This window comes from Eleutherodactylus coqui, chromosome 1 (assembly GCF_035609145.1).
Source record: "Eleutherodactylus coqui strain aEleCoq1 chromosome 1, aEleCoq1.hap1, whole genome shotgun sequence".
In the NCBI taxonomy this organism is placed as follows: domain Eukaryota; kingdom Metazoa; phylum Chordata; class Amphibia; order Anura; family Eleutherodactylidae; genus Eleutherodactylus; species Eleutherodactylus coqui.
The window spans coordinates 295,295,130-295,439,308 of NC_089837.1; the positions used below are offsets into that span (position 1 = coordinate 295,295,130).

At 43.3% G+C, this 144,179-nt stretch overlaps 1 protein-coding gene across 4 annotated transcripts; it reads right to left on the reverse strand.

Annotated features, from left to right (window-relative positions):
• Window positions 1–3,912: 3,912 nt before the first annotated feature.
• On the reverse strand, window positions 3,913–120,458 carry LOC136572657 (protein 4.1-like). Of its 4 annotated transcripts, none has more exons than XM_066573461.1 (21): window positions 115,101–115,201; window positions 92,359–92,815; window positions 91,948–92,145; window positions 85,610–85,714; window positions 78,339–78,381; window positions 60,420–60,495; window positions 55,831–56,049; window positions 53,899–53,986; window positions 51,798–51,950; window positions 50,074–50,171; window positions 48,219–48,391; window positions 40,220–40,401; window positions 39,985–40,044; window positions 37,968–38,009; window positions 33,245–33,307; window positions 23,799–23,978; window positions 9,489–9,617; window positions 8,959–9,060; window positions 6,312–6,392; window positions 6,083–6,190; window positions 3,913–4,948 (listed from the first exon to the last, which is right to left on the reverse strand). In XM_066573461.1, exons 1-20 carry the CDS (start codon window positions 115,148–115,150, stop codon window positions 6,092–6,094), a joined length of 2,598 nt encoding a protein of 865 aa, XP_066429558.1. In that variant the 5' UTR covers window positions 115,151–115,201; the 3' UTR covers window positions 3,913–4,948; window positions 6,083–6,091. The 4 variants fall into 4 exon arrangements, with proteins under 4 accessions (XP_066429558.1, XP_066429576.1, XP_066429567.1 ...); XM_066573470.1 differs by lacking the exon at window positions 115,101–115,201 and adding an exon at window positions 120,227–120,458 and having other exon boundaries at window positions 3,914–5,009; XM_066573452.1 differs by having other exon boundaries at window positions 3,914–5,009; window positions 115,101–115,200.
• Between the last annotated feature and the right edge of the window lie 23,721 nt (window positions 120,459–144,179).

The following is a 144,179-nucleotide window of genomic DNA, read 5'->3' on the forward strand; positions in this document are numbered from 1 at the left end:
TGGTGAGGGACTCAGTGAAACCCCAGGCCTGTGGAGTACCCGAGATAGCACTCTAAGAGTGGGTCCTATTGTAGGATGCGACCTCATCTCCGCTGGGATGTCTCTTTGAACCCAAGGGAGGGCCAACAAGGGTATTGAGGAAAATGTCTGTTCCATTGAGATCCACTGCTTATTTTCTGAATGCCTGACTCAGTCAACCACAGTCATTAAATTGGGAAGCCTGGTGGTAAGCCACTAGATCTGGAAGGCCAAGGCCCCCCCATCTCCTTAGGCCTATACAAATGACTCCGGGCTATACGGGTAGGCTTATCTGCCCAGACAAACTTCGTGAGCAGGGAAGACAGATGTTGGAAAAAAAAGTCTAGGGATGTCAATGGGTAAAGTTAGGAGAGTGTATAGTACCCTGGGTAGGATGTTCATCTTTTAAATATTGAACACCTGCCAAACCAGGAGAAAAAGCCCTTTGTCCATGAGGTAAGGTCTCTTTTGATGTTATTTAAGAGATTTGGGAAATTGGCTGCGTAGAGGCCGGAGTTGTCTGCCATGAGATATACCCCTAGGTATTTGATGCTGTCTCAGGCCCACTTAAAAGCGAAGGAATCTTTTGTCCTTCAGCCATTTTTAGTCTATGACGATGTAATTGGAAATAATTTTAAAAAAACAGCTCTACAGTATGCAATGTAATGGATATACAGTGCAGTACTGTATTTTGAACATGCCAGTTGTACTTAAGAGATTTGGCTGTGTGGCATAGAGCCACATCATACTGGAATATGCATTTTGATACAATTCCATATTGTTCTTAAATAGCAGGCAACAGTTTCCTCCTGAGCAGGTCTGTGCATTTCTGGTCATTGACAAATTCTAGTTTACCTATCCCTTTGTAGAATCTGGGGGTGTTTTATCTTGCAATGTAGACTGATGCATTCAGAGCTAAACTCTTCATCATTACTTCTATGTTGAACCATTTGTTGGGCATCTAGACCATTAAGATTTTATTTGGACTCATCTGAAGAAAAAAAAATCCTCCTTTCCATTGCTCAGTAAGTCATTTCCCATGTTCTTTAGACCACTTTAGTCACTGAAATTCCACTTTTACATTAAAGTAAAGGCTTCTTCCTTGGACGGCATCCAATAAACCCTTCTGTATCCAAATGCCTGCGCCCAGTACTACTGCTTACATGCACTCCACACTCTGCTTCCCATGCAATCCTCAGATTCCTTGAGGTGGCTTTTCTGTTTTTAAATGAACAAGATACCAATCCTGTACTGTAGTGGATTTCTTTCAGTGACCACTTCCGGCATTCCTGTGCACTGTGCTAGTTTGATGGAATTTACTCAGCGAACGAACCATACTGCATAAATTGTTTTAGTTGCCCACAGCAGAAAATTGGAGCTTCACTTTCATTTTTGAAACAGTTGTGGTCAAATGAAAGACCGTTTTTCTTTTAGACAGTATTGATAAATAAGGCCCAAAGGATACATATGATGGGTGTTCACTCCGTGGTGCTTTTTTATCATTGAAAGGATGATGCAAATCACTTGTAATGTTATAGGACAGTAAAACACAGTTTTGCTAGTAGCTGATGCTACTTTATTAAGGCCAGTTTCACATGTGTCTGAACCTGCAGTCGGATGTTCCGTCATTGATCTACAGTGGGGAAAAAAAGTATTTAGTCAGATACCAATTGTACAAGTTCTGCCACTTAAAAAGATGAGAGAGGCCTGTAATTGACATCATAGGTAGACCTCAATTATGAGAGACAACATGAGAAAACACATCCAGAAAATCACATTGTCTGATTTTTAATGAATTTATTTGCAAATTATGGTGGAAAATAAGTATTTGGTTAATAACAAAAGTTCATCTCAATACTTTGTTATATATTCTTTATTGGCAATGACAGAGGTCAAACGTTATCTGTAAGTCCTCACAAGGTTGGCACACACTGTTGCTGGTATGTTGGCCCATTCCTCTATGCAGATCTCCTCAAGAGCAGTGATGTTTTGGGGCTGTCGCTGAGCAACATTGACTTTCAACTCCCTCCAAAGGTTTTCTAGAGGGTTGAGATCTGGAGACTGGCTAGGCCACTCCAGGACCTTGAAATGCTTCTTACAAAGCCACTCCTTCGTTGTCCTGGCGGTGTGCTTGGGATCATTGTCATGCTAAAAGACCCAGCCACGTTTCATCTTCAGTGCCCTTGCTGATGGAAGGAGGTTTGCACTCAAAATCTCACGATACGTGGCCCATTCATTCTTTCATGTATACGGGTCAGTCGTCCTGGTCCCTTTGCAGAGAAACAGCCCCAAAGCATGATGTTGCCACCCCCATGCTCCACAGTAGGTATGGTGTTCTTTGGATGCAGCTCAGCATTCTTTCTCCTCCAAACACGATTAGTTGTGTTTCTTCCAAACAGTTCTTTGGTTTCATCTGACCATATGACATTCTCCCAATACTCTTCTGGATCATCCAAATGCTCTCTAGCAAACTTCAGTCGGCCCCGGACATGTACTGGCTTAAGCAGGGGGACATGTCTGGTACTGCAGGATCTGAGTCTCTGGCGGCGTAGTGGGTTACTGATGGTAGCTTTGTTATGTTGGTCCCAGCTCTCTGCAGGTCATTCACTAAGTTCCCCCGTGTGGTTCTGAGATTTTTGCTCACCATGCTTGTGATTATTTTGACCCCAAGGGGTGAGATCTTGCGTGGAGCCCCAGATCGAGAAGATTATCAGTGGTCTTGTATCTCTTCCATTTTCTAATTATTGCTCCCACAGTCGATTTCTTTGCACCAAGCTGCTTGCCTATTGCAGATTCAGTCTTCCCAGTCTGGTGCAGGGCTACAATTTTGTTTCTGGTGTCCTTCGACAGCTCTTTGGTCTTCACCATAGTGGAGTTTGGAGTGTGACTGCTGGAGGTTGTGGACAGGTGTCTTTTATACTGATAACAGATGCCATTACTACAGGTAATGAGTGGAAGACAGAGGAGCCTCTTAAAGAAGAAGTTACAGGTGTGGGAGACCCAGAAAGTTTGCTTGTCTGTAGGTGACCAAATACTTATTTTCCACCATAATTTGCAAAGAAATTTGTTAAAAATCAGACAATGTGATTTTCTGGATGTGTTTTCTCATGTTGTCTCTCATAGTTGAGGTCTACCTATGATGTCAATTACAGGCCTCTCTCATCTTTTTAAGTGGGAGAACTTGTACAATTGGTATCTGACTAAATACTTTTTCCCCCACTGTAGATCAAAATACCAGAAGAAAAAGGGCTGCATGCAGCACTTTTTCATCCATTTATAGTGGATGAAAAGTCTGTCCACTTTCTAGGCTTTGCTAGAGGCGGGGTATTCAAAGCCCCGTAACGAGAAAGAGGATTTTTCAACACACAGGACACGGCAGCTTGCCGCAGCACCGAGGACCACCGCGAGGGGCTCAGGCGCCGTTGGCCAGGTGAGTATTCTTTTTTTTTTTCATGTACTTTAGCTAGGGCTTAATTTCGAGGGAGGGCCTATATTTCAAGCCTCCCCGAAAACTGGAGTAGGGCTTACTTTTGGGGAAAAACTTATTATATTTTCAGAAAAAGGTAAGCTGATGCTATTTGCAATCATATTTTAATAAAGGTTTTCTTTCAGTATAAAAAGTTGTAAAGTTTTGTTTTTCTATTTACAAGAATTCACAGAGGCTTTATGCAGCTTACTTCTGCTTTTCATTACCAAACACTGAATGCAATTTTTTTGCACATCTCCATATATATAACACCAACATTTTTCAAAAATATGTTTAACAGAACACCCGATTTAAACAATAAGACGTTTTCTATTAGGTCTGCTTCATCTAAGAGCAGCATAGGATATAGGAGTGTGTGTAATAAATATGTATGTATTCTTATTATGAGAAACGACACCACACATTTCAGAAGCTACAAATATTTACTTCAATGTGCAATCCTGCAACAACATGATGAGAACCTCAAAAGCCAATAAAATGTTCTAAAATACAACCTATCACGACTTATATATAAAAATTGAATTAAACCACATTTACAAATATCCTTCATTATTTAAAAGTAGAAAATAATACATTATGAGTTGTTTTTTTTGTAAATTTCTCTGAATGAGATTCAATTATTGTAAATATACGAAAATGTTAAAAAAAAAAAGAAAAAAAAGAATATTTCGCACATATTTGTTTCACTGTAATGACCCTCACCCCTGTATCCGCCTTACCATGTAAATCAAGATGGTTTTGAAACATTCACGAATCCCATGGTATCAGAATACAAACAGGAGAAGATGGCCTACATCCGTGATACTATGGAGGATTATTTTAGTTGGAATCTCTGACTAAAACGGATACAGTAACAGATGGAGAGTGATAGACCTGTAATGTGACAGATGCAGGGAGATGAGATGACTTATATCATTAGTAAGCAGTAATATAGGTGACACACTATACTTGGACTATGGTGAATCACATGATTTGTCACCAACACGGAGTGTTAACTTTATGGCATACAACTTCCAAGAGCTAAAAAAATAAAAAAGGGACAAAGATGAAAAACACAATTACTTCTTGATACCTGGAACCTACAGAAGTATTTTAAAATCAAATATCTGTACTGCAAGCTATAGCACCTGTGCATCCTACAAGTTCTCAGACACCTCAACTCAGAGAACAGTCGCTAAAGTTACATTTCCAGTGTTTTCATGTCCCATTCATCATTAATAGTATACAAACTTCCAGATGACTTTAAATCTTCATTAAGACTTTCTGGAGCCTGTTGAGCCCTCCCAAGAATGTAATTCTCATTTCTCTATAAAAATTTGAGTTTATAAAACTGGTTCTTCTGTTAAAGCAATGGTCATAACTCATGTCTGAAAAGATATCTTTGCAAGGACTCGGAGAAGACAGTCCAGGGGTGGGGGCATCTTTTGGAAACTTGCTGGTTTTCTGTGAAGGTAAAAAAAAAAATCTTTGTCCATGGTCCCAATTAAAGGCTTGCAATAAAGACCTGAAACGACAAGTATTGAATAGTTTTCTTATTTGCAAAAGCAGTAGAAAAAAATGCCAGTGCTGATATTAATTCTCATTCCATAAGTAGACATTAAAACAATTGAGCTTTTGTACTATTAAAGGGGTTGTCCCGCGGCAGCAAGTGGGTCTATACACTTCTGCATGGCCATAATAATGCACTTTGTAATGTACATTGTGCATTAATTATGAGCCATACAGAAGTTATAAAAAGTTTTTTACTTACCTGCTCCGTTGCTGGCGTCCTCGTCTCCATGGTGCCGACTAATTTTTGGCCTCCGATGGCCAAATTAGCCGCGCTTGCGCAGTCCGGGTCTTCAGCAGTCTTCTATGGAGCCGCTCGTGCCAGAGAGCGGCTCCGTGTAGCTCCGCCCCGTCACGTGCCGATTCCAGCCAATCAGGAGGCTGGAATCGGCAGTGGACCGCACAGAAGAGCTGCGGTCCACGAAGACAGAGGATCCCGGCGGCCATCTTCAGCGGTAAGTATTGAAGTCACCGGAGCGCGGGGATTAAGGTAAGCGCTCCGGTAAACTTTCTTTACTTCCCTGCATCGGGGTTGTCTCGCGCCGAACGGGGGGGGGGGGGGGGGTTGAAAAAAAAAAAAACCCGTTTCGGCGCGGGACAACCCCTTTAACTTTTAGTTACAGTATATTAAATCAGTTAGGCATTACGTGTATGGGGGCATCCTGACTGTCCTCAATGGCAGAAGACGGGGTGGGGGGGTGAAAGAAGTTGGACAAGTTGAAATCCAACATCTCACAATCTTTTTTTCCCCAATATTTGTCCCTGCAGGCGTTAAGCTACTGTCCGAGGTGTTTGATAAAGGTTTGTTCCCTTCTCCACACTGAAAAATACATGCACTTGGCTAAGCAAGTAAGTTTCTGGTGTAATTGGGAGAAATTGGCATGTTCAAGTTTTGAAATTTCCTGAACCACTTGCTGTCCATTAGGATGCAAATTGTCTATGGAAAGGAGATTCTCCCAATTAGTTATGCAAAACATTGGCTGAAACAGTTCACCCATCGGTACCTAAGATATGTGCCTTGATGCTTACCTTTTGTATTTATTCCTCTGCTATTTCCGTCTCCTGATGAACCACCACTTTGGTCACAGACATGTCTGGATGTTGCTCCTTTGCCTCTTTGATAGCTTGCACCAGGACCTGAAGACATGTTAAACACTTTGTATTTGGAAGCTCTCTATTGCCTTTTGGTTATTTTTAAAATAAATGCCATTTGACCTGTTAAGCCGTTAAACAAACCACTGATATTTGGTTACATTACCTGGTCGTGATCCAAGTTTCCATCACCTGTAATAACTATCCTCTTCTCTATTCGAGTTTCCGAGATGCCCCCTTTCACTGTCTGAAGGAAAGGAATTTAAGCAGTTTTAGACAAAAATAAACCCAACCACACAAGTATACACAGACATAGCATCAGTCATAACATAAATACAAACCGCCTAATATTGTGTAGCTCCAATCTATGGAGAATGGACTCCACAAGACCACTGATGGTGTCCTGTGGAAACCATGATTAAAACGCAAAAAAAGCCCTCCCCCATTTCTGTGTTTTACTCATGGTTTCCACATGCTTAGCCTTTACATTTACGGGCTTGGTCGCCAGCTGCAGCTGGTGACATAGCTCAGCTTTATAGGAGAGCCTATGAAGACTCTAGCTACTTAGAGAATACACATATATGCTCTAGGCTTAAAAAAACACCGCACCAAAGAAAAATCTGATTATAATTTTAGCGATTACAATCCAATAGTGCTAACCCCCTAGGTTAATTAGTTGTTTCTGGTGGTAATCTGGAGACAATACAATGACTACCTTATTAGAGCCCCCATGCAGTTTCACTACTTCAGTTTATTTGTATGGAAATTAGACATGTGACTCCGGAGTGCAGCATAAAATCAAATGAACTGGTTTCTATCGATTAGTTTCAGTATGAATCTCTATTAGAATGGGAAAAAAATTGAGGGATCTGAGCTACTTTGAACAAAGCATGGTCATCGGTGCTAGTCTAACTGGGGCCACTATATCAAAAACTGCTAATTTTGTGGGTTTTTCTTGTGCAATAGTGTCAATAGCATGCCAAGAACAGTGTGATGAAGGAAAAGCATCGAGAGGAAGGAGATCCTATGGATACAAAAGCGACTTGTCGACGAAAGATGTCAGAGGAGGATGTCAAGAATCGTTCCAAGGAACAGGCAGTCCGCAGTCCAGCACATTTAGCAGAATATAAGGCTGGTGCTCAAACATGTCTGAACGTACAAATCGTTGTTCCTTAGCACATCTGGGGGCTACAACAGCAAAACAACCAGTTAAAATGCCATTGCAGTTGAAAAGAAATAGAAAGGCAAGTCTACAGTGGGCAAAAAAACGCAAAATAAGATCAGAATTGGAAAAAGACTGCCTGATCATATGACACCTGATAGCAAGGCTTCATCGACTCATACTATTTTTGCCATATTTTGACCACCACAGTACAACAAAAATCTAGATTCTGCAATTCAGGCTAGTGGAGGTTGAGTAATGGTGTGGGGAATGTGTTCTTGGTGCACTCTGGGTCCTCTGATACCTGTGGAAGGATGCTGTGATGAACTGCTGTGGTTCTGAAAGGCAAAGGAGGTTCAATGCACTAAATTGGCATCTTTAATAAAACTGACTAATGTTGGCAATAAAAAAAACAAACAAAAAAACCCCAGCAATTCTAGTAACATTTAGGCCGCCTGCAGACGAGCGGGTCGGATCCGGCAGCGAGAATTCTCGCCGCGGGACCCGACCCGAGAGCCTGCAGGGACGAGCGCGTACTCTCCCGCACCTGGCGTCCCCGGCTCTTTCATGTGCCAGCTGCGGCGCAGCCAGCGCATGCGCAGACCGGAGCCGGCAACCGGGTGAGTGCGAGCCCCGCACAAAAATAGGACATGTCGCGGTTTGTTTGCCGCGCGAGATTTCGCGCGGCCAAACCGCGGCCGTCTGCATAGGAGTGCGTATTGTAATGCACTCCTATGCAAACTTTCAGTGGCGGAAATCCCGCGGGAAATCCCGCCGCGGGATTTCCGCCCATGTGCAGGCGGCCTTAGGATGTAGGTTTATAGTTTAGCAAAGTGCTTATAATTTTTTTCAGATGCCAGTATAAAAAAAATAAAAGAAAAGGCCAACAGCAACAGGTCGGCAGCTCTGCAGATTACATGATGGTAAGTAATAACTTGTAAATAGCAAATGCAGGAATAATCATTGATACTCCTGGTGAGGAAGCGTCTATTGGAGACACCTGAGGCTAGACGGCGGGTGTAAGATCATCGATTTAATTTGCATACTCCTATCCCTTCACTCCAAAGCTCACATACATGCTGAACAAAATTGAGTCTGAGTGTACTGTTTCACCACAATGATCACTGCTGTATTTCCTCCATGTCTTAGTTTTATTTTAATGACAAAACAATTTAAATTAAGTCCTCCAGTTGAGCTCTGCTTAAATGAGAAACAAGGGGATACTCGCCTCTCTTGGGGCCCCGGGATGCAGGCGACATCAGTGCTGGCATTGACAGTGACTTCTGGATAGACAGGCGGGACGGAAACATGTGACCACTGTGGCAAATCAGAGGCCACAGTGTCACTCATATCCTGGCCGCCATGATGCTAGGAGTTTGGGGACATAACTGTGCGGCCTCTGATCGGCCACGTGCTTCCACCACGCCTGGAAACCTGGAGGTCACCAAAGATGCCAGTGCCGGCTGTCAGCTGCATCCTGAGGCCCCAGGAGAAGAGAGTACACTCTCATTTGTCATTCTAGGCAGGGCTCAGCTGGGGGACAGGGTTTTGTTTTAATGACAAAACCCCTTTAACAAAAGGTCAAATAAACCATTACATTTCTTCTAAATTAGCCAAAAGATTTTCTTCAAGCTCATAATGTACTCCTTACCTTGGTGATTTGCGTTGTTGTAGTGCTGCTGGTTGTTTCAGAGGTAATGGTGTGAGCTGTAAGCAGGATGCCAGGTTCTTGATCATTGTTAACATCATCAATCTACAGACATAAAAATTTGAATTTATAAAATGTCCGAATTACTCTTGATCCTAATATTTAATGGGATAAATACTTTAATAGAGGGAGCACATTCCTATAAGATTGAAGGCTCTCTCTTGAGCTGCTATACCAGGAACCGCCACCAACAAATGACCGTGCTGTGCCTGGTGTACTGTGAAAAGGCCACGGCGCTTACCCCAGTACAGTGACCTATTCAAAACAGTTGATTGATAGGGCCCTGAGCGCCAGACCCCCACAGATCAAATATTGATGGCCTATCTTCTGAATTAACAGGCAGAAAAACCTCTTTAAAAATATATGACGAAGCTTGCAATTTTCACAAAAAAAAAAAAATAAAGCAATAAAAGATGTTGCAAAATACTAGACAATATTACATATTCTATAAATGACCCAAGCAGAATACTTACTTTTGCTGCCTCATAAGTGATCGTCTTAGTCTCTGTATGTACCAAGGGGACTTCTTTGGTGGGGATTTGTCCCTTCTCACTGGCTGAAGCATTGGAGATGGTTACCGTCTGTGTTTTCACCAATGGTGGCTATAAAGGAAAAGGGAGATTATGGAAGAGATGTACAGATAACTGCATGTAAGGCTACATTTACATGTAGCAGATGTTCTGCTGTGGCTTTTGGTGACGGTTTCAACAAGAACTGCATGTCAAATATGTGGGTTTTACCCGCTCATTTGAAGAGTTGAAATTTACTGTGAACTTCCACAGCAAAAATTGACACATTGCCAATTTAACCTTTTAAAGGCGTGGCCCTTCTCTCCCCCCCCCCTTTTTTTTTTGCTGTACTACTAAAGATATTCTTAACTTTTTTTATTTTTCAGTCGACATAGTTACACGAGGGCTCATTCTTTGCGGGTCGTTTTGTAGTTTCTGTTACCATTTTGGAATACATATGACTTATTGCATTTTTTTTTTAAAGACGGGGTGACCAACAATAGTGCAATTCTGGCATTCTTTTTTTTTTCTAACGATGTTCACCGTGCGGGGTAAATAATACGTTCCTTTGATAGATTGGGCTTTTACGGACTCAGCGATACCAAATATGTATTTTTGTTTTATTATTTAGACTCTCATTATAAGTTTTTTAAAACTTATTTTTAGTCCCCAGAGGGAACAAAAACTTGGTTTGATCGCTCCCGCAGTATGATGTAATGCCACAGGCATGGCTAGATAGGCACTCTGCAATGGCAGCGCTGGGGCCTTTCAGAATGCCCCTGGTAGCCATAACAACCACACAACAACCTGCAATCTCATCACAGGGGGCTTTACAGGACCGCTAAACATTGGTCAGGGCATTTAAATACTGCTGTCACAATTGAGGGTTAACCGCTCCGATCAGCAGTGCAGCAGGGAGCTGTTGCGCACCCACACTAATCTCCCTTCATATGTACCTGGAACTTGCAGGACATAACAGTGCGCCCTTCAGCGTTACCGCTACTTTCACTTTACCGCTACTGTAATATGCAGCAGATTTTTTGCGTATCCGCCAAATGTAAGCATACTCTGACAAGACAAGTGTTCGACAGCCTTGGTATTTTCTTGCAGAGCTATACTAGAGTAGTATTTAGCAATTTTGACTATAAAGATGTGCTCAATATTCCGAAAGCCAAGCACAGTTTCTTAAAGAGATCAACTACAATTAAAGTAAAGAGGATTAGGTGGACGCACAGATGCATTGCTGAGAGATAGACAACATATTTGTTCTAATCTATGTTAGTGCCAGCACCAACAACTATGTCCATTAAAGCATCAATCCCCTGAATTTCTTTTTCATTCACCATGCAGCCAGCCCCCCGTGTGTTATTATATAATATATATCAGTGGGCTGGTCTTACCTTGTTCAGTTATTCCTTTCTATCTGGAAAATTCCCTTGAATTGGGTCATGTGATCTCATGGTGGCCCGTCCCTAACAAAAAGTTCTAACCTTTCTGTTCTCTGAAGAGGTCACTACTTGAACTTTCTGTGTAATGAAATTACAAGGCACGTATCTCGCGTGAGGTTCTCGGGGGAAAGCGGCGGAAACCGTTACTGCTGTTATAACATTACTGCTGATGATTAGAGACGCTTGTCACAGTTATAATGAAGAAATTCATTCATCCTCCTAACTGCATACGTTTGGGCTTTAGCTCATTTAGGTGAATGGAGAGGTGAATGATATTAACACTATCCTCCTTGCAGGCAAAGATGGTACAGTCTGTAGCTGCTCATGTGATGCTCTGCAGATGCATCATGGGATTTATTCCACATAATTCCAAGAAAGAATAAGCAACATCAAGAGGATGCCTGAGAAGCATCAGGTAGGGAGCTGCACTGAATGGAAGAGAGTGCAATGTAAAAGTGTGCAAAAAAATTGCATTACATACTCCATTCCGTTTTTGGTACTGACAGCAATAAATAAACTGCATAAAACCTTCATGGACTGCTGCAAATAGAATTTTTTTTTTTAAATGTAATTAAAAACACATTGACATAATTTACAGCAGTTTACAGAAGGTTTTACACAGCTTATTGTTTTTGATATCAAACACTGAATGGAGCATGGGATGCAATTTTTGTGCAAACCTTTGTACATAGAAGATTTACAGGCAATCGGGAGATTATCTGGCCACGAGTAATGCAGTGCACACATTGCTATGGAAAGCGCAGCCCCCTGTCCATGAGCAGAGAATCATTAGCTTGAGGAAGGCCATACGGCCGAAACGTTGCTACTCTTTTGTAATGGGGCAATAAAAGTTTTTGCATTTTTCTACATCCGCCTATGCTGCCAGTCACTACTTTCTTCTGGATACTGATTGAGCCTGTCTGGTTTGGGCTCCTGTCTGGCGTTGCATCTATTTGCCTGACCCTTGAGGAGGGACTATTTCTGTGCTACATTTACTGCATTTACTTGAGCAGAGAATCATTGTGATTCTCCGTTCGCAGGACTGTGATTTGCCACGATTCTCCACGGGGAGCCCATCTGTCAGATAGGCTCACTGCAGAGAACTGATAGTTCTCTCCCCTGCTCCCTGGCAGCGGAATATCACTAGCGCCCGTGGACAGGGAGCCCAACAATCAAGCACTACTGTAAATATGGTAATAACAAATTTATCAAAACTGTCTCATAGAAAAGTGACGTTGTTGTCCAGATTTTTTTCTATTAAGTATTTCAATGTAAATCTCCTGCAAAATCTACATATATGCTGATTTATCTTGGTTTTTATTCTCTGCATTGCAAAGGGTGAAGCGTGTGGTAAAAAAAAAAAAAAATCAAAAAAAAAAATCGGGCATTCACATTACAGAATGGTCATTTTGTGGATTCAGAAATCCATGGCATGCCCTTAATCCCAGGCAGATTTTATTCCCCCTTGAGTGAATGTGGTTTTGTAGAGGTTATAAACACATAGTGTACTGTAAATTGCTACAGCTCTTTTTTGTTTGGAATCTGCACCAAATATTAGCAAAAACTACATCACGTCTAAACTAATTATTGGAGTTCAGCTTTTATTTTTCAAACTGTACTGGAAAAATGAAATATGTACTTACATAACTTACTATGAGCAGGAAAACTTACTTTCTGTAAACCGTTTTAATACAGGAGGCCCTTTACAACCTTCATAGCTCTCTGTATTCAGACATTTATCGTTACTTCACCTGTATTCTGCATTATGAACGCTGATGAGCACTTAACAGCCTAAGGCCCCCTGTCCACGGGCGATAGTCATATCATGATCCGCAGCGTTAAATTGCCCGCAGATCACGCTATGAAAAACTTTCCATAGACTAACTATGGAAAGCGCAGCCCGACATCCATGAGCGGAAAATCATAGCGATTCTCTGCTTATGGGATTAAAATTGCGGCATGCTGCGATTTGCCGAGGTGAGCCGATCTATTAGGTAGGCTCATCGTGGAGACCTGTCAGTGCTCCCCCCTCTTTCCCCGCGGCGGACTATCACTGGCAATATTCCGTCACGGCCGTGGACAGGCAGCCTTAAACAAACCTCTGAACTAACGGTTAAGCTTTACACAACTTTGCTATACATTGATTATATAGTGATGTCTAAATGTCGAGTAATTTTCCAGTAGGTTTGAGTCTGCACTCCTCACAATTTTCAAGACCTCTGCTTGCCATCAGTGAATTCAGAGAGAGTGAAATCCTCACCCAATCATTTCCAACACACAAAGCTGTAGGGCTTGTTACAAGTAAGATCTCCGATAGCCATAGACTCTGCATCAGTGTAAGCAGCAGGATTAGGCAGATTTCACATGGATTCCTGCACCCTTACCATGGCTACAACTCCTAGACCCCAGTAGTTTTATAGATGCCAACATAATTTGGAATATTTAAGCCCTGTCTACAGGACAATCTGTAAACACCCACCTACTTTTGGGATGCTTTTGCATAAAGACACCTCTTTATGATTGACCACATCCCTTCCTAAGAGATTTTTCATTAAGTAAAAATTATTTCCTGCGCTCACAGAACTTTAAAGAAAAACACACAAGTGACGTGCATCCAAACGGGATGACGTCGCATGTCGGACTGATCGGAGTCGCAGCGCATGATGATGTAGATGCGCCGATGACCCACCAACTCCCTCCCCCGCAAGGGTATTTGGAATCATTAACATCAAAGTGGTGAAGGTAATACTTCTCTATATAAACCGTTCATGTTTTAATGTATGTATAACTTGATAAGGGTACAGAGTGTACCGAAACGCGTTGTTATCGTATTGTTTGGTGGATGGGTCATACCACGATCGGGTTGACTTGTCATACCACTGTTTGGCTGAATTTTAATAAATCTAAAAGGAGAAAATCCTGGACTGAAAGATTCATCTTTTGCAGTCACAAAAAACTTGTGGGAAACAGGAGGGGAATATTGGGAATCATAACCCCCTCCTTCAAAGTAAGTCTCCTTCTCTTGAAAGAAAATTTTTTTTTTTATATTGTGTGTTTTTCTTTAAAGATCTGTGAGTGCAGGAAAGAATTTTTACTTAATGAAAAATCTCTTTGCATGTTATATGGGGGTTCCTTTGATGGATCCCTGAGCTATTCTCCAGCGGCTCTCCTCTTGTGAAGAGAGGATACTCTTTATGAATACAGAACTATGAAAAGGTCTGCATTGAGGTGAGAGATTTGGTGTTTTTATCTAAACCATTTTTTTCCTCTTTAATTTTTCACAAAGAGGGTCCCATCCCCTTTTTTTTTTTTAATCTCTGGCGCTTCTTTTCCTTTTCTTTTTTTGACCACATCCCTTCCTAGGGAATTTTGGCAACTATGTAGTGCCATAGAGCAGAGCATAAGTCCCCACAGGGGTGGTTGAAAATGCAAACCAACCCTCCATGGTTCTGTGTTTGTATGTAAAAAAGAATGTTTCTGTTCAGCAAAACGAAGAGAAAAATTGAAATACGCAGTGAAAAATTTACAGAGGGGATGAACATGGTACAAATGTGCCGAATCCATCATTCTAAGTGCATCATTTTGACAGATTTTACAAAGTTGCTAGACAATTTCCTCTTCCTTATGCCACCACGTGGCAGACGTACTTCATGGCATCGATGTTGGACAAGGTCTGACACACATTTCTAACAGTATGCAGGACAGCTCTCTAATGTTGTAGGCTGTTCTGCATATGTATGCTACAGTACACAGGACAGCGCTCCAATGTCGGAGACTGTTCTGTATATGTGTGGATTGGAAATTGTTAATTTTCAAAAAAGAAAAAAAATGCTAATTCCAAGAAATCCACATTGCTTTTTCCCCACCCAAAATAAAAGAAGAGCTGGGAAGTGTGCGCCTGGCAGGGGAAGTAGAGTGAAAAGGGTTAATAGTATAGAACTTCCAGGTTTGAATCATACCTTCTGGATTATTGGATGCTGGGTGAAAGGAAGAATAATTCAAGGCCAGACATATTGAGGTGAGCAGATGATTTCCAATCCTAACAATTCAGTTTCTAATATATTACTTTTACACATGGACTACTTGAATGACCGCACAAACACCTAGTATATCAAACAAAATTTATTTGCCATTAGCATAAATACAATTACATGTTTACAGTTTACCTCTGCTGCTGTGTCTTATATGAAAGTCATATAAAAACACATACGCTCACCTATAACTGTAATTGATGAAAAGACTGGTTAAGAAAAAAAAATTCTGCAACGTGAAGTAGTAAATAAAAGTAGATTTACAAAAGGCAATAAAAATGACATAAAAGGCTAGTATTACTAAAGAGATGAAACATTTTAGGAAATCAAAATAAAAAAAGGCAATTTTTACAAACACACTACAATACTGTCCAAAAATGCTGAGCAACATGCAGAAAAATCTGTAAACAATCAAAGGCAGAAAGCAGATACTAATTTTTACTTGTCTATACAAATTTGGCAGGACCAATAAGAAACTGTTTGTGGCTAGGCCAGTAAACAATGACAAACTACCTGAGGAATGCTCTACCCTTAAGACACCACTGACAAGTACAACCAGCTATTCTACCATTACCTTTATCATCAGGTAAGACATACCCAGCTCCAGCAGCAGGCAACTAAACACATCATGGCTTGTTACATTCACGTCCAGAAAATTACTGCCGTGAATATGCAAGAAGTGGTAAAATCAGTTTGGTCTTTTTCTGCATGTGTTAATCCAAATTCACTGAAAACCATCCAATAAATGAAAAGAATTCAACATTTGCAGTTTCCAAAAAAACTGTTTGTACCATAAAGTTTCCGACTTCTCCAAAGACCATTTGCAATTTCACACAAAAAACTTCATCCATAGACTTCTTAACCCTTTCCAATCCAATTTGTATTATGGTTTTCCTGTGGGGCTTACTCTTTTTCTGCCGTTATACAATAGCGCTATATGCTAGCTAAAGCCAGTACTGCATGAGGTGACACATTGGATAGGCTCTGACAGCAGAGAGGCTGGCAATATACAGTAAGAGAACCCCGATGGATGTCTTCCAGCATCGGAGGCGTACAGCCTTAAAGGAGATGTCCCGCGCCGAAACGGGTTTTTTTTTTTTTAAACCCCCCCCCCGTTCGGCGCGAGACAACCCCGATGCAGGGGTTAAAAAAACCACCCGCACAGCGCTTACCTGAATCCCGGCGGTCCGGTGACTTCAATACTTACCGCTGAAGATGGCCGCCGGGATCCTCTATCTTCGTGGACCGCAGCTCTTCTGTGCGGTCCACTGCCGATTCCAGCCTCCTGATTGGCTGGAATCGGCACGTGACGGGGCGGAGCTACACGGAGCTACACGGAGCCCCATAGAGAACAGCAGAAGACCCGGACTGCGCAAGCGCGGCTAATTTGGCCATCGGAGGCCAAAAATTAGTCGGCACCATGGAGACCAGGACGCTAGCAACGGAGCAGGTAAGTAAAAAACTTTTTATAACTTCTGTATGGCTCATAATTAATGCACAATGTATATTACAAAGTGCATTATTATGGCCATACAGAAGTGTATAACCCCACTTGCTGCCTCGGGACATCTCCTTTAAATCATAACGTCTTTAGAGGTCAGACAGTGGATTGGAAAGGGTTAATATTGCATACCAGCATTTAATATCCTTCGGACAAGCAAGACACGGCGATACATGCCTTCACCTGACCACTCACATCAGAGATCGGTAAAAAGGCACTACCATTATTAAAGGGTCTTCCTGAAGCCATATTTTCTGTTATTTCAGTTACATACACATTTTTTTCACTGTTACTAATTCTACTTTCTAGACATATGTGGCAAACTCTCAAAAGCTGTGTTCCATACAGAGGACTATATAGCAGCTGATATAATCTAAATATCGATGTGTTTCATACAAGCCAGCTTCACTTCAATGTCTAAACACAAAAGGAGAGATCGACACAACTAAGTGTACAGCGATAACAGGAGACATCCAATACAGAGCAGATATGTTTGGCTTATATTGTCTGTGTGTTTTGTTTACTGCTAAACTGGAAAGAAAATATGCAAGATATTAATCTACTTTCAGTAAATATGTATTCAGTAGCTCTAAATACCATTAATGCACTTTTATCTGTTCAGAAGAAAAAAAATGATATAATTTAAAAGTGTGATTCAAAAAGGGGAACAATTAAAGACAACTATAAGCAAGGAAAGTGCCAAGTTCAGAGGTTTAGGAGAGAACGGAGTCCGGTATGCATATAGCAATAGAGAAGTTTCTTGGCTTTGAGAATACGGAACAAGTAGGAAGGCAGTGTAATGCAGAGGGGTTTTACAATTATTTATCTATATACAAATACATCTACTCCTGAAAAATCCAAAAAAATGGAAGCGCAGAAACATTTCAAGGAAGAGAAAGGCTATAAAAGCAAAAGAAAAAAAGGAGGGAACTGTTTAAAAAGATAGAATTTTCTTATTAGCCAATGCAGGAAAGGAATGTTGGAAGCTGTCCCACATCACATATGTACAGGACTGCTTTTTCGCAGCAAAAAAGGACTTGTCTGTTTAATACTAGAAGTACTCAGCCATGCATACACTGAATAAGATGACACTCCCATAGTAGGAGCACTCATAAGAACACTAGCCACCAGAGTGTCACTGTCAGGAATATGAGAAAAGACACAAGGACAGGGAAGCGAGGGTTTGGTAGTGAAAGTGGGTGCAGGCGGCACTTTTCCATAGACTTCTCCTCTGGCATTGGGATGGAGACTTTCGGGAGGTTTCCCCGATGGTCTGTCCCAGATGGTTTTACATAGTCTTCGCCCTGCCCTGGAGGCTCACCCTGAGTCTGCCCACAGAAGGACGGCAGAAGAGAAAGAGACAGGTGAAACCGAAAAAACAAACAAAAAACAGATGGCAAATGGAACAGGAAAACAGAAGTACTTCTTAGGTATGTGCAAAGTATTTGGCAAGTGATGAAAAACTATTTAGTATAAGAATATGTGAATTATCCTATGAGGGTATATCGGGACCACTGATCAAAATATACAAATGGCAGTAAGTAATAAGAAAATATATTAGTGGCAGTAGCAACTGTCCCGTATCTTCATTTAATAGAGGCAGGATGGGTAATTTAATCTTAAGAGCGATGTTTGGGTTAAGTCAAAATTACGTACAGGGAAGAAAGTCTACGTGAAAATACATCGCAATGTTGCAGAATAGTGGACAGCTCATTAAAGAAGAACAATTTGGAGCTCTTTTGTCCTAGTACATTCTGACCATTTATTAACCCTTGGAGGGTCTAAGATAAAAAGAACTGAGCTCTCAGTTTCTGCAGGTGGACAGTCGTTTGTGGATTAGTTCGCGGACTTTCGCTTAGATCTTTGCACATCCCTGAGTAACATTTCTCTGCAACATCACGGCCAGACGGCTGAGCAGCACCAACAAATAATTGTGAGATTAGAGTTAAAACATGAAAAAAGAGCAAAAGAAAACATTTAAAAAGTTGGTGACAAAACAGAAAAAAAAATAAACAAAAGATGGCAGGGGACAGAGTGGAAGAAAAAGAAAAGAGAAGGGTACAGTTAAAGTCAGCGTCGCAAGCTGTGAGAACATCCCTTAAGTGATGCAGAAGATGGTTTACCATTACAGAAATATGGTAAGACTCAAGAATTGGACAAGATGGTAACTCATCTCCTGCAGCCTTCAACGTGGGAGGGATTTTAGTGCAAATATCAATGCGATGCAGGAAGTGTCAGACTAAAATGCTGCGGAAGCCCAAAGCACATAGCTAAATGATGGAGCCGGAGTCCTAAGCATACAATCTGTTACTTTTCTTGCGCAGGAGCCTTGTTAGCATTTCCATAAACTAATACAGATTTACAGAATTCTTTCAGCATCAGTTCTTATAACCAAATATGTCAAACAATGAAATAGACCTGGCTGGGCTAGGGAAAGGGGAAGCACACTGCTCAATTGCCCAAGGCCCCATCTACAAAGGGAGTAAATAAAAAGAGAGGGGTGGAGCGCCTTCTGCTGCGGTTGTGCAGAAGAAAAAAAAAAAAAACTAAATTAAGGTGCTGCCAGTCCACCAACACCAGACCGTTTGTAACAGAGCGGAACAATTAGATTGAAAGGAATCAGGAAAATTTGTGGACATAAATTGCGCCTCCATGTCCACAAATTTTCACAATTCCTTTCAACCCATCTACAAAGGGCCCCCTCGGGAACCAGACGGTGACCTGTGTAGAGGTCGCAAATAGAGCTTTCAAATCAGTCTCATGCATATTCTGATGCGTGCGACTGAAGACAAGAGTCAGATACGCTGGGGCACAATTTGCACATAAAGGAGTGGAGGATAAAACCATACAAGCTGAACACTCCTGAGGAAAGGGCTCTTACAGCCTCGTACCATTTGGTGACACACAAGCAGCCTCCAGGGCCGGAGGCAGTGAGCCGGAAAGGAGGCAGAGACTGGTTTCATCTATTTCTTTGCAGTTTCTCTTGTTTTATTGCTGTTATTTCTATTGTGGTTTTGATGCGATTTGCAGGCTCTTTTTCTACACGGCTTTGCTTGAGTGTTTTTTCATGTTTTTTTTATGGAGCTTTGCAAGTATTTTCTGATGTGCATGTTAGGGTACGGTGTGATTGTTCTCAGTGAGAGAAACCAAGTAATCTTGTAGATATGATACCTTTTAATATCTAACAAAAATACATGATTTTACAGCAAGCTTTCAGGATATCCCGCTCCTCAGGCCAATGAGCTTACTTGGTTTCTCTTACTGAGAACAATCACACTTTGCTCTACTGGCTAACATGGTACCAAACCTTTTTTGCATGTTAGGGTATGATCACCTTGTGGAATACACATTAGATTTTTCCGCATAGATTCAGTGTCTAAAACTGCAGCAGAAATTTCTAACGCCTGTTTGCAAGCGGATGTGTGGCATAAAGAGTTTCAGATTTAGCCTTTGTCAATGGACAAATTCACATGCAGAATTCCTAAAAACTATGTAAAAGCACCCAAGAAAAGCCACAGCCTTCAAAATGACAAAAACAAATAAATTTTCCAGCGATTAAATAATCAGCAGCAAAAAGCCACAATAAAAATGGTAAAAGAAATCTAATCTACATATTGGCTATTTTGAAACCTAGCAGTCGTGTTGCTCCCCTCCTTCCTCCAACTACTGGAGAATGATAGCATTTTACTGCAGTTTTGTGGTTCTAAGCTGTGGATGACTGCTACGTTTCAATATACCCATATACACTGTACTACATGTGTCTGTATATATACACGTAGTAATATACTCCACTGTAAGGTCTCTTGCCCACGGATCCTCAAAAACTAGATTTAAGACGTGTGATGACCTCTAGATCGCTGCGGTGAGTCAGTGTAGAGTGTAACCGATGTCTGTGCGTACCCGGCCCATCGTGTGTTTTCTGCAAGCACTAAATTACATATACACACGCTCTATTTAAATAAACAGCCTGTTAGGGCGAATTACTCTACACTTCCTCCGGCAGCCAAAAAGACCACACTGATGTTTACATTTGAAAAGTTAGTGCTAAACTGAGAAACTGTCTTAGTCGCCCCTAGCAGCCAATCACAGCACAGCTTATATTTTGTATTCTGCTGTGGAAACATGAAAGTGGAGCTGTGATTGGTTGCTAGGTACAACTAAGACATTAGTCTTAGATTAGAAATCTGCCCCTATATGTTTTGACTTAATCACATTAGTTACATACTCCCATCAGATAGAATACCTTTTGGTAACATGAAACACAGGCTCCTGCGAAAAAGCATCATGTGTTTTGGGTCCCATTAGCATTTTGCAGGTGCTGATATCAAACATGCAACCCATCTGTCAGCAGCAAAGAATTAATGACCAGTCTTGCAGCCCATAGAAGCCAACCTCCCCTTAGCAGTCCTCAATTCTAATGCCATGCAAATATTCTAAACGTTTTCACGTGAAGTGGCAGCAGCAGAGCGCTAATTTACCCTTATAATCCACGCTTATATTTGACAAAAAAAAAGCAGCTAGGAATGGGTTGCACAAAGCCAGTGTGTGTAAATGACTGGCCAGAGCATGATCTTAGCATGGGCTTTACCTCTGACCCGCATACTTTCCGTTCAGTAGGTAAAACAAGAGCGCGTTTAACCTGGATCCGCATAGAACAATAAAAGCAAACATCAATAAAAAATACTTAAAGTAACATAATATGAACAGTTACGTTATCAACATAATAATGTCAAACAAGTTATCTTTAACTTGTCTAGTCTTTGCTCACATAAACCTAAAAAGTCTAAAATTGCAAGAAAAGCACAATGGAAATATTACTCTGCAGATACAGAAATAACAAAAACACATATGCAGTGAGTAATGCAGATGTTATAGGTGGGGATCTGCAAGGAGAATCCCAACATCACAACCATGAAATGGCTGCAGGTAAAAAATGTAAACGGGCCTTTATTCTTTGGGTCAAAAGGGTGACTAGTGATGAGCGAGTATACTCGCTAAGGGCAATTGCTCGAGCGAGCATTGCTCTTAGCGAGTACCTGCCTGCTCGAGACAAAAGGTTCGGGTGCCAGCGGTGGGCAGGGAGCTGCGGGGGAGAGCGGGGAGGAATGGAGGGGAGAGCTCTCTCTCCCCCCTTCCCGCTCCCCCCTGCTGACTGCTGCTACTCACCGCTCCCCCGCGCCAGCACCCGAACCTTTTGTCTCGAGTGGGCAGGTACTCGCTAAGGGCAATGCTCGCTCGAGCAATTGCCCTTAGCGAGTATACTCGCTCATCTCTAGATGACAGGGATATCAATTTTAAATATTTGATATCTTACAACTTTTTAACAATAAAAACGTATATATCTGCACTGAGCTGTGGGAGGTCTTGTTTATTGTGAAGGTACTACTGGTGCCAACAAGTCCTATTTTAAAAAAGGTACATGCATTTTTTTTTCTTTGTGGCAGATAAAGTAAAACATCAATTCTGGCTTTTATTTTAGGACATTCATTGTGCGGAATAACGGAAATAATATTCATCTAGTACGAGTCATTATGAATGTGGCAATATCAAATTCTTTAAAAAAATCCATTATCGTGGGTGCTTTGTAAGGAAACCTTTTTTTAATTAGTAAACTTCTTTTTGGTCCCTCAATGGGACTTGAAGATGCAATAGTTTGATCAGTAGTATACTACACTTCACTATTTATGTATAAGGCTGCACTCCCACGAACGTATATCGGCTCGGGTTTCACGCCAAGCCGATATACATCGTCCTCATGTGCAGGAGGGGGGGGGGGGGGAAGAGGATTAAAGAGCAAGGAGCAGGAACTGAGCTCCCGCCCCCTCTCTGCCTTCTCTCCGCCCCTCTGCACTATTTGCAATGGGGAGAGGCAGGGGCGGGGCAAATTCTCAGAACTTAGCCACGCCCCCGTCCTGCCTCCTTTCATTGCAAATAGTGCAGAGGGGTGGAAAGGAGGCAGAGAGGGGGCGGGAGCTCAGTTCCTGCTCCTGGCTCTTCCACCCCCCCCCCCCTGCACTAGGACGATGTATATCGCCTCGGCGTGAAAACCGAGCCGATATACGTTCATGGGAATGCAGCCTTACAGTGTAGCATATGTTTGACAGTCCAGCTTGCAATGCAGATCTGCAGGCCTTAATCAGGCCTCTGACTGACATGGAGACCTATTACACCTAGCAATTGGATTGCATGGTGTCGATAGATAACACTGGCCAACAAAATTGTAAAAACTTTTTGGTGCCAGAAATGTTACAACTGATTAAGTGTATATTTGGCCTATTATTTACGAATATGCAAACAGTTTCTCTCCATCAGCTATAGTTTCGGCGAATGCACATGGCCAGCCACGCCGTGTCACATCATCAATCTTATTAGTACATTTAGTTTGTCACAACCAGTAGTGAGGAACGGTTGTGTACATTTGTCGCCCAAGGTGTTGTGGGGTTTTATAGCTATACAATCGTTGTGTTCAGGAGTGTACCTAAAGGCTCAGGGGCCCGGGTGCAAAAGTTCAGCTTGGGCCCACCCCTTGTTGTAAATTGTTACATAGTCTACTTTGTTTTGTTCCTTGCATCACAATATTGTAGAAAGTAACACTAATTTGTACGGTATTTGTTTAATTATAATTATATCGATCATATGTGTAATATGGAATAGGGTAATAAAATTCAGTAGGTGCCTATATCACAGAAACTAGAGCTGATAGGGGAAAATGGATGGCATATTTAAAATCAGCACACGAAATATACCTTAGATCCGCTATCAAACGCTCTGCACCAAAATATGTGTTGGCCAGTGTAATGGGGCAAGCCTCTCCCCCTATTAACCACTTATATGGTACAATGGTTATTAGATCCCCGGATGTTTAGCCACAACTAAGGTCTCTCCACACCTAGTCGTTAAAGCAGAAGCCTGGCTGGACAGAGTCTCTGCTTTTTCTGGCATGGGACTCCCGTCCAGGCCACAGACTAGTCCACCGTGATCTTATGGAGACCTGCTCTGAAAGAGCATTCCCAGGAGGATCGGTCAGCCATCACCCAATGCCACTGAACATATATGGCCAGTTTGACCAACTGCAAATGACAAATATGCACTAAAATGTGTTTGGCTGCATCTGTGAAATGAATGTTCAACAGCTGTTCAACCACCAACCTATTTCTAATATAGATGGCCACCTTTACTCCAGTCATTGTGGGGTATTCAGATTAAACAGGAACAAAAAAGCAAATTTGTTGTTTTAATAATCAAATAAATTTTAACTTTACCATAACTTATGCATACCGGCATTCAGACTTACCCCATCATTGCCTGTTTGGATCTGTCCATTGAAACTGAGAGTACGGAAAGGAGAATGGGTAGAGAGGCGTTTATCCCACTCACTGGGCCGTGGTGCAGGAACAGACTCCATGAAACTTTTCTTCAGCTCACGAATACTGGCATGGTGGCGAATTATTTCATCTTGAGTCTTCTCCAAGTCCTAATAGAATGTTATGGTACAGTGGATAGTAAGATCAATGGGATGAGATTGGAGAATGCCCATCAGAAACAGAATGAAGAAAAGATGAGGCAGGGAAGAGAAAAAAGTATGGAAGCAAAGAGAAGGAGAATGTTAAGTGTGTAAAAGCTTGAAGCTAGAAACACTCAGGAGCGTGGGCACATTGTAGTAGAAGCACGGTTAAAAGAACTAGCCTGTAACATTTCATTGTCCGTGGCCAGAAAATAGCAGATATGCTAAGCAAATTATTCACGTGGTTAAGAAAGCAGCATATTAATAAAATGTGAATCACATTATGGGAAAATGTATCCCATTCACAGTGAAAGCAGAGGCTGAATTATTCACCAGGTCCAGTTTTTTTCTGTGTCTCATAGCTCTGAACAAAATTCATCATTTTACTGCACTGTCTGCTGTTATGGATTTAATGGCAAAAGTAGTAATGGTCCTTTTATATGGGCCGATTATCAGGCCCGAATATTCCTCCAAACGCTCGTTTGTCCAATAACTAGGTTGTGTAAAGGGACCAATGATCAGCCAACAAGCGAGCAAACACTTGTTTCCTGGCTGATTGATCAGGGAGCATAAGAGGCACTGAAACTGAAAAGCGTCCCTATGGGAACGAACAATGGTAATTATTGTTTCCCCCTTACAATGATTCTTGGTCTGCGTGAAGGAAAATAAAACAAGAGCTTAGCGACATATTTTGATTAGCACTGGTTACATCAGGCCAAGAGCCCAGCCCGTGCGAAAGGTCTAGAAGTAGATATTTTACTAACAGCAGTCATTTACTGCTGAAACTAAAAGGAATCAGCGCAATGCTGACCCATCTACAAGCTACATCCTAAGGCCATACACAATATCCATTTGGCAGTTCTAGGCACTAGTTGAAATTGTTATGTTACTGCACAAGCCAGATATACTGGAGGTTACTGGATTGAAACAAAGTAGAATTCCATACTGAACATATTTTGTAGAGTCCGCAGCACCATGCCATTCGGCATCAAAATTCAATTCTGTCAAGTCTTTATAAATATTAAGAGGGGTTGGTCAGACACTTTTTTTTAAACCGTTCAAAATGCTATAAAATAAAAAGAAGTAATGCTTACCTTAGCAATGCTCAGCCACAGTTTCTTGGTTTCACACTGGCCTCTGTCCTTCAGTGTCTTTGTTGACAATGACAAATGACTGCTGAAATGGATGACTAGCCTGATCCCCTGCGACACATACACGTGACCACTGCAAAGTGTCACTGCTGCGGTCAGGGCTTGGCTGCAGCAGTCACATAGATACGTGAAGTACAGAGACTAGTGGGGAACCCTGAACGTGACAGGGAAATCTGTAAAGCGACTTTTTAAATTTCATTTTAAAACAGTCTGAACTTTTTTTTTCTTTTAAATAAAGTGGTCGGACCACCCCTTTAAGTTAGAGTTCTGGTGCTTTTCCACATAGTTCAGTCTTCTTATGCAATTTTCAAGTGTTCTAGCTTTATCGTAAGTACTATAGTCGGTAGAATCTATAAACCCTTTATTATAGTATACTAGATTGACCCAATGTCCGCTACATGAACATAAATTGTTTGGAAGAATGGTTGTTGTGAATCTTCCCAACCCCCCCTCTCTCTCCATGTTGCTTTTCTCCCTTTCGCCATGCCACTTGCCTCGCTCCGCCCCTCCTCTCGCCATGCCGCTTGCCTCGCTCCCCCCCCTCCCGCCATGCCGCTTGCCTCGCTCCGCCCCTCCCGCCATGCCGCTTGCCTCGCTCCGCCCCTCCTCTCGCCATGCCGCTTGCCTCGCTCCCCCCCTCCCGCCATGCCGCTTGCCTCGCTCCCCCCCGCTCTCGCCATGCCGCTTGCCTCGCTCACCCCCGCTCTCGCCATGCCGCTTGCCTCGCCCCCCCCCGCTCTCGCCATGCCGCTTGCCTCGCCCCCCCCCGCTCTCGCCATGCCGCTTGCCTCGCCCCCCCCTCTCGCCATGCCGCTTGCCTCGCCCCCCCCTCTCGCCATGCCGCTTGCCTCGCTCCCCCCCTCTCGCCATGCCGCTTGCCTCGCTCCCCCCCCTCTCGCCATGCCGCTTGCCTCGCTCCCCCCCCTCTCGCCATGCCGCTTGCCTCGCTCCCCCCCCCTCTCGCCATGCCGCTTGCCTCGCTCCCCCCCCCTCTCGCCATGCCGCTTGCCTCGCTCCCCCCCCTCTCGCCATGCCGCTTGCCTCGCTCCCCCCCCTCTCGCCATGCCGCTTGCCTCGCTCCCCCCCATCTCGCCATGCCGCTTGCCTCGCTCCCCCCCATCTCGCCATGCCGCTTGCCTCGCTTCCCCCCATCTCGCCATGCCGCTTGCCTGTCTCCCCCCCATCTCGCCATGCCGCTTGCCTGTCTCCCCCCCATCTCGCCATGCCGCTTGCCTGTCTCCCCCCCATCTCGCCATGCCGCTTGCCTGTCTCCCCCCCATCTCGCCATGCCGCTTGCCTGTCTCCCCCCCCCCTCGCCATGCCGCTTGCCTGTCTCCCCCCCCCTCGCCATGCCGCTTGCCTGTCTCCCCCCCCTCGCCATGCCGCTTGCCTGTCTCCCCCCCCCGTCATGCCGCTTGCCTGTCTCCCCCCCCCGTCATGCCGCTTGCCTGTCTCCCCCCCCCGTCATGCCGCTTGCCTGTCTCCCCCCCCGTCATGCCGCTTGCCTGTCTCCCCCCCTCGTCATGCCGCTTGCCTGTCTCCCCCCCTCGTCATGCGCTTGCCTGTCTCCCCCCCCCTCGCCATGCCGCTTGCCTGTCTCCCCCCCCCTCGCCATGCCGCTTGCCTGTCTCCCCCCCCCCTCGCCATGCCGCTTGCCTGTCTCCCCCCCCCCTCGCCATGCCGCTTGCCTGTCTCCCCCCCCCTCGCCATGCCGCTTGCCTGTCTCCCCCCCTCGTCATGCCGCTTGCCTGTCTCCCCCCCCCGTCATGCCGCTTGCCTGTCTCCCCCCCCGTCATGCCGCTTGCCTGTCTCCCCCCCTCGTCATGCCGCTTGCCTGTCTCCCCCCCTCGTCATGCGCTTGCCTGTCTCCCCCCCCCTCGCCATGCCGCTTGCCTGTCTCCCCCCCCCCTCGCCATGCCGCTTGCCTGTCTCCCCCCCCTCGCCATGCCGCTTGCCTGTCTCCCCCCCCTCGCCATGCCGCTTGCCTGTCTCCCCCCCCGCCATGCCGCTTGCCTGTCTCCCCCCCCCCCTCGCCATGCCGCTTGCCTGTCTCCCCCCCCCCCTCGCCATGCCGCTTGCCTGTCTCCCCCGCTCGCCATGCCGCTTGCCTGTCTCCCCCGCTCGCCATGCCGCTTGCCTGTCTCCCCCGCTCGCCATGCCGCTTGCCTGTCTCCCCCGCTCGCCATGCCGCTTGCCTGTCTCCCCCCCTCGCCATGCCGCTTGCCTGTCTCCCCCGCTCGCCATGCCGCTTGCCTGTCTCCCCCCCTCGCCATGCCGCTTGCCTGTTTCCCCCCTCTCGCCATGCCGCTTGTCTGTTTCCCCCCTCTCGCCATGCCGCTTGTCTCTCTCCCCTCTCGCCATGCCGCTTGTCTCTCTCCCCTCTCGCCATGCCGCTTGTCTCTCTCCCCTCTCGCCATGCCGCCTGCCTCTCTCTCCCCCCTCTCGCCATGCCGCCTGCCTCTCCCCCCTCTCGCCATGCCGTCTGCCTCTCTCCCCCCTCGCCATGCCGTCTGCCTCTCTCCCCCCTCGCCATGCCGTCTGCCTCTCTCCCCCCTCGCCATGCCGTCTGCCTCTCTCCCCCCTCGCCATGCCGTCTGCCTCTCTCCCCCCTCGCCATGCCGTCTGCCTCTCTCCCCCCTCGCCATGCCGTCTGCCTCTCTCCCCCCTCGCCATGCCGTCTGCCTCTCTCCCCCCTCGCCATGCCGTCTGCCTCTCTCCCCCCTCGCCATGCCGTCTGCCTCTCTCCCCCCTCTCGCCATGCCGTCTGCCTCTCTCCCCCCTCTCGCCATGCCGTCTGCCTCTCTCCCCCCTCTCGCCATGCCGCTTGTCTGTTTCCCCCCTCTCGCCATGCCGCTTGCCTGTCTCCCCCCTCTCGCCATGCCGCTTGTCTGTTTCCCCCCTCTCGCCATGCCGCTTGTCTGTTTCCCCCCTCTCGCCATGCCGCTTGTCTCTCTCCCCTCTCGCCATGCCGCCTGCCTCTCTCTCCCCCCTCTCGCCATGCCGCCTGCCTCTCCCCCCTCTCGCCATGCCGCCTGCCTCTCCCCCCTCTCGCCATGCCGTCTGCCTCTCTCCCCCCTCGCCATGCCGTCTGCCTCTCTCCCCCCTCGCCATGCCGTCTGCCTCTCTCCCCCCTCGCCATGCCGTCTGCCTCTCTCCCCCCTCGCCATGCCGTCTGCCTCTCTCCCCCCTCGCCATGCCGTCTGCCTCTCTCCCCCCTCGCCATGCCGTCTGCCTCTCTCCCCCCTCGCCATGCCGTCTGCCTCTCTCCCCCCTCGCCATGCCGTCTGCCTCTCTCCCCCCTCGCCATGCCGTCTGCCTCTCTCCCCCCTCGCCATGCCGTCTGCCTCTCTCCCCCCTCGCCATGCCGTCTGCCTCTCTCCCCCCTCGCCATGCCGTCTGCCTCTCTCCCCCCTCTCGCCATGCCGTCTGCCTCTCTCCCCCCTCTCGCCATGCCGTCTGCCTCTCTCCCCCCTCTCGCCATGCCGCTTGTCTGTTTCCCCCCTCTCGCCATGCCGCTTGCCTGTCTCCCCCCTCTCGCCATGCCGCTTGTCTGTTTCCCCCCTCTCGCCATGCCGCTTGTCTGTTTCCCCCCTCTCGCCATGCCGCTTGTCTCTCTCCCCTCTCGCCATGCCGCTTGTCTCTCTCCCCTCTCGCCATGCCGCCTGCCTCTCTCTCCCCCCTCTCGCCATGCCGTCTGCCTCTCCCCCCTCACCATGCCGTCTGCCTCTCCCCCCTCGCCATGCCGTCTGCCTCTCCCCCCTCGCCATGCCGTCTGCCTCTCCCCCCTCGCCATGCCGTCTGCCTCTCTCCCCCCTCTCGCCATGCCGCTTGTCCGTTTCCCCCCCTCGCCATGCGGCTTGCCTCTCTCCCCCCTCACCATGCCGCCTGCCTCTCTCCCCCCTCTCGCCATGCCGCTTGCCTCTCTCTCCTTCCTCTCACCATGCCGTCTGTCTCTCTCCCCCCTCTCGCCATGCCGCTTGTCCGTTTCCCCCCTCTCGCCATGCCGCTTGCCTCTCTCCCCCCTCTCGCCATGCCGCCTGCCTCTCTCCCCCCTCTCGCCATGCCGCCTGCCTCTCTCCCCCCTCTCGCCATGCCGCCTGCTTCTTTCCCCCCTCTCGCCATGCCGCTTGCCTCTCTCTCCTTCCTCTCGCCATGCCGCTTGCCTCTCTCTCCTTCCTCTCGCCATGCCGTCTGCCTCTCTCCCCCCTCTCGCCATGCCGCTTGCCTCTCTTACCCCTCTCGCCATGCCGCTCGCCTCTCTCCCCGCTCTCCATGCCGCTTGTCTCCCCATGTGTGTCGAGGGCGTCAGTGTCAGGGTGTCAGTCATACCGGGACTTCTGTCTCACTGACATTTCAGCCAGCAGGGATATTCATAGTCTCAGGACATTGAAGGAGAGTGATGCCGCGAGACTATGAACTTCGCTTAGCAACTCTTGAATCTCCCCAACAGCGCTCGCCTATACTTTAACATGAGAAACTTTGAGGTGACCCAACAGGTCACCGAATGTACCTGACTCAAATGTTTGCATTTTATGGCGGTGGTGAGGGTCTAATGAATCAAATGACACCAAAATCATTCTCCTAAGGTGAGGCAAAATGGTCAAAGACTGGTGCAGGAAAAAGCCTGTAGGCTTATTTATATTAGATGGATGTAACAGAGGAGAGATCCTCCATTTGTATTATGGGGTATCTGCGCACAAGAAAAAAAATCCTCCAGATCATTTCTAGCTACATATAACAAGTGGAAAAAGTGAAGCTCAAAGTAAAGTACACTGGTATGTTGTGCTGCCGTTTCTATTGTTGATTGTTATCCTGTAATTGCAGATGTGTTCGTTCAGCATACAGTTACGCTTTAGTTTTAAGAGCATTTAGCATGACGTGATTGGCAAGAATGTTTTCATGTTCTCACCACTGAGAAACAAAGAATAAGTGGAACATGTAGAAATTCAGGAATTTTATTAACTGTCCAATATTATTCGGCCGTGTAATCCTACCTTGCCAGCCCTAACAAGTGGGAATGCTGGCCAAATAACTGGGTAATGAATTAAGGGAGTGTTAGCAGCAAATTCACTATAAATTATGTTCTCTATCCACGGATACATACCGCCTCTTCTCAACACCATTTTATTTTTTGACAACATCTACAAACGATGTTAGTAAACTTTAAAAGCACTTCCCTAAGGCCTCATTCACATGGTGGATTTTCGCAGCGAAAGATCCACGATTCAGTGCTGAAATGATTTTTCAATACTTGCCGGCAATCGTTTTTCCTGACGGATGTACAGCGGATTATCAGCGTGGGGGGAAAAAAAACAAACCACAAGCCCCAAGTAACTGCCTTCCCCATCTCCCTGCTTGGTCTCTGAGCAACCAAAAAGGTATCTGCCTGCAAATTTGCAAATCAAATCCGCATGTGTGTGTGGAGCTGAGGAAACTCCATGCTTTCCTATGGCCAACTAGTACAGCGGATCTCCAGCGTGGTTGACGATCGCGGATTCCAAATCAAATCTGCCCATGTGCATGAGGCCTTACTTTGTATAGCTAATGAATTGCATCTAGTCTTATAGTCCATACACATAATGGGACTAGAGTGATGTGGACCAAAAATGCTGGTGGTACCAGTGGCAGAAGAATCTGGAGCTGGGGACACCAGGAGAAGCGGAAGAAGCAATCTTGCAAATGAAAAACAGCACACAGACTATACTTTGACCTCACATCTCCCAACAATCCTTACAGTATATTCACAGGCAACATGAAACCAGCTAGAGTGCCACAAGACAAGTAAGGGTGGTTTCACACCTGCGGCAGGGTTTCCGCTATCATTCTCTACTTGGCGCCGGACGGAACCCACTGACTATAATAGGGTCCGCCAGCCTTCCACCCAGCTTTTGGATGGAAGAAGCAGCACTTTTCCTCCCAGTATTTTCAGCAGAGTCTACGACGGACCCTCCAACCAAAGGTTCCGACACAGATGTGAAACCAGATTAAATCAAAGTTATAGATATGTAGAAGTAAACATTCCATACAGAAGCCATGCAGCAAGTTGGAAAACATGAAAGATGTATCTTGCCAATTAGTGGGATGGGCAATCTTATGGTACATACAGATGCAGCAAAGTTTAACATGACAACGCGTTATCTGGTATGCTTAGTACTTTTTACCAATTACACAATAGCGTAACATTACACCTTTACTTAGGTTCAACGAAAACCACAAAGCCAGGATACATTTTTAGTGACAGTTGGCACACAAAAAGCCCATGATTACAGTAGTTACAAAAACACACTACAGCACTGTTACAAATGGTCAGATAGCGGTTATGTCTTATCGGCGTGTGTTAGAACTTCATAAGATTATTACTGGCTGGAACACACAATATATCTTGTTACAACAACATGTATAATAAGCGCAGAAATGCGAAACACAAAGTTATAACCAGCTACACTGGGACAAAACAGGAGTCAACTTAAAGACAAAACACTTGCCTATAAAAACACAATTAGTAAAACATTATTCCATGCCATTTAAGATTAGCCAGCAGAGGATCCAAAATAAAGCCACAATGTACTACCAGACACACCAACTAAAGTAGATTTGTCTGCTCCAGAACTTGGCACCATTGGTGCGGTTAAAGTAGCCCGGAATAAATGACTAATTCTATATAGTGTATTATACCTTTAATATTGCTAAGTCCTTTAGTAGTTTGTTGAGTCCCATCATGTTTCTGGGTTTTATTTGTCATATTTAAAATAAATAGTGAATGTTTCCTTCTGGATCCTTTCCTAATTGTTAGCAAAGTGTGTTTTTTTATTCTCCTTTTCTTACTTCATCATCTGTTCCCATCCTTAGCTAAAAAGAATTTACAAAATACAGGCAAAGGGGAGAAGGGATAGCAAAATACTATAATGAATAGAGGCTTAAATGGTGAATGAACTCTCAAATAACTTGTATTTATATAAGTAGCAAAAGTGAAAAGAAGTTAATTCACTTAAATCAGTTTTTTTTGTGCTGAAAAATTCATCTAAAGTGCTGCCACAAGGTTTCTCCCTTCCTTCTAAATAGCGGTCTACTGCCTGTTTTCCTAGTTACTAGAGAAGGGAGGCACTTGAAAACAAGATGCAGAACAGGAAGTGGGAGGAGGGTGATGATTCTTGTTGCCTATGAAAAAGGAGAAAGACTCACACAGACAAAACTTCAGCAAACAGTAAGGGAGTTTTTTTTATTGTGTCTGACAGCTACTTTAATCACCTCTCCGCTGCTCAGTACTTCTTTAGTATCCTATATGATGATATTTCTGTGTGTTTTTGTGTGTTACAGGCAGGGGGCAGAATCTGTTGGTTTTCCTGTGTATAGTGTACATAACACAACAGGCTCCACCCACCAGCTCAGAGAGAACTGAAAATTACAGACACAGTGTGGAGAAGGAAAACAGGGGTAAATGCCATAACAAAGTCGTAAAAGTGGCCAAAACTAGTGTCATTCCTCATGTACCCACACACTGTAGCTTATCTGAAAAGTCAGGTAAGCTTTCAAGTCTATGAACAGCTTAGCAACCACAGTGTGACTATCCCAAAGAATTTAAGATTGAAAAAACAGCTACTTTGTAAAACATCATTTTATTCATTCAACTGTGAAAATCTAGGAGTATTCAGTATAAAAGACAATAAACAAATCTTATGTTGCCTGATCCCACAGTCAAACGCTCTTCCATCTATTCTCCATTTTACAAACTACCAAGTGTGATAAAGTTGGCATTAGCTTGAAAGTATCATCACTGCAGGATCAGACTACACAGGGTTAGTTTGCTGTCTGTTACCATGGAGATGCATACATCTAAATAGCATCTTAAGAAACATAGCTGTTACTTCATTATTAATCTTAGATGTAGTAAGACAATTAAAAAAATAATAAAGTTCAGGAGCATTCAAATGTCTTTTGCATGAAATTAGTGAAACTGAAGACTCTGGTCTGGACTCATGCAACAAAAATGAATCAAAAGAAGATGTAAAAAAACATGCAAAAACATGCAGACAAAGTCTGCTAAAAATAAAGTGTAAAGTGTAAACTGCATGATTTAATACCAACCTCCAACATTAAATTGCTATGTCTGATATATATGTTTTCACCCTCTAGTTTCTTTGCTCTTTTCTGTAAACGTGAACAAAAATAAATAGAAACATATAAATTAAGAATAGTAAAATACTACAGTGGGAAACGTGACAGAAATAAAGCCAAATTATAGGTTCTTTTCCCTAATATTTCAATTTGCACCAGAAAATATTGGTGCAGCATAAAGGCCTCCACTAAAAATGCACATAAGGTCAAAAAAAGGGAAGAAGAGCATCAATATGTTGAAAAATGAATACAATATTTGCATTCATATAAATATTCCATACTGCATAGCTAGGACCGATCTCTAAAAAGGAAAGCAAGAACATAAAACAGCCTTGTGTATAAAATCTAATGATTTGTAAAGATAAAGTAAAATCCCACCACAATAAAAAAGTAGTGCAGACAAAAGTGGAACATTTTCCCACAGCAACTGGGAAAGTTTCCAAATTTCATCTTTCCAGTAGAGGTCACAAAAAATGTACCCTTTTACTTTTCCCAAGTAGTTTTCTAACCTCTGGGATATTGATGCATCCAAATTCAAAAAATACAAAAAAGCAGGATTTCTTTAAATATACATGGTTTAACAAGACCTCTTTCCCTAGCTTATGATAATTACTTCACCTTTTCTTGTTGTACTGCATTTAATTAGGCTCAATCTAATATTGTTCAACCAAAAGGTACTCAAATAGAAAACAAAAAACACGTGTAAACATAAAATAAGCACATGCAAAGGCATCCTAATGAGTTCGGAACGTCAGAATGAGAACAGTTTACTTTTGTGTTTTTGTTTTGCCATAGTTATGTTTTTATGTGGCTATCAACAGTAAATATTGGGCCCTATTTATGGAAGCTGTCTAACAGCCTTGCTGCCCATAATAACCAATCACAATGTAGTCTTCATTGTTTTCAGAGCAGTTCAGGAAAGAAGCTTCACTGTGATTAGTTGCTATGAGAATGAAGACAGTTTTTATAAACAGTTTAGATACAAAAGGACTATATTATGTTGCTTGGTTTTGTTTCTTTTTTATTGGGCATTAGATCTTTGTCTTCAGATGTAACGGACTAATTTTCCATAGATTCTATGGTATGTGTGATTACTTTGACATTATTAGACCTTTATGTCATTAGTCTGTGTAATGAGCAGTAGCCACAGATGGAGTGATTTGCAATAACACTATTTAAGGATTCATATCATTTAATAAAATTGGCGCATTTGAAACCGTGTAAAAGTCAAAAAATGAAATTATGTACGTTACGAACAGGTGTAGATTTGCGCCAAAATCTGTGCCTTCTTCTGGCTTTCCTGTTAATAAATTTGAAAACTATGCTTCACTTTGTGTAAAATTGAAGAAAGTCGTGGCTTGCACCTTTCTGGCGCAAAAACGTGTGTAAACTGCATTGTAAATGTGGGCCATTGTGTGTAGTTTGCTAACAAGCTTTGCATGGCAAAAATGAAGAAAATATAAATAGCAGGCTTCTTATTGCAAGACTACCTTGCAACATCTTCAATGACATGTTAGGAAATGAGACAGACCGGCTTTAAAGGTTTATAGTCAGGGTCCCTAGCGATCATCAATATTATTTCATTTTTTACTTTTAAATGAGTGCCAATCGTAGATATCACAATAGTTTGCATTGCCTATGCACAGTCAGATGCAGATTCTAGGGGAACAAACGATCGTACAACATTACTGTCAGCAACATATTCCCGGCTCACGCAGTAAAAGATGCTGTTAAGAATGGCTGTACAAATGGGCCGATAAGCTGACGAACAAGCATGTTCACCTAATCTTTGCCCTATGTGAATAGGACAGCAATTAGCCAACGAACGAGCATCCTAATGAAGGCTCCTTCATGATCACTGCCCCACGTACAATTGCCTTACAGGAACCGAAAATAGCTTTTGTATTTTTTCCTTAAAGAGGTTGTCTAGTTGCAAACTATTGATGGCCTATCCTTAACGTGGGCCATCAATAGTAGATCGGTGGAGGTCCACTGCACAGGACAGCTGTTTTGAGTTGGTGCACCTTTTCACAGAGCTGGTTTCTGCAGGAAATCGAGAGCTCTGTTCCTATTGCAGTGGCCAGGTATTACAGGCAAAATTTCCACTGAAGTAAGTGTAATACCAAGCCTGGCCACTACAGTGAGAACAGAGCTGTCTGCTTCCTGTAAAAATTGGTTCTGTGCACAAACTCACCATACTACTGAACAGCTGATCAGTGGAAATCCTGGGTGGTAGACGTGTGCTGATTTAATATTGGTGGCCTACCATTGGTTATCAATAGTTTACAACTCTTTTAAGCAGCATTTTTAGTGCTTACGGCAAATATGCAGTGACTGCAAATATATTGAAAACATTAGCACTGAGTATTCTCTGCAAAAGTGTCACAGGCGAGGAAATAAGGCAAGATAACTCACATCTTGTTTCAAAGTCTTGCGAGGAAGTTTGCCGAGGGGGAAAAATCATTTACATTTCAAATTTGATAGTAGGCAGCTGTCCTGCAGGTCTACATCTGACCTTTTCACAGGCCTTGTATTATGACTGGAAATATAAGCATTATATCTGTAGAAAAGCTTTGTAGGACAGTTGTCTTCTAATAGGAGATGCTGGAGAGGCATTCTACCATCTTCTATTTGCATACTTTCCCAGAGGTGCATCTCACGGCCTTATAAGGCTCCTCACGCTTACTTGGGAGAAACTATACCCCCCTTCTGGCCCATAATACAGGCTTCTCACCAGCCAAAAACCTACTGTATACTGATGAGGTGCAAAAACCCTGAAACAACCATCTATACACGGTAACCTTCTTCTGGAGAAGACTTTGATTTGGCTTATATTCCCAGTCATTGTTACAAGACTTGTTAGAAGGTTTGTCATCCTCTTGTAGGAAAACGGCCTTCTAATAGAAGCATTGCGGTATTTCCATACAACATTTTCCCAAAAACGCATAACCCCTTAATGACTGCCACAATTTTAGGCCCTAATGACCAAGCAATTTTACACATTCTTTTCACTGCTGTATTTTAAGAGCCATAACTATGTTTCTATTGACATAGCCATGGAAGTGCGCGGCTTTGAGGGACAAGTTGTATTTTTCAATAGCATAATTTTTACGTGTATATAATGTGTAAGTTTTATTTTGGGGGAGTGGGGGGCAGAAATGCCCCCTTTTTTTTTTTTTGAGTTCAATAACATAACATTCTCTAGATCAGCAGGATTATAACTATTTAAAAAAAGCTACATACATTTTTGGCATGTTTTACTACTTTTATAATCTAGCAACACTTTTTTTAATAAACATACTATTCTTGGATGACTGACTTTACAGACCTATAACGGATTTATGCCTCTGTGATGTAGCTGTATAAGGGCTTCTTTTTGCAGGACAAACTGTAGTTTTTAATTATTTTTCTTGGTGCATACAACTATTTGAATACTTTTGATTTTGTTTTATTTTGTTATGCGAGATACACAAAATTAGCAGTTTTCCCAACTTTTTAATATATTTTTATTCTTCTCTGTGCGGGTTTAATAACACCTTTTTATTGTGGTAATTGCTTTTTTCATAAGTTCTGTAAAGGGAGAGGTTTATTTTTTGATATTCATTTAGCTCTTTATCATACTTTATGGTGGATTTTGGTACAGGTCTGTACCTTTTTCTCTGGCAGAGCCTAACAGGGACCCGTAGATAACTGACCAGAATCACGGGAGGCTGATGGGACAGGGCTGGATTAAGCATGGTGCAAATGGGGCCCTGCATTCCCCCTATGTTCAGGGGTACTCCGAGCTACTTGCTCTTCAGTAGGCTGAGGGGGCCTCCAAAACACTGGTTTTCACTTGACTTTAGAGTAAAAAATTTAACATTATCACTAAAGGTTCATATAATTTGCTGCCACCCTAATCTTCCTTCTTGTACTTGGTAGCTGCTGTGCCGACCCCTGAGGCAGTTAGGCCGACTTTTCAACTATTTGAAAAAAGAATAGTTCCAGCGCATGCCATATGGCGAGCCGTGTGGACCATCACGGAGTACTGATGAAGAAAAGAGAAAGCTTGTACGTGCGGGCGCCGCTACTGTCAGGGTGAGAATCCGCACGTGGAATTCGACCAGCCTGTGTGCAGGCGGCCTAATGGGGATTAACATGAGGAAGGTGGGGCAACCATGGAGGTATCATAATTTACCACTCTGTTCTTTGAGCTGCTTTAAGCTGGACCTACCAACGGATGACCCGAGTGACCCCCATCTGACGATCTCTTAGGCAGCACATGTGAATTGAGAGCGGAATCCAAGGGCTAAATGGCTTAGAGTTTATCTTTGCTTTATCCGACACAGGACACTTGTTGCCCCTTTTTACTGCTCTGAACCAAAAGGCACATGCATCAGAAGAAAGCCCTCTAGTGGTCGTCGTAAATAGGTGTGTGGGTGGTCACTAATTGGCCACGTTTCTTCATGCCTACTAGGTGGTTTACACAAGCATAAACTTTACCACTCCAGACTCAAATATGAGAGAAGAGCAATCCAAATAGATGTGACCAGCATCAAAGCTGCTTTTTATGTACTTTGCTGCTTAGTTCTACTACTAACTTTTTGCAGCTTATATAAAAGTAAACCAAAAACAAACACAGAATAGTTGGAAGTGTCTCTCTGAGGACTAAGCGACAAAAACATTGTAATTTTAAAACCAACATTGTGCTAACCTTCCTCATGCGAATTATCTCCTCCTCTTTCTCAGCAGGTTGCTGTAAAAGGCCATGGGAGAAAATAAAGACAAATTAATACTAGCAAATATGAAAACTGAAATAAAATATATAAATATGGTAGCAAAATATGGTAGAAAGTTTTAATGGTAACCATCACACCTCAGATCATTACCATGACTTCCAGACAGAGAAGAATTTGATCCAAGATCGCTTTTTACTTTTGACATTTAGCATCCTTTTAATGAGCATATATGCATTTTCTACAAATAAGCAGACTTAGGTGTGTCCGAGTGTCTAGTCAAATTAAAAGGATCTAAGACAAGTGAACAGAAGCGTGTCAAAATACAGCGAACCGTTTTTTTTCACAAAAACAGGGGTCCAGAGTATAAAAAAAGAAGAAAAAAAAAGGAGTCACACGTCAACTACGGCTCTATTTCTATAGGACTGCAAGCAATAGCAGAGTGCATGCACTTGTGCATCTCCAATAGTCTTATACAGATGAATAGAGTGGTAGTGTACACGTGACCACTACTACATTCATTATGGGGGCACTCAGGATCCCCGTTTCATGATTGGTGGAGTCCTAGCAGTCAGGCTCCAACCAATCAGATACCCATCACCTATCCTACGGAAAAAAGTAATTATAGTGGGACAACACCTCTAAGTAATGCACAACTCCTTTAAGTAATGTAGAAGATAACCCAGAAATCTTTAGGCTGAATTCACACACTGTTCTTTGATGCATTTTTTAAGTGAAACACAGGAAAAGAGGCAAAAGAGAAATATATGTATTTTCTTTATCTCTTTCCCTTTTCATAAGATCCACTCCTGACTGAGATTTCAGGCTTTTTGTCCTGGGTTCAATTTAGGGGAAACTGCATGTATGGAGATGGAGAAAGACATTAAAGTCACTCATATGAAATTGCAAATTACCGAGGTGGGGAAAAAAAACTTCTCTATGCAAAAATGGACACCAAGCAGTGTCTTAAAGGGGTTGTACAGCTTGTGAGAAGCCGGTCATAGAATGTAACTAGTATGGGTTGACTGCAAATAGAGTGGTGGGTAATGGGGGCAGAGACGTGGAGTGGAGCCTAATGCCTGTTCATTTCTGTCAGGCTTACTTTTCACCCCCCTCTGTAATGATGGGTTGGAATTCCGTTCTAGACCATTCTATAGGGTTTTCTCACAAACTGCTTGGCTAGCAAACATATTTTCAAGTTCAGTAGAACCCCTCCAACTATCCTGTAGAGTACACCACACACAAATTACTTCCCGAAAATCCTATACTACCATTAGTAAGGTGTTATCCAAGCTTTAAAAATTGATGGCCACTATAAAAAAAAATAAAAAAATGGCACTTTGAAGTACTCACAAAATCTTACTCTGGTAAGAGACTGGTCACATGACAGCTGTGGCCCCTTCAATCAACTGATTGGCAGGGGTCCCGGGCAGCAAACTGATGGGCCAATCCTGGAGACAGGCCATTTATTTAAAAAAAAATGAATCATCCTTTTAATATATACATACCCTTCTACTCCTATGAACAAAATGCTAGGTTTATCAAAATGACCCCAAAGGAACATAGAATTGGAATGAAAATCTACCATGTCTACCCATGTTGGCATGCCAACCTACCCAACTATATGGCTTTGTCTTCTCTACATAATAAAGTATTTAGGGCTTTACTCCAAAATTTCTTTTGCCCCCTTGCCATGCACCAGAAAGAATAAATTCCAGGAATAAAATAGCTACCATATGCTTGTGTATAAGAGGCATTAAATTATAGATCAAAGGCTATAGAGCCCCAAACATCTGTAGTGTTCCACAACCTCCCACAATGTAGGCAACTAGCAACCAGCTTTCCTGACATGCAATAATCGTTTCACCGAAAAGCCAACTGTTGTGATACATTACATAAACGTTTGCAGAGTTTACAAATCCCTAAAAGTCTGTATTACACATCTCAAGATACAGTAAATAAAGAAGGATATTAGTATCTATTGAATAAACTAACCTGAACTTGATCTCCATTGACAGCGGGAGACGCATTTATCTGTGGTGGGGTTTTTGCTTCCTAAGTGAATAAAAACATAAAACAAAGATTGCAGCCGACATTGAAATGGAGACATAGTAAATTTGTCCAGGTTTTTTTCCTTTAACTTGCTGAAAGCTGCATATTATTGTAATAATGATAAATGACACAGCATCTACCTGTGTGCAGCGGTCAACAACATAAAAGGCAGAGTCACCTTAGAGGAGCTCTTTGGCTCTTTGACTTGGTCCTGTGGTTTCTTCTCATTCTTAGTGGAGGATTCCTCTACTCTACGTGCTGCAGACTCTCTGGATGGTGTAGGCTGTACAACAACTTGACTGTGAGTGATGACAGGAGCAGAGACAGGACGGGGATTGCGTTCAGGGGTGGCCACAGCAGCTACCAAGAGCAAGAAGTGAAATTAGGGTGGCAGCAAAGTTGTAGGAACTTTAGAGTATAAAGCTGAACATTACCACTAATAAAGTACTTTTCACTAAAGTTTGTGTTCCATGGAACAAGTTCTGGTCTAATTTATTTAATTATGAGAATCACAGCCTAGCAATAAAAAAAACAAAACAAAAAAACAAACAAACCCTAAATGATTTGAAATGTATCTACAACTGTATGGCTCTTTAGATAGGGGTCAACCAAAAAGAATGTACAATGGATTGCCTGCACATGAAAGCACAGTAGATGTAGCTAACATTTTCACACTGAGCAAATAAAAGGGTTGTCCAGGATTAAAACAAGAGTTCGAATTACAAAAGTGATAAAATATGGGGAAAGAAACTTGCCAACTGAATGTCAATAAAATTTAGACCCATTCAGCCACTGTGATGCTGAACAGTGTCCATGTGGTTTGAAGGCAATACGCTATTGTTTGCCCGTGCAAATCATCAGAATAGCTGATAAAAGAAGAGCAGCAAAGGCGTCCAGCAACAAAGACGAAGTTTGGCAACTAAAAGCTGATTTTTAGCAAGTGGTAAGGAAAGATAAGGAAATGGACTGGAATGAGCGTTGCAAACAATTCAAAGCAGAAGCCATGAAAGGCCATATATGCCTGGTCTATTCTCACAGGTTAAGATGTCCCAAAAACCTTCCTTGGCACGCAACAGCACAATCAAAGGCAAAAATGGGAAGGAACTGAATGAGCAACAGAGTATCAAGGATAAGTAGAGGGAATACACAGAGAAATTGTATGCCTGCAACCACATACCTGGACCATTGCATGAGGTGGAGCCTGTGGACTTGGAGCCCTCCATTATGGAATCAGAAGTGGTTATGGCAATGAAACAACTAGCCAAAACTAAAGGACCAGTCATAGATAACATTCCAGCAGAGCTATTGCTGCAAGTACCAGTGAAAACCATAACAGCACTGTGCCAAGCAGAATGGGCATCCACACAATGGCCACAGGGCTGTTAAAGATCTGTCTTCATCCCTCTACCACAGAAAGGCAACTCCCAGAACTGTTCCAACGACCAAACAATAGTCCTCAATACGCATGCAAGCAAGAACGTTCTCAAAATGATACAGGAAAGACTGAGTTCAGCAGTTGAAGCAGCACTCCTAGATGAGCAGGCAGGATTCCGGCGAGGACGCAGCACCTGAGACCATATTGCAAGCCTGTGATGTACCATAGAAAAAGAATATATACACATGTGCTTCATCGACTACATCAAGGCCTTTGACTGCATCGATCAAGAAAAGCTATGGCAGGCCCTACAAGAGCTGGCTGTATCGGCACATCTACTCAAGCTAATAAAATCACTTTATATCAATCAAGTAGCCACTGTGAGAACACATTATGGGGACACAGATTGGTTTGGGGTCGGCAAAGGCGTCTGACAGGGCTGCATCCTCTCACCCTTCTTGTTTAACCTGCGGAAGTGATTATTCCCAAAAAATGGACGTAGACGAATTGGAAATCCGGGTGAAAATAGGTGTCAGAAACATCAACAATCTCCATTGCTCACCGCCGCCTACCACCCCCCTCCCTCCCGAGCACGCTCGGACGAGAAGGCAGTTACTCAAGAAGAGCGATGCTTGCTCGAGTAACTGACCTTACCGAACGTGTTCGCTCATCTCTACAAACCACCATTTTCCCCATAGCCATGTATGGATGTGAAAGCTGGACTGCAAAAAAAGCTGATAATAGGATTGATGCGTTTGAGCTGTGGTGCTGGTGAAAACTGCTGCATATGCCCTGAACGGCATATGCCCTGAACGGAGTAACAAACAGAGAAGTCCTGAATCGTATAAGACCTGATAGATCACTGAGGGGGAAGATGACTGGCTCAGACTTTTCAGCAATGTAATGCGAGTAGAGTTGCTAGAAAAATCTAGAATGCTTGGACAGATCGGTGGCAAAAGAAGACCCGGCCGCCAAAGACACGATGGCCGATACTGTCAGAGCTGATACTGGCATGGAGATTACAACTGAAAGAAACAGTGCAAAACCGAAAAACATGGAGGGAGGGTGGCTTTTAGGGTCACCAAGGGTCATGAATGACTAAACGACTAACAACAATAAAGTAGCAAGAAAGCATTTTAATTCTCAAACACCTGAAACATCACTTATTCCATTGTAATATTGAAGGTCATGCAAACTCACATTGCTCTTTACAACATAGGTTTGTATTTTTTTCAAGAAAGAAAATTATATGCATTTACTTTGAAAAAAAGCATGACTTTCTAGTATAACTGGGCTAATATAAGTAGACAGCTGCAAAGATCAGATCAGCCTTCACACACAGTTACCTTGCTGCTCAGTCTCTACATATATTGTGTATGGGTACTGTTGTATCTTGACGCCACCGGAAGCTATGGGCTGACTTCCCTTTGCTGCATTGCACGCCCCCTGTCAGGCCCCCAGCTTCCCATTGGCTGATGATGCACGTGGTCCACAGGTGTTCTTCCCCCACAGATACAGCTATGGGCACAGCACAACACAGCTGTCATTGCTCCCCACCTTGCCGAACACAGCAGAATGTCTGCTTTTGTTCACAGTACTCTGCCTGCCTGCAACCTCCCTTTTTGCCCTGGTGACTGTCAGCGGTGCTCTGACTGCCTGCGATCTCCACTCCCACCCCTGGACACTGTCAGCGGCGCTCTCTACGCGCTCCTGTAGGGAGGCAGCCATTGCCAACCCTGACAGCTTGGGAACCGCAGCAGACCTGCTAGCCCCACTTGCTTCATGCTGCTCCAAGCGGCGACACTGGCTTCGCCGCTTCTGGCGGCAGGATGCTCCTCAGGGTCCCTCTCAGCCTCTGAGCTGTGCTGGCTCGCGGAGCAGTATTGGCAGCCAGCAGGTCACTCTCCAGTTCGCCCTCCAACCAAGCTGCAAGTATGTTCTCTGGCCGGACAACAATGCAGCCAATCGGGAGCTAGGGGCATTCCTCCATCTAAGGGATGTCAAACCACTAGCTTCCAGTGGCGTCAAGATACAACACTACCTTGTGTATGTCTGCTCTACCATATTTATCTCCTCCGGTTTTGTGAGACCAGCCTGGCTAAGATTTTTCAATTCAATCTCATGTGGAAAAATTTGATAAGATTGCAATTGTGTGACACACACATTTCCTTATGTCTCATTACTAGCTGTGTGTGAAATAAAGAAGTGACCCCGATATACCCAAGATGCCTACCTGCCATGATGACATTGTATAAAACTTTAGCAGAGGAAAATGGAAGGCTACATGGCAAATGGTACATTGGATTTAGAAATCTGTATCAAGCCATCTCCATTTCAAAAAGCAGTCCAAATATGTAACATTAACAAATTCAGGTTGCCCGTCCCAACATTTGTTAATCCACTGAAGGTTATTCAGTAGAAAGAGCAGGTGGTGCTATTCTAACATTACTGCTGGACTATCTGGGGATGTAAAACACAAAAAAGGTTTATAACTATCATGGGCCGGATTTAATTATAAAAATTTCTCTAAATTTTCGAAGTCACCATTATTATATATCCTTGCAGATTTGCCATTGCTCAGTCAGCCTCATAGTAGTCTGAGATGTTTGTCCTGAAGAAATCACTTCTCAGCACTAATGTCATTATCACAGGCAGGATTGTATCAGATGATGCATGTTTGGCTTCTTTTTCTGTGAGTCATTATCACAGGCAGGATTACACTGACAGGTAACCCCTTATTTTCTGGAAGCATAAAAAAAGGATCCACCACTAAGGTTGGCCGCACAGGGGCAGGTCAGATTCCAAATGTAGCATCCTGCAGCAAATTCCAACTCTGTGCCCATCCAGCATCCGTGTGTACCTATCCTGGTGAGCAGTCGGACATGTACAGTACAGATTTTTATTTATTTTTTTAATCTCTACTTTTCCCGCAAGGGCCGCGGATTGGATAGCTTTCATTGACTTCAATGGAAGCTGTCCGTGCAGAATGCGCACAGAACTAGAGCATGCTACAATTTCTCCTCTGTGAGTAGAAAATTGCAACTGATTTCTGGTTGTGTAGAGAAAAATCACGTTTTGCGATAGCATGCTATGGGTGGTATTTGCTGCGAAATCTGGAGACGGACACCCGCTAGGAATTCCGCAATGTAAATCCGCCCGTGTGCAGCCGGCCTAACAAGAGGTGATGGTCACAGCTTCCCTCTTCATAGTGACTCCTAAACGATGAATGAGGAGTAATAGAATTCTTATTTGTCGTTCAATCGTTGTCCGTGCTAAAGTGCTGAAATCAAATGCTGGCATATACATTAAAGGTAGCGTAATATCAAGACCTTGCTCCAGTCAAGTTTATTTTACCACCCAAGAAACAATAATCTGTTAACGAGCTTTAAAAGCGAACCTGTAGGAAAAGATCCTGTATAACTTGTAATATAGTCTTTTAAATTTTAGCTCTTTCTGAGCTTCAAAGTCCAGTGGTCAGGTCTATCAGTTCCAATACAGATAGCCGTCAACCAGTGAGCAGAATTACCAAACGAAGTCCAAAACCCTGAATGACAAAATTCCAATTCGTTATATCTGCTCAGGTTTTTCTGTTCTACAACCCGCTGCCAGCGGAGGGAACTGCAAGTTCATTATGACAAGTTCCCCAAGCATCATTGGACCAACGTGCACTCTAGCCATATCATTACATCATGAGGGGTTTGAAAAAAACATGGTTATGGTACATTTATCAACTTCGGAAAATCAAACAGATAAAAGTGTAAAAAAAGCACAAAGCACTAATTAAACATATTAGAAAAATGCTACATTTATACGTGGTCACTATATAGCCAGTAGTCAGCAAACAGGTGAACCCATTAAGGTCTCATTCACATGGGCGTATTGTCACCATGTTTTACGCATGTGTATTTCCTGTGCGCAACACGTGGTGAATGGAGGCAATTAAGTCAATTGACTTTTCTTGCTCCATGCACACCTGCGTGTGGGCACTGCGTATCAATACGCAGGAGAAATAAATCGCAGCATGCTCTATTCCTCTGCATATCATACGCAGCCCTGGTATGGGCTATATTTGAAACGCTGCCCATGTGCAAGCATTAAATAAAAATAAATAAATCTTGGTATTTGTATAGCGCCAACTTATTCCGCAGCGCTTTCAGGTAATTATTACTTATTACCCCCCACCAAGCTGGGTTCTCATTTTACCGCCCTCGGAACGATGGAAGGCTGAGTCAACCTTAAGCCAGCTATCTGAATTTAAAAAAAAAAAAAAAAAAAAAGCGTCATTCCTGGGCATGCGCAGTTCTATATGCGTTTTTTGCTGGCAGAGCATATGGGCTGTCATGTGTACAACGCTGCAGGAGACCCGCTGTGTTCTACGCAAACGCCCATGTGAATGAGACCTTCCAGTGAAGCGTATGTATCTCCTTGAAAATACCAGTATTATAAAAAGCCAAAAAGCAAACAACAAAAGTGAAACATTTGCTTTATTGTTAGTTTAAAAAGTTGGATCATGTGCCCGATTTTTTTTTCCTGTAATAGACACTCCTGAACCAGTTGCAGACCTGGGAAATCGACAGCTCCATCAACACTTCAGAACTATGGACTAATTAGTGGTGAGCTGGATAACTTTTATTTTGTGCTACAAATAGAAATTGTGCAGCTCAAGGGCCACATAGTATGAAGTATGGATTACTGGGTTCAGTTTAAAAAGTAAGGCTTAGTATGGGAATCGCCCACTTGGAAACACAAATATGGTCACTTTCATAAACAATATTTAACCTACTTATGACTTACTTTTTCACCTTTATGCTTCCTCTTAGTACATTAAAAAATAAATGTCAGACAAGCAGATGTGTCTTTTTTAAAGTACTGTATATACTGGAGTATAAGCAGAGTTTTTCAGCACTTCTTTTTGAGTATAGCTCGGCTTATACTCAAGTCAATAAGTTCTACCAGTTATTTGTGGTAAAAATTATTGACTTGGCTTATACTCAGGTTGGCTAAGGCCGCCTGCAGACGGGCGGAAATTCTGCGGTGGGATTCCGCTGGAAGCCTGCATAGGATTGCATTAACAAACGCAATCCTATGCAGACGGCCGCGGTTTGGCCGCACGAAATCTCGCCTGGCAAACAAACCGCGGCATGTTCTATTTCTCTGCAAGCCCTGCACAGAAACGTCACTCACCCGCCGCCGGCTCCGGTCTGCGCATGCGCCGGCTGCCGGCACATGAAAGATCCGGAGCTGCAGGGCACCGGTGAGTACGCACTGCTCTCTACAGGCGCTCGGGTCAGGTCCCGTGGCGAGAATTCTCGCTGCCAGATCCGACCCGGCTGTCTGCAGGCGGCCTAATACTGGATTACATACGGTAATTACAAATATTTATTCATGAAAAAACAGTGCAGCAACTTTTATAAAGCATTCTATGTGGTGCCAATCCTCTGTTATTTCTCCTGAAAATATGAACAAATTGGCATTTAGATGAAGGTAAATAGGAGTCATCATTCCCCTTGTCAATCAATGTTCATGATTTAAAGGGATCATACCCAATTACTTAAAAATGTTTCACAACCACTGTGTCCTTACTGGTCGTTGCTGACCAGTACATGTGACTGCTGCAGCCAATCACTGGGTATAGGAAGTCACTGCTCTGGCCAGTGATTGGCTACAGCAGTCACATGTACTGGTCAGAAACAACCAGTAAGGACACAGTGGTTGCGAAGCCATTTCCATCAGCCCCAGTGAAATGATTGGAGCAGCACCACACAAGTGCAGCCAGCACTGAATTCACTCCTGTTAGAGCAGTGATCCAGCAGTAATCCAAAGTGAAGTGAATGGGAACTTCTATCTTGGGATCAGTGGGTTCTCAGCAGTCAGACCCCACTGACCTATCAGTTTTCACCAATTCAGTGGATGGGTAAAATTTGAAAAAAAGCCCCATCCCTGGAATTCATTTTTAACTTTATGCACTTCTTAAAGACGTGGACGAAGTTGAAGACTGTGGCAGATGTGTACAGCTGCCCTGGTAGCAGGCTCTATGGACTCCTGATAGCAACTAGTAGTCTTGTAGATAGGATACTTTTTAATAGCTAACAAAAATGCATGATGCTACAGCAAGCTTTCGGACCTACACAGGGTTGTGCTTCAGGCTTAAGCAACTACATTTTTGAAAAAAATTGTCTCCTAATCATTTTCATACAAACAAATTAAAGTAATTTTCAAAAAGGGGAATGCACAAAAGGTACCCAATTTAGCAATGATATTATGAGGAATAAGAACAGGAGAATAAGGGCACACAGGCGGATTTGATTTGCAGAATCCAGGCCAGCGGCAGCCCCAAATCCTGGGCAAATACTTCCCATAGCCGCCTAAGGAGAACCACTGCTTCCTGCAAACAAGCGGAAATCAACTGCAATTTCTGCTCGCGGCAGAAAAAACCCCAAAAAACACAGCATGCCCCATTTCTGCGTGATTTCCGCCAGGACGGCTTCCACTGAAGTCAATGGAAGCATTCCCTCTCGCGGCCCTTCCACTCATCATTACAGAAAGGCAGCGGAATCCACGCCATCACCTAGCGACCATGCGGCTCTAGGTGTACTGCGCATGCGTGGTGGCCAGTGCTTCCGCAGTACAGGTAAAGAAGAATCTGGACAGGTGAGCGGGGTCACTGGCCGGGCACAGGGTCGGATCCTGCTGCGGGATTCCGCATGCCACATCCGGCCCTTGGTGTGCAGGTGGCCTAAGGTAGGAGAAGAAAACCAATCGATACAGATGCTCATTCAAAACAAGCCTGTATGTTACTCACCTCCATCAAGGCTGCGCGTGGCTCTTTTGCTGGCAGTTCGCTCAAACTGGGGTGCAGGTCGATCGATGAGAGCACTGGCATGCCTTGTCTGGGCTTGTGTCCGCCCACTGTAACGAAATTTGGATCCCAGTGAGAGGAACCTGTGTTTAGGAATGGTCTCGGTAGAGGTTAACCTAAAAAGTCAAAAAATATGAGGTTTAGTATTTAATCGATTGATTAAAAAACATATTGGTATAAGGCAAGGACTGCACAACCCTTTTCTGGTCCAAGGGCCACATTGTACCTCTCTTAATGGCTACAGTAACATGTTAAAGCGATACTCTTGTCTGAGACATATGGGATAACACAAGGTATGTCAAATATTTGATGGTTGTGGGTTCCCTATTTGAGACCTCCATATATTGGAAGGATTGGTGTCCAGTGATCCACTCTGCTGTTTTGATGTTTTCCTTGATAAGTCGGAAGTCCTAAAAGAAGACCCTCCAAATGGTTTCATTAAAAAATTTAATAAAACAATTTATACAAAAAAAAACAAAACAAAACTACTTACACTCCTGTACACAATAGCAAATATGATTAACCCATCATCAGAGGAAGACCTGGGAACAACCATTTTTATTTTTTTGTTTCGCCTGTCATTAGCTGGTAATTTGGCTCACTTTGACCAATATGTTAATCCCGTTTCAATGGCGAAAGCTGACCATTAGTACTCCTGTCACTTCATTTGGGTAGAACTGACAAAATCCTGGCCCAATCTTTTTACTGGCAGAGCGCTATACAGTGAGATTTGCCACTTAGGCCTCTTTCACACAGGCGACTGCAATATCACCGCAAGAAAATCACAGCGATATCGCAGCTTGTTTTCCTGCGATTTCTGTGCGATATTGCTGTGTTTTCTCAAGGCGATATTGTGATTTTGTAGCACTCGTCAGGATTTTTGGTGGGGTGTTGAGGTTTAAAATATAAGCCCTACCCTGAAAATAAGCCCTAGCCCAGGCATTGCATTGAATGGCTGTGATTGGTGCATCGAGCACTGCATTGATTGGTACTCAAGTGCCATGGCACAGCCAATCAGAGCCAGTGTTTCATGGAGGCGGGATTTCTGAACCACTGACCAGTAAGCGGCAGCTGAATACTGCAAAAAAGTGCGCCGGAGCTTCAGGAAGAGAAGTGCGGCAGAGCAGACAGCGGGAATGTTTTTTTTTGTTTTTAGAGCTTATTTCAGGTGAAGCAGTAGGACTTCCTACTGTTAAAGTTGCACCACATCGCACCGTACGAAAGCGCCATAAGGAAACACGGGCTACAAAACATCACAAATTGTAGTAATATTTGGCAACCCGCGATTGTGAGAAAAACGATGTTGAAGGGCTACAAAACATAGCTAATGTGAAGGAGCCCATAGGAGAGCATGGGCTTCACATACATGCGACTTGTAGCACTGTCACATCGCGAGAAAATCATGCGATTTTGTCACCTGCGTCGGTCTAAAGTGGAGGTCATAAACATCTCCCAAGCTGCATGGTGCATCAATATTTCGGACTTATATATACAGATGGTGCACGCCACCTCAATAGTGCGAGTCACACACCGTACCCTCCATGACAGCAGTCTCCAAAACATTTCCATCTTACCGTGCCCCCAAAACAATACTCCCTATTACTGCCAGCTAACCTTCCTCTTCCAAGACCTGCACAGCTGTCTATTGACAGGTGTGTCTTTGAGAATTTGTTGGGACACTGGCACGTATGTCTGTCCCCTGATGGTTGAAGACCCACACTAAATTGCATCTGGAGCTGCATGTGGCAGAAGGCTGTGAACATCTGGTATGAGGGATACAAGATTAATTCGAACTTACCTGAAAAATGTATGGTGTTCAACACACACCTTCCAAAGTTTCTTTGCCGCACGATAACTTGGCAACTTAAATCCTATCGTACTTTCGTACTGTTCCTGCTACAAAACAAAAATTGAAAAAAAAAGTTAGGGATCTTGGTGGATCGGTCATATCTTTCATTGTCTTTCATTTTACATCGTTTACAGCAGTAGATTAAACACAGCCTTATGGTCATGTTAGACAGGCTGAGTGATCCTCTAAACTCTCATTCACCTGACAATTTGGCCATGCAAAGGAATCAACGATCAGTCAACTAACAAGTGAAAACACGCTCATTAGCTTGTTTACGTAACATAAAAATGCTCGCCATTTAGCAATGCATATTATGTTTACAGAGAGATGTACAGCGAGCCTACGGAAACAAACAATTGTATTACCATGTTTTCCTAAAAATAAGACCTGCCTTATATTAATTTTTGCCCCAAAATAGGCACAGGGTTTTATTTTCAGGGAGTAACCTATACTCACCGAGCAGGCGCCGCCCGAGTCCCTCCCGCTGGTCTCCAGCAGGCTTCCGTGTAGTCCTCAGCACTGACAGAGCATCTCTTGCTGGTAACAGGGCTTGAATACCCTGCCTCCAGCAAGAGATTGCTCTGATTGGCTGAGGCAGCGTTCACAAACCAATCAGAGCCGGCACTCAATGAACCAATCACAGCCATCCAATTGTTATTTTTGGGTTAGGGCTTATATTTCAAGCTCTAAATCAGAGTAGGGCTTATTATCAGGTAGGTCTTATTTTTGGAGAACGCAGTAGTGATCTAGAATAATGTAAAAGAAAATAAAAAATCCACTGATTGACATACAAGAGAATTTGGCCAGGTAAAATGACTAGAGATGAGCGAGCATACTCACTAAGGGCAATTACTCGAGCGAGCATTGTCCTTAGCGAGTACCCGCCCGCTCGGAAAAAAAAAAGATTCGGGTGCCGGCGGGGAGCGGAGGGGAGACCTCTCCCTCCCCCCCGCTCACTCCGGCAACTCACGGCTCACACGCGCCGGCACCTGAATCTTTTCTTCTGAGCGGGCATGCTTAACGAGTATGCTCGCTCATCTCTAAAAATGACCAGAAGATTACTTTCTTTGCTCTGCTAGTTAAAGGGGTTGTCCCGCGCCGAAACGGGTTTTTTTTTTTTTCAACCCCCCCCCCGTTCGGCGCGAGACAACCCCGATGCAGGGACGTACAGACAGCTTACCGGAGCGCTTACCTTGATCCCCGCGCTCCGGTGACTTCTATACTTACCTGTGAAGATGGCCGCCGGGAACCTCTTGCTTCGTGGACCGCAGCTCTTCTGTGCGGTCCACTGCCGATTCCAGCCTCCTGATTGGCTGGAATCGGCACGTGACGGGGCGGAGCTACACGGAGCCGCTCTCTGTCACGAGCGGCTCCATAGAAGAACACAGAAGACCCGGACTGCGCAAGCGCGGCTAATTTGGCCATCGGAGGCCAAAAATTAGTCGGCTCCATGGAGACGAGGACGCTAACAACGGAGCAGGTAAGTAAAAAACTTTTTATAACTTCTGTATGGCTCATAATTAATGCACAATGTATATTACAAAGTGCATTATTATGGCCATACAGAAGTGTATAGACCCACTTGCTGCCTTGGGACAACCCCTTTAACTGTAAAAAAGGTTTGCCTCTTCATGTACAATAAAATCATAGTAAGAGAAGTGTCATTTTCATACCTCTCCAGGGCGAATCTTAATGAAAAAACTGCTTCTTTTATATGAAATTTTCAAGACTTTGGGCCATGGAAAACGGTTGATTCTCAAGTTGTCCTTAAAGACCATCAGACCACCAGAACAGACTCCAAGTTTTATGTCTACTCCCTCCAAGTCCTAGATAAACATTAGGTTACACCATTCAAAACGTATACAACAAGAATGCTGCATAAGAAAGTCAAAATAAATGTTAGGCTATCAGTCCATAGCTGCAAGAGGGACAGAACGAAAAAAAGAGATAGTGCGTTTAATTTAAACATGTAATCTGATTCCGACAACACCTTTTAGCTAAAGATCAGCGGCAAACTGCAGGAAAACCTACCATCAAGTATTCATCTCTTCTGTAACACCACCACAGGGCAAATTAGGAATTACATTAGCTCCCATTGAAATCAATGGATTTTCTGTGCAGCGCTTGGGCATGTTGGGTCACCCACAAGAACAAAATGTTTGCAGCCGCTCTCTGCCCTAGCTAAAAATGAGGGTATTGAATGAGGTCCGCGGCTATTAAATCAAAAGTCTTAAATTCAGGCTTTGATCAAGTTTTTTCTGCACATTTGGCATATGGGCGAGAAAAACTCTAAATGTATACATAGTGTCCTTTGGGTCTAGAACGCGTCTACATTTTTTACCCCAATTGCAACAGTATAGAAATGAACCTGCTATGCCATGCTATACAGTAGGAAGCTATACCCTGGTTTTTAAAACATTCTAACCTTTGGACAACTTATGGCACAGTTAGGCCTCTTTTACACGTGCTGTTGCATAGCTACCAAGTTGCGCGATTTTGTAGCCCGTGTGAAAGCAGCCTCATGCGCATGTCTGAGATTTCCTCAGAGTACATGCTGAACACAGATTTATTTACTCACAATATGTGTCTATTCCATTGACTGATTTATCAAATCTAGATAAGACCGTTGCAGTTTAACCATATGTAGGGTCAATTGGCCGCTAAAATGCTGCGCTAGCAAAAAGGACTTGAGTTTAGCATAAACTTGAAATTAGCATAAAAATAAAATCAAACACAGTTTACTATCCAGTGATCCGATTTGTGGAAGGCATGGAGACTTGCTTGCTTCTCTGTTCTCTTGGCAGAAAACCCATGCAGCACACAATAGATGTTCAGGGCACAGCTATTTTGCACCTTGAGAACACATCCCTAGGTTTTACATTTTTTTTATTGGTGTAGCCAAAAATACGTATTTTTTTGGTTAAATTAGAGGGAGTGAGATGTAGGTCGCCTTTTTTTGTTTTTTGGGGGGAGGGGAGGTGGCAGAGACTAAATTCTGAAGTTTTTGGAGGTTTATTTTTTGGGTTTCGTTTTTCGTTATGGCAATACAAAACTTATATTGGTTTTTTTACAATTTATTTTGCGCAATAAGAACACTTAAAAGAGAAAAATAAATAAAAAATATTTGTTATTGTGTCATCATATCCAAGAAGCAGAACTATTTTTCTATGAACAGAGTTTTACTAGGACTTGTTTTTTTTTATGAATAATTTCATATGTTCATCATTCTGGCATTGCATTTGATTTTTTTGCCGTGTGGCAATTCTGCCCGCGGCTCCTAATCCCAGGATTAGCAAGCCATGTGGACGAGATTTTCCAAAAAAACTTGTCCGCACGGACAGCCAATCCGCTGGAGCAAAGCGGGGTGGAAACGGACATGTGGCGCGGAATTCAATTCCGTGGCATGTCAATTCTTTTTTTTTTTTCCGCTGTGGCCTCACTCCTCTCTAAGGGGAGAGAAAGCTGCAGCAGAATGGTGGCAACTGAACAGCTCCAAAACCCGCAGCGAAGTGCCGCGGGTTTTGAAGCTGCGGCTCTCCCCTGGAAATCTTGTAGTTTTTCGGTGCAGCCAAGCTGAGAGATTGCCGTCCCGCGTGAACTAAGCCTCAGATCTTCCTTCTAAATGTACCCATTTTTTTTAAATCTACTTCTAGCTTTGGCTCAAAAAGCTGTCCCTTAGAAAAAAGAAAAAAAACCCTCTTTGGGAAACAACCTCTAGAAAATTTTCTTAAATTCTAATATCCAATAGGAAAGTAGTTGAATTTTAGAACATACCTTGGCTTGGTGAATATCCACACCATACATGGTCAGCTTTTTGGCATTTTCTAGAAACTCCAAGTCAGCTTGAGCCGGGGTCATTGACCTTATCAAGACAAACAATAGAAATTATTCTAAACACGTCTCTTAAGAAATATTAAAGCCCCATTTAGACGCATAGATAATCGCTCGAAATTTGTTTTAACGATAAAAGTGAGCGATGGTTTTGCTTTTAAAGACGGACGTTTTTAACCTAACGAAAATCGGAAAATGGCGGGCTTCTCAATCGTTGTATTATCATTGTGTAGTGTTTTAGTTTAAGAGGAGTTTTTAATGCGAAGGGTGAAAAGTGTTGCGGATCCACATCAAAATTCCCACCAAATGGTGCAGGTTTTGATGTAGATTTTGGTGCGTATTCGCATGAAAACCCAGTGCAAAATATGTGATTTTGGTGCCTAAGGCACAACTGCATGACAAATCAACGAAATGAATGCCAGTACGGACAGTGTCTTAGTTCTAAGGGATGCAAAGGTAGTAGTCATGCCAGAGTGCATGGACCCGAGGAGGTCCAAACCACACTCTGAAACAAAAAGGGAAATATCACTGCATGCTGTCTGTAATGAGACATGACTATGTGCATTTGTCTTGTATCAGGGCCCATAAACAGTCATATTCAGGCCTTGTGCTTTCTATGTATTCCATGGATCTCCTCTACTGTATTCTCAAGAATACCTATGCATACAAGGTAGCTCCCCCAATATGTGGTAGGTGTGCCTTTTCTGCATTTTAACCTGCCATTATATGACTAAAGCCCAATGCACACAGGCGTATTTGCACTGCGGGATCCAGAGCGGACATTCGCCTCCGGATCCGCAGCAAATACTGCCCATAAACAGGCTATGCAAAACGCTTTTCGATGCCCATGAGGGGAAACCAACTGAGATTTTCCGCTCGCGGGGAAAAAAAAAAAAATAGCAGCATGTCCTATTCTAGTGTGAGCCTCGCATGGATGGCTTCCATTGCAGTCAATGGAAGCCGTCCGTACCAAGGCAATTCACTGCCGTGTCGGTGCATCATTCTCTGCACTGTGTATGTGCAACGGCGTGCCAGCCAGCACATCCACAGCACAGAGAAGATGACAACTGATAAGTAAGCGGGGGTTACCGTCGGGGCACAGGGTCTGATTCCGTTGCACGATCTCGCAGTCGGAATTCGACCTGACCATGTGTATTCAGCCTAAGGCTAATTTTACACCAGTGAGTGCAATATTGAGCCATGAATTACCAACATGCAATTTCGCCTTGAATGCAAGGAGTTTTTGTATTAAAAACGTCTCACATTACTTCGGGGAAGTAGCGATCCTCCGTGATGGCCAACGGCATTGTGGAGTGTCTCCCATGGTTTTCAGTGGAAAAAACCTTGCATTGTGTCGTACCCCCTGTGCATCTAGCAATGGGCGATGTGAGGGCTAATCTACAGAAAGGACACGCAGCGAAAAATTTCTCATGTGTGTGACCCCACTCAAAAGAATGGGGTTCATATTCTTGCGAGATTTGTGCATCTCGCAACGCACACATCTCATGCGAGAATGTCGACCGTGGGAAACTGGCCTGAGGCTACATGCATACAGACTGATTAAAAAGTTGCACCAAGAAACTTAGGGCAACCCTTTATCAGTCCATGTGCATGCATCAGACAGCACACAGACATCCCATCCGATTGCTGTCCGATGCGTGGGGCACCGCACTGACATGCACTATTTTCATCAGAGAATAGGACAAAAATGGGCCATGTTGTACTACTTGTCCGGGTAAAACACAATGCCCGTGTGAATACACCCATCTAAATGAATGGCTGCCATTCCCATCAGATTTTCGGACCAATCATATTTTGCAATATGGAACAAAGACAGAAAAAGACGGGGACAATTGTTAGGTTCTGAGTGTTTACCTGTAAGACTTATGTAGTTCTGCAACTTTGGCCTCAAGATCCTTGGTTTGATTGGGACTCAATTTAAACTCGCTGACATAATCTGTGCCGTGAAGATCTTCATCATAATCTCCCACTTCTGACTGGACAGTGTATGAGCCCAAAAGGGCAAGCGTAGCAAAAGAGCATGGCAGGCGGCCACTGAGGATGTCCTTACGTAGCTGGAGGCACAGGTTATATCTGAAGAAGAGCAATAAACAAAGTCAGCACGATGGTATTCACTACCATGATCATCATACAGTGAATAAATCAGCAATATGAGCTTATAAATGCATATATAAGTATGCAAAGCCGTACTGCGGAGCAAACCACGCGCCATCACAGGAATTCACCATCTATCCTTTAACTACACATGTGGTTACAGTTTTTCATCTGTGAAACCATTTTTCATTGCTCCAAATTTTCTTACCCAAATTCCAACGGTGCGGATCTTCACCCCCCGCAATTGAAAGGGTGAAATCTCCCGCAGAGCAGTGTCAAAATCCAAACTAGTGTGAATTTCAACACGGAGTACAGACCAACAGGGAACCCAGGAGGCAGTGAGATCAGTAAGGGACTGTTCACACTTCCCTAAGGCCGCCTGCACACGAGCGTTCCGGATTCCACTCGCGGATTTTTACGCGCGTATGGTACCTAAATGTGCTTGCGGATAGGTGCGGATGCGTGAAAAATCACGCGCAGATATACGCGGATGTGTTGCGGGAAAAAACGCGCAGAAAAATCCGGAAGACACCCCTTATTGTAAACCCAACCCCTAGAGAACTGCCCATTCCCTGGAAAACAGCTTAAAAACCAACACCCAGACTCCGTTCTGTCCCTCTTGCTTGTGCGAGCACCGTTAAATTATTCTGGCAACATGCTTTCACCCAGTGAGCAGATGTCTTTGTGGGCATGGTTGATCCATGTAACTTTTTTCGGACGTACTGCGGTAACGGAGGAGGAAGAGCCCCCCAGGAAAAAAAGGAGGTACTGGGTGCACCCTGGCTGGTGTCTGCTGGCTGCTCTCTGGTAGATGAGGGGACTGAAAGGACAGATCTGCAGTTGAAATGTGCCTGTGAAGCTCTGTGCTGTGTGCTGGGACGCCTCCTACCATGCCTACTTCCTGTAGTCATAGCAACCAGTGACTCCATCCGCAGCTGCACTCCGGATGTACTGCGTGAAAAAACGCACCCATTGGGTGCCTGCACACGAGCAGAATTTCAAGCTCGTGATTTTAGGCACATAATCCGCCCCAGACCGCAGCCAATATACTCCTATGAGGATCCGCAGTTGTCCCCAGACGGACGGATGTGTATCGCGTTTTTTCACGCGAGTGAAAAAATCTGCGACCTGTTCTAATTTTGGTCGGATCATGCGCGTGAAGCCTCCAATACAAGTGAATGGGTGCGTTTTTTCACGCAGTACATCCGGAGTGCAGCTGCGGATGGAGTCACTGGTTGCTATGACTACAGGAAGTAGGCATGGTAGGAGGCGTCCCAACACACAGCACAGAGCTTCACAGGCACATTTCAACTGCAGATCTGTCCTTTCAGTCCCCTCATCTACCAGAGAGCAGCCAGCAGACACCAGCCAGGGTGCACCCAGTACCTCCTTTTTTTCCTGGGGGGCTCTTCCTCCTCCGTTACCGCAGTGCGTCCGAAAAAAGTTACATGGATCAACCATGCCCACAAAGACATCTGCTCACCGGGTGAAAGCATGTTGCCAGAATAATTTAACGGTGCTCACACAAGCAAGAGGGACAAAACGGAGTCTGGGTGTTGGTTTTTAAGCTGTTTTCCAGGGAATGGGCAGTTCTCTAGGGGTTGGGTTTACAATAAGGGTGTCTTCCGGATTTTTCTGCGCGGTTTTTTCCGCAACACATCCGCGTATATCCGCGCGTGATTTTTCACGCATCCGCACCTATCCGCAAGCACATTTAGGTACCATACGCGCGTGAAAATCCGCGAGTGGAATCCGGAATGCTCGTGTGCAGGCGGCCATTCACTTGTATTGGAGGCTTCACGCGCATGATCCGACCAAAATTAGAACAGGTCGCAGATTTTTTCACTCGCGTGAAAAAACGCGATACACATCCGTCCGTCTGGGGACAACTGCGGATCCTCATAGGAGTATATTGGCTGCGGTCTGGGGCGGATTATGTGCCTAAAATCACGCGCTTGAAATTCTGCTCGTGTGCAGGCACCCTTAGGCCGCCTGCACATGAGCGTTCCGGATTCCACTCGCGGATTTTCACGCGCGTATGGTACCTAAATGTGCTTGCGGATAGGTGCGGATGCGTGAAAAATCACACGCGGATAAACGCGGATGTGTTGCGGAAAAAAACGCGCTGAAAAATCCGGAAGACACCCTTATTGTAAACCCAACCCCTAGAGAACTGCCCATTCCCTGGAAAACAGCTTAAAAACCAACACCCAGACTCCGTTCTGTCCCTCTTGCTTGTGTGAGCACTGTTAAATTATTCTGGCAACATGCTTTCACCCGGTGAGCAGATGTCTTTATGGGCATGGTTGATCCATGTAACTTTTTTCGGACGTACTGCGGTAACGGAGGAGGAAGAGCCCCCCAGGAAAAAAAGGAGGTACTGGGTGCACCCTGGCTGGTGTCTGCTGGCTGCTCTCTGGTAGATGAGGGGACTGAAAGGACAGATCTGCAGTTGAAATGTGCCTGTGAAGCTCTGTGCTGTGTGTTGGGACGCCTCCTACCATGCCTACTTCCTGTAGTCATAGCAACCAGTGACTCCATCCGCAGCTGCACTCCGGATGTACTGCGTGAAAAAACGCACCCATTCACTTGTATTGGAGGCTTCACGCGCATGATCCGACCAAAATTAGAACAGGTCGCAGATTTTTTCACTCGCGTGAAAAAACGCGATACACATCCGTCCGTCTGGGGACAACTGCGGATCCTCATAGGAGTATATTGGCTGCGGTCTGGGGCGGATTATGTGCCTAGAATCACGCGCTTGAAATTCTGCTCGTGTGCAGGCACCCTAAGGCTCAGTCAACCATTGCAGTCTCAGTGTTCTACTCGAGGAGCAGGGAAATGGAAACAAACAAACAGAGGAATGTTTTCATTTTATCCCCCCCCCCCTTTTTTTTTTTAAACAGAACTATTGCAGTTTTTTTTGTCTGCTTCCGTTTGTCAAAGAGAACAAACAGACCAGTCCGCTGTGCTATTTGTTCATTTTGAAAAACTGAAATGAAACGAAAAGGAATTAAATGGAAATATTTCCTTTTTTTTTTTAAACAATCCATTGTAATCAATGGTAAATGAAGTGGAAACATTCAGGCTGGGGTCACACAGGTCTTATTCTCGGCGGAAATCTCACGGAAAAACGATTTCCGCCAGGAAAGCGCAGCTTCAAAACCCGCCGCATGCTTTTCTGTTGTGGCTGGCTCTCCCATAAAGGACAGCGAGCCTGCAGCAGAAAAAAAAAAAAGAAAAAAGAATGGACATGTTGCATCCCAGGACGAAATCGCCGCGCCATGTGGATGCGATTTTTGACAAATCTCGTTCACATAGCTGGCTAATCCCAGCGACCACAGGCGGATTTGCCGCAGCGAATTTCCGTACGGAAATTCTGCGGCAAACCCGCCCCGTGTGAACCCAGCCTAGGAGCTTTCCAGGCATAAATACTATTGATGACCTATCATCAGGATAGCTTATCAATAGTTGATCGTCCAGGGTCCGTCACTTTGGACATCCACCGATCAGCTGTGCGAACTCATGCTGTTAATGCCGCAATAACAGAGGACGGAGCCAGAGCCTCGGGGCCAAGCTCTGTGTAGTGCCTGGCATGGAGGTTTCCGCTCCAACCTCTGTGTTTTTGGAGCGGAAAGCTTTGCGCCGACCTCCCACGCCTGGAAAACCCCTTTAAGTTTTTTTTTAAAGCCAAATACAGAGGTGACTTTAAAGGTATGGGAAACATAAAGAAAGGGTTTAGGCCTCAGGTCCACTAGCTAAATGAAATTGCAGATTCCGCTGCAGAATCCGCAGCGGATTTTGCCCATAGGGAATCATTGGCCATCCGCGGTCCATTAAATTGATTTTTGCACCCGCGGATGGCATTTTAAAAGAATTGCATTTTTCACGTGCGGGAGAAAAACGCGGCATGCTGCATTTTGTAGCAGATCGGCAACATTGCTATCACATTGATAGCAATGTGTGCGGATATCTGTATGCCAAAAAAATACCATTTAAAGCAAATCAGATTCTGCGCGATTCACTTCTGGTTTTGCCCCAACAAAAACCTGCATCAAAAGATCCGTGTGCGATCGCAGCCTAAAGGGGTTTTCACACAAGAAAAAATTATTACCTACACACAACGTACCGCTACTTCCATCAGTCACATGCCGTGCAAATGGTAAGGCAGCGCACAAGCTGGACTGCAGCTCGATGCAAACTATCCCATCTCCCAACTTGGGACACCCCTGATTGTGGAGCACCCAGTAGTCTTATCTTTAGCATATATCTTCAGCAGAGACTACCAATTTTTTTTCTGAAGCGCTGAATAAGAGGGAAGAGAAAAAAAAAGGACATGGGGCAATTACCTTGTTATATCTTCCGTAAGCTGAGCGGGGTCAGGCGGATAAAATTTCACATTGAAGGTAAAATCCCATGGTGCACCTGTGAATAAACCAACAATTAAATATTCTAATTTTTTTCTTAACCAACCCCCCCCCCCCCCTCTCCACAACATATACTGCACAGCAAATTGTTTATTGGTGGTCCATTGCTATAGTAAAGCATGGCGTGCTTCAGTTGTAAGCGCTTTTGCTTCGGTTTTAAAAAATGGAATAGCAATAGAAGATTGTCAAACGCATTGAAATTGAAGGACTTCAGCATCAGTGAAGGTCTATGGGCACAAAAACGGAAGCATTTTTTTTGTTTAGCTGGTCCCACGACAGAACAGCTATACAAAAACAAAACGTATAAACATCTAACCCTGCACAGTTTGGCAGTGAAAAGGCCCTAATCACCCATAAAAGACATACATACACCATGCTGACAAAAGTATTGGGTCCCCACCAATCATGTGCTGCCAGGCAAGGGGGATGTGTGAGCATTAGATATAAAGAAAATGTATCGCACAGGATGTCACGAGGTGCAGAGCTGACAGACTTAACGGGGTATGGTTGTGGGATGTCACCTCAGCAACTAGTCAGTACGGGACATCGCAGCACTTTTGGACCTTTCAAAGCCCACTGTTGGCAATGTTATTTGGAAATGGAAACCATCTGGGTGAGCGAGCGAGAGAAAGGATAAGAGTGAGAAGGTGACAGAATAGAGAAGAGAAAGTGAAAAAGGGAGGGGGATTTTTTTTTTTCAGGGGTGCTTTGAGATCAAATTTTTTTGCGAAGTGTGCTGTAAGCCGAAATAGGTTTAGAAACACTTCATTACATTATAATACAAGCAAATAGCATTTTAATGGGAAAAAAAAGATCAATGAGGTTTTGAAAACCATACTTGTTGGTACAGAGCAGTTATTTCTTATGGATTTTTGGGGTAAAATCAACAAATCTGCAGTGTCTGAATGCACAACAGACTCGGCAAAACTCTTCTGCAAATTATATTTAGTCCACTAGGTGTCGCCATACTATTTCTGCAGACACGACTGTCAGATTGTGTTGGAAATAGACTTCATCCAGGCGGTAGATGTAGATTTTGAATATGGTAAGACAAAAAGTGCTAAAGCTGCAAAGTTCATTAAACAATGCATAAGCTTTAGGCCTCATTGACACCTCAGTATTGTGCATCGGTTTTTCAGGCAAATAGGAAAAGCATATAATGAAAATATATAGACGTCTATTTTTTAAACCCCGATCTTGTTTTGGAAGCACATATAAAGATGACCAAACACTAAAATGTGAATAAGACCTGATCACATAATAATGGGTGGACCCTTTGGTAAAGTTACAAAAAAATAAATAAAAATAAAAAAATCACAGGGAGGGAAAAAAAGGGAGGAGGATCAAATTAATTCAAAACGCACAGAAAAAGGCCATGCTTCGGCCCCCTGTCCACGGCCGAGGCAGAATATCTCTAGCGATATTCCACCGCAGGGGAAGAGGGGGGAGCTCTGTCAGGTCTCCGAGGAGAGTCTACCTGAGACTCACTGCAGAGAATCAGGGCAATCGCAGCATGCCGCGATTTAAATCCTGCGAGTGGAGAATCGCTATGATTCTCCGCTTGTGGACGCCAATGCTGTGCTTTCCATAGCAACCCTATGGAAAGCTTTGCAGAGTGTGATTCGTGGGCGATTTATCGACGGCAGATCATCGCCCGTGGACAGGCAGCCTGAAATACTACCGTAATACAAACAGCACTTTCCAGCAGCATGCAGACAGCCAAAATGGAAGAGATTACATATGTGACGATGGACCGCCATTCATACTTGCACATAGATAAAGCTTATAAAGGGTGCCAGTCACACTATGCTGGATTAGAGTTTATTAGTGACACCCATAAGGTAGGTAAAGTACATTCTCTAGCGCCTTACAAGTGTACAGTGCAGAGTACTGATACCTGGGCTGGTAGGCATTTGAGCGTTTGCTTGTCAGTATAGCATTTTGCCTGTTTTATATGCTACTGAAAATTGATCTTTGACGTGAATGAACCCTTACAGATAGGGGTACAGTGTCGGGGGCTCCGTTCTGCTATAAAACTGTAAAATCCAGCATAATTCTGGAAAACTGTCTGGAAATCACACAGATCATTAGCGTGAAGGTTTTTTTTCCCTTTCTTTTTTTAAATATACTGATACAAAAGGCTACAATTTAGGCTGCCTTCACTTCCGATTCGGTGGTTCAATTTAGGCCTCATCTCCACGGGCGGATCTGATTTGTGGAATCCATGCGGGTGACCCATGTGGATGACCCACGAGTTAAGCCACCCATAGGGAAGCATGGACCATCCAAAACTTAATTAAAGCATGTGGATTTGTTTTGCGGACCTTTTGGTCTTTTGAAATAGAGCATGGTGCAATCTTTTTCACGCACGTACCTGCACTGGGTATTAGTGTAATATGTCATCACCGGAAGTATGAGTGGAGACCTACAGAGTGACAGGTCCTATTAACGTCCCAAAGCTCCGGATCGGCTGCTATTCTTGTCTGGTAGCAGTGAGGGCACAGAGTATCCAGAGCTTCCCTGGGGTATGTGTGTGTGTTGTCGTGGTGGTCTTGTGGCTGAAGGAGATGCCCACAGCAGCTCCTCCAGCAGCCGCTGCTAGCTCAGCGCTCCCTTTCCTCCCTGAAGGCCAGCCGGAGCCTCTTGCAGGAGCTGCGCTGCCAGAAGCAGGACCTGACGCAGCAGCTACGAGTTGTTCAGTGGCCAGGGCCGCAGCGGCACTGCTGGAGCAGTTTAGAGGAGCTGCGCTGCCAGGACCTGGAGGGCATTGGCGGTGTCTTTTTCACGAGCTCACCACCCAGCAGCAGTAGCGGGAGGTACAGAACTGCCAGAGCCCCTTGTAAAGCACCCATAAGTTTGGTGCCGGTACAGGACTGCCGGAGCCGCTTGTAAGACGCCCTGCCGGAGCTATTTCCAGTAGTTTGCAGCTGCCAGGAGCCAGAGTACAGGAGGGCACGGCTGTGGCAGCCAATCAGCAGCTGGGGGCTTTGCCTTACATTCAGGACTGCCAACCCATGTCTACACCCATTATTCTGGTGGAGACTTATTACACTAGTACTCCTGCACAGCATTTACATGCTAATGTGAATAGATCAACGAAAGGCCATGCACTTTCATGGACTCCATTCACAACGTTACGTGGCCGTGCTTCACACGTGTAATACACACCAAAATAACAGTCATGTGAATGAGCCATAATATGGAATTGAAAAAGCCAAATATATGTTTAACTTCAAAAATGTTTCCTAATTTTTGACACAACATAACCACTTAACAAAAATAATGGTGTATACATGACTGCCATTTTCATTATAATCTAGTAAAATGTTAGACAACTCTTGGATTGGATGACTGATGGAATCATTGCCACGCGTATGTCAGCAAACACAAGACTCAGACAGTATTTCAGACCAAATTTTCCGATTTGTTTCTCCATTAACTTTCTTATTAGTGAAAGAACAACTTCCTAATTGATGTCCAACATGATCCTACAAATGTACTGCTAGGTTCACATCTGGAGATTGATTTGACTACTTCCATTTAAAATCTCCAAGGCTGGGTTCCCACACGTTGTATTCCCGGCAGAAAACTCGCGGTTTGGCCGCAGCGAAAAAACGCAAGAATTCCACCGGGAAAGCGCTGCTTCAAAACCCACGGCACTTAGCCACGGGTTTTGGAGCGGCTTGGCCGCATGCTTTTCCATTGCGGCCGGTGCTCCTTTAGAGGAAAGCGTAGCCGCAATGGGGAAAAAAAGAAAAAGAATGGACATGCTGCGGCCGGTGAATCCGTGCCGCAGAGCTGGCTTCTGCCGCGACAGATTCGCCGTCCCGTGTGGACGAGATTTCTGAAAAATCTTGTCCACATGGCTGGCTAACCCCGGGATTAGCGGCCTCAGGCGGATTTGCCGCGGCGAAATTCCAGGCGGAATTACCGCAGCAAATCCACCCTGTGTAAACCCAGCGTAAGGGTATGTTCCCACGCAGAGGAAAATGTTGTGGAAGGTCATACTGCACCATAACCGCAACAGAAAACCTGTCAAACTCAGCGCCATAGATGTAAATAATGACAGTTTTTGTTGCGCATTCACAGCAGATTTCACCCTTTCAATTGGTTCACAATTGGATAGTCTTCCTAAATGAAAAGCTTGAGCTTTACCATGCTTGGCTTGGCAGTGGTGCCCCTTAGCTGTCCTGCCTCAGTTAGCGTTCTATTTGTTTATATATCCCTGGGCATTTTGGAACATTGAGATTACTTGCACTCCCTCACCAACTACCCCTCCCCTCTGTAAATCTCTGAGTTGATCTACGCATTTTGTATTAATTTAGTTAAAAATTGTGGGGCTCAGTGGACAGTTCTGACTACTTAGTGCGCCGCTCAATGCACTGAGCAGCGGCTTTCAGCATTGACTCCAAGGGAACGATGGAGGAGGCAAATATAAGGGCTCCTTCACACTGGCGATTGCGATATCGCAGCGAGAAAAAATAAATAAATAAATTGCAGCAAAATCGCAACTTTTTTCCTCAGATTTTTTAACATCAGCACTGCCTTTTCTCGCAAAAACATCGCTGCCACTTGCGATCTTATTGCGCATATTTTTCGTGTCATTTTGCCACGATTTTCTTGCAAGACATTAGAAGTTTCTAATGTTCAAAACGCATCACATCGCACAAAAAATCACAAGTTTATGCTTTGCAATGCGATAAAAAGGAAGCTCCACAGGGAAACATGGGAGATGTTTCTCGCAGAAGAGTCGCAGGGTGTGGACTTCAAGTGACTGGAAGTTGAGCGAGGGAGCTGAAGGAACGACCTGGAAGGAACAGTTAGGTGAGAGAATGATGCCTACTCCTCCGCCGCACCTGTCGTCCAATCTGAGGGGGGTGGGAGAACTGCAGGCCATCATAGGACAATGCAGCGAGGAGATTGCCCATTACAATCGATTTGGGATCCAAGGAAGATGAAATCTTGGACCAACTTGACTTCGTTGTTAATTTTTATGTTCACTGTACCGTTGCTTACAGTGATCATGACGTTTTCTTGCTGTTGAGGTACAGTCCCATGCGTTCACATTCCTTTTGCACTCGTTGGATAAGGTATTCCAGGTCCCTTTCACTTTCCGCAAGCAGGGTAGTGTCATCTGCATATCGGAGGTTGTTGACATTTCTGCCACCGATTGGGACTCCAATTTCTAATTCGTCTAAATTGCATCGCCTTTTGATAGTTTCTGCTTACAGATTGAAAAGGACTGGTGATAGAATGCAGCCTTGCCATACGCCTTTCTCGATTCCGAACCAATCCGTGTTTCCATAAGCCGTTCTGACTGTTGCTTCTTGGTTGTTGTAAAGCGACCTTATAAGCTGTTCAATATGTTCTGGGACACCCATTTGCTTCAGACACTTCCAAAGCTTGTCATGTTCGACACAAGCAAATGCCTTGCTGTAGTCGATGAAACACATGTACAAGTCCTTTTGATACTCTTGGGTCTTCTCCATGATCCAGTGCAGGGTCGCGATTTGGTCTCTGGTGCCATGACCTTTGAAAAATCCAGCTTGAACATCCGTCAGTTCCTATTCAACAATTGTCACAATGAGTTTTGGTATCACCTTTAAAAGAATTTTGCTTGCATGAGGTATGAGGGTGATGGTACAGTAATTGGAACATTCTTGAGCATCACCTTTTTTTGGAAGTGTGACGACGGCAGATCTTGTCCAGTCTTTGGGTCATGATTTGGAGCTCCAGATCTTTTGATATAGGTCGGTTAAGATCTTGACTGGCACTGGTTTGAGCAGTTCGGCTGGTATGTGATCAATGCCCGAAGCTTTCTCGTTTGGTACCTGTTTAGGGCCCATGTGACTACTTCCTCCAGAATGCTCGGTTCTTGTTCTACTATATGTACGTGATCAAACGGGTTGTCTCACGGACAAAATTGGGCTTTTCCAGTGTAGTTGATCTGATCTCCGTGCACGCCATTTGGGGCCATCCATGTGTACAAATGGTGTTTCGGCCATTAAAACCATTTGTTCATAATCGATAAGCAGTTTTCCATGCAACACTAGACCATACGGTAGCCTGCATTATTCTGCTCACCCAATCCGAATTTGCCAGCAACTGGAAGGTTTTCTTGAGAGCTGATTTTTGAATTGAAATCCCCTGTTATAAAAGTGATATCCCTGGCAGTGGTCTGACTGATTGCTTGCTGGAGAACAGCATAGAATTTTTCAATGTCCCAATCTGTTGCATCACTTGTGGATGCATCAACTTGCAGAATTGTGAATGGACAGCTTTGGCGACTGCCTTGTTTGCAATCAAAGCCACTCCATTGCGTCTGATGGTGTCATTGCCTGGAGTAGAAACCGGTGAAATCATAGCTATTGAGAAAAACGTTGCCTGTCCAGTGAAGCTCGCCGATACCCAGCAGGTCAATGTTGAGCCGTTCCATTTCATTTTTTAGGATTTCCAATTTTCCTGTGTTCATGCCACGGACGTTCCACGTGCAGATGTTGTGAATCTTTGAGAATCACAAACGAAACCTTTTGCTTGGAGCTGCATCAGCAGACTGGCGTTCAAATGGCCTTGTCCTGCCCGCATCATTTATGCCCAAGTTATTCGAGTTTTGTACTTTTTTTCCCCTGGTGGCTTGATCAGTGCCTTCCAGCCCAGGGGGTCCACCTTCCAGCACTATATTTAGACTCATTTAGTTTTGATTAATAAAGTATTTTGGCAGTGGTGGTGGAATAGTTTGTCCTGACAGGAGGCACCGACCTATCGCCACCGCAGAGATCCAGTGGGCAGAAGGACCTACGGTGATGTCACTGCTGTGGGAGGTGCCATCGTGCAGTTTGGTAAAATAGATACGGTGGGCTGAAGGACCTGCGGTGACGTCACTGCAGTGGGAGGAGCCATTGTGAAGTTTGGTAGAAAGTACTGTATACTGGATACGTCGACAGCAGCCACCAGGACCTGTGATGATGTCACTGTCATTTGTTCGCCTGTGTGGGTGGAGTCAGGGACCACATGACCAGGAGATGATCACTGTATCCATGAGTCTGCTGAGGTAGTGAGGTCTGGAAATCAGGGTGGATGTAGTAGAGCTGTGCGATGCGTGGGGGAATCAGGGTGGATGTAGTAGAGCTCTGCGATGCGTGGGGGAATCAGGGTGGATGTAGTAGAGCTGTGCGTTGCGTGGGGGAATAAGGGTGGATGTAGTAGAGCTGTGCGTTGCGTGGGGGAATAAGGGTGGATGTAGTAGAGCTGTGCGTTGCATGGGGGAATAAGGGTGGATGTAGTAGAGCTGTGCGATGAGTGGGGGAATCAGGATGGATGTGGTAGAGCTGTGTGATGTGTGGGGGAGAATCAGGATGGATGTGTTAGAGCAGTGCGATGAGTGGGGGGAATCAGAATGGATGTGGTAGAGCTATGCGATGCGTGAGGGAATCAGGATGGATGTGGTAGAGCTATGCGATGCGTGGGGGAATCAGGATGGATGTGGGAGAGCTGTGCGATGTGTGGGGGAATCAGAATGGATGTGGTAGAGCTGTGCGATGTGTGGGGGGAATCAGGATGGATGTGGTAGAGCTGTGCGATGTGTGTGGGGAATCAGGATGGATGTGGTAGAGCTGTGCGATGTGTGGGGGGAATCAGGATGGATGTGGTAGAGCTGTGCGATGTGTGTGGGGAATCAGGATGGATGTGGTAGAGCTGTGCGATGTGTGGGGGGAATCAGGATGGATGTGGGAGAGCTGTGCGATGTGTGGGGGGAATCAGGATGGATGTGGTAGAGCTGTGCGATATGTGGGGGGAATCAGGATGGATGTGGTAGAGCTGTGCGATATGTGGGGGTCAGGATGGATGTAGTAGAGCTGTGCGATGTTTGGGGGTCAGGATGGATGTAGTAGAATGGTGTGATATGTGGGGGTCAGGATGGATGTAGTGAAGCTTTGTTTGTGATGTGTGGGGATCATAATGGATGTACCATGTAGCACAGCTGTGTAGAGCATTGTGCCACCAGAAACACTGGTACTATATAATATCCTAATAAACACTAGTATTATGTATTATAACCTCAAAGTGCTAAGGAGCACTTGTCCATGAGTGAGTGTATTACATGTTCCACCACTGATCCTCACACGCACGGCGACATTATTGCAAGTCCTATAGCATAAAACATGCAGAGTCTGACAGCAGCCGTGTGCCGACAGGACCTGTGCTAATATCACCATCATGTGATCAGTCACCAGCTCTTAGCTCCACTCCCTGATGACATGATGGTGACATCATTACAGATCCTAAACCAGCAGAGGCCAATGAACAATCTATGTAGCAGAGCTGTGTGCGCGGCGGCCATGTAGCAGAGCTGTGTGTGTGCTCGACACACGCACATAAGCAATGATGGTGACGTCATCGTATGTCCTAAAACAGCAGCCGTGTGCTTACAACTCCAATCCCTTTCACTAGATTACATCAGTCAGTGGCACACTGCACCACCAGAAATACAAGTACTAAAATTTCCTAATAATTACTAGTACTTTCCTATAGATGATATGTATGGGAAACAAAATAGTATGGAGTGTCTGTCCATTTAGGAGCTTATATCAAGAAAAATCAACAAATTAAAACAGAGCCTACAGAAGGAGAAAACTTAATAAATATAGGTCATATTGTTATGAGTGAAGTACATATACATACATAAAAGTAATTTTCAGAATAAGCAGTTGTGTGTGTAATGGTGGTTTTATACACAGCTTTTTGAAGCAGAATTTACATGAAAAACTACAGCAGGTTTCCAAAAATGCTGTCTGTGTGAAAATACACTTATGCTTTTTATCCCCACATCCTTCTTGAGGATTACCATTAACCAATTTAGGTGACATTATGCTTCGGACGCTCATTGTCAAAAAAAAAAATCAAGCATCTAAAAAGGAGTTGTCAGAATGAAACTTTATATGTGCAATTTTAACTAGGGGTGACCAACTGTCATATTCTATGGCCCCCCAGACCCTCACACCAGCAGTGGGCCTCTCCACAGCAAAGGCAGGATTGACACGCTCACCCCGAGGTCTGCAGACATGAACATGGCTGTCGCCAATGCCCAAACTAAACGAAGACAATCTGATTCCACTCCATAGCAGTCCAGTTTCATTGTTCACACTGCAAATGGAGGAGACTGTGGGCGGGTGTCACAGGCAGTAAACGTAATGAGCACCGTGAGACCAAACATCCTTCAGCCAAACACATGGAAAAGATTCAGACATACACAGGGGTCTGTATCAATGGTACCACCTGTCTCTGGATGGCGGACAATGAAACTGTTGACAGACCATCAGTAGAGAGGATCATCTGATTATCTGACAAGCACGAGCAGCTACAACTGAGTCCTGAGCCCAGTCACCTTGTGGTCATGCCCTCGTGCATCCACTGGTCCCAACACCCCCTAACATTCTGGTTAGAACGGCCCAGGTGGTCATCGATATAACCATCCAACATCTCGCATTCCCAATACTACACCCCATCTCAAACTTTTAGACTGGGCTCACACAGGGCCTGCGGACGCTAATCCCATGATTACCCAACCATGTGGATGAGATTTGTCAAAAATCTCATCCACACGGGACAGCCAATCGATTGTGGCAAAGCCGGCAGAAGGCGGCATGGATTCCCAGGCCGCGCATGTCTATTTTTTTTCAATTGCTGCCACACTCTTCTCTATGGGAGCGCCTGCCGCAATGGAAAAGCATGTGGCCAAGCCGCTCCCAAGCCCGCGGCTAAGTGTCAAGGGTTTTGAAGCTGCGCTATCCCGGCGGAAATCTCACGTGTTTTAGCTGCGGCAAAACCACGAGATTTCCGTCGGGATTCCGTACTGTGTGAACCCAACCTGAACTGGGTGAAATCTCATTGATTGCACTGTAGATGCGTCTAGTGGTCAACAAGCTCTACACCAGTGGAAAAAGAGGTCCACTACACACAAGTAGCCTCTGAGAGCCTTTTTATAGGCCAAGGGTGGAACCACTTTTAGGCCCTCAGGCTGTAAGACTGTTCATCTAATCACACCACAACTCTAATCATTTGCACATCTGCCTGAGATGTAACTGCATGCCGAGTTTTGCAGCAAAATGACAACTCCTTCTAGGGGCGAGATTTTTTTTTTTTTTTTACAAGGAGTAGATTTCAAAACTGGCGAAAACACGAGTTAAACATTTAGCTTTCATAATGTATTGGAAATATTAAAGAAAAAATCTGATACAAAATAATCATCTCTATCTATCAGCTAATATATTCCACAGCGCTTCACATCTGTGGACTAAAAAGGAGAGGTCCCTGCTACTATGGCCATCTCACACATGTTCAAGAAACGCAGCTCGAAATCACAGCATTTTTACTGCGATTTCGAGCTGCATTTTTGAACACATGGTACAGCGTCTGACAGCGCTTTTTAGCCCCTTCCCGCTCCAGGCAGCGGGGTACTTCCCACAAATGGACGCACCCTTATGTCATGTGGATAGCGCAAGATCATTCAGCAGCGGGAGTCAGCTGTCACTGACATTGCGGCATAGCAAGGGTTCACAGAGAGAGTGAGCTTCCTCTGTGATATTATCGGGCTCTAGGGATGTAATCACAGAGAGCCTGGCTGCTTGCTATGGTAACAGGACGCCACCTACAGGTGTCCTGTATTATCACTGCCTATGATCGCTGTAATAAGCAATAAGGCATTGCAGGAGAGAAGTCCTGCAATGCTTTATCACAGCGATCATCGGTGCCACGCTGTAAGTCCCCCAGAGGGACACAAATGGTGTAAAAAAAGATCAAAATAATGTACAAAAAATAAAAATGTGTGCGTGGGAAGAGGAGCTGGGTAAGAATCTGCCCCCAGCCGAATGGGAAAAGGCTTTTGCTCTGACACATAAAGGGTCGGTATACGCCAGACTCCAAGAGCTCAATTTTAAAATAATCTCCCGCTGGTATAGAACCCCGGTCAAGCTACACAAAATGCTCCCACAACTCAGCCCGAAGTGCTGGAGATGCCCAAACACAACAGGAAGCATGTCCCACATCTGGTGGAGTTGCTCGCCAATAGCCTCGCTGTGGAAGGATGTATTAAATCTATTTAAGATTTTAAGTGGAGGGGACGTGCAACTCACGCTTGAGGTGGGAGTGCTAGCCAATGTTCCCGGGTCCTATATCCAAAACCAAAAAGGGCCTATGGCGCTTTTTTGTACAAGCAGTCAGACAGATCATTCCAAGGTTCTGGTGGTCTGACGCCTCCCCCACCAGAGGTCATTGGGTCGAAGCCATCAACGAATTAGTAAGATATGAGGAGATGAGGGCAGAGGAAGACATGAAGCGAGAGGACTATTATGCACTCTGGCGGCCATGGCTGGAATACAGGAATACCACAGAAGCAAAAGAGTGGGTGGAGCGGGGGTTGCTGCCTTCTTGGTTACTCGCTCGGCCGGCCCTCTCTCCAACTTGATCTGGGGATTCAGGGAATACACGTCAAGAGAGTCAAGTTCGAGCGGTCGACCTGGTAAGAGATGACTTGGGTAGATTTGGCCGTTGAGACTCCTCAACGCCACTTAAATTAACAATCAGGGCTGACCCACCCACCCCTACCCCTCCCTCCCCCTTCCCACCCCCCCCTTCTATACTTCTAGTCTCCAAACTATGTCTTTTCTCTCTACTGTTTGTTTTAACCTTGTTCTACCATAAATTGGTGATCAACCGAGTTCTACTATTAATACAAAATAGAGGACAACTCAGCTCCCTTCTATACCAAAGTGAGAGTGGGGCAGAATGAGTAGATGTCCATAATCTAATGTAATTGTCTTGAATGCCCTAAAATGTATTATTACACTGTTTGTCCGAATAAAATCTTATTGAACACAAAAAATAAAAATGTAAAAAAACCTTTTTGGGCTTTTTCGCATATTAGCATAAAAAAACAAAGAAAAAAAAAATCCCACATAGTTGGCATTGTTGTGTCCGTAATGACACGTATAATAAGTTGAACATGCTTTTTATCCTGCACAGCAAAAAGCGTTTTTAAAAAAACGCAAAAAAGTAATTTTTAGCATTTTGCCTCCCAAAAAACGCAATAAAAGTGATCAAAAAAGCTGTATGTACTCCAAAATAGTACCAATTAAAACTACAGCTTGTCTCGCTAAAAATAAGCCCTCACAGAGCTCCATCCAGGAAAAAATAAAAAGGTTATAGGACTTTAAATGCAGCGATTTAGAAGAAAAAAAAAAAAAAAAGATTTCCAAAAAAGTGGAAAAGCCTGGGGAAAAAAAAAAAAAAATAGTATTTTGGTATCCTTGTAAATGTACTGGCCAACAGAAAAAAAATGCATTGTGTCATTTATGCTGCATAATTAATGCTTTAGAAAAAAAAAAACTAAAAAATCTATGACAGAATTGATGTGTTTTCTCTCCCTGCGATCATAAAAAATAATTAAAAAAAGTTTTACAATATAGTCCATGTACCCAAAAATGGCACCGATAAAAACTACAGTTCACCACGCAAAAAACAAGCCCTCATACGGCCACGTCGACAGAAAAAAATAAAAAAATGTTATGTCTTTTGAAAAATGGAGATTAAAATCTGCCAAAAATTGTTGTGTCCTTAAGCCCAAAATAGGCCGTGTCCTTAAGGGGTTAAACACACCCCATCATTGTGACGGGAGTGCAAAATGTGAACATGCACAGAAAAAGAACAGACCGCACTTGAAAATCGCAGCGTTAAAAACGACGCATTCGAACGCAGGTCTCCAAAGTCTCATTAAAATCAACAGTAGCGTTGTACCACAGTTGGACACTGTCCTAATCGCGGTAAAAGTGGCTACGTGTTTGCCTATAAATAGGCCCTGGTACATTTTGGGAGTTCCTGTCTGTAGTGAAATAGATGTAACATGAAATACAGTTACTTGTTTGTGCAACAAGGAAATTGCGTACTGTATGATGGAATCCTCACTGAAAGTAGAAGCAAACTGACAAGCAAATAAGGCCAACTTACACTTTGTGTATCTATGCATTCTCTGCAGGTAATAACCGTGGCTGCCTGAGTGCAGGTGTTACATGAGGTTCTACAATGCCATTTCTTGGTACACCTATAAAAACGGCATCCACAGGCTGCAGCAGAACCGCGGTTATTTATGGGGTTTTACAGTTTAAAGTGTAAAAGTGCAAACAGAAAGGATCTGTCAGATCAGGGCAGCTATGGGAAAAATAACTCCCTTTTTCCTTGGATCCCATTCCCCCACTACAAAATGTTATGGGATAAAGCAGAACAGGCAGACTGGGCAGGAAGGAGACAAGTCCTTACATTACATTACATTTTCCCCATGCCTTTGGCTTAAAGGAAAAACACACAACAAAAAACTGCCTAAAAAAGTTCCACAAAAAGTGCTGCGTGTGAAATTACCCATAAGCTACAGCCATATGAGGCAGACCTTCAAAAAATCCACACCAAAAACGTAGTTTTTGTTGCAGATTTCACTGCTGAAATGCTGCAAATTTGGGGCAGATTTCCCCCCTTTCCGTTGCAAAAGGTTACATTTGCACTGCAAATCCACAAGTCAATTCTGCTGTGGATTTTCTGCGGATATTTTCCGTCACCTGAATGAGATTACTTGAAATCCCTACTACAAGGCTTGTACTGCAGAATGCTGCAGGAATTCTGTTGTAGAGAGTCTACACCATTTATACTACATAAAGAAATAGCCTTAGGCCGGGCTCACACGAGCGCAAAATTACAGAGTATTCAGCGTGTGGTCTACGTGCATGTTATACGCGGTAATTCACAGGCAAACACCGCCTATACGTAATTACATTGTGTATGGGTGGAATATATACTTGCCATTGCAAAGCAACAGCATGGGATATTTAAAAAAACAGAACAAAGCAAAAAACAGTAATGCTGCTTGCACACGACCAGGTTGGATACTGCATTTGGGGGTCCGCAGTGGAATGAGACGCTGTGCCCGGCCAGCATCCACACGTACCTCTCATATCTTTGGCTTCTTTGTACGGCGGATGGTCCGCACGGCGAGTTGTCGGACATACGCAGTACAGATATATTTTTTAAAACCTCTGCTTTTCTGCGTCATCGCCTAGCAATGGCGTAGAATCCACAACCTTTTCGCAATGTCATAGCAGAAGGGCCGCAGTTCAGACTGCTTCCATTGACTTCAATGGAAGTCGTCTGTGCAGAGCCCACACAAAAATAGAACATGCTGCCATTAGTCCCACGCGAGCGGAAAACGGTGATTTCCGCTCTTGTGCAGGAAAATGCGTTTTTCCCCACAGCATATTATGGGCGTTTTTTTGGGGTTTTTTTTGCGGAATCCAGAGGCGGGCGCCTGCTCTGGATTGCGCAATGCATATATGCCCGTGTGCAGTCAGCTTAAGACTGCGCGTGACAGCATGCATGAGATACACGGTCATGCAGCGACAACCCGGCTCACCGCAGGCTCCACAATGGTAAAACCCTGCACGATTCACATAGGGTTTTACGGCTGTGTAACCTCGACCTTACAGTTTGTTAAATGCAGACCTCCCTAATGCACAAGCAATTCTATTTCAGGTAGTCCGTTATAAACTGTTAATATATTTGTGAAGTATTAAAGGGGTTTTCAGAATTACACATTTTCTCCTTTAAAACTGTAGGCAACGGTGAAAAATAAAAAGAACCAAAGTCTCCAGTTTCGCATCTACATGGATCCATCCTGTTCCCCTGACTGCTCTGTTTATATGTTGCAGTTGGTCATGTGACATATACAGCCAATCACAGTGCACTGCTGGGTGCCGCGGTCAGTCTGTATACAGGACGTTACCGGCTGCAGCTTGTAAACAGAGCAGACAAGGAAACTGGAGTTGTGGCACTGGAGTGGTAGGGGTCCGGAGTCGGAGTATAGGTGGACTGAACCGTTCTGAATTGCAACAAAATCTCCGAGCATGTTCCAATACACTACTGGAATGTATACGGACCGCGAGAACATGCAATCCTGCGGAAGACCTGTATTACTTTACAATGTAAGCCAGCATATGTTTTGAAAAAGGAAAGGGATGCGAGTACAACAAAATATCCCATTGTGCTGCGGCAGAAAGGGACCTAGATGAAGGGAAAGGAGGCCAGCTTATGGTGCAAACTCATCTTGAAACAACACAACACAGATGACTGATCAGCTAAAGAGGCTTAAATCCAGAGGCCATTGAGCCATCTGGAAAGGGATCAGTGTTGTCCGCTGTCTCTCAGCTACCCATTTCCACAGAGATCTGTGCCAAAGGTTTAAGCGACCCCTCCCATCCCATCATCACTAAGCTGCATCACGCTGATTACAAATCCAAAAACGAGAGCACAGCTAAAAAGTTAAAACTAGTTTTATTATGGTAAAATGTGGACAACGTGCTCCGCGAGGACATAACCCACGAGTGCTCCGCGAGGACATAACCCACGATTAGAGAGCACAACACATTAATCTATTGAAAATGGGCTTTTCAAACAAGTGAAATCATGAAGATACAGGGAGGTGTGCAAAATGGTCACATCACATGATCCATTCAGGGCTTTATACCGAAAATGATAAGGAAGCAGCAGAAAACTTCCATGAGCTGTTGCCATTTTTTTAAAAATTAAATTAAATTAAATTCTAGCACGCTCGGATAAGTCAATTACTTGAGCGAGCCGCGCTCTTCTCGAGTAACTACACTCTTGTCCGAGCGTGCTCGGGGGGGCGGCGGGGGATAGCGGGGAGTAGCAGTCTAGAGAGTGAGTGAGATCTCTCATTCCCTCCCCCCCGCCCCCTCCCGCTCACCCCCGCCACCCCCCGAGCACGCTCGGACAAGAATGCAGTTACTCGAGAAAAGCGAGGCTCGCTCAAGTAACTGACTTATCTGAGTGTGCTCGCTCATCTCTAATTAAAATATATAAGCCCAATGGCTGTAATCGTATTGACCATTAAGTTAATATGTAATTTTTACTGCACAGTGAATACCATAAACACAAAAAAGAAAAAAAAAAGCACAATTGTGATTTTTGTTTTCTACTACACCCCACAGTAATTTTTAAACACCTTATATACTACCATTAAAGCATACAGTTTGTCTAAGCCCTCATGTGGGTATGTCGCTAGAGAAATAATGATTATAGCTTTTGAAAGACAAAAACAAAAAACATGAAAACAGAAACCTGAAAATTGGCTGGTAGTTAGGGAAGCATTTTTTTCTTAACTTTTTTTTTTTTAAGACATCAGTTCTCCAACAGTAGCTGCTGATGCGCACAGCTCCTTCAGCCAACAGCTCTTAGCGGTAATGCCTCCCCTTCTGTGAAGCTGCAGGGTGCCGCCAGAGGCTCAGCTTGCTTCCTGGTAAATAGTTAATATGCAGGGACCTATGTGCAATGGGAGGGCCTTGCAGTGTCAGTATGAATTTTTGATCCCTCATCCATGACCTTGGACTCACTTATGTTTTAATTATGTGCCCAACATACACATTATTACTGGTTTATGCTGTATTATTCTTTTAATTAAGTTTCTTAGCTCATTTGAATGATGCAAGCTTTCTATTCTTATTTTAGATCAACTAAATGTATTATATTTTACGGAGTTTTCTAGAGAGTCAATAAACTGCCTGATTAGTAAAGGGATTCTATACACATTTGGTATCACGTAACTGTAACAACCAGAATGAAAAGTTATAAAAGGGTTGTCAGAGTTAGATTTTAAAAAATATATCCATCTATCTTCCTGACGCCCAAACATAATAAAACAACTAATATATCTCTGCCGGCTCCACGCATGTCCCATGTTGCAGACTGTCTCCCCTGTGACATACTGTTTACAGGCTGCAGTCAGTCTGTGTATGGGAAGCCACAGGTTGCTGCAAGCTTGAGAACAGCACATCACAGGGGGGCTGCCAGCGGGGGGACAAGTGAGTATTAGCTGCTTTAGTAGGTTTGGGCTTGAGGAAGACAGATTTAAAAAAATAGATAACAGACAACCCCTTTAAATACCATTTGTATTGCACAGTGAATGGTGTAAAAACAGAATCCAAAAAATTTATGGCAATATAGCTTGGTTTTGCAGTCTTTTTTTACCATATCCCAAAAGAGCTCAAAAGTACACATGCTGCTACTGGATGGAAAACTTAAAAAAATAAAAATAAACATGTCTCTGCATTCAGCAACAACTATTAAACAACTTTTACCAAAATTTTTGGGTGTGTTTTTTTAAAATTGTAATTTATACAACATTCACTGTGCAGTCAAAACATTATTGGGAAGAGGGGATCCTATATAGAGGATGATACCGTACATGGTTCAGTTGTTCAGATACAATCTGCACTTTGTGAGCCAGACCGGATTAAATTGACAGATCATGCAAACTGCCATCAGAAGTGGCATTAGTGTGAAACCAATTTAGAGCGCTTGAAAGGGTTATAGCAAGGAAAACATGTATCTATCATAATTAACGTATGGAAGTTGGTGGTCCGATCACTAGGACCCACAAGGATCATGAGAGTGACGAGGCTGTACCGAGGAGTATGTGAATACTGCTCTACTCACCTTTGAAACTAAGGGAGATAGCCGAGCGCATCGCTTCCCTATTTCCATAGATTGTAAATGAAGCAGTGGTCCCACATATGCACAGCTGCTTCATTCACCAGGGGGGCTCGGGTGCGTGGGTCTCCCCGTTTCCTGGGGGTCCAGCGATCATATACTTTACCACCCATCATGTGATTTTGGTGGGCTAACCGCTTTCATGATGTTGTCAATCTTTTACTTAGAATCATTACACCCCCATTCATACAAACTCAAACCTTCAACAAGAGGACATCAACACAAGAACATACTGACCGTGCACCTGTTTCCGGATGTCCTTCACAGGGTCAATCCAGATCTAAAATGGAAGAGATTATTATTCATTCCTTCTTTTTATAAATAAGAATTACTTCAACGTAATGAAAAGATTTGTACTCGACAAATAAAATACCATTTTACAATCTGTCTTGCCACAACACAAGAGTATAACATGATATCAAACAGTAGCCTACATGCTCTGAGTCTTTAGCGCACCTCCTACCAATATCTCTGGTTCATGAGTAGCCTGAAAGAACAGAGACAAACTAATACTTTCCCCATGTAAGTGATAGACTTTTTAATACATGTTTATACAATACATTCTATGGGGAAAAGAGAAAAAAAGCATGTCATAATGTAAAAGCAAGATTTGTAGCTTTGTACATCTTTATAAAACCCTTGCTTGGTGCAGTTGTCAAGGATATGTGCACCTAAACATCTTGAGATAGGATGCCCCACTCCCAAGAATAACAGGGTCATGGTGCTTATTGGGCACAGTGTTTTTTGTCAGTTCCAGTTTAACTGTTGGGGCATTACAATACCAAGAATAAAGGCTAAAAATTAACCTGATCAGAAAACGTTTAAAAAAAAAACCAAACACTTCCTCCTGTTCAATATGCAGGAGCAAGCCGATAAAACGGAGACGAGAACGCTAAGTATTTTCCAAGATTACATCCATGTCCCAGGAGTTTCCATCACTCCCAAAGAGTTTCAATGGAGAAGCAGCCATGCACGAACGATTGCAGCCCTGTTCAAACTACAAGATGTGAACAAAAGCCTGTAGAGACGGTGGCAGGATGAGAAAGAAGAGGGTGTTTGCAGTTCCCAGTACAGTGGTGGTTGAGACAGATGATAAATATTTGTGGCTGGAGTTAGGATTACTCTTAACCATAAACTAAACAATACCCATGCAATGTTATCCGAGGGCAGTGCCATTTTTAACTGTGTTTTGCATCGTCTGTCTTTCCAATCTTTAGCATTTAAAAAAAGAAAACAAGCTAGAAGAATACTGAGACATTTAGTGCATAAGGAAATTGCATGCAAAGCAGTTCCTTAATGCATACTGATTATCAAAATTGTCCTAAAGAATTCTGATAATTCTGATAATTCAATGCACATCAAAAAGGAGTATTCTGGACAGTAAACTCCCCCCCCCCCCCCAAGTGGGCATCCTTCCACTGAGTGAGAACTGATAGATCGGTTGGCATCCAACTGCTGGGACCCTTACTGATCCCGAGAACAGGAGACCAATGTCCTCCTTATTTCTCAATGCAGGGTTGCTTCTTCCTATTGCTATAATGTCACAGTGAATGGACCGCTAGCCGCGCATGCTTGCCAGATAAATTTCAATGGGGCCAATGGAAACAGCTGAGAGCTTTGTATTCTGCCATCTCTGTTAGCCCCATTGAAATGAACATAGTCCATTCACTGCAACATTATACCGACCGGGAGAAGCAATCCTGTATTGAGGAGCAGGGGGTACACTGGTTCTCCATTATTTGGATTGGTTGGGGTCCTAGTGGTTGGACCAACACTGATCTATTGGTTATCGCCCATACAGCAGATGGTTGAAAACATTGGGAAAAAAAAAAAGACTTACTCCTTTCAGAAACTGTGGTGCATACAACTCCCTCATGCAAGGAGTGTTGGCAATGAACTTTAGTTATGACTTAAGGGAGTGGACCCCATTCTTTATATGTATATAAACAGCCCTCATGCACTGTTCTCACCCCACCTAGTCATTACAGCGTCCCCCACATAGTGTCCTTTCCCCCCTGAGTCATCAGTTGCTCATGTGTGGTCATCACTTTCCTCAGTCATCACAGCCTCTCATGTACTGTCCTCTTCCCCTCCGTCATCACAGCCTCCTCCACGTCCTTCAGAAGCCACACTGACCCCTCTTCTCAGCCAGGAGACAATGCAGTGTACAAGCACTGAATGACTGAGACTTGGCTAATTGAATACTGTACATTTATGAGAGCGCAGGAATCTAGTAAATCCTCTGCCTGATATTGGCTCCATCCTCCATTAGTGGGTCTAGTATTAATTTCACGATTCTGATGAAATTCTGAATCGTGCTTTGGTAAAATGGTTAATTTAATGCCCAGCCCTACAGTGAAGGCATCAGAAGAGAAAGATCAGTGTTTAAAAGGGAAAGGTGCACTTGAAAGGCCTACTGACGAGACCTTTACAGGTCCCACCATTATGTCAAAATGTCCTTGAACGCCACATTATGTGGCACACTACATCACATTGGTGCAGCCGAAATTTCATACCCAATATTTAGTACATATTTATAGATCTTGGCTTCTTTCTTATAAAAGAATGATTACGGCAGTTGCATTTCTCGAAACAATCATGTTATGCTCCGTTCACTAGAAAGTAAAGCTTCAAACTGTTATAAAAGCACTAATCTGTAAGATAGTCTGGTATTAATCAAATCGTATATAGCCATAGAGCTGGGCAAGTAATCAAGTTATTTTAAATTTGCCATTTTTGCCATTTTACAAAGGCACAATTTTTGACTTTTGCCAAAATAGTCAAATGGCTATCAACCACACCTGCTATAGGTAGGGCCAATATCAGGCTGAGGGGGAATTAACTGAAACAAACTGTATGCAGGAGAAAGGAGCGATATACTGGAAGCTGATGATCTGGAAGATGGCAGGAATCAAGCATAGTGCTGATTGGCTGCTGCTCAACCAATCAGTGCTCGGCTTGTGCTGTATATAAGCCTACTGCAGACTGGCTGAGGCTCAGCCAATCAACGTTAGACTCGATTTCTGCACTGTCTCAGCTCAAGCATACAACTAAATGAAGAGGAGTAAGCTCCATGTTGCCCAATGCAGAAGGAGAAGGTACATGGGAACTGTAATAACTGGGGGTTCAGAACAATGCATGGAGGCTATGACGACTGGAGGGGGGGGGGGGCTGTGACTGCTAGGGGAGAGGGAAGCACAGTATATAGAAGCTGTGATGGCTGGCGGGGGGTGGGGGAAGCACAGTATGAGAAGGCTGTGATGGATGGGGGGGAGGGAGCAAGGAAGTACAGTATATGGAGGCTGTGATGCCTGGGTGGGGGAAAGCACAGTATATGGAGGCTGTGATGGCTAGGAGGCAAAAGGGGAAGCCAGTATATGGAGGCTGTGATAAAGGGGTGAGGACAGTACATGTTGGGGTTTGGATGATGGTGAAGGAACACCAACCTTCATGTGTTTATAACTAAAGTTTTGTGTCCCTTTCTCACATAATGGAATTTTATGCACAGCAATTCCTTAGTAAGTACTGTTAATTAGAATTTTCCTATTCAATTTTGATAATCAGAATATATATTTCGAAATTGTGAATGCGATTCCTTTTTTTTAAAAAAAAAAGGGGATATTTAAAATGCCCAAGTATTTTTCTGTTTTTCGCCAAACAAGAAGATCAAGATTAAAAATCGAAAATTAAGAAGAGATTAAAACCTATACACTGAGAAAAGCTGAATAAAATCAATAGGTTATATTCCAGAATTGGCTGCCCACATCATGTGTCATCTCAATGGACTTGACGTTACTCCTAGAGTTTCAAACAGAAGAACCCTTTAAAGACTATTTCTATGTTTAATCCCTCTGGCTCTAATGTTTCAAAATTATAAGGCCATTTGATCACACATTTCAATAGTACCTTTCTTGGTTTTACTTCTAAAAACTATGTTAGTCTCCCCACATAATGTAACCAATATGAGAGATGTAGTAAATACACACACACAAAAAATTGCTCTTCGAAACCGGTTACTGGTCAGTGATCTATTCTTAGTGAGGATCAATATGAACCATGCTAATTTGCTTCCTCACCAACAACACTTCTCATGGCAAAGCAGTCTGTTTAAATTTAAAACACGTAATCGTACTTCTATTCATGCTGTGACTATAATGCATCATTAATAAAGAAGTCTGTAGATTCAAGAGTGGGGATAATGGTTGTACACTCTCTAAAGCACAATCTTAATGGGTGGAGTACGCCATCTAAGATTGACATGCCATCGGGCCACTTCCTCTACACCTTTTTACAGTGTAACATTATTATACTTCTCTTACTTTCTTATGTGGTCAGGTGAACCCTGATGGTATTCTGCTAGAAACACTTAGAAAAAGTACATAGGGGCAAGATATGCCTGAAGTGATGGGTTGTCCTTCTCAAGGTGGCAGCCCGACTATCCCTTAGTGCTAGGTGTACAAGGGCAAGTAGCTTTGGCGAGTGCACAGCCATTCCCCCCACCCCCCCACACACACACACACACTCTTGAATCTACAGAATTCTTTATTAATGATGCATTAAAATAGTCACAGCATGAATAGAAGTACAATTACATGTTTTAAATGTATAGTTCATAGCTCTAGCATGAACTTCACTTTGCCAGCAAATTTCTATCAGCACTCTGAAATAGGAGCATTAGCAACTACAGCAGGAAACAGGATGGATGAACTCGTACAACTCTATATATCTTAACAGAAAAGGAAGCAGAGTTGAACATTAAGGACACTGTATCTGCAAAGTTCTATAGGTAGTGGTTTTATTATACATTTGTTCCTAACAGACCCAATGAATGTAATCAGTGGCATCAACTTTACGGGAAGGTACAGAAAGCTCTTAAGTGATGCAGACAGAAGCTTCTTCATTCTAGTTAGGGATAGGGCAGATCTCAGTCATTAAGGAGGGTTGTCCAACAAAAACTTATTCTCTCTCCCCTCACACCTCCTCCGATCCCTCTCCCCAGTGGTTATCTCCAATCTCACCACTATATTCAACCTTTCTCTGATCTCTGGCATCTTTCCCTCTTTAAAACACACCCTCATATCCCCACTGCTAAAGAAGCCGAATCTTGACGAAACTGATGCTGCTAACTACCGAACCATCTCTAATCTCCCCTTCATCTCGAAACTATTGGAACGCCTGGTTTACTCCCGCCTTGTAAGCTACCTATCAGAGAACACTCTTCTCGACCCCCCTGGCTGGCTTCCAACCCCTACACTCGACAGAAACTGCCCTTACAATAGTGTCAAACAACCTCCTGACAGCCAAATCAAAGGGCGATTACTCCCTACTGATCATCCTCCTGCAGCATTTGACACTGTTGACCATGACCTCCTCCTCAGTATGCTTCGTTCCATCGGCCTCAAGGACACTGCTCTCTCCTGGTTCTCCTCCTACCTATCTGACCGCTCATTCAGCGTCTCCTTTGCTGGCTGTGCCTTCCCTCCTCTTCCCCTAGCTGTTGGGGTCCCCCAGGGCTTTGTTCTCGGCCCCCTCCTTTTCTCCATCTACACAACCCCTACTGGACAAACCATTAGGCCTCATGTCCATGGGGAAAATAAGAATTAAAATCCGCAGCATTTTCCCCGCATGCGGATCCGCGCCCCATAGGAATGCATTGACCACCCGCGGATAGATAAATACCCGCGGATGGTAATTAAAAAATTTCTGGAGCATGAAAAAAAATGGACATGCTCCATTTTAGTGCGGATCACGCATGCGGGAGCACACAGAGCACATAGCTCAATTGATCTCCGCATGAAAAATAAAAGACAATTACAGTGCATCCGCACTGCATCTGCAGCCCAAATCCGCGTTACAAATCCGCAGCGGATCTGATTTTCCCCGTGGACATGAGGCCTTAGGAGATTTTGCCTCCATTACCACCTCTATACCAACGACACCCAGCTATAACCCATGACATCTCTGCACCTTTCCTCCAAAACATCACAGACTGTCTGTCCGCTGTCTCTAACACTATGTCCTCTCTCTACCTAAAACTAAACCTCTCTAAAACGGGCCTACTGGTGTTTCCGCCCTCTACTAACTGACCTCATCCTGACATCTTCATCTCAGTGTGTGGCGCTACCATAATTCCCAGACAGCATGCCCACTGCCTTGGGGTTATTCGATGTCGATCTCTCCTTTACCCCCTACATCCAATCTCTGGCCGAACATGTCAGCTGCACCTCAAGAACATTGCAAGAATCAGCTCTTTTCTCTCTGTGGACACGCTAAAAACGCTCACTGTTGCCCTCCTCCACTCCCGCCTCGATTATTGCAACTCGTTGCTAATCGGCCTCCCCAGTGCCAGACTCTACCCTCTCCAATTGATCCTGAATGCGGCAACAAGGCTCATCTTCCTGTCCAGCCGCTACTCAGACGCCTCTGCCGTGTTCCGGTCACTGCACTGGCAGCCCGTTAAATTCAGAATTCAATTTAAACTCACTACCTTCATCCACAAAGCCCTCCACAGCATAGTGCCACCCTACATTGCCTCCCTCATCTCAATCCATCACCCAGCCCATGCTCTCCGTTCTGCTAACAAAACCAGACTGAGTGTCCCTTTAATTCGAACTTCTCATTCCTACCTCCAAGACTTCTCCAGAGCAGCACCAGTCCTCTGGAACACACTACCAAAAGGATACCCGAGCAATCCAGGACTCACAGACCTTCAGGCGGGCTCTAAAAACGCACCTCTTCAGGGAGGCATACCGCATTCCCTAAACAAACCCCTCTGTACTCCGCCTGATAACATGCTCCCTGACCTATTGACTGCAATCCCTGCTAGCCGCCATCAACTGCACCTGCAGTCATACCAATTCTGCCGTCACATGGCTGAATGTCTGATCATTGTCTATGTGTATAGCATCGCTCACTCTCCACCTCGCCATACCGTGCACATCTCCAGCCACTTTACCTTCTGTATCACCCCACTACTTGTAGTATGTAAGCTCGTTGGAGCAGGACCCTCACCCCTATTGTTTCCATCAACTGATTACTATGTAACCGTGGTTCTGTTTATTTTTGTACTTTTGTCTTTCTGTATTTCCCCTGACAACAGCTTTAAATGCCACGCAATTATTTGGGAAGGTTTATATAATGCCACAATTTTTCAGCATTACACTAAACTACCACTTTTACAGAAGATGTGCCAGGAGATTAGTATTTATTAACAAACATCCACAGATGCTCAGCAGTTCCACAGACAGAAGGGGTCTCTATGCCTGCTGCAGAAGTGCGGTCAACCGTTCGCAAGATCATCCTGTGTAGACAGATTAATCTGGTGAACAATGAGGTCTGAAAGAAAGTACTGGTGGGAGCTAGTTAAAAGACACTGGCTCTCTGCAAAACCAGACAAGGCATTAACAATGAAAATGTTACTCAGAGCATCACAAGTGTAACAGAATTTCATCCGCTCGTGAAGCTTTAGCAATATAGAAAGACGTGCCAACATCACACCTCTCTCTTACCTTGTTAGAAGGGGACTCCCATATGGCAAGGCCAAAATAATCCTCCTCGAGAATGTTCAAGTGGCTACACACTTTCTTAAAAATATCTTGCCCCTTGGCATGCTTCTGCAAGAGAGAACACAAAGCAATTTTGCGAATTTCAAGGAATGTGCTGCAGTTTTTGCAAATTGTACAAAATACAAAAATGAATTCATAAAAAAAAAAAAAAAAGCTAAAAACTACTTCAGCTCTCCGTACTCAGGACCCTTTGCCACTGATCCGACTCCAAAATTCTTGGGTATAATTAGCATGTGAATTTAGGTTATATCCTTTTCTGATCTGCCTGGAAGTGCCAGCATTACAGGGCATAAAAGCATCAGCACTCTGCCAGGGAGAGCCAAAGACTGGCCATAGACTTCATGCAGGAATGTTATCTTTAGTTTTCAACTCTTGTTCCTAAAGAGAATGTATCAGCTGCATTTTCTTAAACATATTCCATGTTCTTAATCAGTTTTTAATTTTTTAAATTGTAGACTAATATTCTCTTGTCTGTAAATGACTATGTGGCGGCCATCTTGCCTGAGCCGCTTTTAACAGCATTTTGAGATGCTTTTACAGCAGAACTCATGGGCCATTCACACAATGGACAGAACCTGACTCACTGACCTCTATGGAAGACTATTGAAGTCATGCTACCTGACTTGTACAGAAGTCACTATAGAGGGAGGGGTAATAGATAAGCTGTGATCATCACTGTGAAGAGTAGATCCTGTGTTATCTATATACAAGGGTCAGCCTTCCAGTTCAGCTTATTACCCTGCAATTGGGATCCAAAAGGCAGCAAAAAATAAAGTACAGTATGGCTTGAGAAAGACCCGTAGGGGGTTGAAACATTGCTATGTACTTAATGGAGGAATAAAGTGGATGTCTGGATTTTACTACACCACCTATGCGGCCACGTACATTTTTTTGTTAGCCTACTAGGCTGAGTGATCAAAATTAAAAACGCTCTTGCTATAAGCATTAGCTAGGAATTGTATCCCTTTAAAATAAAACTTTTATTGAATTATGCAAAGACTGCACATAGAAACGAAAATATTTAAAAGCCCAGAATGTGCTGACGATATTATATATTATAATATGATATTGTGATTCATTACTATCCACATTGTCAATGCTATCCCATACTAAGATAGCTGTCAATCTATGGCTATAGTTATATTTGCATGTGTTATTCAGCAAGTCAGTACTGGACAGGATGATCAGATGGTCAAAAGATAATAAATGGGGCGTGCATTCCCCATAGAGACCAATAACAAATAATAAATTATCCTAACTAGAGGTACAGGGAAGCCTCCAGAACATAGTCTATTGCATCTGACTACATGAGCTGATGATCAAAACCTGTAACACCAACCTCCAGCATTTAACGTGAAGGGAAATTGTATGACTGTCTAGCCATGTTCTGAGTAACTGCAATGCCCCAAAGAGTTAATAGCATAGGATAGCAATGCCTGCGGTCTAATACTGATATTAGAAAATGAAACAGAGCTCTTCCAACATGTTTCACCACCTAAGTGGTGTCTTCAGGGGAATATAGGAGGCCCCATAGCTCCTATATGACAAACTGTAGTTCTCTGCCCTAGATCATTAGCATGATACTGCAGTAACATCTACATATGTAATACCACACTTAGTTGTACTGATTTCATTGGGACTGGAGTATATTATGAATAGCTGTGAAACACATTACCTTCCACTATTAATTTGTGCCTCAAAAAGTTAAAGCATCAAACCCAGAAATGTTACAAAATGTATTGGTTAGAAACTGTGTGAGCAAGCATAGTAATAAGCATGTAACAAGTGTTAACACAGTGAAAAAAATGCTAAAACCATTTAAACACACTACATTCCCATAACCCGTATAGCAGTAAGCAACTTATAAAAGACACAGCAGTGAAACCAGTAGGTACTTACTGAATAGATACATTTCCTAGCAGCCATGTATCAATGGTGTCTGAAACCATACATTAATTCTTTTTCGTTCCCTTTTAAAATAGTAACATTAAGCATATATTCTATCACCGCACAATAAATGCATAATGCTCTACATACAAGAAATCTTTTTTTTCCCCCCTTTTCTAAATAGATTTTTAAAGACAAAAAGCCAAAAGTTTCTGCTACACCGCTTCCCTGCTTTTCGGGCAAGGGATCGGCAGGGGAAGACAGAAAATGGACACAAAGGGATATACCAGGATTATCTTGCTCCACACCACTCTGATGACTCCAGGTACCTTATTTGCTAAAGTGTGGGCACTTAAACTTTGTTTAAAAGTGCCAAGCCGACAATTTTAACAATGGCATTATTGGAATACTGCTCAAAAGTCCTGTTAGAGCATGCCCTTGGTTTAATAACATAAACCCTCCTCTACGATGAAACCTTTATTAAACTCATCCATTTAAGGAAATGGCTCTTGAAAGCATCTAATAAGCATCTTCATTCCTTAATCTTTATCTAAACACAAAACATTGGTGTAAATTAGTTTCCTTAGTTGTGACAAAGTTGCCAGAATTAGCTTCATTGACCAATTTTTCTCTTTTAGCACACTCCTAATTAGAGGATTGGTCTAAGGACCCATTCACATGGGAGACGGCATTTTTACATTGGCCTGCCTGCGACATAAAAACGCGTGGATGGGCACACAAAGCTAACCTTTGTGTGCCGTTCAGACAGCCCAGCGCATATACCCCGAGCCCACAATGTTGTTGAGCGGGGGCAGACAGTTTAGCTCTGCTAAACTGTCCTTCGCTTCCCTGCCTGGCTCTCGACACGGGGAGGAGGTGGGAGCTAGTGTGCTAAGCTCCCGCCCTCTCTCCGCCCCTTGTCGGCAGCCAAAGATAAGGAGGGTTGGGGGAGCTTAGCAACTAGCTCTGCCCTTTCCCACGCCTCCCATTGCAAACAGCCAGCAAGGGGTGGAGAGGATGAGGGGGAAATTTAGTAGTCACACTGCTCAACTCCCTCCCACCTCTCCGGCCAGGAAGATAGTGCCAGGCCTATATTTCCTGGTCAGTGTAAGAGCACCCGCCGAGATGTGCTGTTTTGGCCAGCCGAACGCTTTTAAGCCGCAGAAATACGCCCGTGTAATTTGATTAATTGGAATCCAATGCATCAGATGGTAGCGTATATCGCCCGGCTGTGAAAATGGCGGCCAATATACGCTCATGTGAATAAAGCCTAAAACTGTATCAATTTCTATAATTAGATAATGCAATCCTATGCAGACAGCCGCGAGTTGACCGTGTGAAAACTCGCGCGGTAAACAAATCACGGCATGTCCCATTTCTGTGCGAGCCTCACAGAGGCCCACACAGAAATGTAACCGCTGACGCGTTGGCTCTACACAGCACATATACGGCTGTGCGCCAGCTGGTACATCGAAGTGCAGAGAGAGAAGACGCCGGACGGGTGAATATAAGGTCAATACCGGGGCACAGGTCGCATCCCGCTGTGAGAATTCTCGCAGCGGGATCCGACCTGGCCGTGTGCAGGCGGCCTTAGTTAGATGGTGTCAACTAATAAAATGTGGTCCGAGTGTAATTATATGGATTTCTGCAGAGATAAAGGGATTAAACAAAGATGTAGTGTCCAATGCATCTGAACCTGATGAGATACGCATTTACTTCGAGAAATCAGAATCGGTTGAACAAAACAATTTTCCTATTTGGAAAAGTACAGAAAGTATTTCACTTTAAAGTACCGTAAGAGTAACATTTTAGAGTAAAATCTTTTTTTTTTTAAATTGGGTTAGGCTTCTTTCACAGTCTATTTTCTGATTTTTCTAAAGACAAAAAAAAATAATTTATGCCATTGCCATGCTTGATCACCCAATTTTCCTATAGAGAAGTCTAAGGGAAAATGCCAGAAAATTGCTATACTCATAGAGTATACTGGAATTTGCAGAAAGCACGAAGGACCGCAAAAAAAAAACAACACAAAGTAAGATGAAAGAAATAAATTAATAAACAAAAACAGAGAAGTCCACACTGTTTCTGTTGCAAGAAAACGTAGCAAACTGTTAGTGTCAAAAACGTGAAAACACAGCACTTCTGTGAAAAACTTGTCTTTTCTCATTTTAAAAAAAAACAATACAAAACCTGAAATAAAAGCCTTCTGCTACTCTAAACATAACCTCATGATGAATGACAACACTGATCATATTATCGCTGGTTTGTATCACAACATACTACTGTTCTTTTCAATGCTGCAGATACAAAATCAGTATCTTCTGAAATGAGGACAAAGACAAATATACACTGTGCTCCCCGACACTGGAAGGAGGCACCTGCCTTCTCCATCTGCCTGAAGGGTAGCAGCTGGATTGCCAGGGGATATTAGGGACTAAATAGCTCACATTTTTATTTAACCTCTCTCATTTCCACTTCTTAGAGGCTGAAATTAATTGAAACAGTCGGAATACGGATTCATTAAAAGGCATGAAACCCCAGCAAGAAACAAAAAGGAGAGTGAAAAAAGATGAACACAAAAAATATATATATTTATAAGAGAGTCAAAATAAAGAAATACACAGATTAGTAAATGGATGGACAGCTGTTGACTGACTTAAAGGGATTTGCAGCCTCAACAAGCCAGGACAAAACAAATCATTTGGACATCAGAAATGTTTAGATATGAGCTTTATCAGAGCAGGATGCGGCACCTAGATGTTATGTATAGAGATAGAACAATCAGGCAGTAACTGAAGGGTTGGAAGGAGATGTAAATGTGAGCGTGTAGGAAAAAAAACAGAAAAACCTTTGGTTGGTACAAAAGGTCACGGAAATCCCAAATATAAACTTTGCAGGCCATATTTGTTTACTGGTGCCCATCCTAGGGATATAAATACCCAAGGCATAAACACCAGAGTAAATAAATATATATTTATACTTGCTTCCTCTATTTAAAATTAGGCCTGATTTTTTTTTTTTTTTTTAGAATAATCTGAGGAGGCGGCATTTTTGGCTTCACGCAAATACATAAAATAATGGCAATAATTCTACCCAAAGCAATTCCACAAAAAGATATATGAAATGGGAAAAAAAACACATATAAAACATGTTCTGAGATTAGTAGAGCACAAACCTGTTCTGATTTGATCTGTAGCTTGGAATTCTGCAGTTGGAATCAAAAAGGATTTAAAAAAAAAAAAAAAAAAAAACACAATTGGAAGGGAATAAAAATGCTATAGACTAAGAATTCCAGAGCCTTCCACAAACCCCTGTTAATCTTGTTTTCATCTTAATAAAAATAACCATTTTAGGGTGACTACCCACTAGCGTTTTTTTTTCTGCTGCAAATTTGCTCCTATTTTTTCTTCCAATTGTCAATGGGACTTCCTAATGTTAAAACCGCAACGCGATGTAACGCAACGCATCGCGATGCAACGCAACTTTGTGTTTTTAACATTAGAAAGTCCCACTGACAATTAGAAGAAAAAATAGGAGCAAATTTGCAGCAGAAAAAAAAAAAGCGCTAGTGGGTAGTCACCCTAAAGGCTACGTACACAATTGCTACCAATTTCTTTGTATTGCTCCAGATAAAGCAACATTGCCAAATGTCCCATATTATTGTGCTTCTATCTAGACCTGTTCTACATGTACGCAAGGAAAAAGGTGCAGCTCTGCTGCAATTGCAAAAGTTGCTGAAATTTAAAAAAAATTAAAAAGAAAAAAAAAAAAAAAAAAAAAAATCACCCAAAAAGTCCCATTTAGGCCTCCTGCACACGAACAGATATGTGCTGCAGAATCCACAGTCGGTGTCTGCACCGCGAATCCACAGCAAATACCACCTGTTACTTCCTATGGAAATCCGCTGCATTCTACACACAAGCAGAAATCAATTGCGATTTCTGCTTGCGGAGAAAAAAGAAAAAAAAAATAAATTACAGAGTGCTCCATTTTCATGTGGGCTCCGCACAAACAGCTTCCTCTGAAGTCAATGTAGGCCGTCCGACCTGCGGCCCCTCCCCAATGAACACTGCAGACAGGTCACAGATTTCACGTAGTCGCCTAGCGACGACGCTGGAAAAAAAAAGTGTTTAAAAAAACCAAAAAGAAAAACAAAAACTGTACTGCGCATGTGCAACGACGAGCTGTCGGGTCCATCCGCAGTACAGAAAAGAAGGTGCCAGAGCAGGTTAGTGAAGATGCCGCTGCTGCCAGTGCAGGATTCTGCTACATGTTATTAGTAGAGCTATTAGTGTAATTAAAAAAAGAAAAGAAAAGATGGTTCGGAGAGTACACACAACCTTTAGCATGTGGAAACCATCAACAATTAAAGTACAATCTGCAAGTGCTCTTACCTCCAGTTCACATTCATACACTGTATCATCAAGAAGGGAAACTTTACAACGCATTTTGGCTGACCTCCTAACCACTTTTTGAGGATTCTTTGTTTCTTCAGTTTTTGTGACTTTTTGTTCTGTGTTGATCTCAGCGTCCTCGTCACCCTCAGGATTTGCTTCCAGATCTTGATCGTCTTTCCTATCCTCCTGCGCAGGCTAGAAGTACACAAAACAAAATGAGAACTCATTTATACCATACTAGTCAGACTTAACACTACTTAATGGAAGAAAAAAAAAGAAGGAGGTTGCTAGTGTTTCATTATAAATTATTTTCTTATTAGTTGGTATTTTGAACGGCTCAAGCAAGGGGTAAAATATTGTTTGTTCCAGATCTTTACATTCTGCTTAGTGTGAAGCAATATACATCACCTGGGTTTCAGCACTGCTCAGGGAGTGTAGGTCAAGAGATGGGTCTGTTCGCAGTTCAGGTTCTGGAGCTGCAATAGGAGCCTTCAGAAATACTTCATCATCCAACTGCTCTCCCAAACCTTCATCTAATTCCTTTGGGTCTGTGGCTTTTTCTGAAGATGACTGAATGTCTTTGCCTTCATCAGTCACTTGAGATTTTGGCCTTTTAAGAAAAGAGGAGAAAAGTCTTGACAAACCCTTGCCTTCGGAGTTCCGGTCTTTATTTTTGCGGGTGCTGGGTGAAGCTGTTGAAGGAGAACCCTGAGTTTCTATAACCTCCTGTTTATTCCCTGTGCCGATTTCCTCCGGGACACTTTTGCATGCTCCTTCTTCCTCTTGCTCCTTCCCGTCCGGCTTTTGGTCCTGAGGAGGACTTTCTGCCTCAGCAACTACACTCTTCTCTGTTGTCATTTTTACACTGTAAGTAAATTGAAAGTAATGAATTAGGAGATAAAAGTTCAAGCCTTAAATAGTTTAAGATAACAGACATTTCAACCGGCAAAATAAGCACATTCCTTTCCATCTCAGTAACAGAGCACTAGATGAAGGCTGAAGAAAACCAGTCTCCGAACAAATGAGGATTCAATGATCGGTCCATGATTGTTAAAGGGGTTAAGACACTTCATGGCTGAGATGAGAGACTCGTGGCTGGTTTCCCAACCACCTTGACGAATGTTTTGGAAACAGCCAAGGCAATAGCGAAACCACATACTTATTTGTGCTGCGCCATTTCTGTAACCGCCATTCACGTCTTTTTTAAACAAAGTTTGGTGAAGCGCCACCCTCTGTCATTAATCGTGAGTACTGAGCGTTTTAAACCAGGAAGATAATTTGTAATAACCCTGTATTGTACAATATTACAAAGCTTTGTGCCATACATACTAATACACTCATGTACATGGCGAACAGCACAAAATACAGAACTGTGATCACGTTCTGTACAGATTTGGGTTTTGTTGGTATCCTTATTACTGAAGGGGTTTTCCCACTATACATATATTGGCATATTAATAGGCTTGATCGGTGAGATTAGTCTGCTGAGCTGTCCTCCGGCAGCTGGACAAAGTCCACCACATGTACAACCAGTCATAGTTAAATGGAGATATGGAAATGTGATCACCCCCCCTAAAAGAACATAGTAGATGGTGCCGCCTACCGATAATGAATGTACTGCCAACCCATAGAAAACAGTAGATGTAGGACAACAATAGGTAATGAACTGCCCCAAGATGTAGTCAATGGCCTGATCCGAAGAATGTTTTTACTTATTCTGACAGCAATGTAATCTCTCTACAAATATATTTGTTTACATCTGCTTTATCTAACGCATTACAATGTAATATACAAGCCAACCCCTTCTACTGGCTGATCAAAAGTTTCTAGAAAAACAGAGTACAATTGAATGTTGTAAACAAGCAGGGTCCTAATTGCCTAATTTCCCCTGAAAGGCGGATACATTACAGGATGTTTGGGTCCACACCCTGACAAAGTAAAGACCAGTCTTCTTGTAAATAAAATTTTTTATTCCTAGTACATGATCCTCATTATACAACAACATCTAATATGACTTTATCGTAGGGCACAATAAAGAGGTATTCCAGAGACTAGGGAAATTTCGAAAATTTTGCATAAGGCTTCCACTTTATTACCATTATTCCAAATGTCCTACTAAGACCAGTTTCACATGGACGACAAAATACGCGATTTTCCCGCGATGACAGTGCCACAAATTGCTTGTATGTGAAGCCAACGATTTCCTATGGGTTTCTTCACATTTGTGATGTCTTGTAGTCTGCTACATTGCAAGAAAAAAAATTGAGTGTTGCTAAATATTGCCACGATGTGCTACATTTTGTAGCCCAGGCTTCCCTATGGAGCCTTGCTTTCTGTAGCACTGCACAAAACAGTTTTCGTGCGGTGCGATGCAACTTTTACAATAGGAAGTCCTATGGTTTGTCCCTAAACTAAGCCCGATCTGCATTAAAAAAATAAATTAAAAAAAACACAATACATCACCTAACAGCTGCTATCCACTCCGCCATACTTCTCTTCGCAGATCCCAGACACTTGTTGAAATCTTCTATCAGCGCTTTCTGGATTTGTGGTTCAAAAACCCACCAGGAAGCGCTGGCTCTGACTGGTGTTCAAGCCTCGCAGCTCAGCCAATCAGAGCCAGCGATCGGTGAACTAATCACAGCCATTCAATGAGAGTCATAACCACTGGACTGGTGAACTAAGCCTTATGAAGCATATAACTCACTTTTACTTGAATTCCCCTTTTCCCAAAAGGCATATTATATTGTATTTCTAATTAATCAAACAGGTGATATGCATGTCTTTTTAAAAGGCTTCATAACATCACCTGTAGTCCGGCAGGAATAATGTTAAGGCTCTTTTACACACAACTATTATCACTCAAAAGCCATCTTTTGAGCGATAATCGTTGCTTGCAAATGTGTGCCCATCGTGCACTATTCGTCCATCGCTGAGCTCAGCTCAGCTTAAAATCCATTGTCCCCGTTAACAGGGACCGCACGCTGAGTTCTCTGGGCAGCACTGATAACATTCTTTCAGCTGCTGTCTCACTGAAGAACAACAGTGATGTATTTAGAGAACAGACCACCCGCTGTTCTCTAAATACATGCAAATGAAGCCTGTTAGCTACTAATGGACTGATTAGCCCATTAGTAGCTAATGCAAAATGATCGCTTAAACCTGTCAGTTTAGACGAATTGTGAGCGATCACCTGTGTGTGTAAATGGGGCTTTACTCCACCATATTCAGCTGTGGTATTCCAAAGTGTATTTGTTCCTGAAGATCTCATATTTCTAAAGGGGAACTTTAAATAACTTAAAAACTTCAATTTGTAAAAATTCCAATATAACAAGCTCCTCATCTGCAGCTTATCTCTTTTGGCAGAATATTTCAGGAGGTTAGTTGATTGGACTTTAGAGAATTAAGAACCCCGCAGTGAAACAATACTCCTATTATTCGAAAATTCTGCAGATTCCTTTCTAGAACAGTCTTAATTTTAGATACCTAATTTTAGGTATTTTGACTTTAGGTAATTTTAGGAATCTAATACTATATAAAGATCATGTTTGGTGGCGATCCATACAGGCTTAAAAGGGGTTGTCCCGCGCCGAAAGGTTTTTTGTTTTTTTTTCAATAGCCCCCCCATTCGGCGCGAGACAAACCAGATGCATGTGTTGAAAAAAAAAAACGGATAGTACATACCCGAATCCCCGCGCTCCGGTGACTTCTTACTTACCTTGCGAAGATGGCCGCCGGGATCTTCACCCTCGGTGGACCGCAGGTCTTCTGTGCGGTCCATTGCCGATTCCAGCCTCCTGATTGGCTGGAATCGGCACACGTGACGGGGCGGAGCTACGAGGAGCCGCTCTCCAGCACGAGCAGCCCCATTCAACACGGAGAAGATCGGACTGCGCAAGCGCGTCTAATCGGGCAATTAGACGCTGAATATTAGACGGCACCATGGAGACGGGGACGCCAGCAATGGAACAGGTAAGTGAATAACTTCTGTATGGCTCATAATTAATGCACAATGTACATTACAAAGTGCATTAATATGGCCATACAGAAGTGTATACCCCAACTTTGTTTCGCGGGACAACCCCTTTAACATTATTCAAGTCCAAAAACATACACCAGATTTACTCGCTCTATTTTTTTGTACATAACACTAGTTCAACATCTAGTTTGGGTGGGATGCTGTGAAAGCATTCTTGAGAGGCCTCCCAATTCATGACATTAACATAGTAAAATCTAAATCAAAGACCCTCTTAGATGTTCTATTAAAAGATGTGTAAACAGCCAAGAAAAGACATTTTTGACCACATGAAGACATATCGAAAGAAGCGCAATATCTTGAATATTGTATGAACATTTGTTAACACTGAAAATAATTGCTTCTTTTAGTTTCAAAAAGGTTATGAGGAAGGAGAAAAAGTAGATTTATTGGTTGTCATTATTAAGGCCTATTGAGGGATGACACACATAGCGACTCCTGACAGATCATATTCATCATAGGTAGCAGGGGGGTATGGAGGGGCTTGGCAGATGAGCCCACTCTATAACCAGTGGCTATCAGCTGCTTCATTCAGCTGACAGTCGCAATCAAAGCTAGATGTTTAACTTCTTAGATATTGTAGTCAATGCTGACAGCAGGGTCAAAGAAGCTAGCCGAGGGTCCCCACCACTGATGCTCCATCGGCCCTGCCCTGAGGATATGATTTAGGTGTACCGATGAGATGCTACACCAGCCTGGAGCCTAATGAAGACTCCAAAGCCTGCCATGGAATACCACCTTTTATAGGGGTTGAACTACGAAAAATGTTTCAAGTTAAATAGAGCCCATAATGAAACATTTTTTGTATTTACACTTATCGAAAACAATTTTTCTATCCCCAGCTATTCCAGAACATGTTCCCAATAGAGGGATCTTGGGGAGGTGAGCAGCTGCTTCTGAAGTTGCTGTGTCTTCTCAGATGTCCAAAGAGATGCTGAGCAAGTGATGAGTGAGACAGCGTTACTGCAGAGAAGCAAGGCTGAGTTGTGTGACCACCTTGGAACTTTTACTGAGGTGACCAGACAAATACTGTTCAATAGAAACAGCAGGTGACACTATTTTGATATAAGTCTTGGAACATTTGGGGATATTAATCCCCCAGGAGTTTTCTAGCAGCTCTGTTCGTTCTGAGGAAAAAGCACATTACAGTTTTGGACAAACAAAGCTCGTCCTACTTCAAACAGCTGTAGTTCTGCTGCTATGAGAGCTATTGACATGCTTTTGGTTTCATTTTAAAGCGAAGATTCTTTAGTTTAGTTGGGAATACGGAATGTATAGCTGTCAGTTTCAGTAAGCCTATGGAGAGGAGAGAGGGAAGGGGAAAAACAGAGAGCAAAGATGATTTGTGATTCTCGTGTGTCTCAGGAGAGGGGCGGCATGAATTTTTGTTGAGGTTATGATCCCCCCACAATCAGACAGCATATGTGCTCTCAGACTGTCACATGTGGTTTTCCTCAGGAAAGGAATGAAATGATAAGGACTTGCTCATCTAATCACTCCTCAAGATAGTTTAGCCCCACAGATGCTGCGGTCATTGCTGACCGTTGCATCCAAGCGTTTTTACAGAATTTTTTATTTATTTTGTAAACTCTTACACAAAGGCTTTAAATATTAAAAAGAAAAAACAAAACAAAAAAAAAGCAATCCTCCCACCCATATAATTGTTATCACCACATCCATAACAATCTGTACGATAACATATTACATCATTCATCTCGCTTCCTATGAGAAAAGGTTAACTATCTCATATGTACAGTTCAGCTGGTCTCAACAGCGCTGGGAGAGTTTATATATATATATAGCTCCAGGCCCCTCTGCTCTTCACACTTTGAAAATAAAGCTCAAAGGGAGGACAAAGTGTTAATCTGTTCCAATTAACCCTTTAAGTCCACAGGCATAGTTGTGTTACTGGTAATTACATAGAGGTGGAAGGTGCCAGCATCCTGGAAGTTATGCAGGTCCTTTTAGGAACTGTAATCTCCCAGTTAGAAATGTTAGCCATAGCCCGAGCAGAATGATGGCCTCGTTTGCTCAGTGAAAACCTTCACCAACAAAGGTAACAGTGTTAACCCCTTAGTGACGGAGCGTTTTTGCTTTTTTCCATTTTTGTTTTTTCCTCCTCCCTTTTAAAAAATCGTAGCTCCTTTATTTATCCATCGACGTCGCTGTATGAGGGCTTGTTTTTTGCGGGATGAGTTGTATTTTTCAATGGCACTATTTATTGTACCATATAATTTACTAAAAAACTTTCAAAAAATTCTAAGCGGAGAGAAATGGAAAAAAAACGACATTCCACCATCTTTCAGTGCGTCCTGTTTCTATGGCGCACAAACTGCAACAAAAACGACCTGATATTTTTATTCTATGGGTCAGTACGATTACTACGATACCAAACTTATATAATATTGTTTTTGCTGTAGTACTTGTATAATTTTTTTTTTTAAGATATTTAATTTTTTTCAATTATTTTCTGTGGTCATTTTGTGCGCGCGATAACTTTTTTATTTTTCCGTCGACGTAGTTGAGCAAAGTCTCATTTTTTACGGGATGTCCTGTAGTTTCCGATAGTATCAATTTGGAATACAAATGACTTTTTGATCGCTTTTTATTGCGTTTTTTCTGGGAGACAGGGTAACTAAAAAAATGCATTTCTGGGGTTCTTTATTTTTTTTTTGGACAACGTTCACCGTGCAGAAAAAATAATGCACTACTTTGATAGATCGGACTTTTACGGACGCGGTGATATCAAATACATATTTTTATTTTATGATTAGAGATGAGCGAACGTACTTGGATAGGCACTACTCGTCTGAGTAATGTGCCTTATCTGAGTACCGCTGTACTCGTGCTGAAAGATTCGGCACGCGCTGCGGAGCGGGGAGCTGCAGGGGAGAGCGGGGAGGAACGGAGGGGAGATCTTTCTCTCCTTCTCTCCCGGCCGCTCTGCCCCGCTCCCCGCTCTGACTCCCCTGTCAGCAGCGGAGCGCCCCAAATCTTTCAGCACGAACACAGCGGTACTCGGATAAGGCACATTACTCGGACGAGTAGTGCCTATCCGAGTACGTTCGCTCATCTCTATTTATGATTTAAATTTTTTAATAATAGATATGGCTAAAGGGGGGTGATTTAAACTTTTAGAACTTTTTTTTTTTAACAATTAAAAAAACTTTATTGATTATTTTTTTTACTTTACTTTGAAGTCCCCCTAGGGGACTTTAACATGCGATGCTTTGATCGCTCCTGCAGTATGACGTAATGCTATAGCATTACGTCATACTGCTTTTTGACAGGCAGTCTTTCAAGCCACCCTGTGTGGATGGCTTGATAGGCAGTCTGCTAAGGCAGCCCTGGGGCCATTCATTAGGCCCCCGGCTGCCATGACACCTGCACGGCTCCCCCGATCTCACCGCGGGGGGGGCTGTGCAGGACCCCCGAACAGCGTTCGGGGGATTTAAATGCCGCTGTCAGAATTGACACCGGCATTTAAAGGGTTAATAGCCGTGAACGGCCGAGCGCGGCTATTGCCCGCGGGTGCCAGCTGTAATAAACAGCTGATGCCCGCGCTGTATGGAGGGAGATAGCGCCGCTACCTCCATCCATACACGTCCTGCAACAGCAGGACGTAGTTTTACGATAGCGCCGTCACTAAGGGGTTAATACATAATACGGAGGTACATAGAAAGCTCATTTGGTCACGCGGCATACCAATTTAATGAGGTTAAGAATGCTTTGGGCTCTTGACAAAAAAAAAATGTTGGATTCCTGGATAACCCCTTCAACTATAAATGACCAATTTGGGGGAAAAAAAATAATGTTTAATAAAGTGATCAAAAAGTCATATATACCCCATAATGGTACCAATAAAACTCTCACCCTGCAAAAAAATAAAAACCCTCCCAAAGCTCCATTGACTGAAAAATAAAAAGTTACGGGTGACACAACATTGCAATAAAAATCACATTTTAAAAAGTAGTAAAAACAATCAAAACTACATAAATTTAATATTGTCATAATCATATTGATCCATAAAGTGATTTTTAACACACTGTTAATGCAGTAAGAACAAGATCGCCCCAAAAGAATTGCAATAGCTTTTTTCTTCCCTTTTTCATTTGACTAGAAAACGAATACATAACCCCAAGCAGATCTGAACTGGTCAAAATTGAGATGACATGACCATCTGAAGAAAAAGAAGCCAGGACTTTCAGACAAAGAAATAACTGACCAAGTTAACACTAGCCAACTTATATACACTGGGGGATAGCAAAATAAATAAATGAACGAACAAACAAAGCAGTGACCCTATAAATATGAGAAAGGAGCTTAGAGGGGTTTTACCAGAACAACAAGCTATCCCTTATCCACAGGATAGGGGATTACTTGCTCATCGGTGGGAGAACGGTATTCCCGTGTCCCGTTTTCCTGTTACTGCATTAGTTTCTTGTTCCCCAGCATCGACCTCACTCTGAATGGAGCACTGGCTGAACATAAGTGGTCAGTGATCCATTCACTTCAAAGGGAGTGACTGAAAAACCCACGTGTGTGCCGCTTGGGTATCTCAGAAGTCCCAATGAAAAATTGGGAAGATCTTTATGAATATTTGGCTTGGGTGCAATTGCCAACTTTGTCTGATGATCACAGTGCGATAATAGAGGCTCGTTTGACGCTGAATGAGATAAGGAATGCAGTAGTAGCACTTTCTAATGAAAAGTCACTTGACTGGAATGTTTTTCCAAATTTATTTTTTAAGCACTACAAGGATATGCTTCTGCCACAGTTATTGACGGTGTTTAATAAATCATGAAAAGTATGCATGAAGGCAGAGTTCCACCATCAAATAGAGATGCTACGATGTTTTAATTCCTAAACTGGAAAAAAGATTGGTCTCTTCCTGATCCCCATCGTCCAATATCTCTGTTGACCACTGATGTGAAAATCTTGGCGAAGGTACTTGTGAACAGATTACTTTTAGTAATGACTCATTTAATACAAGAGGATCAGTCTGGTTTCGTGCCAAACAAATTAGCCGCTATTAATTTAAGGACGTTATATCTAGATCTTCAGGCAGCTCATTAATTTTGTGGGAGCAGTTTTTGTTTTTTTTCCCCTCTACGCTGCCAAAGCTTTTGACAGTGTCGAGTGGAACGATTTGTGGGCTGGTCACAGGATGGGCTTTGTTGATAAATTTGTGGCATCGCTTAAAGGGGTTCTGCCATTAAAAAGAAAAAATTATATATTTACCTATTGCTCCCCAGGCAGCCTGCTTACCTCTTCTTCTCCCAAATCTTCTCCTGGAGCCGCTTGTCACTTCGGTCACGTGACCTCCAGCCACCCGATTTTCCTCCATCCGGTTATGTAGCGTACATTGCGCTACCTTCCGCTTCCTTCAGGTCAATGTACGCATACGTCACTAGTGACATATGCGTACATTGCCTTGTCAGAAAGCGTGGAATAAAGGCAGCCGTGCGAGCCAACGGCGCGACTGCGCACGCACGAACCCGGCACACGACTGTGCATGCACGAGGCTGCGGCGCGCGCTTGCCCGGGAGCACTTTACACGTGCATGGGCACACTCCTGGCCAATAGAAATGTATCCCTGATCTGGGAGGCCCTTGGGAAGCGTTGGGTGTTCAGGGACAGAGACAGGGAGAAACACTAGCAGATTTTGGTAGACTGCAGGTAGGACTGCAAACTCTATTCACTGCACTGGATGGGCGGAAGTAGCTTTGTGAGGGCGGAAGTGGTCAGCACATACAGGGGATGTGAGTAGATCAATGAGTCCTATTATGTCCATTCTTTATACATTTAGTAACATGTCAGGTCTCCCTATTAACTAGGGGAAATCTGTAATTCTTCCCCTAGATCCCTTGCCGGTGGACTGTTCATTGGAACATACATAATTAAAAATAGCGAATGAATTCAAATATCTGAGAGTTGTGGTATCTTCTAAGCCTTAAGACAGCTTCCATAGGTGCGAAAATTTAAGAGGATAAAGGTCAAGGTCTGGAATTGTCTGCCATTGTCAATAATTGGCAGGGAACATTTTTATCAAAATGCTTCTGATGCTCTTTTATATACCATATTTTGCGCTTTATGAGACGCACTCTTCTTCCCCCCCCCCCCCCAAAGCGGGAGACCAAAAAATAAATAAATAAAAAATAAATAAAATAAAATCGCAGTTTCTTATAAAGCGAATGTGCCAAAATTTATCGCATCGGCATTTGGTCACGCAAACACAGTCGCGGTCGTGCAAACAAATGTGCGATCACTTACCAATTTTCTATCCTCCTCACTGCCACCCATACGTGCTGCTGATTGGTGGTGAGCGCCGGCGGGAACTGCTGTAGCTGCTTCCCCACCTCCACCAATCAGCTTCTTCCCTTTCTCCTGCCGAACAAGCGCCGCTGTGACACAGAGCTCTGCTGTTTCAGACCTCTGTTGCTCCTTCTGCTCTGTCGCCCAGTACTATCCCCTGCACTGTCCCTGGGCAAGTTAAAAATATTTTTTCCTTACTTTCCCGCTCTAAAACAGGGGTTCGTCTTATTATCCGATGCGTCCTATAAAGCGAAAAATATGGTACTTCAAAATTCTCCAGTTTGGATCCCATCACAATATTTTTTTTAGGCTCCATACAATAATTAGATAGTTTATTATGGAATAAGAAATCTTCTAGAATTAAATTGGAGACCCTTCAAAAGGATGAACTGTCTGGAGGGTTGGCAATTCCAAATGCTTAGATATATTTTCTGGCATTACAACTGTTGAAGGGGTGGGGAGAAAGAAATGGGGCAAGGTTGAATGGTAAATTGGTTTCTAAAATTAAAGGTTGTAGCACCCCTATTACAGTATGTGAGAGGGATGAAAGGAGGGGAAAAATTGATTTTATGTTAATGAAGATTATGGAATAAATTTAAGCAGATTTTGCAACTTGATTTACTATATACACCCCTTCCCCCTCTGGAGGAACCCTAAATTTTCAGATTTTTTTTTTTTTACTTTAAAGTTGGAGGGATTTTCACCATAGGGAAAGAGAAGGGCAGTCTTTTTGGAACAGATATATTTTTTGTGTTTTTTTATCGTTTTAAACAGCTTCATGATGTTTCCTATAGCTACGTTTTGCTGTTCCTTGAGTTACGACATGTGGTTGCTGCTCAGGCCTGGTCAGTATTTAGGCCACCTTTTGGTGAATTTTCTTTGGTGTTCTGGAGCTATAGAGGGTGTAACACCTTATTCATATAGACAGATGCTTTCTTATCATTTTATGCAAAATACAATAAAAAAGGTAAAAGAAAAATGGGAAAAAGATTTAGGCCACCTTAGCAAAGATAAATGGGCTGTAGTGTTGCGTGTCATTCAACGAATATCACAATTGTATTTAGTACATAGAATGTATCGTATTCCATCAAAGTTGTTTAACATGGGTATTATATTAAACTCAAGCTATCCAAAATTTTATATGAATGGTGCAGATTTAACTTGATAAAATACCAAGCGACATAAATTTATAGCACTTGGTCCTGAACTTTAATCCCGGCCAAAAGTAAAAATATGGCACAGGATTAAAGCTCCTGCAATGTTGCAGGACATGGAGTTATCTGCCTTCACTATGTAGCCTGCAACAGAGATCTTTGAGCGCTATGTAGTAAAGACAGAAAGTACCACTTACACTATTCAACCTGGCAATCATGTGACAGCTGGGTGCCACGGCAGAGCTGCGGGGTCCTAGCAGACCCAGATGAGCTTTGTTGGTGACTACTGTCACTACAGGGGGAGGTTTTCCCCTGTAACTGGGGCTCCTATGGATGCCCCAGCTACAGTGGAAACGGGTCTTTTTTAAATTTCACAATGTGAATGACTCCCAGAGGTCTTATATGACATCTCTTGCTGATATTGGTCTTAATCCCAGAACTTGTATATTGGTAATTGTTGATGGGCATATGGGAAAATGTGCGGTTATATCCTTGGAAAGGGGGATATATCAAAGAAAAGGTTGTTCAACTAAGTTTGAGGAAAGATGGTCTGATATATATAACTGATAGCTCACACTGAGTGCTGGTTGCATTGGGATATCGTATAAAAGCTGATGGGATCTGAACTACATTGGCAGCCTAGGTTTGTGTAATTAACAACAAAAAAAGTGAAAGATTTGACCTACCTCTTACAGTAATCGAAGGGCCAATTTGGTCAAAACTATATTGATGCCTCAACGGTAGTATGTGCCCGTGTGGGTATCAATTAGAGTCATAAAGTGAATGCCATCTTCAGATATGTAATATAAAAAATGTGTTTCCAATAATAAGAGTATAAAATACTATGGAGACACTATTCCAGAGACCTATGGAGGATTGAGCTCAACCCAAAGCTTAAACTACATGGCTGTATTGCCACTACATTTAAGAGGGTGGGAAGAGATTGATATATTATTTACTGCAGCTTAAATTGCTTAATACTTGCCAAGAGAGAAATATTTAGTATCAAGCAAAAGCCCTCAAAAAAGGGTCTGCTACATTTCCAACGCTGAAGGCTACATATAAGCTGTGATGAAGGTACAACAGTTATGCTACATTCACACGGGCGTGTGCGATATCAGGCAAGAAACCCAACCCGATATAGCGCTTGTCAATGTACGCCTCTGACAATAGAGGAGTTTGAAAATCATATGGCGGAATATTGCCTTTATGAATAATGGTTAGCCATATGCACCAATTCACACCAGAAGTATTTAGATGTGTAGGGAGGGTGGATGACATAAGAAAAAGTGAAAATCATAGAAAAAGAAACAAGATGCCAAGTTGTTGTTTGTGTTATATGTTGAAACTGATGTTATGTATACTTATAAGAACAAACTTTTCTTTGGAGACTATGCGGCGATATATGATAGAATTGAGGCCATTAGCATACCAGCATCATATACTTGAATATTGCATTGAGATGTACAAGTTTAACAATTCTCCAATAAAAATACCAATGGTTTAAAAAAAGAAAATAAATAAATAAATTTACGTTTTCCGACGGATGCGATTTGTGTTTCATGCGAAAACGCCTCACATCATATCTCTGAAATTCTGATCCTATCTCTGAAATTCTGACCCTACAGCAGTAGTTTCACACACGTCAGGGGATCAGCAAGTGTGAAATAAATGGGAAAAAAATCATATTGCACTCGCAGGCATATCAATGGGTTTGACCGTCCCATTGAAAACAATGGGCGTTGCATTCCGAGGGACGCAAAAAAAACCAAAAAAAACATGCAGCAATTTTTTTTCTTAGCACAGCATCGCTGTGAAGGAAAACATCACTCATGTGTAGGACTCTATTCACACTCATATGAATGTAACCTTGGGGATACGCTGCTGATTGTTCACTGCAGTACCCGCGGCGATAACCTGGCCGCAGGTAACGCTTTCCATAGGGTTGCTATGGAAAGCGCAGCTGCAGCGTCTACGAGCTGAATCTAAATCGCGGCATGCCGCATTTCTCCGCGGTAAGCCTATTTGTCAGATAGGCTCACTGCAGAGAACTGACAGCTCTCCCCCCTGGTGAAATACCGCTAGCAATATTCCGCAATGGCCATGTACAGGGGGCCTTATACTGCCTATACTCCAGTCTAGCCAAATGCTCCCTACCCAGAACTAAATAAATTGAGCAAATCTGATGGATATAACAATAGGGTGATAGCTTGCATATTGCAACTTCCTTGATAGAAGTCTTAAGCCATTTGCCCAACTGCAGGAAGGGTTTGAGCTACCTCAAACCAGTTTGGCGTCCTATGGACACATAAATCCCCATAAGATCCATATCTCTGGCTATACATAGCTCATTCTTAGATCTGTTAGCTTGTGTGGTTAGTAGAGAGGACAACATCCTACATTACATGTCAAATGGGAAGAGGATATAAATATAATTATGGAGGAACAATGTAAAGATTTCCTCCAGAATGTTCCGAAAATGGCAGTTAGTGAAATCTATAGGCTGTCACAAACACATTTCGTACATGGAGTGTATTGGACAACGCTTCTGCTATTTAAGATGGGCTATAGAGTGGAGGATCTTACATACTCTTCACTGTCCTGGAGCTGGAAGAATTCCTTTACTGTGGAATTGTCTCCACCTGCGGAGATACTGCACTGAAATTCTGGATTTAATAGTATCTTTGAAACAAGAATAGAACTCTTAGGGTGCCTTCACACTTGCAATCGCGATATCACTGCATTTTTTTTTTTACGCAAATGTCAATAGGACTTTCTAATGTTAAAAATGCATTGCAGAAAAATCACAAGTTTGTGCTTTGCGATTTTTGTGCAATGTGCTTAACATTAGAAAGTCCTTCCGACATCCGCGTTTAAAAAAAAAAAAATGCAGCGATATCGCGATCGCAAGTGTGAAAGCACCCTTAATGTCTTTTGGAATAGGTGCCCGATATTCTTGTGACTGAGAGCCATCAAGTAGCTATTCTGGGTTTCCAGTTTCAGGCTTGTAAATGGATTACTTTTCACTAGCCATAATCAAACCTGCTAGTAATGGCGAGATATGCAGCTAGGGTAAATTTGCACTTGAGATTGGAGAAATTTGTTTATCTTAAACCTAAAAATGTTAAAAAATAAATGAAAATGTGAAATGTGACAACATATGGTGCCCATTGCTTGAAACATCCTGATTTAGCCCCTCCAGCTTTAGTTAGAGAAAGACTACTAGGATTCTAGACTTGCAAATGCTTCAGAGATATAATGGCATATGGCTCTCATCTGCTTAAAAATACTGAAATTATGCTCTCTGTGACTCCTGGTCTGACAGACAGTGCATTGAAAGGGATTTTCATCTAAAAATGGAACAGAGTTAGACTCACTACTGACATTCAAACGGTATTTACTCGTAAACATTACTGCAGGGGGAGGGGGGAATGTTTTCTCTATGGTGTTTATTTTTATATCTAGCAGGGCTTAATATTGGAACATGAAAAATATAATGTACTGGAATACTTAAGTATTACAGTATTTTGTAGAAGCGATCTGAAGTCCCCCAGGGGTAACTAAAGAATAAATGAAATATTTAAATAAAAACTTTTACATTTAAAAAAATATATAAAAAAATTGCATTCAAAACCACCCCTAATCCCACAAAAATACCAAAGCAGTAAACACAATAAAATATAATAATTGGCATCACTGCATCCAAAACTATCTAGGTATCTCATAATATATCTCACATGGTTCCTCCCTGCTCTCCCCCGCAGCCCCCTACCGGCAGACGAATCTTTGCTCCCGAGCGGGCAGGTACTCGCTAAGGGCAATGCTTGATCGAGCAATTGCCCTTAGCAAGTATACTCGCTCATCTCTAGTAGTAAAGCATAAGAAATCTATAGACATAGTAAAGTCATAATGGTACTGCCTCATGGAATGAAGTGAACAGGTTATTTTTTTACATGAACACTGCAAAAAGTAAAACCTGTCAAAAAACCAACACTTTTTTTTAATCATTTCACCACACTTAAGAGTAAGACAAAATTAAGATTTTTGAATGCATTACATGGAGCATTAAAAATTATACCATTGGAAATACAACTAGCCCCACAAAAAACAAGGCCTTATATAAGCGCTATGTGGAGAAGTCTTCAGCTGTCAGGAGGAGCCATAAACGGCCAATAGAGCACGACTGCTTAAGTGTGAAAGTGCAAGTACTTCAACATGGATAAAACTAAAAACCTATCATCTTTCTCCCACCTCACTCTACACTGCCACCAGACCTATTAAATCAACATTAATGTCTCCATACTCTCACCACTTTCATAAATCCATTGCCTGGGTTATATTTAACTTTTCCCTCTACTTCAAACTGCACATATGAGCCCTCCCCACATTGAGCTCAAAAACCTCTCTCTGATAGGATCTTTGCTCAGAGTCAATAAAATGCTGGTGCCTGCCCTCATCATCTCCTGTCTAAACTACTGCAGCATTCTCCTCTGTGGCTTCCCTTCCAATACCCTTGCACCCATCTAATCCATTCTCAGCTTTGCTGCCCTTTTACTCTTCTACCTCTTCATTATCATGGCCGTACAAAGCTGCCCACAACTGTCCCCTCTATACATTTCTGACCTAATCTCCCTTCACATAACCTCTGCTCCTCACAAGACCATCTGCTCTACTCTCTCCTTTATTGTGCTCGCCACGTAATAGTCTCCAGGAATTCTCCTGTGTGTCATCTATAACCTGGAACTTGCTACCTCAACCCATTAGAATCTCAACTTCAGAAAAGCCTACAGTTTACAGTAGTCTTGCTGCCACCACAAGTGGAGAACAGTGGAAGCGAAAGAAAAATTGCTCAAGGCGCAAGGACTATAGAGCCTTGAAATTATATAATATTATATACTCAGTCCTGTAACCTAGACTTTGCACAACACACCAACACCATTAAGCAATCCAGGCCCAAGAAGGAGCTCCATGCTAGGAACAGTTGGACTCATGATGACAAAACTGTGTCAACAGTGGGCTGGCTAGAAGTAACCCCTTTGGAGAAAGAGAGGGGTTCACGATTGGCATACAGGTTCACACGATGATTGCTGCACAGAACCGGGTCAGATTCCACATGTGGGAGCCCACAGCAGAATCCGACCCTGTGCCCAGCTAGCGTCCACCTGTACCTGTCATCATCTTTCTTTTCCTGAACTGCAGATGGTCCACACAGTCATTCATTGGACATGCACAGTGCAGGTTTTTTTTTCAAATTCCTGCTTCATCTATAGGCGACGACGCGGAATCCACAACCTTTTCGCAATGTCCTTCAAGAAGGGCTGCAAAGCCGTCAGACGGCTTCCATTGACTTGAATGGAACCAGTCTGTGCGGAATCCGCACAGAAATAGAGCATGCTGCAATTTTTCCTCCGCAAGTAGGGTGGTGGTGGTGGGGTAGACGTAATTGATTCCCGCTTGTGTAAAAGGAAAAAAAAAACTTTTTTGTAGCATGCTATGGCCGGTATTTGCTGTGGAATCCGATCCAGTTTCGGATTACGTAGTGAAAATCCGTCCGTGAGCAGCCGGCCATAGGCAGAAACAATACGACGCGTCACCCACAGTCGCAAGCTCTAGGCACAAACAGATTTACACAGACAATAGTAAATATAAATCCACCAAGATCATGTACACAAGAACAAACAATCAGACACTCATATGCCATAGTACAAATACACTCCAGGCAGGCCTAGATAACACCATGCTTAAATTGTACTAAGACAGAGCCATACTCCCAGACAAGATAATCCACCACAACAGACCAGACATCACACTCATGTACAAATACTGTATAACAAAGCTGCCTCCATCAAAGACATCTCCATCCCAAACGGACAACATTCACAATACATACACTGAAGGAAAAAAAAAAAGAAAAAAATCACTAAATACACTGGACTGGCACAGGAGGTGAGGCGCCAGTGGAGAATGGATGGGTACAACAAATGATTACAAGTAAGGTACACAAACCATGTGTTTCACCTATCCAAGCCTAGCAGATGAAAACTGTGAAGCAAAAGCACAGCAATTTGCTCTAAAAAAAAAAATTCTCAAATGGTAAAAAAATTAAAAATGGCACGTGTATGGGCACCTGAACTATTAATATACTTCTAGGTTAATGATAAATATACTCTGAAAACCCCTGCAAGAGAAAAAAAACCAAAAACGAATCATGAAACCTATTTCAATGGTATGAATGTGCTAAAAATAGCTGCACATAGAAGCAAATGTAGCAAGCTTACTACATTATTTATGAGCGTACAACTACTGAAGACAAGCACTGCCTCAGCACCAGCCAAGAACACAGTCTGCTGCAAGGAGCAGATTTAGACAGAATCAGCATGATTAAGATAATGTAAATAGCAGGTTTATATCATGAATGTGATGCAGATAACATACTAAGAACCCATGGGCAGAGGCATATTCCACCCGGCTTTAAATACTGAGAATTTTTGGAAATGAAAAAAACAAACAAAAAAAAACCGTTGGCCTAGAAGTAACACTACATTAGAGAGGTCATATTTTGAATTGATTTTTTCAGGCAATGAATGCAGGGAGAGCATTACAATCTCCACATACAGTCTATCACCTGCAGTATTGCCATTACCTTCTACAGAAAAATAGGAGGTTGCACATAATGTATTGAAATCAATGAGAGCTGCGCCTGCAATTACGAGCGCCAGCCACTACACAGGGGTCGGAGCAGTGGCTTCTGCCCCGACCTCAGTATATCCTGGCAGGCACTGCCTTGAAAACCCATTTAAATTATATGGCAAACTTGTACAGTTCATTGTAGAATGAACAAGATTTGCTGAAACCGTGAAGTTCTTGCAGGCCAAGGCAAAAAACAAATAGAACGAAAAAAAACACACGCAAACACAAAAAGTAGCACGGTTTGCTGAAGGTGAATCAACACGATCTGTAAATTCTAAATGCAAAAAATAAAAAAATAAAAAAAAGATCACAAAACAAAGTGTGTGAAAGCAGCTTTAAAAGATTTTGCCAACTCAGTTACTGAGGGCACATCACAAGGATATGTCATCACTTACTAATTAGTGAAGAGCCAACTGCTAGGACATCCTAGGACAAAAGGGGCCACAGAACTATTAAAGTACACTGGCCAGTGAATATCTGTCTAGTCAGCATCGCTGGCATATCCTAAATTATAGTAGCATGATTAGCGATTATTCGAATAAATAGGGTCGGGAGGGATCAGACTGGTTTCCCCCCTCCCCACCCACCACCTCCCTAAAAAAAAGTCAGTCCTAGGGAGAATCCAATCCTAATTGCCAATGGGAGTAAAAATCGTGTTCACTTATTTGACTTCCAGAAGGTCCCTCATATAGCCAAATGCTCCTAAATTGCAGGGGAATACAGTTGATTGATGATGGTGGTGCTGCCTCTGCGTGTTCAGCGGCTAGCACTGTTGCCTTGTGCACCTGGGGTTCTTGGTTCACGTCTGAGTATGAACAATATCTGCATACAGTTTGTATGTTCTTTTTGGGTTATTCTTTTTCTTTACCTCATCAGCAGAAGGAAGAACAATTGTAGTTACTCAGTCATTAACACTAACGCTTTGCAGCGCTGGAGTTCTAGGTTTAAGGGCCAATGCCCACAGACGGATAATCGCTGCGGGATTCACGGTCAGACACCCACTGCGAATCTAACAGCAATAGCAGTCCATAGACACGCAATGTTAACAGATTCTCCCCTGCCTAAGTGGAAATCAGCTGCGATTTTCGGCTCGCGGTGGAGAATCAAAGCATGTCCTTCTCTTGCAGTCAATGGAAGCCATCCGTCCCACAATACTTGCACTGTGAGCACAGCGGAAGTATCGCTGGAAATCATGTCACCGTGTCATGCGCTGTACTACGCAAGCGCGCCAGCAGAGACACTTGCCGCAGATCCAGAGAGGCGAGTGTGGGGTCTCTGGGGGGCACAGAGTCTGATTTCGCTGCAAGATTTCGCAGGTGGAATCCGACCAGGCCCTGGACAGGAGGCTGTCAAAGGACAACATCCGTATGGAGTTTTTCCAAGTCTATGCAGATGTTGTCCTTGAATAGATGTGAACCTAGGACACTAGCACTACAAGGCATCAGTGCTGAGCACTGAGCCACATTCAATGAAGAGGCAACACCACCACCCCCATTATGGGAAAGCAGATTTTTCAGCAATTTTCACTAAAAATGGAATAGGGTTGACCCAATCCAATTTTGAAAAAAAAAAAAAAAGTTTGATTTTACTCGCCAGCCGATCACCCCAAGATAAAGGTTAAGTCTGAAATTTTCAGGTCAAAATTGAAAATAACTGTTTCATCAGACCACAGCAGGAAACGAGCGGATAGCGCAGACACCCGGCTCCTGCTCACAGTCAATGTGCTTGTAGGCCAGGCTGCACTATCATTTTAGGGATGAGTATGGGCTAATGCCTTCGGCCAGATTTCTGCCACGTTTTAATCCGCAGCATTATTTCGCAGCTATTAGGTTCTATTGAACCCAATAGCTTAATGTGCACCCTGTGGAATTCCGCTGTGTGAAGGAAAACGCGGCATGCTCCATTTGCTGCGGGAATGCGCGAAGCCGGTCGTCACGCTATACTTCCGCTGTAGCACAGCGGAAGTATCGCATGAGTACGCGCCCGTGCTAGCCGCGTCATCAGGCACTACCGGCACAACACGCGCTGTATTGCACATGCGCGCCAGCCTGCCAGGCGGGACATGTACAGCGGATCCGGAGTGATGAGTATGGGGGTTTTTGGGGGCGCCGTGGCAGACTCTGCTGCGATATTCCACTGATGCAGGCCGTCACGGCTGTGGGCATCAGGCCTACGTGTGTGGCAGCTGTGGCATTAGTTCATTTTTTATTTATTTAACAGTAAGGCCGCCTGCAGACGGCCAGGTTGGATCCATCTGCGAGAATTCTCGCAGCGGGACCCGACCCGAGCGCCCACAGAGAGCAGCGCGTACTCACCAGCTCCCGCAGCTCCGGCTCTTTCATGCGCAGAGCGGAGCCTGCAGCCGGTGAGTGAATTAGAGCATGCTGCAGTTGGTTTCCTGTGCGGGATTTTGCGCGACCAAACCGCGGCAGTCTGCATAGGATTGCGTATTGTAATGCAATCCTATGCAGTCGTGTACGGGCAGAATTTCCGCCCGTCTGCAGGCGGCCTAAGACCTGTGTCACACAGCTGTATTTGCTCACAAAAAAGTTTTGCATATGCAATGCGCTGGAAAAAAAAAACGCATTTATTTTGCGTGTGCAATTGTGTCGCACAAAAAAACCAAAACACGTAGCATGCTATATTTTTCTGAGTATTTGCGCAGGAAAAGAACACATCTTGAACGTAACAAACAAGTTGGCCATTTCAATGGCTGAGAGGATCATTGCGTATTTTATTTTGGGCACGCAATCACGTACAAATTGCACACGGAAATACAGTGAAAAAAAAAAAACCACTATTGCACACGCAAATACTCAACGGCCAATATGTAATGCATACAGTCATGTGACACAAGCCTGAGTGTTTTGATCAGTGTAAGAAATAAGCTGATGCAACAGCTGCCCAGCACATTTACTAACCCTAGATGAACCTTTCCCATCCTGTAATGTGACTGAGACAGCAGTAAGCCTTGGTGTCATTCAGAACGAGGGTACCTTTCACTAGCCGTGTATTGCACCAAGGCTACTTCTTTCTCAGTCATATTACATGCTATGCTGTAATATCTAGAGACGGGTGAATGTGCCACAAGGCTGTTGCATCAGTTCATTGTTTTACAAGATAACTAATGCGACAGTTGCCCAGCACATTCACTTATCACTGATATGTTAGAGCACTGCTCGGCCAACAGTAACACAATCAGTGAGTGCGGAGCAGGGTGGCTGCTGACCAGCTGCTTTGTTGTCCCCAGTAGCATCAATTCCGCATGAGGGGTAAAACAAAAAATAGGTTTACATGCTTCTAGAATTATAGATTATACACACCCCCCGCACGCACACACACACGCACGCACAAGATTATCCATAAATTTTCAAAACAATTTTAATAACTGGCTAAATAATCCAATTCTACTTGGCGAGAATGGAGTGCACTACAAACCTAGCATGTTTCTTTTTGTTGATATAAGCACTTTTTCCCCGAAAAATAGTAGAATTCTTTTCGTATACTTATAATTTCATGAGTACTTGGATTTTAGTTAGAGAAGCCATCAAGAATTATTTAAATACAGCTTAAAGAGGTTGTCCCATAAATGATTTTTATAATCCAATTCACAGGATAGGTGTCTGATCGTTGATGTTCAACACCACTGGGACCCACGCTGATCTCAAGAACAGGGGGCCAGTGTTGCCCTTTCCTCCTTATTGCACCCCCCTGCAGTGTGGCAAAACTTGAATTGAGTAGCGGCCGAACATGCACCACGCTGCTCCATTCAACCCTATGGGACAACTGGGCATAGAGTACAAGCACTAGGCTGTTGCTCCTTTTACACTGAAAGAGAACGGCACGATCCTCGTTTGCACAAGCGAAAGAGCTGGCGACGTCCTCACCAGCTCATCCGCACAGCCCGTTTAGACGGGCAGATTCATCTTTCAGAATCATTCACTTCTTGTTCAGTGTTTCACATTTCTATGTGAAAACACTGATTGAGAAAAGTGTTTAAATAGGACAAGTAAATGACCAATAATGATTTTTAGTCCTGCAGAAACTGACCAAACGAGAACCAAACGATTCTTATTCCTGGTCCAGTCAATGGCTCGCGTTTAGGCTAAACAATTAGTGTTCATGTACAATATCATAACTCTTCTAATGAAAAATGCTATACTATATATTACATGAATGCATTTTCATTCCCCTACCAGATTCCTTCTATAACTACTTCTGGAAGAGTCAGACCTACTGATTCTGTTTAGCTTTGCATTAAGATTCCATTTTCTCTCGGTGGAGTGGTTACACAAAATAACCATCTGCCTGATGAAGAAAAGTCTGAAAGCTGTTACGTCTGTCTGTCTCAGGTGCATGATCTGCCTAAACATTCAAGTATCTTATTATGAGATGTGCACTCCAGCTGAGAGAAGTCTAAAGAAAGATCTCTGTCCTAGGAAGACAAATGGACTAGTACACAAAGGAGGTGGACAATCACTCTACAGGACAAATGGGAGGGTGGTCATTCATGCCAGTAAAGAGAGGGGATTAAAATGACAAAATTATGCCCGTTTGACTTTACATTCTTCATATTGGCTCAGTACTAAAGAAACATTGCATAAAAAATAACCAGTGCTCACAATATTTAGTTCACCAACAACTCAAAGGATACATAATCAAACACTAGAATTTTTAATGCATACAGAAATCAAAACAGCTGCATCCTCAACATTTCAACATCTAAGAAAAATATTATAACTAAAGTTTTAAGACCTAACAGTTTTCTTTAGTGTAAACATAACACTGAATCAGCTTTTAGGTGCAAAACAAGTCAAGGATTCTATAGTAAGCTCAGAAAAGATGGAAAATAACACCATTTTAAGTTGCATCACAAATGTGCTAAGCAGATGGATATTATGACAATCGTATAAAAAGTAAATATTTAAAAAGGAGTGATTACATGCAAAGCTTACCTCTCCATCCCAGTAAGTGATATCCCCTGTGGGTTTACAATGTTATGCATGCACTAAAAAGTGCAATCAGGCAACGAGGAGACAGCAATAATCTTTGCTAAACCCACACCCAGGAAAAGAAAAGCAGAAAAAGCCATTCCCCTCCCTGAACAATAGCTCACCCACATTGCAAAAAGCCTTCTCAAGCAAATATTTTATCAAGTCACCTCCGGTACAGACACTTCCTATTTTTTTCTCTCGCTTTGTAGCACACATTTAGAGCGTGTGCACTCAAAAGCTTAACTAACTTCTCGATATGAGTATAAAGGAACAACAACATGAATGTGGACAGCACAGTGCTTATCTTCTGACATGGGTCCTTTCTACACTGAACAATTATCGTTTATTTAATCCCTGGATCACACACAACTGAACTGTAATCGCTCAGTGCAAACATGGCCAACAACTGAAGGAAAGATCATGTATTTGCTTATTGTTAGTTTTAATGCAGGCATAAAAACTTGCCGCTAACCATGCAAGATGTCTGTCATCTATGAAGGACTGCTTGTTTACTCTGAATGGAAGCAGGCGGCTAGAAGAGGAGATCTCTAGCACACTTCATCTCCATTCAATGAGCGATGATCGCTTCTGTGGAGTGATGATCGTTGGGACTACTATTGGGTACTTGAGTTGTTCCATGTAAAAAAGACCCTTAGATGCCCAGTAGATAGGAGTACCATTGATGCACTGAACAAAAAGGGTAAAATGTAGAAAATAGGGAAGAAAAGGAGTTGAATTAAGGGTGGCGCTAAAGACAAATGGAAAGACAGTCTAAACCTAGAAATCAATCTCCAGAGATTTTGACTAGAGATGAGCGAACGTGCTCGGCCCCGCCCCTTTTTCACCCGAGTACCGCGATTTTCGAGTACTTCCGTACTCGGGCGAAAAAATTCGGGGGGCGCCGCGGCGGCGCGGGGGGTTGCGGCGGGGAGTGGGGGGGGAGAGGGAGAGAGAGAGGGCTCCCCCCTGTTCCCCGCTGCTACCCCCCGCACCGCCGCGCCCCTCCCCGCCCCCCGGCGCCCCCCGAATCTTTACGCGCGAGTACTGAAGTACTCGAAAATGGCGGTACTCGGGTGCGTAAGTACTCATTACGAGTACGTTCGCTCATCTCTAATTTTGACTTTTTTTAAAAAATTTTTGAAAGCAACACACAATGCTATCAAGACCTTTTAAAAAAAAACAAAACTGTTGTACAGTAGGCATGAGCGAGCACGCTCGTTTAAGGAAGATACCTGAGCGAGCATTGGTGTTCTCGAGTAACTGATTACTCGTCCGGACAAATGCAAGGGGGGGGGGGGGGGGAGTGAGAGAGCTCCCCCCCCCCCCCCACGCATTTGCTTGGACGAGTAATCAGTTACTCGAGAAGACCAATGCTCGCTCAGGTATCTGCCTTAAACGAGCGTGCTCGCTCATCTCTATTGTACAGTAATCTGCTGTACAATCCTAAACCTTCAACAACTTTAAGCTAATGCAGAATGATTGCCGATTAGACAAATTGTTGCCAAGGATACTTTGAACATTTCCAAAAGGATGAAAGTGCTGCCGCCTATTGAGGAGCTTCACTGTTGCTCAGCAATTCCACTTATGAGATGCATGCGCTGGCCAGCAATATCTTGTTTAAATGATGCTGGGGGCAGCATTTACAGTTTCTGATCTTACCACCACTAACAATTTAAATGGAAGCACAACAGGTCATTGTCCATTTTTACCTTCCATTACAACTGGCCATTTATTATCAGGATTACACTGTCATGATATTCTTGTTTTTCGAGTAAAACATCGCTATGTTAACCTGTAGATATTGCTACGGATTTGAAAAGGATTTGAAAATCAACAGCATGCCCTTAATTCCTCATGGATTTTTTTTCTACAGCACGTTGATGGGGTTTTTAAAATCCCATTTACATGCCTTGTACTGTAATGATTTTCATATTGTCGGCAACAAATACACGGTGTGAACTTCAAGCCTGGAAAGGTGGTCAAGACTGTTCTAATGATGTACAGCAATAGGCTGTTATCACACAACAAGAATATAGTTTGCTTCTGAACCTTTGCCCACCAGTGGATGCCAATGGCCACACGATATTGCTGGCATTATCATTAATGGGCTGCCATGATTAGGTGGAGCTTCAGCCTTAAGCAATTTTTGCATTGTAGAAACATGGCCATAAAATTTGCTTCATACATATTAGCATTATAAACAGTAATAATCCACATTAAAACTCCTGTTGAGAGATTTGAAACTAGTGACAATCTCCAATATAGGAAATAGGCGTTTAGCCAATGACAAGTGCGTTTCCTGCAGCTTTCTACTAGCAGGTTGCATCTAGTTCCAGCATTTTCTATGGCTTATAAATGTATGCATCGTAGAAATGTTGCGTATTCTTCCTCACTGTGTTCTTCACTAACAAAAATAGAGCATACAGCTTAAATATTAATAGTGCAGCTTCTGAATGGAATGAAAATAGGACATCCGTGTCCCATTTGTTGATAGAGTGCTTTCACCTCTGCACAGGGGATTCCGCTTTTCTGTTCCATTCGGGGAGCAGGAAAGGGGAATCTCTGCGGCCAAACCATTTCGCCTATGGATGGAAACGAATAGCACTGGGCAGACCCCATTACCTATAATGGGGTCCACCAGCTATCTGCCCAGCTGGCTGGCTTTTGGACGGAAGAAAAAGTGCAGCATGTAGTGCCTTTTCTTTCAGTATTTTCAGCCGCATCTATGACGGAACCTCCGAAACAGAGTTCCCAGAGGTCCAACGCAGATGTGACACTATTTTTGCTGTACTTCATAAATACTAACTGCTATGTACCATATTAGCCAGAAAAATATTTGTAATGTTAAATAATCTTTATCACCTTTATAATACTTTTGCATCTTCAAACAAGAGAGTATTTAACATCAATTAGCGTTTATCTACCAACATGGTCTACATACTCCTATCCCTAAAACGCTCACTCACACCATATCATATAGAAGCCAGGACCAATGTGTTTACCAAATGCAAACACATAAATGCATGTGTACTCACCATGTTGCTACTTTGTAATCTGGACCAACCCACAGTTAAAGAGACCCTCCTGGCCTGGAAAAACAAATCGGTGGCTACCCCAGCTTCTCTGACCATCTGATGCACACTGTGTACTAGTATGCATCATTAGTCTTAAGATGCTTTTACATCTAAAGATTACTTAGGATTCAAAAAAAGGAAAAAACCTTGCTGAATCGAGTTTGAACGATATAATCGTTCAGTGTAAACACAGCCAAACGATCAAATAATCCATTTGATTAGTGTTTATTTCAAGCATGAAAATCATCGTTGGCTCGTTCGCTAATCGTTTAAATACGGATCGTTGAGTCCTTCTCATTTACGGGTGCAGCGAACTGAACAACTGAAAGCTCCTGTAAAAAAAAAAAAAACAACAAAAACTATTTATCTATATGCTTAAACTGAACGTCCAAGAGTACAAGCAAACAGACTTTGTTTGCTCGTTCGCTTGGGCGAACAATTTTTCTTGCTCTGTCTTAGAGCACTCCAAGATACTACACCTGCTTTGAGTAACTAGTGCTGTCCATATAAGCAGTACCGACTAGTCAGATCAGCATGTGGTGTCGTAGACCATCGATGCATACTATGCACAGTGTGCGTCAGGTAGTCAGAGAAGCAGTTCGGCCATCTTTGTTTCTCCAGGCACCCATTAACCTGAGGGGAGGATCACTTCGCCTCGGCTACACCCAACATGGTTTCAGACTCTCAGTATTTACTAGTTCACCCCTATAAAATACTGAACACATGAAAATAAAAACATTGTAATAAACACATCAGTGACACATAAGGTCAGTTTTTTCGACAAATAGGAATATTTGTGTATGCTATAACAAGCAGATTACTAGAAAAATGGGTTTATTAATATAGACCTAATTTTTACTATATAATTGGATCAAGTTGTAGAGGTTTCCTATATATTAAAAAAAAAGAAGACCTTTGAGTAGGTTTAGTGCCAGCAGAAGCTTCAGGTGATGGATAAACCAAGAACATTAATCAAATAGGAGTCCCCATCTGTGAATTCCGACTATGGATGCCTAAATGGTTCCTAATAGTATTCATATACTGACCATTGAATCTGCTATCAAGATTTAATATTTCTATTACTGGGATGATAAGGACGCAAACTATTATACCAACAAGGCTGTTCAACGTAGAGTATGTCCTCCATGTCAAACAACCACCGCCACCTTCCAATGACCTATGTGGAATGCTCAAAATAAAGAAATTAGCTTGGAAGCCTTGGAGGACAGTGTAGCTATGTTCCCAGTTATAGCTTGGGCAAACATGTTGCTGCTGTAAAAATACGCAAGAAAAAAAAATTAAAATTCAAAAAGTTCCACGAGTTACCCAACAAGCAGTTGTGATACAATCTGTAAACAAGTCTGACAAAAGTAGCCATCACCTATGGATGATCCTAGAGTGGAGCGCAGGGAACAGTGGAAGCATTATACAAAACATGCATCCACACTGAAAGCGTCCGCGTGAGCAGAGATCTACAAACAACATTCCCCAAAGCCAACACATGGCTCAAAAGGCTGCATTGTTGAAAAGAGAAATGTTTCTGTGACTGAGAATCTTACTCAGCCATTCTCCTTCAAAGGGCACCAGCTTTTGTCTGAGAGGTCTCCCATCTAGTGATGTTGGCATTAACTGTGCCCTCAAAGCAGAGCGCCAATTAAACAAAAAGTGCTGTAGTAAGTAGACTGCGATAACAGATGGTCATCACTATCTACGTTCTGGAGTTCACAAGGCACCAGATTACATACACTTTGTGATGACACACACATAGCACATCACTGAAATAAAAAGCCATGTCCAAAATTTATGCTTGCTTTTACTTTAGAAATGGCGAGTGGTCTCGCAGGTGGGCTGCCGCTTACTGGACCTATAAACAGCAACAACTCAGACGTAGACAAAAGAAACATCACCAACAGTTATACGTCAAACAGCACAGAAAATAGAAGAGCGATTGCATTTCTAATGTAGACAAGACACAATACATGTAGAAATAAGACTAGAGAACGTGGCACCGACCTTTAAGCATCAGCAATGGGTATCTGCTCCACTTGCCAGCTACACCCCAGGTGCCAGCTGCTTCATCGGTTAATAGGTTATCATACCTCTACCAATGCTTCCTCTCTGGATTAAATTTCCTGATGCCCCCAGGAAAGCAGAGGGGAGGAGATGATGAATCTATTGCTATAAGCTTTCCGAATTAGATCCCTCTTCCTCATACACATACGCTCGCGTCTCCACCGTTCAGCTGCAACACGGTCCCTCTCCAGCTATAGCCCTGCTGCTTTATTTTTAATACTATGGGGATATTTTACGGGAATACAAAAGAAGATCTAGAGGGAGGACAGTGTTATGGAGGAGTAAGGGGCGTATCAAAGTGGGGGAGGGGGCTGAGGAGGCTTTGTTTACCATACCTAAAAGGAGGGTTTATTTATTTGGATGGAGCTCAGTCCCCAGAGAGGTAGAAGAGGTAATGAAGGATAGTGCCATGCAGACTCAAAAAGCCAACACATGGCTCAAAAGGCTGCATTGTTTGAAAAGAGAGCTGCTCCTGTGCCTGACAATCTCACTCAGCCATTCTCCTTCAAGGGGAACCAGCTTTTGTCTGAATTAATTCCAACATCACTAGACTGGAGACAACTGTGCCCTCACAACAGAGCGCCAATCAAACAAAAAGTGCTGTAGTAAGTAGACTGCGATAACAGATGGTCATCACTATCTACGTTCTGGAGTTCACAAGGCACCAGATTACATACAGTTTGAGATTACATGCACTGGACTAAAAAGCCATGCACAACTAGAAATAAGGTGTCCAAGTCCATCAACAAATGTGTGTTTGCTTTTACTTTAGAAATGACAAGTACTCACAGGTGGGCTGCCGCTTACTGGATACATTGTAGCAAACAGCAACAATTCATAGACAAAAGAAACATCAACAGTTACATAGCAAACAGCACAGAATATAGACGAGCGATTGCATTTTCAACATAGACAAGACACAATACATCTAGAAAAAACAGAACGCGGCACCGACCTTTAACAGCAATGGGTATCTGCTCCACTTGCCAGCTACACCCCAGGTGCCAGCTGCTCCATCGGTTAATAGGTTATCATACCTCTACCAATGCTTCCTCTCTGGATTAAATTTCCTGATGCCCCCAGGAAAGCAGAGGGGAGGAGATGATGAATCTATTGCTATAACCTTCCTGAATTCGATTCCTCTTCCACACACACACACACATACACTCTGGAGTCTCCACTGTTCAGCTGGAGAGGGGCTGTATTGCAGCTACAGACCTGCTGCTTTATTTTCCATACTATGGGGATATTTTACAGGAATGCAAAAGAAGATCTAGAGGGAGGACAGTGTTATGGAGGAGTAAGGGGCGTATCAAAGTGGGGGAGGGGGCTGAGGAGGCTTTGTTTACCATACCTAAAAGGAGGGTTTATTTATTTTGGTGGAGATCCGGCTCCGCTGAAACCTGCAGTCCCCAGAGAGGTAAAAGAGGTAATGAAGGATGGTGCCATGCAGACACAAAAAGATGGATTGGTGGTGGCCGAGCAAAGCCGTTCTATCAATTATATCTATAGACGCTCTTTGTAAAAAAAAAATTACAAAAATCATCAAGCACCTAGAAGGAGGAGTTGTTTTGCTGCAAGACTCGGCATGCAGTTACATCTCAGGCAGATATGCAAATGATTAGACTTGTGGTGTGATTAGATGAATGGTCTTATCCCCTTTAGGCCGGCTGCACACGAGCGCGACGGGCTCCGCCGCGGGATATTCCGCGACGAAGCCCGTCACGGCGCCCCCCAGAGACCCCATACTTACCAGCGGATCCGGAGTCTTCGCTCCCGCATGACGCATCCCCGCCCACCGCCGCCGTGTCACATGACACGCCCACCGTGTCATGTGACGCGGCGGCGGTAGGCGGGAAAGCGTTTTCACGCTATCTTCCGCTGTGTTACATAGCGTGAACGGACGGCTGCAATGGAAGCCGTCAGCGCGTACACCCGCGGCAAATAGAGCATGCCGCGGGTGAGGATGGGAGATTTCACGGTGCGGAATTCCGCGGTGGAATTCCGCACCGTGTGCCCTGGGCTATTAGGTTCAATAGAACCTAATAGCTGCGGGCAACGCAGTGGATTTTCGCCGCGAATTACGCGGCGGAAATCCGTTCGTGGGAAGGAGGCCTTAGCGGATTGAACCTTAGCCTTAAAAAAAATAAAACAAAAGCGCTATCAGAGGGTACTTGTGTGTATTGGACCTCTTTATCCACTTGTGTAGAGCTTGTTGACCACTAGACGCCTCTACAATGCAATTGAAGACATTTCGCCCAGTTTTTGGAGAGGGGGCACATTATTCGAATGGGAGAACATGAATGGGTGTATCAATTAATTGCCCGCCTCTGCCTGACCAGACTGTTAAAAGGTGTTTGGACCAGTGGTGGCACACAAGGCAACCTGGGCTCAGGTTGCCCTCCTCTCAACAAACCACCACTAGAGATGGTAATCTGATCATCCAACAAACATGAGCAGCTCCAACCGTTTCATTATCTGCCATCCAGAGACAGGTGGCACCATTGTTACAGGCCCCGGAGTCTGTCGGCACTATTTCCAGGCACTTGGCTGAAGGTTATTTGGTCTTACGGAGCCAGTTACATGTACTGCCGCCTTTGACACCCACCCACCTTTGCCTCAGTTTGCAGTGGTGTCGTAAACAACTAAACCCGTTTCTACTTTGTTGTAGTCCAGCTGTCTTCAGCGACGAATCCAGGTTTAGCTTGAGCACCGAAGACAGACAAGTTAGTGTCTGGAGACCTAGGGGTAATTGCCTCAATCCTGCTTTTGCTATAGAGCAGCACACTGCCCCCCACTGCTGGTGTGATGGTCTGAGGGGGGAGGGGGGGGGGGGGGCCATCGCATACGACAGTCAGTCACCCCTAGTAGTGGTACGAGGGACAATGATAGTTCAGCGATATGTTCAGGACGTCCTACACCCTTATGTGTTGTCTCAAAAGGCAGGGCTTCCAACAGCATTTTCCATCCGAGACGTCAACTTCGCCAGCCTACTAGTTTGTACGATCTAGAGGCTCAGAGCAAATGTGGAGCATTATGCCGCAGAACAACATATGGAACCTGTATACCTCCATGTCCGCCTGTATCACATCTTGCATCCAAGCTAGAGGTGGTACAACAGGGTACTAGAGCCTCCATGCCTGTCCGTATCACATCCTGTATCCAAGCTAGAGGTGGTACAACAAGGTACTAGAGCCTCCATGCCTGTCCGTATCACATCCTGTATCCAAGCTAGAGGCGGTACAACAGGGTCCTAGAGCCTCCCTTCAAGTGTCCAGTTTTCCACAATAAATGATCCTTTTGCTTGGTTATTGTAATCACTTGCTTATATCAATGTTACAATCACACAGAGAAACTTTCATTTAATTCCAACAATTCCTAGGTGCTCGATTTCTTTTTTTTTTTACAATGTACATGTGTGTGTACACACATTCTGAACTCCATGTTCTCTTGAAGTATATGGTAAGAGAATAGTAATAGAACACTTACCCGGTAAAAGTTTACAAAGGGTGAGAGCCAAGTATTATTCACATTGTAATGCACACAACTTAAGTACCAACTTGAATGAATGCACTGTTCAAGTGTAAATCTGTCAGAATAAAATCTTTAATCATGTGCTGTCCTATTGGGTGATATCCATTAATCTAAAGTTTCAGTATGATAAATTAAACAGTACCATTAAAATAGAACTCATTCTGCAAAAAAGGCTGACAATAGAAATAAATAAATAAATAAATAAAATTATAGCTCTTATGGGAAAAAAAAAAAAGGATGATTAAGGGTTAAAAACAGGCACAACTCTTTAAGTATCTATTTAACAAGTCCTACCTCCCAAACATTCACAAAAACAACAACTTGCCCATGCTTATCTACACTCCACAACTCAAATAACTTTCGTAAACCCTTTATTCCTGGGCAGGATGGATAGCAGTGGTTTAAATTATCGTTTTATAATTATACATATATGGTCTTTTAATTTGTATTAAATGTAGCGATTCCTATTCTAAATTACTTCACTAAGCTCCAATCCACTCTCAACAATTTTCTTTAATGCAGCTCTCATGTCAGAAGTAAATTCTGTACCTTAAGGCCCATTTAGACACGATTATCGCTCAAAAAGACATCTTTTGAGAGATAATCGTTGTGTGCATTACACGGCAAGATGATCGCTCAAACGTGTTATACAGCCGAGCGCTCCGAGCGGGGTATGGAGAACACAGCTGGACCGCTCTGTTCTTCATACCCCGCCTGCCATCAGGGAGCGGGATATACCTGAAACAATAGTATCAGCTGTATCCCGCTGTGAATCCCTGATAAGGCTGATCGTGGTCTATCAGCACGCTGAACGACAACGATGAGCAACGGCATAACGAAAACTGCATGACGTCAGTGCACTTACACACAACGATTACGACTTTTAAGCAAATTTTGAGCGCTAAACATTGTGTCTAAATGGGCCTTTAGCCAAGCCATGTGAAATAGGTGGTATGAAGGCCCCTGCCATTACCCGTCACTTCTCTGCAGCTATTTTACTTCAAATTAAACACTGGTGGATTTCTTCTCCATTTAAAAAAAAATGGCTTTCGATTGAATTATCCATTTTGGGGGTTCCTTTGATATTTCTCTTAGGGGTTAAATCTCCCCCTTTGCCACCTCACTCAGAGGTTTCTTTTTCAGTATCTCTGATTCCGATCTCGATCCTCTTAGTTTATCTTCTATTCCTACAGATTTTGAATTTAAAGCTTGGGAATCTCTGGGCATAAGAAAAATTGGCAATTTATATAAAAATTATTTCCATATTCGATTTTCCTACATTATATAAGTCATGTCAGATAGTGGTCTGTTTTTCTTAAGAGGTTCATAAGCCCGTTTGTCCCATATCCGCTTTCACCTTTGTCAACTTGGGCATCCAGTAGGCATTACTATCTTTTGTGAGGACTGCTTTTCCTAGCATCTCAAAGGAAATATTTATGCGTTGGTACCAAACCTGCTAGCCTTGCTAAAATGAAGGATGCCATCCTCGATACATGCTGGAGAGGTTGTGGCCTATAGGGTACCCATTTTCATATATGGTGATCTTGTCCTATTTGGAATATGATTTTTGATTTTGCATACACTGATATATCGTTTTGTGGCTCCAGACCCAGCGCTGGCTCTTTGTTCTTTATTTGCAGATAAGCTCCCTTTTTTTTTTGCTCAGTCCTCATCTGTCATTTCCTTCTTGTATCTCGCCTGGCTATTGCTAAAAAATGGAAATCTTCAAGTGTGCCTTCCCTGAACAAAGTTATTACCTCCATCAATCTTACGTTATCAGTTGGAAGAACTATATTCCCATAGATAGAATGCTGATGTTTTAGTAACCTCTTTCTGGGCAGCCTCGACAAACCGCCTTGCCAAGAACCTCTCGTAAATGTCCATACTTTTCATACTGCCCCATCAACATGGATGTGATGCGCATGTTGTCCCGTAGACTTCATGTGATAGTATGGTGTATTGTTTTCATCTGTTCATTCCCATATTAGTAGCGGTTAACACCTTACCCTTTACACTTATCCGATACATTACCTAGCAGGCTCGGTCCGCATCCCTCTGGAGCTCTGGCAGGCTTCCTGCAGTCCTCGGCCACCCACAGAAGATCACTTAATGGCCTCCAGAAAGTGATGGCTCTGATTGTTTCGATGCAGTGCTTGATGAACCAATGCAATGGCTGTGATTGGTTAATCCAGCTCTGCATCGATTGGCTGAGCAGCACTCGAGAACCAACCACAGTCATTGCGTTGTGGAAGCGGGATTTATTAATTGGCCAATCAATGCCGCAGCTCAGCCAATTCATAAATCCTGCCTCCACAACACGATGGCTGTGATTGATTCTTGAGCAATGCTGAGCATTGCTCAAGAACCAATCAGAGCCATCAATTCCTGGAGGCAGTACTTATGCATCCTGTAACCCGGAAACGATCTTCTGTGGGTGACAGAGGCCTGTGGGAAGCCTGCCGGAAATCCGCAGAGCAGCGGGAGGGACATCCCCTGAAAATAATACCTAGTACCTCTTTTGGCGGAAAAAATTATTATATGACGGTCTTATTTTTGAGGAAACGCGGTATGTGCATCAGACTTGGATTATTATCTCTCAAGTTTATAATGTTAACTATTCTTTTTTCTTAAAAATCATTTCAATAAAGAAAAAAAAAACAAAACAATCGCTGTGTTTTTTCTTATCTTAATTCAATGTTATTTGGGAACGCTCTTCTAAAAGGAGGACCTGAAACTAATATTATGGTATGTACTGTACAGTTTATGGTATATTAACCCCTTCCTGCTCCAGGGCATAAGTTTACGTCCTGGGAGCAGGGTATCACATATGATCCCGTGCTATCCCGCAGCGGAGATGCGCCCCCCGCTGTTAACCACTTAATCTAAGTAGATCGCGGCAGGGAAAGAGTTCACAGAGGGTGTGTCTTCGGCCGGCTCTCGCGATGTTATCGCGAGAGCCCGGCCTGTCGCCATGGCAACAGGACTGCCTGAGATCGCTGTATAAGCGATAAGGCATGGCAGGGCAGTAGCCCTGCCATACCTTATCACAGTGATCATCAGGGCTATAGTGAAAGTCCCCCAGAGGGAGACAAATGTTGTAAAAAAAAGTTTTAAAATTCAGTTTTTTAAAGTAAAAAAAAAGGCCCCTTTTTCTCAGATTAGTATAAAAAAAAAAAAATTTAAACCCCACATATTTGGTATTGTCGCGTCCATAACGACGCTCACAATAAGTTGCACATGCTTCTGACTGCACGGAAAAAAAGAGTTAAAAAGAACGCTGGAAAACTGAGGCAAAATGCTAATTTTTAGCATTTTGCCTCACTAAAAACGCAATAAAAGGGTTTTAAAAATCTGTATGTACCCCAAAATGGTACCAATAAAAACTACAGCTCGTCTCGCAAAAAATAAGCCCTCATAGAGCTCCGTACAAAAAAAAAATAAAAAAGTTACAGGACTTTGAATGCAGCGATTCAGAAAAAAAAAAAAAAAAAAAAGATTTCCAAAAAAAGGTTTTTATTGCAGAAAAGTGGAACAACCTAAAAAAAAATGTAAGAATTTTGGTATCGTTGTAACCGTACCGACCTGCAGAAAAAATGGATTGTGTCATTTATGCTGCATGATTAACGCTGTAAAAAAAAAAAAAATCTATGGCAGAATTGATGCGTTTTCTCTCACTGCTATCATAAAAAAAAAAAATAAAAGTTTTACAATATAGTCTATACACCCAAAAGTGGCGCCGATAAAAACTACAGTTCACCACGCAAAAAACAAGCCCTCATACGGCCGCATCGATGGAAAAATAAAAAAGTTATGACCTTTGATAAACGGAGAAGAAAATTCGCCAAAAATCGGTTCGTCCTTAAGCCAAAATAGGCCGTGTCATTAAGGGGTTAAGGTGCAGTCACCTATGCATAGCTAACTATATCGTTATTTAACTCAATTAAAAATATCTAAAATCAGATCCAGTTTGGGTGAAAGATTTCTGGTATGTCTGATTTGCAGGTGTAAAATATGCAGCAGATTACAGTAGCATCAGCAAAGTGAATAGGATTTTAACAAGTTCCATCCACACTCCAGAGGAAAAAAAATAGATTTAAAAAAGAAAACAAAAGTTCTACATGGAAATGGACATGCGGATGGATTTTAAATCTGCAGCATGTCAATTTTGTCAACAGAATTTCACGCCTTGATATCACCTTCTGTATGCACAGTGCGAAAACCGCAAGTGAGTCCACACGCAAGAAAAACGCTTCTGTTCAATTTACACTATGTGTGGACACAGCCACTCTCCTACAGGCGGTTTCTATACAGTATTTAGCACGCCCGCTAAAAACGTTATATTGAGCCTCTATTGATGTCAATGGGGCTTCGCAGATGAGCGTTTCAGTGCAGCATTAGAAACGCTATCTGTTCTATTTTAGAGCATTTCAGCATTGCAATGATGGGGTGCGTTAAAAACGCTGTCAAACGCGTAAAATATTTTACAGCATTTTCGAATGACATTTTTAAATGCCTCCTGATTGGCTGGAATCGGCACATGTGACGGGGGCGGAGCTCCGCGATGACGCATACAAGGGGGCGGAGCCAAACCGCCGATGGTGCCGAGCCGAAGGGAGAAGACCCATCTGCGCAAGCGCGTCTAAAAAAGCAAGAAGACACCGAAATTAGACGGAGCCATGGAGACGGGGACGCCAGCAACGGAGCAGGTAAGTGAATAACTTCTGTATGGCTCATAATTAATGCACGATGTATATTACAAAGTGCATTAATATGGCCATACAGAAGTACTTAGCCCCACTTGCTTTCGCGAGACAACCGCTTTAAATGGGTATTCTGGGACTTTCCTCAGGAGAGTTAATCAGCAGGTCACTCATCGGATCTCCGCCGATGAGCTGAACGTTCTTAGGTCGTCGGGGAAAGTGCACAGATTTCAATGGGAGTGAAGCCAGCGATTACACTTTCATTGCCAATGACGTCTGGCCTGATGCACTGACAGAGGGCTGATCACTTGATTGGCGAGGATCCAGAGTGACAGTTAAGGCCCATTTACACCAGCAGATGATCGCTCAAAGGACAGTTTGAGTAACAGCTTTGAGCGAACATTGTGCATAAAAATTAATTGGTATTCAAGTAGCTACTTAAATACCAATTAGGTATGCAAATGAAGCCTTCCCTGACCACAGCTAATAGCCGGAGGCTATCATCTGCGCTCAGATCCTGTGTTCTCCATGGGGAAACAATGCTATCAGCACTCCTCGTGGAGAACTACTGATAAAAATGAGGGACGATTTTTATGTTGGACTGATTTTAACCGAAAAGCAGACGATGGGCGCACATTTACACGCACAGATTATCGCTAAAACGATCGCCGATTAGCGATTTTTAGCGATAATCGTCCAGTGTAAATGGGCCTTTAAAGTCCCGGACTACCCCTTTAACGATTTTTCTCCAGTACACTGATAAAAACTAGATCGTATCCCAATAGTCAATGGGTTCCATTAGGCAACCATGGTCTCCATCATTTAATGGATCAGTCATGCTGTTTTTTTTTTGGTCTTCTGTTCCATGTTGGAACAAAGGACTGGAAACTGTTTACATCAGAATGTGAACTTAGCCTAATGCTCTTTTTACATGGCATGATTGTCGTTTGCACGACCAAACAAGCTGGTGACATGACCAGCTTGTGCAGCCCGTTTAGACAGGCAGATTTATCGTTGATTTGTTCACTTCTTGTTCAGTGTTCACATTAAATAAAATTAAAGTAAATGAGCCAAAACTGCGAAAACTGAAGATTGGGAAATGAACGATTCTGGGTCATTCACTGACTCGCGTTTAGACTGCACAATTAGCATTCACTTTGAACGAATAGTTCCATCTAAACGCAACCATAATAGTTTCGACAAATCATGGCACAGTAGGCACATACGCTATAGCAGTCAGAGAGGTACACCATTTTCTACAAAAACGTATACAACAATAAGTTTGGCACACACTTGTAAGCCTAATCACTCTGTTGCATAATGTTTTCTCAACCCCGTCATAGAACAAAACTATAGGGGAAATGTATCAAAAGCTGTGCATAAGGAATAGTAGAAGTATTTCTCCACAGCAACAGAGTTCAGCACTGAAGAACGACACATAATCTGAGGCATTGCCATGGACAACTACTCAACCATTCCTTTGCCCCATGCTTGATACATCTCTCCCAAACCCTTCCAGGCAGGTCCTTAGGGAACACTACACCACTTTTCTGCCATATTTAATAATAATCGCATCATATACCGTAGTTGTTCGCTCCTTCATGTTTGATCATGTAGCAATGAAGCAGTTTTCTGGATTCTTTATAGATTTTTGGTCTACTTGTTGAAGCACAGTAAAAGACAATACACAAGCTGCAGCAGTGTCCCAAAATGCGTGTATAACCGCCATCACTGTGGTCTTACTTCGTTTTGAGCCCCCCTTCACCCAGTAGGTAGCGATAATTACTGGAGGTCTAATTGATGCAGGGATAACTTAGGGGCAGGAAATAAGCAGCTGCTCTCATACAGGTGAACACTCCGGTCTTGCACTCACAGATAAATACGGGTCTCAGCACTATGTCCGGATTACCACGCTTCTCTGCTGCACAGCTCTATCTCTGCCACTAATCAACAAGCAATTGGCGCCCCTGGCCAGTAGACAATGGAGTAGGAGCTTATTGGCTGGTGGACAGTATGATACAAGAAGGGTGTTCCACCATGATGTGAAGCAGAGGAGGCTTGGGTTTGCAGATGTGATCAAGACGGCTGTGGTAGCGGAAACACGTTATCTGTAAGCCTGATGCCTGCTGTTTTAAGGAATAAAGTTTTTTTCCCCCATTAGAGCCGGCACTCATGCTCATAAGTACCGGTTGGACTACCGATGTGTCCTGAGCTTCATGTGTCTTTACGCTGGTTTCTCCATTGGAAAGGAGGTGAGCGTTTATCTTTGAGGCTGGGGTTTAGACTACTTGCGGCAGTCATATTTATTGGGCGTACATATAGATTTTAGCTTGTGTGAAGTAGACCGTGTGAAGTTATCAGCCATACTGATGGGTAAACGGCAGAAACACAAGTAAGATCCCATGTAACATTAGTATACAATGACCAACATAAGGTGACCCTATCAGCAGTATGACCTTCTTCCTTGGTCCTCTTCTGCCACCTCCCACAGAATTTAGGAACTGCACAGCTCATTACAATATCTATCGGATACAATCAGCTGTTAAATAATTCTGTACCCCTGACTCCCTAGGCTAGAAGCAAAGCAAACCTTCCACAAGATACATGAGGTACTCACCGGCAGCGTGGGTGTCAGGCGTAGGGTATTGGGTCAGGACAGGAGCGTGAAAAGAGAAAAAGAAGAGTTTGTTAATGCCAATAGTGCAGACAAGTGGAATCACATCTATGCAGTAAATTGAATACAGCAACGACCTATTAATAAGTGACATCACAAGGGTTGGGTTTTTTCAAAACCTAAATAAAAATTATATAGGAGGAGAGCGGATATACTAGCACTTCCCTAATTTGATCCACTCTCCCAGTTAACCATTTAATGATTAGCAATTCTTTCAATTTTTCAATACAGTTCTGGTGTACATTGCTCTTTTTAATAAGAGACAGTATGCCAAAACGAAAAAAGTTGGGCAAATTCTTTGCATGCGCGATATGAGATAAGCGAGTGGCGACGTTTATACCCACTATGAAACTTCAAACCGGTAGTTGTACACTTAACTATGGAAGGAAGTAATATGCTTCTAGTTTGCTGTATAATTTACCCCCTCCCCTGTCTATCATGACGCTCAACCACAAGACATTCACAATCACAATGTCTCGAAGAAACAATTAGGTCACCTGAATCACCTTTTAATTCAGGAACAGCTCACCGCAGTGATAAAATATTTGCCTGGGCGAGTTTACAGCTACAGTTTCTGAGGCCTAATGGACCTCTTAGGCCCAATGTCCACTTGCAGAACCCGTGTGGGAGATTCGCAAATCAAAGCAGCCCATAGGGATGCATTAGCATCCACAAACGAGTTAAAAGCATGTGGGTGCAGGAGAAAAATCGCAGCATGCTCCCTTTTCGTTGCGGATTCCACGGGACGGCTTTCACTGAAGTCAATGGAAACATTCATATCTGTGGCACAGCCACAGCTGTCATTGTGGCTGTGCCACGGATGCGCGGGAAACAGGACATTAAAAGAAAAAATGCACTGCACATGCGTTCAGCATGTCTGGAGACATCCGCTGTGCTGAAGAAAGAAGATCTGACCGGCATAGAAAAGATCGGCGCGGAAGCCGGAGAGGTAAGAAAACCTTTTTTTTTTTTTTCACCCAATGTCCACAGGCACGCAGGGATTCCGCGGCGGGATTCAGCAGTGGAATCCATGCATGCAAGTGGACATTGGGCCTTAAACGGGCCGATTCTCATTTGAATGAAAGCGCGAGTAACCGTTCAGCTGCTGTATAAGTGAATAGGAGGGTCAGAACAATAAGCAATGGCGCCAATTATTATTTATAGAATTAACTAGGAGCGGTAACACCAACAATTCTTGTTAGTCATTCAGTCGTTAGCTCACGTTTAGACCGAACAATTATCATTCACCTTTGCGCGTTGGAATGATTTTTTGAATGATAATACCGTAGTTCTGTCTAAAAGCACCTTTACAGATGAGCGGGTGCTTCCTGTCCAGACATAGTTTTACAGCATCTCTAACAAGACGCTGTTCCTACCAACATTTTTAGATGCCCACATAACAGTGATCCCCAAAAAAGGGCAGAAGTTATAGACCTATATCTCTAATAAATACTGATGCTAAACTATTCGCATAGCTCCTGGAGGTTTGCTTGGGGGCTCTCAGACCCTGATCCACCCAGACTAAGTGGGTATTGTTGCCTCTCAGGTGGTGCCAGATAATGCACAAGACTTTCTATTATGCCAAATTTTACAGACTTTCATTGATGTTTTTGGAACTGGATACACAGCATGCGTTTAACTGGGTGAATTGGGGTTTCATGAACTCCGCCTTTTCCCAAATTGGCCTGGGAGAAGGCGGTGTTCGCACGCATTGAAAAGGTATGTACTTTTGCCTTTTCCTTCACACTCGCTGAAATGAATTGCATATTCCGCATGCGGAGGAAAAATTGCAGTATGCTCTATGTTGCTGTGGGCTCCGCGCGGCCAGCCTCTATTGAAGTCAATGGAGGCCATTCAACCCACAGCCAATTCGCAATTAATACTACGGATAGGTCATGGCGACAACGTGGGAAATGCAAATTAAAAAAGAAAAAAAATCTGTACTGCAGTGAGCTTCCGCAACAGATTTTGCAGGTACAAGAGGTCGCTGGGCAGGGTCACAGCCGGATTCCGCTGCAGGATCCCGCATGCGGCATTCTGCTCGTTCATGTGCAGCCGGCCTGATGCATATAGAATAAACTATCAGAAAAATCTCAAGACTATTCAGAAGGACTCAATTGGGACCGTAGAGATTTGTAATGGTTAGGTAGAATAAATCTCTTAAAATGATTAAGGTCTTGCCACTATTGCTATATCTTTTTCAGACACATACAGTGGCCCTGCCCAAATCTTCTTTTGCCAAGATTACACAGTTACTTCTCTTGTTTGGGCACATAAACCTTCCAGAGTTGCTAGAGCTACCTTGGTTAAGAGAAAGCAGAGGGGCGGTCGGGCACTCCCTGACAATCTCCTTTATTACATGTCTGCTGTCACACAATGGATCATTGATTGAATTCATTACTCAACTGTGAAACTCTGGACTCCTATAGAAACCACTGTCCTCGTTCCTTGTGACCGTCATACCGTGGTTACATAAACTAGCTACTTTGCCTTAAGCCCCATTTACACGCGAAGATGATTGCTCAAAATTCGCTCAAAAAACAGTTTGAGACAGTTTTAAGCGATCATTTTGCATAGCTACTAATGGGAACTAATGTCCATTAGCAGCTAATTAACATCATTTGCATGATGTATTTACAGAACAGCAGGTGGTTTGTTCTTTAAATACAGGTCCTTTGTTCTGCCACAGGCTGCCAGCTAACAATATCAGCACTGTCCGCGAGGAACTCAGCTTTCAGTCCCTGCTATCACAAACGATGGATTTCATGCTCATATTAAAATCATTGGGTTCCATTTTTTTAAATATTGCAGGCGCAAAAATTATATGCGCAAATATGTTCGTGTGACAGAGGCCTAACTCTTCTAGCTGAGGTATAACTTTCAGGTTAAGAACCCTCAAAGATAAGGACTCTATAGGTTCAAACAGGTGGATTGCAGAAACGGTTTAGTACTAGTTTGAGATCCCAAGAGGGAATTGATCTCCTAATAAAAGCGGCCTGACGTCAAAAAAGGAGCAGAAACCTACACCTTAAGGTTTCTAGGACACAGCCCTTTCTCAAGGCTGGCTTGAAGGAAGTCTAGTATCCTGGGAAAGTTGGGATCATATATATCGAGCTGATCTGAGCCACACCAAAAACAAAATCTATTCCATATTCTAGCATATACAAAAGTAGTAACCGATTTAAGACTCTTGAAGAGGGTGGTTACTACCTTACTGGAGAGGCCCTGACCTAGGAGTCGTTTTTTTTTTTTGTTTTTTTTTTTTAAAACACTCTTTTATTGTCATTTAAGAAGAACATACACTAGCAGGTCATAACAGTTACAAAACATTTTGGTCACAAACTATAGGTTTCAATTACAGTATCAACGTCGCCATTAGATATCCATGAAAGCTTTCTAGTTTAATGTTTTCTTTGTATAAAGTATTACCTTGCCCATGCATATACCTTCCTTTTTTATTTATCCCCATTACCCCCCTCCCCTAGCTTCTAACAATCTTAAAGGGGTTGTCCCGCGCCGAAACGGGGTTTTTTTTTTTCAATAGCCCCCCCGTTCGGCGCGAGACAAACCCAATGCAGGGGTTAAAAAAGAAAACGGGATAGTGCTTACCTGAATCCCCGCGCTCCGGTGACTTCTTACTTACCTGGTGAAGATGGCCGCCGGGATCTTCTCCCTCGGTGGACCGCAGGTCTTCTGTGCGGTCCATTGCCGATTCCAGCCTCCTGATTGGCTGGAATCGGCACGTGACGGGGCGGAGCTACAAGGAGCCGCTCTCCGGCACGAGCGGCCCCATTCAGAAAAGAAGAAGACAGGACTGCGCAAGCGCGTCTAATCCGGCGATTAGACGCTGAAAATTAGACGGCACCATGGAGACGAGGACGCCAGCAACGGAACAGGTAAGTAAATAACTTCTGATAACTTCTGTATGGCTCATAATTAACCCCTTGAGTGGCACGCCCGGAAAATTTCCGGGGCCGAGCTCCACTGCTCATAGCGATACTGCCCGGAAGATTTCCGGGCTATGTATCACTATGGGAGCTGCAGAGCACAATGCCACAAGCTGTGACAGTGTGCTCTGCCTGCACAGACCCACAGAAAACAAAGCAAGGGCTATGACAGAAGCAGAAGATATTGCCGACATGTCGGCAATGTCCTGCTTTGTTTACAGGTTGCCATAGAGACCATCAGCTTGTCAGAAGCAAGCCGATGGTCTCTGTGGCAGGGAGAGCTGGTTGTTAGCTGTCAGAGGACAGCTAGGTACCTGCTCTTACAGCAGAGATCAGAGAAAACCTCCGATCTCTGCTGTGTTAACCCTTTACATGCTGCAGTCTATGTGACTGCAGCATGTAAAGGGTTGTCACTGCAGCATGTAAAGGGCTGTCACCATCGGACCCCCAGAATGTGATCAGGGGTCCTGATGGGTCCCTGTGGAAGTCCCCTATAGGGACAAAAAAATAAATAAATAAATAAATAAAAATTTTAAAAAAAAGTAAAAAAATTATTCAAAAAATAAAAAAAACACTTGTCTCCCTTTACTTTGTAAAAAATCAAAAATACAATCACACATGTGGTATCCATGCGTCGTAATGACCCAGAGAAGGAAGTTAATACATTATTTAACCCCTTAATGACATGGCCCCTTTTTTTCTTTTTTCCCCATTTCTTTTTTTTCCTCCCCCCGTTTAAAAAATCACAACTTGTCCCGCAAAAAACATGCCCTCATATGGCCATGTCAATGGAAAAATGAAAAAGTTATGGCTCTTGAGACGCAACTGCAAAACTAGTTGAAATTCAATGATTAGACCATTTTAAAAAACCTGCCCTGGTGGGCACGACAGGGTGATAGGAAACCTGCCACTCAAGGGGTTAATGCACAATGTACATTACAAAGTGCATTAATATGGCCATACAGAAAACTTGCTTTCGCGGGACAACCTGCCATGTTATACAAACATTAACCAAATGTAAAACTGTAACCTTCAAACTAAACCACAGTGTACCCCCCACACAACCACCTTCACTCTCCCCCAGTCCTGTCATATAATCTTTAAGATTCCCAGTTGATTCATGTCATCCTGGCTGCAGTACCATGATGTGTTAGTGAAATCAAGGAGTGCGTGATTCAATTCACTAGGGCTAAGAAATTCTTCTATAAATTCCCTCAACTTTTTGAAAAATTTTGGGGCTTGGGACTCTACTCATCTCTCTAGTTCTATTCTCTTCACTTTTAGGAGGTGCTTTAATTGTTGTAGAATATCCTTTATGCTCGTTGGTTTAGCCAACCGCCAGTTATTCAAGAGACACCTTTTGCTGATCAATAAACAAGTGTGGATCATTTTGGTTTTTCTTGTCTGATCCGGTAGTTGGTGGAGAATTAACACTTGTGGTGTTAGCTGAAGGAGCTATCCCCTCATATCTTGGAGCAGCTTTTGAGCCCCTACCCAGTAAATTTTAATCTTAGAACAATGCTATATACTGTTGGAATTTGGTCAGGAGCATCTAGGACAAGCTTGTAACTGGTATTAGTGTATCTTGAAGCCACCAGGAAGTCTTGATGGAGACAAGATTGATGTGTGTGTGTGTGTGTGTGTGTGTGTGTGTGTGGGGGGGTGACGCCCTTTGTACCCAATTGGCTGCACAGCGGGCTGGGCTGCAGGTCCTAGCAGCCCACTAAGCAGAAGGTACAATTTCAAGGCCTTAAATGTCATAAGCTGACATCAGCCAGGCAGCCCCAGATGCAAGGCTCTTCCCCATTGGCGACATACAAGGCGGCCCCCCTCCCCCTGCCAGAACCAAGGCCACAGCGCCGGGGGGGAAAGAAAGTGTGACAGTCGGGCGGCGGTTGAGCTGTGTGAAGCAGCAGCAGACCAGTAAGCGGACAGAGCCATAGGGGGCACTCCGGTGTATCCAACGGGGACGCAAGTGACAGGCTCTGGATGGGATGGAGGGCTCATCCGGCGGTCGGCCAAGACGCTTCTGGTCTGACGGCCGGCCAGCATGCAACACTGAGGCACTAGATGGGACAGATTGCTTATCCGGCGGTTGGGAGGGACGCATGCCTGAGAAGCGCCATGGGACCCAGCTGTAAAAGTGCATGCTGCAGCGTCAGCTTCGCTTGTTGCCGGCCATGGTGCCTTACAATCAGGCTTACTTTTCTTCTTAGCCGTACTTTAAGTGCAGAGATTGTAAGACTAAGTGGATAAGTAATCCTCACCCTAAGCCAGCACGGCCGCCAACAAACTATGCACACGCTGCTAGAACCTTGAAGTCTTGACCCAATCGGTAGCTGGGGGTGTGAGAGGGGCGTTCCTCCTGTCAAATCCCTAGCTTCCGGTGGCGTCAAGATACAATTTAAGTATCCAAAAAAAGTAATATACAACACTATGCATACTGCCATTAGAATCACAGGGATCCCGTCTACAGTACAGGTATATGAGGTCAGTTAAACAGCAGTAATAACCATTTTGGAGCTCCATTTTAAAGAGGATTTCCCATTTTCTAAAGTGAAGGCATATCGCTGGAATATACAATAACTTTCTAATCACTGGGGGTCTGATCTCTAGGACCCTAATTGATCATGAGAATAAAGGGAATGCTGGTTACTCACGCACGGTTTTCTTGAAAAATTTGCTACAATTTTCCAATAGTCCTGCATTACCCCCACTACAAAACACTGCAGCCAGTTGCATTAAAAGGGGCCATCCATAGGTTACACAATTTTTAACCCCTTAGTGTCCCAACTGATTTTTTTCCATTTTCGGTTTTCCCTCCTTTTAAAAAATTGGAACTTTACTTATCCATCGATGTAGCTATATGAGGGCTTGTTTTTTGCGGGGCGAGGTGTATGTTTCGATGGTACTATATAATGTACTGTATAATATACTGAAAAACAAAAAAAAATTCTAAGTGGACGAAAAAAAAATAAAAATTAATATTCCGCCATCTTTCGGTGAGTCTTGTTTCTATGGTGCACAAACTGCAACAAAAATTACATGATAACTTTATTCTATGGGGCAGTACAATAACTACGATACCAAACATATAGCTTTTTTTTTTTGCTGTACTACTTGTATTTTTTTTCAAAGATATTTAATTTTTTTCAATTATTTTCTGCCATCTTCTGCGTGCAATAACTTTTTTTATCCGTCGATGTAGTTGTGCGACAGCTCATTTTTTGCGGGACGTCCTTTAGTTTGCATTGGTACCACCTTGGAATACATACAACTTTTCGATCGTCTTTTACTGAATTCTTTCTTTGAGACACTGTGACAAAACAGGGCAATTCTGGCATTATTTATGTTTTTTGGACGATGTTCATCACGCGGGTTTAATAATGCATTACTTTAATAGGTTGGACTTATACAGACGCAGCGATATCAAATATGTATTTTTGTTTATTTTTTTGATTATTATAAATATGGCAAATTAGTAAAAAAAACAAAAAAAAAAAACTTTATTGATTTTATCTTTACTTTTTTTGTCGACCTAGGGCAGTGTTCCCCCAACTCCAGTCCTCAGGGACCCCAACAGGTCACGTTTTCAGGATCTCCCCAGTATTGCACAGGTGATGTAATTATTGTCAGTGCCTCAGACATTGCCACAGGTGTTCTTACCATAGGATATCCTGAAAACATGACCTGTTGGTGGTCCCCGAGGACTGGAGTTTGGTACCCCTGGCCTAGGGGACCACAACTTGCGATGTTTTGATCGCTGCCGCAGTATAGCATTAGATCATACTACTATCTAAAAGTCAGTCTATCAAGCCACCTGATTGCCGGTGTTGATGACAGATTTGTACCGCTACTTTTGTTTTCACACATTTGAATTTAGGTGTAAAAAAAACAAAAAAAAAAACCACACACACTCACAACACACAACTGTATAGCATGCAGAAATCCCCTACAATATTTGAACCATTTCACTACTTATTTCCTTGCCACAGGTGTTTTGTTGTGACAACTGGTGTTCTAACGCTGGACCTACATGACTACTTTGGCCATGACAAACATTGTGCAACCTTAGATTGCAATATAACCGTGCAACTTCGCAAATCAATACAAGTGAATGCGGTTATGTTATGGCTCACAGGCTGCTGCCACCTAGTGGTGGAAAGAAGTCTAAATTTACAGGATATCTTGTAAGGGCTCAGTCAGACGAGCGGATATACGAGCGTTTTTCCGTGCAGAAAAAAAATGCACCGCATGTGCGGAAAAAAATCCACAGGACCATGTCCATTGCCACCCATATGTTCTATCTTTCGCAGGTGCGGATTTCCGCCCGCACATGCGGTGCGTTTTTTTTTCCGTGCGGAAAAATGCGCATATGTCCACTTGTCTGACTGAGCCCTAACACAGATCTGCGACTAAAAAGCTGTTTGATTATTTTCATCTAATTTCCATGTATTTTGGTGCGCTGAAAACGCAAAAAAAATTTTTTTTTTTAAATCCTAAACATCAGGATTTACCACAATATGCAACATTCTCTTCAAAGTTAGCAAGTTTTTCTCAATTTTTGGTATTTCTTTTTAGCTTAGGGTTTCTAACTAAATTTAAAGTCAAAATTACTATTAATTAATTCACATCAGGGCATTTAAGATATACAATGCCAAAAAAACATAACTTTCAAAGAAAACAACTTCCTGAGTGAGCTAATGGAAACCAGCATCAACATGTTGCAAGCTGACCACGCAGGATCTGACATGCACCAACTTGATTAAATTTTTGTTTCTTGGTTCCCGTCTGTGGTACTATTGTATCTTGACACCACCGGAAGTATGGGTGGAGACAAGATACAAAGTGCTCGACAGGGCGGAAGGGAAGGAGTAACTCCCACAATCTCTTCGTGTTAGCTCATCATTCTTAAATCATGTTTCCCCAATTTAACATTATGGCTCCGTGGAAGTGTATTAATTCGCCTGACAGTTTCGGTTTCATTTGTGGTGAATATACAGTGTTGAAGCAACAGCTGAATATTACAGACTTTGTGAAAAAAGTGTACTTCACATACTTCGGACTAAAACTTGGAGATCAAGATAAAGTTTGGGCACCTCAAAGTGTGCAAATGGTGCGTTGAGGACCTCCGAAATTGGTTTAAGGATAAGAAAAAAAAGATTTCCATTTTGGGATTCCTATGGCATGGCGAGAGCAAAAGAACCATAGTGACAACTATTACTTTTGGCCATGCGATGTGTAAGGGTATAATTCCAAATGGAAGCATTCCATTTCATACCCCAATCTTCACTCAGCAATTCGTCCCATCCACCATGGCACAGATATACCAGTACCCAAGCCCCCTGCTACCTTGGAAGAGATACCTAGCTCCGATGAAGGTGAAGTCATACCTGAACCAGATGACGAATCAAGCTCTGACTTTGAAGGTGACACAAGACCAACATTTTTTTCCCAGGAGATGAATGATTTGGTAAGAGACTTGAATCTTCCCAAAGATGCCACTGAGTTACTCTGTTCAAGGCTCAAAAGCAGGAATTTATTATTACCAGGAGTGCCTTTTTCATGGTTCAGACATCGTAAAAAAAGAGTTCGTTCCTTACTTTGCCCAGGAAGACAAGTTGGTTTATAGCATCGATGTCGAAGGTTTGATGGGTCAATTCAAAATCCAATATGATTCAACGTAATGGCGTTTTTTCATAGATTCTTCAAAAAGAAGTCTTAAAGCAGTTTTGCTCCACAATGGTGGTTTTTACGCTTCCATCCCTATAGGTCATTTCTTCCCCCTGAAGGAAACCTACGAGAACTTGGAATTGGTTCTTCGTAAACTTAAATATGAAGACCACAGTTGGCAAGTGTGTGGGGATTTAAAGGTCTTGTGCATGCTGCTCGGGCAACAAACTGCATATACCAACTGTTTTCTGTGTCTATGGGACAGTCAAGACCGACAAAATCATTGGACCAAGAAGAATTGGCAGCTAAGGGTGCTTGCAGTCAGTCAAAAAAATGTCCTTTGAGGAACTTTGGTACCTCCACATAAAGTTCTTCTACCACCTCTCCATATAAAATTGGGATTGATGAAACGATTTGTGAAATCACTTACAAGAGATGGAGAATGCTTCAAATATTTGGTCACCATTTTCCAGGCCTCTCGGAGACAAAATTGAAGGAAGGTGTGTTCGTTGAACCAGACATTAGAAGGTTTATAGCTTATTAAAAGTTTGTCAATACCATGACAGATTCTCAAAAAGAAGGGTGGGTTGCATTTAAAGAAGGTTGTAGAGAAATTTTTAGGCAATAAGAAAGATCCTGACTAGAAAAAGATCGTCGGACGAATGCTGAAAGCATTTCAAGCTTTAGGTTGCCTGATGAGTTCGAAAGTGCATTTCCTCCAATCCCACCGTGACCAATTCCCTGAAAACGTGGGAGCTGTGAGGGAAGAACAAGGTGAACGATTCCACCAGGACATTAAAGAGATGGAAAGAAGATACCAGGGAAAATGGAGCATTCTAATGATGGCAGACTACTGTTGGATGCTTCAGAGAGACATTCCAGATGCTACTCACAAGCGTAAATGTACCAAGAGGAGCCTCAGAGGGAGGAAGGAACGATTTTAGTGTGTTTTATTTAGCTCATTTTAATGCAAAAATGATTTTCATATAAAATTTGTTTTTAAAGACAAATTTTATAAGTATTTTAATTCATTTTGAGGTATTGCCTTATTTAACATAGATAACTGAAGTGTCAGAAAACATGATGTCCTATGACAAAACGGAGGTCATTTTCAGATTCAGCGTACCGAAAAATATAAATATTACATGAATAACCAAAGCAGCTCTTAATTTTATTTTTTTTTTGCAGACCTGTGTGATCTTCAGGTTATGGCAACTTGGAAGTTCATGTGAATGTTGCAACTAACATCAGTTTGCAAAGTCGGACTACAAGCCCAGGTCAGTCACCTTAAATCATCTGATAGAGCGCCTGAAAAGTATAATCAACTGTACAAGCAATCATATAGTCCATTCCCTAGTGGGAGAGAAAAAGAAATAATAATAATAATAGCTGGTTGTTCACCTAGTCCATTTTTTGGATGGCAATCTAATAAAAATGTTCTATGCAACCTAAAATTGTTCCAGTGATATTTACAAATCATCTTGATAGGAAAGAATTTTAAAAGTTACGGCTCTGAAAACCAAGAAACAAAAAAAATAAATAAAAAATAAAAATAAAAAAAAAAAGAATAAGTCAGAATGTGTTTTAAGGTTAATCTTAGGCTTTTCTGTAAAGACGTCCATCCTTTGCTTTTTTCCCCCCATGTTTCTTTGTGGCAAAAAACACTGCGTCTGGATGTTCACTGTAGGGTAATATAAAAAGCTCTAGAATTTGGGGTTTGGGATTTTTTTTTTATTGCCATTTTTTCAGGTCTATGGTGTTTTTTGTTTTTTTTTTCCAAAGAAGTGGGATATTATGGGTCTGTTTTCCACAGCCTTCTGTATAAGAAAAAAAATTTAAAAGAAAATAAAAATTACCAGCCACCAACAAAAACCCTTGCAAACCAACAAACAAAAAAACATACGTATCAAAATTCAAGTGCAGTTTTTCTAGCTGCCTGCACAAAAAAAAAATACTGTCTGAAGCCTTAGGCCTAATGTCCACGAGGACAGATCGGCAGCGGGTATCCCGCACGCGTGATCCGCACCCCATAGGGATGCATTGGACAACCGCATTTTCCCTTGAGGCGCGGATTGCGTGTGCGGGAAATCACCCGCAGCATGCTCCATTTTAGTGCGGGAATGTCTCCTGCAGGCTTCTATTGAAGCCTATGGAAGCCATCCGTATCCGCGGCACACTCGCAGCTGAATTCCAGTTCAAAAAAAAGAGTGCACAGCGCACGCGCGTGGCATGCTGCCGGCGTGCCGAGCACATGCGATAGGCCAAAGAAAGAAGATCCGTCCGCGACGGAGGGAAGATCCGCAGCGTCCGGACAGGTAAGTAAATCTTTTTTAGGCCTCATGTCTGCGGGAAAGGAGGGACCCGCTGTGGGATTCTGCATGAAGAATCCACGGTGGGCCCGATTTTCCCAGTGGACATGAGGCCTTAGTGTATGTTCACAAAGAAATGTCACTTTTTGATGCGGAAACACTATTTTCCACAAGCAGGTTTTGCTCATTGACCAGGCAAATTCATCCATGCCAAAAACTGTGGATTTTGACATTTTTTTTAGGCAGAATAGTGAATAAACCCCAAGAGTGAATTAGCTTTTCAATACCCCATCCTCCTGAAGTAGAAAAAAAATCTACACAAAAAAAAGCAATGTGCTGCAGAATTTTAAATCCACATCATGTTCTTTCATCTCATGTGGAAAACCTGCAGATCACAGCAGATTCGCCTTTTGTAATACAGTAGGGTGAAATCTGGAGCAAAATCCATATGTGACACATGCAGAGTTTATTGTGGGTTCGACACATCTGAACTGAACCCAAAAAAGGAATTATAAAATAAGTGTATTTACATGTTACGTTTGTTACAGACGAGTTTGTATCAGCTGATTGAAGGGCTGCGATGTTTGTCCGCGCTGCAACCTCTTCAGTGTTTACATCTGAGCATGAGCCTGCACTTTTTCCGAACACAATTACCATTTTTATTTCATATTATCTATATATATATATATATATATATCTTATCTAGCTATCCATCTATATGTATACATAGGTGAAAGCAGTCACTGACTGACTTCGCCACTAATTCTTTAACTTCCCAATGTTGTAAAAACATGAAATTTGGCAGAAGCATTCTTTAGGTCCATATATAAGAAAAGTAAAGGGGTCACAACTAGAGATGAGCGAGCATACTCGCTAAGGACAATTACTAGATCGAGCATTGTCCTTAGCGAGTATGCCGGCGCGGGCGAGAGGCGAGTTGCGGCAGTGAGCAGGGGGGGAGCGACAGATCTCCCCTCCGTTCCTCCCCGCTCTCTCCCCCGCCCGCAGCCGAACCTTTTCTTCAAAACGGGCAGGTACTCGCTAAGGGCAATGCTC

Coding starts and splice junctions, on each gene's coding strand:
- LOC136572657 (XM_066573461.1), bottom strand. CDS start 115,150: ATGCATAACATTGTAAACCCACAGGGGATATCACTTACTGGGATGGAG. Junction 33,308..37,967: donor AGATAATTCGCATGAGGAAG/GTTAGCACAATG, acceptor TCACGTTTACAG/AAAAGAGCAAAGAAACTAGA. Junction 9,618..23,798: donor TCCAAACAGGCAATGATGGG/GTAAGTCTGAAT, acceptor TTTCCTTTATAG/CCACCATTGGTGAAAACACA.